Source organism: Protopterus annectens, chromosome 1.part1 (assembly GCF_019279795.1).
Source record: "Protopterus annectens isolate FY-2018-M chromosome 1.part1, PAN1.0, whole genome shotgun sequence".
NCBI lineage: Eukaryota > Metazoa > Chordata > Ceratodontiformes > Protopteridae > Protopterus > Protopterus annectens.
In genome coordinates this window covers 1,931,280,108-1,931,424,286 of record NC_056726.1, presented here as the reverse complement: position 1 = coordinate 1,931,424,286, position 144,179 = coordinate 1,931,280,108, and positions in this window count along the sequence as shown.

Sequence of the window (144,179 nt, the reverse complement as noted above, 5' to 3'; positions counted from 1 at the left end):
TCCTTTGCAAATGGATTCTATGAGCACCTGCAGGAATGCATGGATCGTGCTATCCCAAATAAAACCAAGAGTCACTCCTCCAAAAACAGAAGACCGGTCTGGTGGACCCCGGCCATAAATAAGCTATACAACAGAAGGAGGAAGATACTACATGACAGAGCAAAATCCCAAAAAGAGAAGGCATCTCTGAACAGTATTAGCAAGAAACTTTGATCCCTCATAAAATCATCAAAGGCCAGCTTTGAAAGAAAAATTGCCCTAGACACTAAAGATAATCACAAGGCTTTCTTTAGTTTTGTCAGAAACATGGGCGGAAACTCCCAGATATGCTCTGAATTGTTGCATAACGGTACAAAATATACCAAACCTACAGACATAGCCAACATCCTGGCAGAGAGATTCAGTGCAAACCCCCCCCCCCTTCCCCCCAAAGGAGCAAATGCCAATCCTACTGAATGTAACCTCCCTGACATCACAGATGTACACGTGAAAGCTGCCCTCTCCAAAGCAAAAAACACAGCATCTATGGGACCGGACGGTGTCCCAGGCTGTGTCTTACATGAGCTCCAAGAACTGAATCCTCACATTAAGTCACTGTTCAAACTTAGCCTTACTACAGGATATGTACCCAAAGAATGGCGTATAGCTACAGTGGTCCCACTCCACAAAGGTGGTGCCACAACAGACCCCGGAAACTATCGCCCCATAAGCCTGACTAGTCTGGTCTGTAAAGCTATGGAGCATATTATCATGGAACTCATAAACAAAGACATTGTGAGCCTCCAGACACTGGACCCTACCCAATTCGGCTTTGTTAAGGGCAGATCTTGCATCTTAAACCTAGTTGATTTTTTTGAAACAGTTACCAAAGCTATAGATGAGGGCAAGGTAGTCCACACAGCCTACCTGGACCTCGCAAAAGCCTTTGACACAATATCCCACTCGGGCATCATAAATAAGCTTACCAGCTTAAATATCAACCCCTATATCACAAGATGGGTTGCAAACTGGCTCAGAGATAGAACCCACATGGTCAGAATCGCAGATGCCATGTCCGAATCCCAACCAGTTACAAGTGGAGTACCACAGGGCTCAATTCTGGGACCTCTCTTGTTCAGTATATATTTCTCTGAGGTTCAGGCTAACAAGGGGGGATTATGGCTGACAAAGTTCGTAGATGACTGCAAACTGGGGGCCATAATCGAATCTCCAGCTGACATAAGGATACTCCAAAAGGGTCTCACAGAGACGGATGCTTGGTGCCAGAGTCACGGCCTCAAGCTAAATGCTAAAAAGTGCATAGTCATCCCCTTTGGGAAAGACAAGGTGCCCACAAATTACCACATAGGTGGTAATCCATTAAGTACGGAAGAAGTAATTAGAGATATGGGGACCAACGTAAATAGTAATCTCTCCTTTGATAATCACGTTGCCAAAGTGGTTAGAAAGACCTTCTATATAGCCCACCTTAACATGAAAGGGTTCCAATCTAGATCAAGAGAGGTCATTGTGCCCCTCTACTCATCACTCATTATGTCCATAATTAAATACAATGCCCCTTTTGGAATGTACCTTACCCGACACCTGCAGCAACTGGAGAGACCCCAAAAGTACCTCACCAAGAGGATCATGGGCTACAAACAGATGTCCTATGCAGCTCAACTAAAGAAACTCCAGCTCTACTCAGTTGCTTACTGCCTACTCAGAGGCGATCTATGCCTGACGTACAAAGCCATTTCAAACCCAGAATTAATGGACATGCTCCACCACAAAAAATCCAAGTCCCTTAGAGCTGCACACTCCAGGGACCTAAACCTCAGCACAAAAATAAATAGGACATGCTGGAGGGACAGATTCATTTCCCAGAGACTCCCCTCACTCTGGAACAGAATCCCAGTTCATGTTAGACATAGACCCTCGCTGACCCTCTTCAAGCAAAATCTGGACGCGTGGATGGGAAATCGCAAATTCACCCCTGGGATCTTTTCTGTGTCCCTCCTAGACAGAGGCACAGTAAACTAATCTTAAAAGGGTACCTTCTGTTGTAACCTACTTTACAGAGGCACAGTAGGCTAATCTAATAGGGAGGCGGAAGCCAAATACACTCTGGCTAGACTTATAAATGCCCTAGGGCAGATAGCCTAATATCTACCTATGAACCTAAGTCTGAAGTCAATGTATTATCTAAGCATGTATTACAAACTAATGCTATGCATACCTTTAGGTTTTCATTACTACATGTTAATTTACCTAATATTAGGGGGGGGGTGTAGAGAATTATACTGAGCAAGCAGAAACCAAATGGATCATCAGGTTACAAGCTCATGTTTTTCCTGGACTTAATGACAGGATTCCCTTGGAACCTGCTCTTAAAAATAGAAAACAAAGACTGAGGTGAACCAATTGTATAAATAACTATTAAGTCCTTAGGTGTGTATCTATTCCATTTCACTCATTTTATTTATTATATATACTTTTCTATACTTATATTTAGTATTCATCAGAATTTTAGCTTTTATGAATGTCACATTTTTTATTTTTTGTATTGAAATTTTTAAAAATAATGACTAAAATAGTTGCAAGTAGTTTCTTGCACTAAGTATTTGCTTTTTAAAGTTGGTGCCTCTTTAAGGAACGTTTTATATTATTGATTAATTGTCCTAATGATCTTATTAGAGAAGCACTATATAAGCACTTTTTTAGTATTGGTCAGTATAGGTTTGATAAAGCTGTATTGCGAAAGCGCTTGCCAACTGAATTTGCTGTCAATAAAGAAAGTTTTTATGTTTATGCTTAGAATTGAGTTTGGATTTCTCAGCTACCCTTGTTTGGATTCATATTGATATGAAGGTCTGAAGAGACATTGAGCTGTATACTTTAATCATCGTTGACTTATTTACAGCCTGGTTCGACTGCGAACAGTTATCTTTTACTTTTTATATACTGGCTTTGTACTATTTTCTGTTTGCGGTTGTTCATCCACTGGTGGTATTTTTGTTTATTTTGGTTATTTATTATATCTGTGAATAAGGTGAATATCTTATGTTTATCAGATATATGAAGACTTTTCCTTAAATATATGTTATACATGCAAATATGAATGCATTAAACCAAAATCTGTGCCTGAAAATTACACTGCAGTTAGAACAATAATTTATAGACTGTTTACTAAGAACTAGTCCTTAAACTATGACTTCAAATAATTCTTCAGAGGGCCATCAGAAATATTAAACATTCTATCAGGAATGTACAAAAACACTGCAAGCAGAAGATCACAAGTAGACATTTGTCAAAGTCACTATTTCATGCAGAGGACATGCCTAGCTCCAAAACACCCCTATCAGACATGTTGCTCAAGTATTGTAAGAAAGCCCTGATATTGGGGATAAAAATAGCTGAATTATAGCTCTGAAATATTCAATTTAATCAGAATGCAAACGCACTACCACTGCAAGATTCTCACACAGATGTACGGATCCATATAGACATACAGTGCATACCTTAATTAAATAAAAGAGAATTGGCTGCTTGTCTGCAGTTATCATGTAGTTCTATCGAACAAGCTTCATTCTGTAGGCTATATACTACTCATCTTACTGGTTACCTATCTAGCATACATTTAAAGTATTGGTTTTCTAAGAAAGGGTCAGTTTTCAGATTATGAACCTAAACAATGCATATTTATATAAATATTTTTTTAGATTTAAAAATGTTGCAATAGTCTCTGTTTTAGTATTTGCAGTGCTTTCCTTGAAAAATGTTAATAGAATTTATAATTTTCAATGTTTATGTAAAAAAAAAAAAAACTGTACCCGTGTACTAAAGTAATATTACCCTCCAAAAAATAATAATAAAAAACTGTTTTACAGCATGCCCAATAAAGAGGCTGTTCATTTTTCCCCATAAATATATAATTGGTGTGAAGAAAAGCATTGATAAGCTTTTTAATGACAAAGAGAAGAGAAGGAAAATCATATTACTTCACTTTTCATATCTGACAGTTTGGCATTTTATTACAGTCATATTTTTATCCATGAAATAAATGGTTAAAAGCATTTATTTATATTGTTGTTAAAGAATGGAATGCTCTGCTTTGTTTATTAGCTTTACCTCATGTAGCTTTCAGCAAGGCTTAACCAGCTGGAAGTAAATTAGCATTCATATCCAAGGTGTCAAAGCAATTTCTGCTCACAGTGCAACAAGGCATACATTTTATTTTGCTGCAAATGTACATTCAACAAAGTTCGACAAGAGCTTTTTTTTTTTTTCTCTTTTTTTCTTTTTGCTCTGCTATCAGGAAGAGCAAAACACGGGTCCACAAGTAATGACAGCAATACAGAATACAGCCATGAATGGGATTTATAAAGGGCTACCTCCAGAGGGAAGCCCTATGACGGCTGAAAATCACTTGGAGTATCCCTTTCTGAAACAGAAGTAAAATCAGGACCATTGCTGTAATCCTACATGATCAGAAAAATCACTTTGGTGGGCTGTTTCCATGGCCATGCTAAATTATGAGGCATTCCTGGGGAGCAATTTAAGCTACTTGTCCATGTGCTCTCCCCAGAAATGCCTCCGCTTAGTGTAGTTTTCCAGTCAAGTGATTCAGAGAATCACTAGGCTGTATAAATTAGCATGGCTAGCTGTGCTAGTGATCATGGATGAAGTGCTGCATTCCCTCATTGCAGTCAATGGGGGAGACTACATAAAAGGTAAGATCAGATAAGTGGCTGCTAAGAGATAGTGGTAGGGGTGTGTGAGTATGTGTATGTCTGTGTATATGAGTGTGTATGTGTGAGTGTGGGTATGTGTGTGTAAAAGTCTGAATGTGGAGGGTGACTGCCATGCATTTCAACTACCCTAGAACTAATGAACAAAGCCTGTAAAACTAGAGAAAGGGGACACTAGATATCAGGAACACTTTTTACATATTACTCTAAGTCTCATAAAAGCCTCACAGCAAGAGGTTCTCTGGTTCGATTCTCAGCTGGGGTGCCTTCTGTGCAGAGTCTGCATGTCCTCCCTGTGTTCGTGTGGGTTTCCTCTGGGTGCTCTGGTTTCCTTCCACATCCCAAAAGACATGCAGTAGGTGGATTGGACACTCTAAATTGGCCCTAGGTGTGAGGGTGTGCATGTGTGTGCCTTCTGTGGAAGGTTGGGCGCTGGGCTGGCAACTCGACACAGTAAAACTCCACTGCCAATCATGAGCAGACAGATGATCCACTGTGGAGACCCCTAACCGGGAAAAGCTAAAAGTAGAAGACTCTAAGTCTCATAAAAAGTTAATAGAACAACACAGTGTGCATTGTGAGATTGTTTCTGAATAGAAAGAAGTATAAATGCCTACCATTACTGACTGATGGTAATCATCCATGATTTGCAAGAGGCAGGGCAAATATAAGAGAGAAAATCAAGGGCATTCTGAAAACTCAGAGATAATTGAGGGGTGTGTTTGTGTGTGTGTGTGTGTGTGTGTGTGTGTGTGTGTGTGTGTGTGTGTGTGTGTGTGTGTGTGTGTGTGTGTGTGTGAGTGTGAATGAGGGGATTTGCCTCTGCCAATGTAATGCACTTGTCACCATAGGTGATTACTACAGAAAGTGCAGATAAGCATCAGCGCTAACACCACACAATTCAGAGATATGGAAATTAGCTGATAATAAGTTTTTTTCTTATTACTAATAATTGTGTCTCTGAATCACATTTCCAACTTTGTGTAAACTGCCCCTTTTGGTCACAATAGTCTACACAAGTGCAGAAAATATTCCCTGAATCCCAAACTTTGTCTTGACATTAAAATCTTCTACAGCAGCAAGAACACTGCACAAATATCCCAACACCCCACTTTGTAAATAAGTGCAGCATCAATTATGAACTTATATGTTAATGCACCATAAAATGCGGAGCTCTGCTAGTGAGTCCATAGTACTTATGAAGTCTATAAAATAACCACACCATGACTAACAGACACTCCAAATTCGGAAAATTTGTGTCACTGCACAAAATGAGAAGAGCCAAATGAAAATCGAGTTTAAAGTTTATTACACAAAACAAACCACCGTAGTGTTAAGCGCTTTCAGTCAGTAAATACCGAGCTTCCTCAGAACTGGAGGAAGCTCGGTATTTACTGAGTGAAAGCACTTAACACTACGGTGGTTTGTTTTGTGCAATAAACGTCAAACTCGATTTTCAGTTGGCTCTTCTCATTTTGTGCAGTGACACAGGTTGTCCGAATTTGGAGTGTCTGTTAGTCGTGGTGTGGTTATTTTATTGGCTTCAATTTCTTGGACATTTCTGTACTTATGAAGTCTCCTTTAGTGTACCATATGTCCTTATTAGCATATTTCTCCTAATACAACATTCAGTGAGACTGGGAGATAAAGCTGCTGTATAGCAACTGATTTTACATTTTGAAGTGAAATACATATGGTCAGTTGTAACTTCTGCTTGTATATCAGCAAACAAGAATTCAACTTCTACCTGTTTCTCTATGAATATAGAAAGGCAATGTATTTTCTCATAGTCAAATAGAAGAACATCTCCAGTGCTTACCTGGTTATCAGGAGATAATGCTGTATTCAACCTGATAGCCTAATCCTGAATGTGGCATCTGTTTCAGATACAAATTAAATAGAAACTAAATTCCATTTTAAAAATGTAAGAGCTTAGGCACCTCTGTGATTTTTTTTCTGCACTGACTTGTGACATACTCTACCTATAAACTGTCTCCAAAAGGTGGAAACCCTCCCTTTTGGTGACATTAGCACAATTGCCACTATCCTTTCAGCAAGATGCTCTAATGTTATAGTCTCACCTATCACATACAATCTTTTAGATGCAGTAGTCTAATAAACACCACTGCACAGGCTATAGATTGACACGGATTACTGCATAGATAGAATGCACTTCAGTGAGTGCTTCATTATGTTGTAAACACCCTACTGCAATGATAAAATAAATTGCTCAGCCCAGACAGCCTAGGCTCACTTTGGATAAGATTGCACAGAGAGAGAGAAACAGAGAGAGAGAGAGAGAGAGAGAGACTGTGGGTGAGATATAAAGAGACAAAGAAGAATGATAAGGAACAGATCACTTATCTTTCCCAGGTTATAGAGTTGAGGGTGTTTGTTCTGGAGTGCATACTGCACATATATTCTTGTGTGGAGACCAGACCCTAATGGAAGTGTCTGCCTATAATATGTATGAGGCTAGTGGTGCAGTATAACTTGCTCTAGAGTGACAGTCTCTCACATTAATTCTTTACAAACCTAAGACTTTGAACCTTGCAGGCTTGCATGCTCTAGAGTAGCATTGCTACTGGAAAACAACTCTGTAGTTCGCTATATAATGGTCATGCTAGAACTATTCTCACATACTCATAAAGGCAAATAAAAGGGAATCAGTTCATTGCTAATGATGTGATAGTTGACAGGCATGTGAGATACAAAATGTATTTATTTATTTATTTATTTACCAGGAAATTCCAACTGGACACAGTTTCTTTTTCAGTGGAGGCCCAGGGAAATAAACTCCGCAGAACAATAAATGAGAAGAAAAGTACATGAAGAACAACTGAATATACATACAATAGACAAATAATACATACTGCAGCAAACATTAGCTATACATGCAATATGAAACATAGTAATGAACAAATATGCCAATATTTAGCTAGAAGCTAGGAATAAAGGTAGGATGTATATACAGATAGTACTAAGCTCAAACAGATACTGCTTTAAACTCATAAACCTATATCTTATATACAAATATTGCACTAAACTCAAGCAGATATAAAACAGAAGCTCCACATGAAGGTGAAACAAGCTAGAAGGGCTAATGGGATGGAAGGGGAAGATAGAGAAGTAAGAGAGGAGACTGATTGAGTAATATACGTGGCAGTGAGAGGAAGCTAGGTGTAAGTCAGTTGGATATGTATTTGGAGTTGAGATTAAGTGAGGTAGTTAAGCATGTTATAACTAACAGGTCTGAGAGATTGAGTGAGGAGGGAAGTGGAGAGTAAAGGGAGGGCCAGAGCCTGCAGAGGAAGGACTGCAATGATCAGACAGTGTGAGACAGGGTGGCTAGGGGAAGGGAGAGGTAGAGGAGGTAAATTGAAGGTTACTAGTCAAGATTGGTGCATGGGCATAACCAGAGACTTTTTAAGTGAGTTTTTAGTGCAGTCTTTAAGTGAGTGCAAGAAGGTAGTATGGTTATAGTGGTGGGAGATTGTTCCGTTTTCCGGATATGATGCAGGAGAATAGTGCTTCCCCCACTTATTTCTTAGGTTTGGTCACTAGAATTTTGCTGCTGAAGCATAGTGGTCTAGAGTAGAGGTGGAAAAGGTTTTGAAGGGATGGGACTTTAAGAGTATGGTTTAGTAACTTGTGGGCAAGAGAGAGTTGATTCAAGTGAAGAAGTTGAGAGAACTCAAGCCAGTCAAGTTCTCTAAGTGAGATACAGAGGTGGTTGCGATAAGATGCACCAGTGGCAAACTTAGCAATTTTATTGTAGCAAGCCTTGAGCTTGTTTAGGTCTGTTTGTCTAAGGTAGGTAAGTATCGGAGAGGTGTAAAGTAAAGTGGAGATTAAGTGAGAATTGGCAGCAGAATTTCTGGCTGTCTTCGTGAGGAATTGTTTGTTTCTGTACAATGCACCTAGTTTTTTTTGTGAACCTTTTTTATGGTAAGAGAAATGTGAGTGTCAAATCTGAGTCTGTTATCAATCTCAGCACCGAGTAGTTTGGTGTGTTATGTTGGGGAGATGACATTATTGTCTTTGGCTAGAATTTTAAAGTGTGGGATAATTGGATTAGATTTAGTGGGTTGAAAGATAAGGAGTTTCATCTTGATCGGGTTGAGTAATAACTGGGCATTAGATAGCCAGTTTTCTACAGATGAAAAGGCTTCTTGTGTGATTTTGAGAAGTTCGGGTACAGTTGGGGCTGAGCAAATGAGGGTGGAGTCATCTGCATACATATAAGAGAGATGGCTGTGAATAGATCATTGGTGAAGAGTGAGAATAGTAGGGGACCAAGGATGGAGCCTTGGGGAACACCAAGTGTTACAGCAAGTCGAGGAGATAGGTCATGCCAGACAACTGATTGTTGGTGGCCAGTTAGATAGCTGTGAAACCAATCAGTAGCTGACTGGGCAAAGGATAGGTTAGGGAGAAGCAATTACTAGTTTGTGTGAGACCATGTCAAAAGCCTTAGATAGATCCGGAAATATAGCAGAGGAGAACAGGCCATTATTTTTATGATGAAGGATAGCATTAGTGAATGAGAGCAAGGTGGTAGTAGTGCTGTGGTATAGCCTGAAGCCATGCTGGGTGCTGGACAGGAGTTTATTAGCTAAGAGGTAGTCTAAGACTTGAAAATGGATGCATTTCTCAAATATCTTGGAAAGTGGAGAAAGGATGTCTATGGGGCGGTAATTGAAAAGTTCAGTGGAAGAGCCACCTTTATGGAGGGGAATGATGTAGGATATTTTCCACAGTGTAGGGACATAGCTTTCTTTTACTCAAATAATTTTTTATTTTCCAAATATTATAATGTTTAACAATACATTCATCAATGAAATAAATATTATAAGCCTTTATATACACTATGTACAATTGAATTGAACAAAAGAGGGAAAAAATTCTGATAAGGGCCGATTAATTAAGATAGAGACTGGAAAAGCTAGGGCTTCTGTTGCTATTTTTAGGTATTCAGAGGGAAAATTGTCAAATGCAAGTTTTGTAGGCTTAAGTTTCAATAGAAGTTTTTTTTATATAGGAGGTAGGTACTGATGAAAAAGAAAACACTGTGAGCAGAGTATTTGGTTTTGATGTAGGGAGGGTGGGTAGAGGATTGTGTTGTTTAGTCAAACACAGAATGGTTTCAGTAAAGTGTTTATTGAATGATTCAGCAATACTGCTGGAGGAAGGGGGGTGGTAGGTAGGGGGATGCCTACTTTACCTGGGTGGAGAATGGAGTTTATTGTGGACCAGAACTGCTTAGGGTTGTGATGGGAGGTGTTTAGAGCACACAGATAATATTGGGTTTTATCTTCTTTTATTTGCTTTTTGACCTTGTTGCGCAACTCTAGGAATGACTGTCTAGAGGAGGGGGTTTTGTTAAGCTCCAGTGTCCCCCAGGCCTTATCTCTGATTTTCATTAATGCCCTGGTGCTTTTTTTTTGCCAAGGGGAGTACTGTGTTTTGACTCTGGTATTTCTTATGGGTGCATGTGGGTTTAGGATGTTTAGGAAGGTGCTATTGAAGAAGTGGACGGCTTCATCCAGATTGAGATACTTTAGTGGTGTCCAATCACATTTTTGAAGGGATGAGATAAAGGAGAGAGGGTTAAAGTTTACCCTATTTTGGATTTGCCTATAGATGATGGGTTTAGCACAATTTAAGTGGTGTCTCAGAAAGCATGTTGGAGTGTGGTCACTGAGGCTGTCTGGTAGACAGCCAGCTATGTATGAGTGAGGATCTTTATTGACTAATATCCAGTCGACAGTAGTATGTTTGTTAGAGTTTTTATTTATCTGGGTAGGAAACTGTATTAGTTGGGAGAAACCATCAAGGTTTAGATGCTGGGCTGGATTATTACTACAAGATGGCCAGTTGATATTAAAATCACCTAGGATTATGGTTTCCTGGGATAGGGAATGGTTAGACCAGTTCATGAGGTTTTCCAGGGGTGGGATGTTTTGGTAGGTGGGAAGTAGCATCCTATAATGTTGATCGTTTAATTAGTGTAAATATTAGCGAAAATCAAATAAAATTAAAAAATACAGTTTAACAAACCATCCAACCTATAGAAAATGTCTGAAAGACATTCATAGTTTTGAATTTGCAGCCCGATTTGTCTTTTTGCTTTCTTTGGAAGATGTATAAAAAGTTTTATGCAAACCCAGTGCAGATTACATAGGAGCACAACAAATCAGGTAGCTAGTAAATCTTATGGATTTGGGAATGAAGAAAACAATCTGATAAGAATGTCAATGTCAACATCTTACTTTAGAATTGAGTGCTGTGTACATATTGCTTCCAGCCTTCCACCCAAACAACATCATAAGCTTATTTGCTGAACATTTCAATCAAATTAATAACTCTTCTACCTAGATTATCTTTTCAAGCCTGTTTAACTTGAACCTTATCTAAAATCTTTACCAATTGTTTCTACTGCAAACTAGTATCAGTCCAAGAGTTCTAGAACTCTATAAAATCTGTCATCTCAGTCCCATATTCTATAAGATTTCTGATACACTTTAACTATTCCTCTACAACATGTCTTTAATATATGTTAGCCATCTAGCTCTTTGCTTGCCATGTAGAAGTCTTTCATAATAATCCTCTACTCTTCCTCACTCATATCACCCCATCTCTTTTCTATGTCCCATCAAAGATTGTAGAGGGCAGTCCCCTCACAACTCACTACCTGTGTATATAGACTTCTCAGCAAGCAGTAACCTGGCTTCTTGATATTCTTATTCACTTTCTCCTTTTTTTCTTTCTTTTTTTCTAGCAATCTCCTTTTCTCTTTCCATTACTTCCTTACATAAACATCTTTTTACTATTGTTTACCTTTCTAATAACACATTTCAGAGGTTCAGCCATTACTCCTAACATTGTATGATTGCTTGTTACAGTGTTTGTGAAAGTAAAATATTTTATCAATATTACTCAGATTTGAATACCTCTCTCTATATTATTGTATTAACTATGCATTCCTTAAATTAATACCTAACATTGCACTTTTTTGAAAAATTATTATACTTTGCCCATGTCTATGGTTATGGCTGAAAAGGATTCATAAACCAGCCCATTTATTTGGTTATGAAATTCATATAAATAACCTATTGATGATCTGGATAGTGGACAATGATTAGTTATCTGGAATAATCTTCATAGATGTAATAAAGGTTTGGGTTCAGTCCGAGTTTAACTGAAAATTGAACAGCTGTTATCATTTTCTAGTAGCTTTAACTGGAAAACAAATGCCTCACAGATAAAACTTATACCTTGACTGCATTTAAGTCATTTTCACATTCATAATTCATGAACGCACAGACATGTCACATACGCTTTAGCTTCTAGTTCAGCTATGTGCTCAATTTCTGTTACCAGAACACTTTGAAATATGTTAAGGGCTACCACAGCTGTTAAAAAGCCTGTATCTGCAAGATGTTCTGATAGAAGGTGCCGCTGCTACAATGTTGCCGAATGTCATCCCTGAAGGCACAGGGTATTTAGGCAGCATATTCAAGTGCAAGAGAGACATGCCTGCATCCCTAAAAATTCATAACAACAGTCTAAACAGCAATACAAGTTGTCTAGCATATCAATTAACATACGCTGTTGTCTAAAGGAATATAAACAGCACTGTAATGGCTTGATGATTTATCCATTCCCAAACCAAGAAAAAATACATGACTGAAAAAAATTACAGGTGCAAGAATGTACACTTAAGTATTATACAACATCATATACATATTAACAATATGGTCAATGTCACTAAACCTATAACTTGCAGTGACGGCAGTGTTAAAGAATTGTTCAGTTCCCCACCATTGCAGTATCATTGTCAGCAGGTGTACCTTTCCAGAAAATAAACATCCTAAATTTTTGCTTGTTATACAGCCATGAAATCAGTACACATGATCATGTGTTGCCATGAACCCTTCTATTACATTTTAGATGACATGAAAAGATTATAGAGAAATAATGCAGTTAGACATCAGAAAGCAAATATTTACCAACAGACTACTAGTAAGTATTTTAATGTAAGAAGACATACCTTGCAATGCCTTCTGACAGTTTATTTTCCCTAGTTGTGGAGGAAAAAAAATGTGGAAAAGGTTATGTTATAGCAACTCTTGAGAAAGAAAGCAATCTTTTATAGCACAATGGAAGACCCATACAGCATGTCGCATTTTATAGATAAACCCTTCTGGGCATGCTGAATATGCTAACGAACTCTTAGCTCATTACACATTCTGAAGGGCCTATACTGAATGTTCGAACATTCAAAATTCCAAGTGTCATACGGTCGATACTATATGATCGGATTTTTGAATGTTTGAATGTTGTAATGGAAATCTCCGTATGGCACGGAATGGGAAGATTTCCCTTTTCTACACTGTAGTGTGATCTTGGAGTTGGTATATTTAAAGAATGGGCAGTGTGGGTTGTGGGAGCAGCACCCCATGTGGGGGGTGCAGGGGGGGGGGCTTGCCCCCCTTCTTAAAACGTTCAGGTAGGTGTTTTGTGCAGTTTATTTTTTTATTAGATATTTAAACTTTTGAAAGTTCGATCATATGGTGTCGACCATATGATAGTCGAACCTTCAAAAGTTCATTCATCTAATATAGACCCCATTCTGAATGACTAAATTTGTGTGATAGCAAACGCTATATGCATTACTAGGAAGTTTACGTTCTCCTTGAATATCTGTAGGATGCTGACATTATCAGACTTTCCAAAGAGGGATGTACCCCTTTTAATGTGTTTTCCCAGTCTCCAAAAAGGCTACTTCTCTTAACAGAAACCACACACATACACAACCCCCACACACAAGGCGTTTGTAGGACTCAAACCCCTCCCTGACTATGTTATGTTACTTGAGAGCTACGCATTAACACGGCTCACTATATGCATTTCTGGGTGATTTTTGTTCTCCTTGATTATTTGTAGGATGCTGACATTATCAGACTTTCCAAAGAGGGATGTACCCCTTTTAATGTGTTTCCCCAGTCTCCAAAAAGGCTACTTCTCTCAAAGGTGACCACACACAACATCCACACATACAAACGTGGCGCTTGCAGAACTCAAACCTCTTCCTGACTATGTTATGATACTAGAAAGCTACGCATTAACACGGCGCGTTATATGCATTACTGCAGGGTTTATGTTCTCCTTGAATATTTGTAGGATGCTGACATTATCAAACTTTCCAAAGAGGGATGTACCCCTTTTAATGTGTTTTCCCAGTCTCCACAAAGGCTAGTTTTCTCAAAGGAAACAACACACATACACACACAACCCCCACACATAGCGTTTGGAGAATTCAAGGTCCTACCTGACTATGTTATGATACTAGAGAGTTATGCATTAACATGGCATGCTAAATTGCATTTCTGGGTGGTTTTTGTTCTCCTTGCATATTTGTAGGATGCTGACATTATCAGACTTTCCAAAGAGGGATGTACCCCTTTTAATGTGTTTTCCCAGTCTCCAAAAATGCTACTTCTTTTAAAGGCGACCACACACATACGTGGTGTTTGTAAGACTCAAACCCCTACCTGACTATGTTATGATACTAGAGAGTTATGCATTAACACATCGCGCTACATGCATCATTGGGTGGTTCATGTACTCCTTGAATATTTGTAGGATGCTGACATTATCAGACTTTCCAAAGAGGGATGTACCCCATTTAATGTGTTTTCCCAGTCACCAAAAAGGCTACTTCTCTCAAAGGAAACCACAGACATAAGCCCCACTCATATGGCATTTGCAGAACTCAAACCCCTACCTGACTAAGGTATGATACGTAAGAGTTACGCATTAACACAGCGCACTATATGCATTACTGGGAAGTTTATGTTCTCCTTAAATGTTTGTAGGGTGCTGACATTATCAGACTTTCCAAAGAGGGATGTACCCCCTTTTAATGTGTTTTCCCAGTCTCCAGAAAGGCTACTTTTCTTAAGGGAAACTACACACATACACCACCCCTACACATATGGCGTTAGCAAGACTCAAACCCATACCTGACTATGTTATGTTACTTAAGAGAGACGCATCAACATGGCACGCTATATGCATTTCTGGGTAATTTATGTTCTCCTTGATTATTTGTAGGATGCTGACATTATCAGACTTTTCAAAGAGGGATGTACCCCTTTTAATGTGTTTTCCCAGTCTCCAAAAAGGCTACTTCTCTCAAAGGAGACCAAACACAACACCCACACATACAAACGTGGCGCTTGCAGAACTCAAACCTCTTCCTGACTAAGTTATGATACTAGAAAGCTACGCATTAACACTGCATGTTATATGCATTACTGAAAGGTTTATGTTCTCCTTGAATATTTGTAGGCTGCTGACATTATCAGACTTTCCAAAGAAGGATGTACCCCTTTTAATGTGTTTTCCCAGTCTCCAAAAAGGCTACTTCTCTCAAAGGAAACCACACACATACACAACCCCCACACAAGTGGTGTTTGCAGGACTCAAACTCCTACTTGACTATATTACAGTACTAGAGAGTTATGCATTAATATGGCACACTATATGCAATATTGCAGGATTTATGTTCTCCGTGAATATTTGTAGGATGCTGACATTATCATACTTTCCAAAGAGGGATGTACCCCTTTTAATGTGTTTTCCCAGTCACCAAAAATGCTACTTCTCTCAGAGGAAACCACACACATTCCACCCCAAAAAAGTGACATTTGCAGAACTCAAACCCCTACCTTATTATGGTTATGATACTAGAGAGTTACGCTTTAGCATGGAGTGCTATATGCATTATTGGGAGGTTTACGTTCTCCTTGAATATTTGTAGGATGCTGACATTATCAGACTTTCCAAAGAGGGGTGTACCCCTTTTAATGTGTTTTCCCAGTTCCAAAAAGGCTACTTTTCTCAAAGGAAACAACACACATACACACACAACCCCCACACATAGCATTTGCAGAATTGAAGGTCCTACCTGACTATGTTATGATACTAGAGAGTTATGCATTAACATGGCGCACTATATACATTTCTGGGTGGTTTATGTTCTCCTTGAATATTTGTAGGATACTGACATTATCAGACTTTCCAAAGAGGGATGTACGCCTTTTAATGTGTTTTCCCAGTCTACAAAAATGCTACTTCTTTTAAAGGAGACCACACACATACGTGGTGTTTGTAAGACTCAACCCCCTACCTGACTATGTTATGATACTAGAGAGTTATGCATGAACACGGCATGCTACATGCATTATTGGGTGGATTATGATCTCCTTGAATATTTGTAGGATGATGACATTATCAGACTTTCCAAAGAGGGATGTACACCTTTTAATGTGTTTTCCCAGTCTCCAAAAAGGCTACTTCTCTCAAAGGAAACCACACACATAACCCCCACACATGTAGCGTTTGCAGTACTCAAACCCTTACATGACTATGTTATAATAATAGAGAGTTACACATTAACACAGTGGGCTATATGCATTACTGGGTGGTTTATGTTCTTCTTGAATATTTGTAGCATGCTGACATTATCAGACTTTCCAAAGAGGGATGTACCCCTTTTAATGTGTTTTCCCAGTCTTCAAAAATGCTACTTCCCTCAAAGGAAACCACACACATAACCCCCACACATGTAGCGTTTGCAGTACTCAAACCCCTACATGACTATGTTATGATAATAGAGAGTTACACATTAATACATTGGGCTATATGCATTACTGGGTGGCTTATGTTCTCCTTGAATATTTGTAGGATGCTGACATTATCAGACTTTCCAAAGAGGGATGTACCTTTTTTAATGTGTTTTCCCAGTCTCCAAAAAGGCTACTTCTCTCAAAAGAAACCACACACATGGTGCTTTCAGAACTCAAACCCCTAGTTGACTATGGTATGATACTAGAGAGTCACACATTAACATGGCACACTATATGCATTAATGGATGGTTTTTGTTCTCCTTGAATATTTGTAGGATGATGACATTATCAGACTTTCCAAAGAGGGATGTACCACTTTTAATGTGTTTTCCCAGTTTCCAAAAAGGCTACTTCTTTCAAAGGAAACCACACACAACCCCCCCCCCCCACATGTGGCATTTGTAGGACTGAAACCCCTACCTCAGTATGTTATGATACTAGAGAATTAAGCATTAACATGGCGTGCTATATGCATTGCAGGGTGGTTTATGTTCCCCTTGAATATTTGTAGGATGCTGACATTATTAGACTTTCCAAAGAGGGATGTACCCCTTTTAATGTGTTTTCCCAGTCTCCAAAAAGGCTACTTTTCTCAAAGGAAACCACACACATCCCCCACACATTTGGTATTTGCAGGAGTCAAACCCCTACCAGATTATGCTATAAAATTAGAGAGTTATGCATTAACAGAGCGCGTTATATGCATTATTGAGTGATTGATGTTCTCCTTGAATATTTGTAGGATGCTGACATTATCAGGCTTTCCAAAGATGGATGTACGCCATTTAATGTGTTTTCCTAGTCTCCAAAAAGGCTACTTCTCTCAAAGGAAACCACACACATTACCCCCACACACATGCCATTTGTAGGGGTCAAACCATTATCTGACTATGGTATGATACTAAAGCGCTATGCATTAACATGGTGCACTATATGCATTACTGGGTGGTTTATGTTCTCCTTGAATATTTGTAGGATGCTGACATTATCAGACTTTCCAAAGAGGGATGTACCCCTTTTAATGTGTTTTCCCAGTCTTCAAAAATGCTACTTCTCTCAAAGGAAACCACACACATTACCCGCACACACGTGGCATTTGTAGAACTCAACCCCCTACCTGACTATGTTATGATAATAGAGAGTTGAGCATTAACATGGCTTGCTATATGCATCGTGGGGTGGTTTATGTTCTCCTTGAATATTTGTAGGATGCTGACATTATTAGACTTTCCAAAGAGGGATGTACCCCTTTTAATGTGTTTTCCCAGTCTTCAAAAAGGCTACTTCTCTCAATGGAAACCACACACATAAGCCCCACACATGTAGCGTTTGCAGTACTCAAATCCCTACATGACTATGTTATGATAATAGAGAGTTACACATTAACACAGTGGGCTATATGCATTATGGGGTGGCTTATGTTCTCCTTGAATATTTGTAGGATGCTGACATTAACAGACTTTCCAAAGAGGGATGTACCCCTTTTACTGTGTTTTCCCAGTCTCCAAAAAGGCTACTTCTCTTAAAAGAAGCCACGCACATGGTGCTTCCAGAACTCAAACCCCTAGTTGACTATGGTATGATACTAGAGAGTCACACATTAACATGGCGTGCTATATGCATTAATGGATGGTTTATGTTCTCCTTGAATATTTGTAGGATGCTGACATTATCAGACTTTCCAAAGAGGGATGTACCCCTTTTAATGTGTTTTCCCAGCCTCCAAAAAGGCTCCTTCTCTCAAAGGAAACCACACACATTCAACCCCCACAAACGTGACATTTGCAGAACTCAAACCCCTACCTTATTATGGTTATGATACTAGAGAGTTAATCATTAACATGGAGTGCTATATGCATTATTGGGAGGTTTACGTTCTCCTTGAATATTTGTAGGATGCTGACATTATCAGACTTTCCAAAGAGGGATGTACCCCTTTTTATGTGTTTTGCCAGTTCCAATAAGGGTAGTTTTCTCAAAGGAAACAACACACATACGCACACAACCCCCACACATAGCATTTGCAGAATTCAAGGTCCTACCTGACTATGTCATGATACTAGAGATTTATGCATTAACATGGCGTGCTATATGCATTTCTGGGTGGTTTATGTCCTCCTTGAATATTTGTAGGATGCTGACATTATCAGACTTTCCAAAGAGGGATGTACCCCTTTTAATGTGTTTTCCCAGTCTCCAAAAATGCTACTTCTTTTAAAGGAGACCACACATATACGTGATGTTTGTAAGACTCAAACCCCTACCTGACTATGTTATGATACTAGAGAGTTATGCAATAACATGGCACGCTACATGCATTATTGGGTGGTTTATGTTCTCCTTGAATATTTGTAGGATGCTGACATTATCAGACTTTCCAAAGGGGGATGTACCCCTTTTATTGTGTTTTCCCAGTCTCCAAAAAGGCTACTTCTCTCATAGGAAGCCACACACATACACATACACACACACACACACACACACACACACACACACACACACACACACACAAACCCCCCCATAAACACACACATAGTGTTGGCAGGACTGAAACCCGTATTTGTCTATGCTATGATACTAGATTGTTACACATTAACATGGCGCGCTATATGCATTACTGGGTGGTTTATGTTCTCCTTAAATATTTGTAGGATGCTGACATTATCAGACTTTCCAAAGAGGGATGTACCCCTTTTAATGTGTTTTCCCAGTCTCCAAAAAGGATACTTTTCTCAAAGGAAACCACACACATACAAACCCCGCACACACATGTGGCATTTGCAGGACTTTAACCCCTACCTAACTATGTTATGATATTATAGAGTTACGCATTAACACAGCGCACTATATTCATTACTGGGTGGTTTATGTTCTCCTTGAATATTTGTAGGATGCTGCATTATCAGCCATTCCAAAGAGTGATGTACCCCTTTTAATGTGTTTTCCCAGTCTCCAAAAAGGCTACTTCTCTCCAAGGAAACCACACACATACACACACACACACACATGTGTCGTTTGCAGTACTCATATCCCTACCTGACTATGTCATGATATTAGTGAGTTAAGCATTAACACGACACACTATATGCATCACTGGGTGGTTTATGTTCTCCTTGAATATTTGTAGGATGCTGACATTATCAGACATTCCAAAGAGGGATGTACCCCTTTTAATGTGTTTTCCCAGTCTCCAAAAAGGATACTTTTCTCAAAGAAAACCACACACATACACATACACACACCACACCTACATGGCTTTTACAGGTTTCAAGCCCCTACCTGACTATGTTATGATAATAGAGAGTTATGCATTAACACGACGCACTAAACACATTACTGGGTGGTTTATGTTCTCCTTGAATACTTGTAGGATGCTGCATTATCAGCTTTTCCAAAGAGGGATGTACCTCTTTTAATGTGTTTTCCCAGTCTCCAAAAAGGCTACTTCTCTCAAAGGAAACGACACACAACCCCCACACATGGCATTTGTAGAATTCAAACCATACCCTGACGATGTTATGATACTAGAGAATTACGCATTAACACGGCGTACTACATGCATTATTGGGTGGTTTATGTTCTCCTTGAATATTTGTAGGATGCTGACATTATCAGACTTTCCAAAGAGGGTTGTAGCCCTTTTAATGTGTTTTCCCAATCTCCAAAAAGGCTACTTTTCTCAAAGGAAACCACACGCATCCCCCACACATTTGGTATTTGCAGGAGTCAAACCCCTACCAGATTATGTTATGAAATTAAAGAGTTATGCATTAACACAGCGCGTTATATGCAGTATTGAGTGATTGATGTTCTCCTTGAATATTTGTAGGATGCTGACATTATCAGGCTTTCCAAAGATGGATGTACACCATTTAATGTGTTTTCCCAGTCTCCAAAAAGGCTACTTCTCTCAAAGGAAACCACACACATTACCCCCACACACATGCCGTTTGTAGGGCTCAAACCATTATCTGACTATGGTATGATACTAAAGCGCTAAGCATTAACATGGTGCACTATATACATTATTCGGTGGTTTATGTTCTCCTTGAATATTTGTAGGATGCTGACATTATCAGACTTTCCAAAGAGTGATGTACCCCTTTTAATGTGTTTTCCCAGTCTTCAAAAATGGTACTTCTCTCAAAGGAAACCACACACATTACCCCCATTCACGTGGCGTTTGTAGAACTCAAACCCCTACGTGACTACGTTATGATAATAGAGAGTTGAGCATTAACATGGCTTGCTATATGCATCGTGGGGTGGTTTATGTTCTCCTTGAATATTTGTAGGATGCTGACATTATCAGACTTTCCAAAGAGGGATGTACCCCTTTTATTGTGTTTTCCCAGTCTTCAAAAAGGATACTTCTCTCAAAGGAAACCACACACATAACCCCCACACATGTGGCGTTTGCAGTACTCAATCCCCTACATGACTATGTTATGATAATAGAGAGTTACACATTAACACAGTGGGCTATATCCATTACTGGGTGGCTTATGTTCTCCCTGAATATTTGTAGGATGCTGACATTATCAGACTTTCCAAAGAGGGATGTACCCCTTTTAATGTGCTTTCCCAGTCTCCAAAAAGGCTACTTCTCTCAAAAGAAACCACGCACATGGTGCTTGCAGAACTCAAACCCCTAGTTGACTATGGTATGATACTAGAGAGTCACACATTAATACGGCGCGCTATATACATTAATGGATGGTTTATATTCTCCTTGAATATTTGTAGGATGCTGACATTATCAGACTTTCCAAAGAGGGATGTACCCCTTTTAATGTGTTTTCCCATTTTCCAAAAAGGCTACTTCTTTCAAAGGAAACCACACACAACCCCCCCACATGTAGCATTTGTAGGACTGAAACCCCTAACTCAGTATGTTATGATACTAGAGAATTAAGCATTAACATGGCGTGCCATATGCATTGCGGGGAGGTTTATGTTCTTCTTGAATATTTGTAGGATGCTGACATTATCAGACTTTCCAAAGAGGGATGTACCCCTTTTAATGTGTTTTCCCATTTTCCAAAAAGGCTACTTCTTTCAAAGGAAACCACACACAACCCCCCCCACATGTAGCATTTGTAGGACTGAAACCCCTAACTCAGTATGTTATGATACTAGAGAATTAAGCATTAACATGGCGTGCCATATGCATTGCGGGGAGGTTTATGTTCTTCTTGAATATTTGTAGGATGCTGACATTATCAGACTTTCCAAAGAGGGATGTACCCCTTTTAATGTGTTTTCCCAGTCTCCAAAAAGGCTACTTTTCTCAATGGAGACCACACACAACACCCACACATACAAATGTGGCGCTTGCAGAACTCAGACCTCTTCCCGAATATGTTGCGATACTATAAAGCTACGCATTAACACTGCGCTTTATATGCATTACTGCAGGGTTTATTTTCTCCTTGAAAATTTGTAGGATGCTGACATTATCAGATTTTCCAAAGAGGGATGTACCCCTTTTAATGTGTTTTCCCATTCTCCAAAAAGGCTACTTCTCTCAAAGGAAACCACACACATACACAGCCCCCACACACATGGTGTTTGCATGACTCAAACCCCTACTTGACTATATTAAGGTACTAGAGAGTTATGCATTAATACGGCACACTATATGCAATATTGCAGGTTTTATGTTCTCCTTGAATATTTGTAGGATGCTGACATTATCAGACTTTCCAAAGAGGGATGTACCCCTTTTAATGTGTTTTCCTAGTCACCAAAAAGGCTACTTCTCTCAAAGAAAACCACACACAATCAACCCCCACAAACATGACATTTGCAGAACTCAAACCCCTACCTTATTATGGTTATGATACTAGAGAGTTACATCTTAACATGGAGTGCCATATGCATTATTTGGAGGTTTACATTCTCCTTGAATATTTGTAGGATGCTGACATTATTAGACTTTCCAAAGAGGGATGTACCCCTTTTAATGTGTTTTCCCAGTCTCCAAAAAGGCTACTTTTCTCAAAGGAAACAACACACATACACACACAACCCCCACACATAGCATTTGCAGAATTCAAGGTCCTACCTGACTATGTTATGATACTAGAGAGTTATGCATTAACATGGTGCGCTATATGCATTTCTGGGTGGCTTATGTTCTCCTTGAATATTTGTAGGATGCTGACATTATCAGACTTTCCAAAGAGGGATGTACCCCTTTTAATGTGTTTTCCCAGTCTCCAAAAATGCTACTTCTTTTAAAGGAGACCACACACATACGTGTTGTTTGTAAGACTCAACCCCCTACCTGACTATGTTATTATACTGGAGAGTTATGCATTAACACAGCACGCTACATGCATTATTGGGTGGTTTATGTTCTCCATGAATATTTGTAGGATGCTGACATTATCAGACTTTCCAAAGAGGGATGTACCCCTTTTAATGTGTTTTCCCAGTTTCCAAAAAGGCTACTTCTCTCAAAGGAAACCACACACACACACACACACACACACACACACACACACACACACACACACACACACACACACACACACACACACACACACACACACACACACACACACACACACACACACACACACACAACCCCCACACACACAAACAAATGGTGTTGGCAGGACTGAAACACCTATTTGTCTATGCTATGATACTAGAGTGTTACACAATAACATGTCATGCTATATGCATTACTGGGTGGTTTATGTTCTCCTTAAATATTTGTAGGATGCTGATATTATCAGACTTTCCAAAGAGGGATGTACCCCTTTTAATGTCTTTTCCCGGTCTCCAAAAAGGCTACTTCTCTCAAAGGAAACCACACACATACAAACCCTGCACACACACACACATACACGTGGCATTTGCAGGACTTAAACCCCTACCTGATTATGTTATGATATTAGAGAGTTACGCATTAACACGGCACACTATATACATTACTGGGTGGTTTATGTTCTCCTTGAATATTTGTAGGAAGCTGCATTATCAGCCTTTCCAAAGATGGATGTACCCCTTTTAATGTGTTTTCCCAGTCTCTAAAAAGGCTACTTCTCTCCATGGAAACCACACACATACACACACACACACACACACACACACACACACACGTGGTGTTTGCAGGACTCAAATCCCTAACTGACTATGTTATGATATTAGAGAGTTACACATTTTCACGGCGCGAAGTATGCATCACTGGGTGGTTTATGTTCTCCTTGAATATTTGTAGGATGCTGACATTATCAGACATTCCAAAGAGGGATGTACCCCTTTTAATGTGTTTTCCCAGTCTCCAAAAAGGCTACTTTTCTCAAAGAAAACCACACACATACACACACCACGTGGCTTTTACAGGTTTCAAGCCCCTACCTGACTATGTTATGATATTAGAGAGTTACACATTAACATGGCGCATTATATGCATTACTGGGTGTTGTTTGTTCTCCTTGAATATTTGTGGGATGCTGACCTTATCAGACTTTCCAAAGAGGGATGTACCCCTTTTAATGTGTTTTCCCAGTCTCCAAAAAGGCTACTTCTCAAAGGAAACCATACACACATGGCGTTTGGAGGATTCAAACCACACCCACACGATGTTATAATACTAGAGAATTACGCATTAACGCAGCATGCTATATGCATTATTGAGTGGTTTTTGTTCTCCTTGAATATTTGTAGGATGCTGACATTATCAGACTTTCCAAAGAGGGATGTACCCCTTTTAATGTGTTTTCCCAGTCTCCAAAAAGGCTAATTTTCTCAAAGGAAACCACACACATCCCCCACACATTTGGTATTTGCAGGACTCAAACCCCTACCTAATTATGTTATGAGATTGGAGAGTTATGCACTAACACTGCATGTTATATGCATCATTGAGTGATTGATGTTCTCCTTGAATATTTGTAGGATGATGACATTATCAGACTTTCCAAAGAGGGATGTACCCCTTTTAATGTCTTTTCCCGGTCTCCAAAAAGGCTACTTCTCTCAAAGGAAACCACAGCCACATACACACACACACACACACACACACACACACACACACACACACACACACACACACACACACACACACACACACACACACACACACACACACACACACACACACACACAACCCCCACACACACAAACAAATGGTGTTGGCAGGACTGAAACACCTATTTGTCTATGCTATGATACTAGAGTGTTACACAATAACATGTCATGCTATATGCATTACTGGGTGGTTTATGTTCTCCTTAAATATTTGTAGGATGCTGATATTATCAGACTTTCCAAAGAGGGATGTACCCCTTTTAATGTCTTTTCCCGGTCTCCAAAAAGGCTACTTCTCTCAAAGGAAACCACACACATACACACACATACACGTGGCATTTGCAGGACTTAAACCCCTACCTGATTATGTTATGATATTAGAGAGTTACGCATTAACACGGCACACTATATACATTACTGGGTGGTTTATGTTCTCCTTGAATATTTGTAGGAAGCTGCATTATCAGCCTTTCCAAAGATGGATGTACCCCTTTTAATGTGTTTTCCCAGTCTCTAAAAAAGCTACTTCTCTCCATGGAAACCACACACACACACACACACACACACACACACACACACACACACACACACACACACGTGGTGTTTGCAGGACTCAAATCCCTAACTGACTATGTTATGATATTAGAGAGTTACACATTTTCACGGTGCGAAGTATGCATCACTGGGTGGTTTATGTTCTCCTTGAATATTTGTAGGATGCTGACATTATCAGACATTCCAAAGAGGGATGTACCCCTTTTAATGTGTTTTCCCAGTCTCCAAAAAGGCTACTTTTCTCAAAGAAAACCACACACATACACACACCACCCCCACGTGGCTTTTATAGGTTTCAAGCCCCTACCTGACTATGTTATGATATTAGAGAGTTACACATTAACATGGCGCATTATATGCATTACTGGGTGTTGTTTGTTCTCCTTGAATATTTGTAGGATGCTGACCTTATCAGACTTTCCAAAGAGGGATGTACCCCTTTTAATGTGTTTTCCCAGTCTCCAAAAAGGCTACTTCTCTCAAAGGAAACCATACACAACCCCCACACATGGCATTTGGAGGATTCAAACCACACCCACACGATGTTATGATACTAGAGAATTACGCATTAACGCAGCATGCTATATGCATTATTGAGTGGTTTTTGTTCTCCTTGAATATTTGTAGGATGCTGACATTATCAGACTTTCCAAAGAGGGATGTACCCCTTTTAATGTGTTTTCCCAGTCTCCAAAAAGGCTAATTTTCTCAAAGGAAACCACACACATCCCCCACACATTTGGTATTTGCAGGACTCAAACCCCTACCTAATTATGTTATGAGATTGGAGAGTTATGCACTAACACTGCATGTTATATGCATCATTGAGTGATTGATGTTCTCCTTGAATATTTGTAGGATGCTGACATTATCAGGCTTTCCGAAGAGGGATGTACCCCTTTTAATGTGTTTTCCCAGCCTCCAAAAAGGCTACTTCTCTCAAAGGAAACCACACACATAAGCCCCACTCATGGTGCGTTTGCAGAACTCAAACCCCTACCTGACTAAGTTATGATACGTAAGAGTTACGCATTAACACAGCACGCTGTATGCATTACTGGGAAGTTTACGTTCTCCTTAAATATCTGTAGGATGCTGACATTATCAGACTTTCCAAAGAGGGATGTACCCCTTTTAATGTGTTTTCCCAGTCTCCAAAAAGGCTACTTCTCTCAATGGAGACCACACACAACAACCACACATACAAACGTGGCGCTTGCAGAACTCAAACCTCTTCCCGACTATGTTATGATACTAGAAAGCTACGCATTAACACTGCGCGTTATATGCATTACTGCAGGGTTTATGTTCTTCTTGAATATTTGTAGGATGCTGACATTATCAGATTTTCCAAAGAGGGATGTACCCCTTTTAATTTGTTTTCCCAGTCTCCAAAAAGGCTACTTCTCTCAAAGGAAACCACACACATACACAACCCACACGTGGTGTTTGCATGACTCAAACCCCTACTTGACTATATTACGGTACTAGAGAGTTATGCATTAATACGGCACACTAAATGCAATATTGCAGGTTTTATGTTCTCCTTGAATATTTGTAGGATGATGACATTATCAGACTTTCCAAAGAGGGATGTACCCCTTTTAATGTGTTTTCCTAGTCACCAAAAAGGCTACTTCTCTCAAAGGAAACCACACACATTCAACCCCCACAAACATGACATTTGCAGAACTAAAACCCCTACCTTATTATGGTTATGATACTAGAGAGTTACGTCTTGACATGGAGTGCCATATGCATTATTTGGAGGTTTACGTTCTCCTTTAATATTTGTAGGATGCTGACATTATTAGACTTTCCAAAGAGGGATGTACCCCTTTTAATGTGTTTTCCCAGTCTCCAAAAAGGCTACTTTTCTCAAAGGAAACAACACACATACACACACAACCCCCACACATAGCATTTGCAGAATTCAAGGTCCTACCTGACTATGTTATGATACTAGAGAGTTATGCATTAACATGGTGTGCTATATGCATTTCTGGGTGGTTTATGTTCTCCTTGAATATTTGTAGGATGCTGACATTATCAGACTTTCCAAAGAGGGATGTACCCGTTTTAATGTGTTTTCCCAGTCTCCAAAAATGTTACTTCTTTTAAAGGAGACCACACACATACGTGGTGTTTGTAAGACTCAAACCCCTACCTGACTATGTTATTATACTGTAGAGTTATGCATTAACACGGCGCGAACATGCATTATTGGGTGGTTTATGTTCTCCTTGAATATTTGTTGGATGCTGACATTATCAGACTTTCCAAAGAGGGATGTACCCCTTTTAATGAGTTTTCCCAGTCTCCAAAAAGGCTACTTCTCTCAATGGAGACCACACACAACAACCACACATACAAACGTGGCGCTTGCAGAACTCAAACCTCTTCCCGACTATGTTATGATACTAGAAAGCTACGCATTAACACTGCGCGTTATATGCATTACTGCAGGGTTTATGTTCTTCTTGAATATTTGTAGGATGCTGACATTATCAGATTTTCCAAAGAGGGATGTACCCCTTTTAATTTGTTTTCCCAGTCTCCAAAAAGGCTACTTCTCTCAAAGGAAACCACACACATACACAACCCCCACACACGTGGTGTTTGCATGACTCAAACCCCTACTTGACTATATTACGGTACTAGAGAGTTATGCATTAATACGGCACACTATATGCAATATTGCAGGTTTTATGTTCTCCTTGAATATTTGTAGGATGATGACATTATCAGACTTTCCAAAGAGGGATGTACCCCTTTTAATGTGTTTTCCTAGTCACCAAAAAGGCTACTTCTCTCAAAGGAAACCACACACATTCAACCCCCACAAACATGACATTTGCAGAACTAAAACCCCTACCTTATTATGGTTATGATACTAGAGAGTTACGTCTTGACATGGAGTGCCATATGCATTATTTGGAGGTTTACGTTCTCCTTTAATATTTGTAGGATGCTGACATTATTAGACTTTCCAAAGAGGGATGTACCCCTTTTAATGTGTTTTCCCAGTCTCCAAAAAGGCTACTTTTCTCAAAGGAAACAACACACATACACACACAACCCCCACACATAGCATTTGCAGAATTCAAGGTCCTACCTGACTATGTTATGATACTAGAGAGTTATGCATTAACATGGTGCGCTATATGCATTTCTGGGTGGTTTATGTTCTCCTTGAATATTTGTAGGATGCTGACATTATCAGACTTTCCAAAGAGGGATGTACCCCTTTTAATGTGTTTTCCCAGTCTCCAAAAATGTTACTTCTTTTAAAGGAGACCACACACATACGTGGTGTTTGTAAGACTCAAACCCCTACCTGACTATGTTATTATACTGTAGAGTTATGCATTAACACGGCGCGAACATGCATTATTGGGTGGTTTATGTTCTCCTTGAATATTTGTTGGATGCTGACATTATCAGACTTTCCAAAGAGGGATGTACCCCTTTTAATGAGTTTTCCCAGTCTCCAAAAAGGCTACTTCTCTCAAAGGAAACCACACACATACAACCCCCCCACACACACACACACACACACACACACACACATACACGTGGCATTTGCAGGACATAAACCCCTACCTGACTATGTTATGATATTAGAGAGTTACGCATTAACACGGTGCACTATATACATTACTAGGTGGTTTATGTTCTCCTTGAATATTTGTATGAAGCTGCATTATCAGCCTTTCCAAAGAGGGATGTACCCCTTTTAATGTGTTTTCCCAGTCTCCAAAAAGGCTACTTCTCTCCAAGGAAACCACACACATACACACACACACACACACACACACACACACACACACACATGGTGTTTGCAGGACTCAAATCCCTATCTGACTATATTATGATATTAGAGAGTTACACATTTTCACGGTGCACTGTATGCATCACTGGGTGGTTTATGTTCTCCTTGAATATTTGTAGGATGCTGACATTATCAGACATTCCAAAGAGGGATGTACCCCTTTTAATGTGTTTTGCCAGTCTCCAAAAAGGCTACTTTTCTCAAAGAAAACCACACACATACACACACCACCCCCACGTGGCTTTTACAGGTTTCAAGCCCCTACCTGACTATGTTATGATATTATAGAGTTACGCATTAACATGGCGCATTATATGCATTACTGGGTGTTGTTTGTTCTCCTTGAATATTTGTAGGATGCTGACATTATCAGACTTTCCAAAGAGGGATGTACCCCTTTTAATGTGTTTTCCCAGTCTCCAACAAGGCTACTTCTCTCAAAGGAAACCACACACAACCCCCACACATGGCGTTTGGAGGATTCAAACCACACCCAGACGATGTTATGATACTAGAGAATTACACATTAACACAGCGTGCTATATGCATTATTGGGTGTTTTTTGTTCTCCTTGAATATTTGTAGGATGCTGACATTATCAGACTTTCCAAAGAGGGATGTACCCCTTTTAATTTGTTTTCCCAGTCTCCAAAAAGGCTAATTTTCTCAAAGGAAACCACACACATCCCCCACACATTTGGTATTTGCAGGACTCAAACCCCTACCTGATTATGTTTTGAGATTAGAGAGTTATGCACTAACCCTGCATGTTATATGCATCATTGAGTGATTGATGTTCTCCTTGAATATTTGTAAGATGCTGACATTATCATTCTTTCCGAAGAGGGATGTACTCCATTTAATGTGTTTTCCCAGTTTCCTTCTCTCAAAGGAAACACCACACATTACCCCCACACACATGCCGTTTGCAGGTCTCAAAACATCATCTTACTATGGTATGATACTAGAGCGCTACGCATTAACATGGTGCGCTATATGCATTACTGGGTGGTTAATGTTCTCCTTGATTATTTGTAGGATGCTGACATTATCAGACTTTCCAAAGAGGGATGTACCCTCCAAAAAGGCTACTTCTCTCAAAGGAGACCACACACAACACCCACGTGGCGTTTGCAGAATTCAAACCCCTAGTTAACTATGCTATGATACTAGAGAGTCACACATTAACACGGCGCGCTATATGCATTAATGGATGGTTTATGGTCTCCTTGAATATTTGTAGGATGCTGACATTATCAGACTTTCCAAAGAGGGATGCACCCCTTTTAATGTGTTTTCCCAGCCTCCAAAAAGGCTCCTTCTCTCAAAGGAAACCACACACATTCAACCCCCACAAACATGACATTTGCAGAACTCAAACCCCTACCTTATTATGGTTATGATACTAGAGAGTTACGCATTAAGATGGAGTGCTATATGCATTATTGGGAGGTTTACGTTCTCCTTGAATATTTGTAGGATGCTGACATTATCAGACTTTCCAAAGAGGGATGTACCCCTTTTAATGTGTTTTCCCAGTTCCAAAAAGGCTACTTTTCTCAAAGGAAACAACACACATACACACACAACCCCCACACATAGCATTTGCAGAATTCAAGGTCCTACCTGACTATGTTATGATACTAGAGAGTTATGCATTTACATGGCGCGCTATTTGCATTTCTGGGTGGTTTATGTTCTCCTTGAATATTTGTAGGATGCTGACATTATCAGAATTTCCAAAGAGGGATGTACCCCTTTTAATGTGTTTTCCCAGTCTCCAAAAATGCTACTTCTTTTAAAGGAGACCACACACATAAGTGGTGTTTGTAAGACTCAAACCCCTACCTGACTATGTTATGATATTAGAGAGTTATGCATTAACATAGACGCTACATGCATTATTGGGTGGTTTATGTTCTCCTTGAATATTTGTAGGATGCTGACATTATCAGACTTTCCAAAGAGGGATGTATCCCTTTTAATGTGTTTTCCCAGTTTCCAAAAAGGATACTTCTCTCAAAGGAGACCACACACATACACATGGCATTTGCAAGATTCAAACCCCTGCTTGACTATGTTATGATACTAGAAAATTACGCATTAGCGCAGAATGTTATATGCATTATTGGATGGTTTATGTTCTCCTTGAATATTTGTAGGATGCTGACATTATCAGACTTTCCAAAGAGGGATGTACCCCTTTTAATGTGTTTTCCCAGTTTCCAAAAAGGCTATTTCTCTCAAAAGAGATGGCACACATAGCATTAGCTAGACTCAAACCCCACCTGACTATGTTACGATATTAGAAAACTACGCATTAACACGGCGCACTATATGCATTACTCGGTGGTTTATGTTCTCCTTGAATATTTGTAGGATGCTGACATTATCAGACATTCCAAAGAAGGATGTACCCCTTTTAATGAGTTTTCCCAGTCTCCAAAAAGGCTACTTCTCTCAAAAGAAACCACGCACATGGTGCTTGCAGAATTCAAACCCCTAGTTGACTATGGTATGATACTAGAGAGTCACACATTAACATGGAGCGCTATATGCATTAATGGATGGTTTATGTTCTCCTTGAATATTTGTAGGATGCTGACATTATCAGACTTTCCAAAGAGGGATGTACCCCTTTTAATGAGTTTTTCCAGTCTCCAAAAAGGCTACTTCTCTCAAAGGAAACCACACACATACAAACCCCACACACACATGTGGCATTTGCCGGACTTTAACCCCTACCTAAATATGTTATGATATTACAGAGTTACGCATTAACACGGTGCACTATATACATTACTGGGTGGTTTATGTTCTCCTTGAATATTTGAAAAAACAAATCGCCACAGCAACCTTGGTACCAATAGTCCAATTTTAACCTAAACGCCAGTTTATTTAATTAACAGCAAGCGTTTTCACCACAAACCGCTTGTAGCTTCATCAGAGAAAAAATATAACAAATAAAAGGCAAGAGTTACCCCACCTAAATAAAAATTATAACAGGAAATGACATAACCAAGAATGTCATAATTATTTAAAACAGCAAACTGAAAAACAAAATCAATGCTCGAATCACCTCAATAACACAGTGCATATCCACATCATTAAACTAATTTTATATATACAAAAATATATTTATCAAAAACATATAAATCAATTTTCCTTCTAAAAAAACATTGTAAAATAAACTAACCCATGAATGGGAGAGTGATGGACAGCAAGAACTCAAATAAAAGCTCATGAAGGCATCACAAAGACAGAAAACTAAAAACATATACTAATGATGTTATAAGTATATGAAAATCTAGGTAAAATCTACAAAAAATCTAAACAGGCAAAACGCCAAAAAATTATATATGTAAATATCTATACTAAATTTAAAAAAAGAATCCTAAAATATGTACAATTGAATATATGCTAGCTAACAAACAAGAATCTCTAGAGAAAATATATATTTCCAGAAAGATTAATTATCTCATATAACTCCTTAGTTTTAATACTGCTGAAATGTTACAATTTTCGTTAAGGCCTGGGAACCTGAAGGCATCTAACTTGAGTTGCCATTTAAGTTCCCGGTTCTCAAGAATGAGCGAGTAAGGACCACCTCTAATGCTAGTAGGAACATGGTCAATTACCATAAATTCAAAACTGTGACCTGGGTGAGAAAAAACATGTTTTGCCAAAGCATTTTGACATTCGTTGTTCCTAATTGCATAAATATGTTCATAAATTCGTTCACGGACCTTTTGGTCCGTCTTACTGATGTAAAAGGCAGGACAACAGTTACATAAGGCTAAATAAATAACAGATTTAGTTTCACAATTGAATTTGTGAAAGATCTGATATTTTCTGTTCCTAATAACAAAACTATTTCCTGTTCGAATAACCTTGCACCAGTTACAAAAGCCATATGAGAACATACCTGTTCGACTACTGAAAGTAATTTGTCTCATATTTCTCTGTAATAATTCTTTTAAGTTACTGCCCCTCTTATAAGTAACTCTAGGGCGAGTACCTAATTTTTCAACTAAAAAAGGGTTGTTTAATATGAAATGCCAGTTCTTACATATAATAGACCAAATGGCCTGAGAGTTAGTACAAAAAGTAATAACAAAACTCAATGTGTAAGAACATTCCCTTTCAGAAGTGGTTCCATCTAAATCCAATTCTAAATTAGAATCAACTAAAAGAGAAACTAAAGAGCCAGTTTGATTATCATGACTTTGTTTCAACAGTGGTTTGTAAAAGCCTTCAGTTCTCTTAACTGACACTTCGTCTATAAGTTCCTCCAATAAAGATAATGAATAACCACAGTTAAAGAATAATTCCTTAAGGAAATTACATTCAGAATTAAAGTCGACAATGGTACTGCACATCCTTCCTGCTCGCACAAGTTGTCCCTTAACAATAGACCGCTTCTGCTTAAAGGGGTGCGAGCTTGAAAAATGAAGGAACGAATTGCAGTACGTCGGCTTCCTGAATATAGTGGACAAGTACTCCCCCTTAGTAAAATCCTTAACTAGCTTAACCTCAAGGTAATCAATTTCTGAACAGGAAAATTTAAAAGTAAATTTCAAAAACTCAGTGGTGTTATTTAAAGAGTTAACAAAAAATTCTGCCTCATTAATGTCCCCCTTAAATAAGATAAAAATATCATCAAGGAACCTGGTATAAAAACGGACATGTTGCATCAAGTCCGGTTTGTTCCTCAAGAAATTCTTCTCCCAATAACCTACAAAGAAATTAGCCACGCTCGCCCCACAGGGCGAGCCCATGGCTATCCCTTGCTTCCGCAGGAAATAATCCTTGTCAAAAATAAAATAATTAGTCATAAGGACTATATCAAGGAGCCCTGTAACCAGCTCAATTTCCCTATTAGGAACCTCAAAATCTTTCAAAAGCATACCAATCCATTCCACAGCTTCTTGATGTGGGATGGAAGTGTACAAATCCACTACATCAATAGTAAGGAAATTGTACTTGATGTCAAAAGTAATATCATTAATATTGCTAAGGAAAGACCAGGAGTCCTTACACAACCCCGGAATAAACTGAAGATATTTTGCCAAGATACTATCTATAAGGCGTGAACATGGGTGTGTCATAGAGGACCTACCATCCACAAGTGCCCTCATAGGAGGGTTAAATAAATCCTTGTGGATCTTAGAGATACCAAACATCACCGGTATTTTAGGAAAGGTGATGTCAATAAAGTGATAGGTATCAATATCTATCTTGGCAGCTAAAAATAGATCCCTAAGATACCCTCTAATTCTCTGGTAGATCCCATTTACCTCATTGATAGACACTGCATAATAAGCCGGAGAATTCAAAACATGAGATATCTTTTCTATGTATTGATGGTCATTAAAAATCACCAAACCCCCACCTTTATCAGGTTTAATGATCCTAACGGGTAACCGACAAATGTTATCCAATGCTTCCAGTTGTTTTTTTGTAGTGCTAAACTTGTTTAAGTCACTCCTACCTTGATAAAAAAAGGTAGGGAGCTGGTGTCGAAAATCAATCTCACATACATTCTCAAAAAGTTGCAACACAGAGTGCAAAGGTGGATTAAACACACTAGGGAGTTTTAGTGTATGACCTGACTGAAATGATTCATTGCTAAACAGTACCTGTAAATTTAACTTACGGACGAAGCATTTGAGATCAATAATGACCTTAGCTAAATCACATTGTTTGTTAGGCACAAATGAATTACCAAAAGCCAATAGTTCTACTAGGTCTGTATCAAGGGTGACATCTGAAAAGTTATATATCTTAAAGTCACCCTTGCTATTAGTAATGATAATAGGCAAGTTAACCCCAGTAAGAACACCAGAGAGGTGGCTGACATCTAGTTGTACCTGTTCTTGTTCCTGTTCCCCCAATTCCGCATGTTGCGGGACCCTAAAAAATTGTTATTCCTATTGTAGTTATTAAGAGGATGGCCAGATTGATGTTGATCATTAATAACCCTATTCTCTTTGTTGGCCTTAATTCTATTACTACGTCTAAGTTCTTGTGTAGGGTTCTCATCTACATCAACTCTACCATCATCTACGTCACAAACAAGTCGGTCATCTGAATTGGAGTTAGAAACAACAGCAGGTTTACCAATAGGACCACCCATATTGGCTTGAAATTCAAGTTTAGGGTACGCAGTGTTATTATGATATGCAACCCTATCTCTAACAAGTTTCTTAGACTTGTTCGTTTTTAATAGTATCAAAAAAGCATCTATACTAGTTAAGATGCGATGATAATCATATTTGTACCTAAAAAATCAATGTCTAACTTGATCTCGTTGTCCAAGACATTAATCTCATTCGTAAGAACACTAATGTGTTGAGTATAATGTTTAATAATTAAATGCAACAGTTGCGCACCTTGTTGCTGAAAAAGACTTTCAAATCACCAAAAAAAACTGCATCGACGAGCAAGCCAGAAGGAGAGAAGTTATTCCGTAATCCCTTAGGGATTAAATTCTCAGACAAGCATTGCTCGAAATACGAAGACTCTAGTTGCATTTTCTTTAGCTTCAACAACTTAGTGTCCAAAAGTTTAAGTTTATCCGTGATGCTTTCAACGCATCTTGTTTCCTGCCTTTGAGTGTTAGAAGAAATGTCCTGTAAATTTGTTTGAACAAAGGAAAAAGAATCAACATTTTTTATCCAGTCAGATAAGGATGGTAACACACTAGAATCAGAGTTTGCATTTAAAACATAAACACCTGCATCAGTAGAGGAATGACCACCAGAGAATTAGAGGGTATCTTAGGGATCTATTTTTAGCTGCCAAGATAGATATTGATACCTATCACTTTATTGACATCACCTTTCCTAAAATACCGGTGATGTTTGGTATCTCTAAGATCCACAAGGATTTATTTAACCCTCCTATGAGGGCACTTGTGGATGGTAGGTCCTCTATGACACACCCATGTTCACGCCTTATAGATAGTATCTTGGCAAATATCTTCAGTTTATTCCGGGGTTGTGTAAGGACTCCTGGTCTTTCCTTAGCAATATTAATGATATTGCTTTTGACATCAAGTACAATTTCCTTACTATTGATGTAGTGGATTTGTACACTTCCATCCCACATCAAGAAGCTGCGGAATGGATTGGTATGCTTTTGAAAGATTTTGAGGTTCCTAATAGGGAAATTGAGCTGGTTACAGAGCTCCTAGATATAGTCCTTACGACTAATTATTTTATTTTTGACAAGGATTATTTCCTGCAGAAGCAAGGGATAGCAATGGGCTCGCCCTGTGGGGCGAGCGTGGCTAATTTCTTTGTAGGTTATTGGGAGAAGAATTTCTTGAGGAACAAACCGGACTTGATGCAACATGTCCGTTTTTATACCAGGTTCCTTGATGATATTTTTATCTTATTTAAGGGGGACATTAATGAGGCAGAATTATTTGTTAACTCTTTAAATAACACCACTGAGTTTTTGAAATTTACTTTTAAATTTTCCTGTTCAGAAATCGATTACCTTTTCAAGCTCGCACCCCTTTAAGCAGAAGCGGTCTATTGTTAAGGGACAACTTGTGAGAGCAGGAAGGATGTGCAGTACCATTGTCGACTTTAATTCTGAATGTAATTTCCTTAAGGAATTATTCTTTAACCGTGGTTATCCATTATCTTTATTGGAGGAACTTATAGACGAAGTGTCAGTTAAGAGAACTGAAGGCTTTTACAAACCACTGTTGAAACAAAGTCATGATAATCAAACTGGCTCTTTAGTTTCTCTTTTAGTTGATTCTAATTTAGAATTGGATTTAGATGGAACCACTTCTGAAAGGGAATGTTCTTACACATTGAGTTTTGTTACTACTTTTTGTACTAACTCTCAGGCCATTTGGTCTATTATATGTAAGAACTGGCATTTCATATTAAATAACCCTTTTTTAGTTGAAAAATTAGGTACTCGCCCTAGAGTTATTTATAAGAGGGGCAGTAACTTAAAAGAATTATTACAGAGAAATATGAGACAAATTACTTTCAGTAGACGAACAGGTATGTTCTCATGTGGCTTTTGTAACTGGTGCAAGGTTATTTGAACAGGAAATAGTTTTGTTATTAGGAACAGAAAATATCAGATCTTTCACAAATTCAATTGTGAAACTAAATCTGTTATTTATTTAGCCTTATGTAACTGTTGTCCTGCCTTTTACATCAGTAAGATGGACCGAAAGGTCCGTGAACGAATTTATGAACATATTTATGCAATTAGGTACAACAAATGTCAAAATGCTTTGGCAAAACATGTTTTTTCTCACCCAGGTCACAGTTTTGAATTTATGGTAATTGACCATGTTCCTACTAGCATTAGAGGTGGTCCTTACTCTCTCATTCTTGAGAACCGGAAACTTGAATGGCAACTCAAGTTAGATGCCTTCAGGTTCCCAGGCCTTAATGAAAATTGTAACATTTCAGCAGTATTAAAACTAAGGAGTTATAAGAGATAATTAATCTTTCTGGAAATATATATTTTCTCTAGAGATTCTTGTTTGTTAGCTAGCATATATTCAATTGTACATATTTTAGGATTCTTTTTTTAAATTTAGTATAGATATTTACATATATAATTTTTTGGCGTTTTGCCTGTTTAGATTTTTTGTAGATTTTACCTAGATTTTCATATACTTATAACATCATTAGTATATGTTTTTAGTTTTCTGTCTTTGTGATGCCTTCATGAGCTTTTATTTGAGTTCTTGCTGTCCATCACTCTCCCATTCATGGGTTAGTTTATTTTACAATGTTTTTTTAGAAGGAAAATTGATTTATATGTTTTTGATAAATATATTTTTGTATATATAAAATTAGTTTAATGATGTGGATATGCGCTGTGTTATTGAGGTGATTCGAGCATTGATTTTGTTTTTAAGTTTGCTGTTTTAAATAAGTATGACGTTCTTGGTTATGTCATTTCCTGTTATAATTTTTATTTAGGTGGGGTAACTCTTGCCTTTTATTTGTTATATTTTTTCTCTGATGAAGCTACAAGCGGTTTGTGGTGAAAACGCTTGCTGTTAATTAAATAAACTGGCGTTTAGGTTAAAATTGGACAATTGGTACCAAGGTTGCTGTGGCGTTTTGTTTTTTCAACAGTTTTTTTCGATTGGTAGCTCCTTGAATATTTGTAGGATGCTGCATTATCAGCCATTCCAAAGAGTGATGTACCCCTTTTAATGTGTTTTTCCAGTCTCCAAAAAGGCTACTTCTCTCCAAGGAAACCACACACATACACACACACACATGTGGCGTTTGCAGGACTCAAATCCCTACCTGACTATGTTATGATATTAGAGAGTTAAGCATTAACACGGCACACTATATGCATCACTGGGTGGTTTATGTTCTTCTTGAATATTTGTAGGATGCTGACATTATCAGACTTTCCAAAGAGGGATGTACCCCTTTTAATTTGTTTTCCCAGTCACCAAAAAGGCTACTTCTCTCAAAGGAAACCACACACATTCAACCCCCACAAACATGACATTTGCAGAACTCAAACCCCTACCTTATTATGGTTATGATACTAGAGAGTTACGCCTTAACATGGAGTGCCATATGCATTATTGGGAGATTTACGTTCTCCTTGAATATTTGTAGGATGCTGACATTATTAGACTTTCCAAAGAGGGATGTACCCCTTTTAATGTGTTATCCCAGTCTCCAAAAAGGCTACTTTTCTCAAAGGAAATAACACACATACACACACAACCGCCACACATAGCATCTGCAGAATTCAAGGTCCTACCTGACTATGTTATCATACTAGAGAGTTATGCATTAACATGGTGCGCTATGTGCATTTCTGGGTGGTTTATGTTCTCCTTGAATATTTGTAGGATGCTGACATTATCAGACTTTCCAAAGAGGGATGTACCCCTTTTAATGTTTTTTCCCAGTCTCCAAAAATGCTACTTCTTTTAAAGGAGACCACACACATATGTGGTGTTTGTAAGACTCAAACCCCTACCTGACTATGTTATGATACTATAGAGTTATGCATTAACACTGCACGCTACATGCATTATTGGGTGGTTTATGTTCTCCTTGAATATTTGTAGGATGCTGACATTATCAGACTTTCCAAAGAGTGACGTACCCCTTTTAATGCGTTTTCCCAGTCTCCAAAAAGGCTACTTCTCTGAAAGGAAGACACACACAAATACACACACACACACACACACACACACACACACACACACACACACACACACACACACACAAACACATGGTGTTGGCAGGACTGAAACCCCTATTTGTCTATGCTATGATACTGGAGTGTTACACAATAACATGGTGCGCTATATGGATTACTGGGTGGTTTATGTTCTCTTTAAATATTTGTAGGATGCTGACATTATCAGACTTTCCAAAGAGGGATGTACCCCTTTTAATGTGTTTTCCTGGTATCCAAAAAGGCTACTTCTCTCAAAGGAAACCACACACATACAAACCCCGCGCACACACACACACACACACACACACACACACACACACACACACATACACGTGGCATTTGCAGGACTTAAACCCCTACCTGACTATGTTATGATATTAGAGAGTTACGCATTAACACGGTGCACTATATACATTACTGGGTGATTTATGTTCTCCTTGAATATTTGTAGGAAGCTGCATTATCAGACTTTCCAAAGAGGGATGTACCCCTTTTAATGTGTTTTCCCAGTCTCCAAAAAGGCTACTTCTCTCCAAGGAAACCACACACATACAAACACACACACGTGGCGTTTGCAGGACTCAAATCCCTACCGGACTATGTTATGATATTAGAGAATTACGCATTTTCCCGGCGCGCTATATGCATCACTGGGTGGTTTATGTTCTCCTTGAATATTTGTAGGATGCTGACATTATCAGACTTTCCAAAGAGGGATGTACCCCTTTTTATGTGTTTTTCCAGTCTCCAAAAAGGCTATTTCTCTCAAAGGAAAATACACACAACCCCCACACATGGCGTTTGGAGGATTCAAACCACACCCAGATGATGTTATGATACTAAAGAATTACACATTAACACAGCGTGCTATATGCATTATTGGGTGGTTTTTGTTCTCCTTGAATATTTGTAGGATGCTGACATTATCAGACTTTCCAAAGAGGGATGTACCCCTTTTAATGTGTTTTCCCAGTCTCCAAAAAGGCTAATTTTCTCAAAGGAAACCACACACATCCCCCACACATTTGGTATTTGCAGGACTGAAACCCCTACCTGATTATGTTATGAGATTAGAGAGTTATGCATTAACACTGCATGTTATATGCATCGAGTGATTGATGTTCTCCTTGAATATTTGTAGGATGTTGATATTATCAGTCTTTCCAAAGAGGGATGTACTCCATTTAATGTGCTTTCCCAGTCTTCTTCTCCTCTCAAAGGAAACACCACACATTACCTCCACACACATGCACTTTGCAGGTCTCAAACCATCATCTTACTATGGTATGACATTAGAGTGCTACGCATTAACATGGTGCGCTATATGCGTTACTGGGTGGTTTATGTTCTCCTTGATTATTTCTAGGATGCTGACATTATCAGACTTTTCAAAGAGGGATGTACCCTCCAAAAAGGCTACTTCTCTCAAAGGAGACCACACACAACACCCACGTGGCATTTGCAGATCTCAAACCCCTTCCTGACAATGTTATGATAATAGAGAGTTACGCATTAACACTGCGCGTTATATGCATTACTGGGTGGTTTATGTTCTCCTTAATTATTTGTAGGATGCTGACATTATCAGACTTTCCAAAGAGGGATGTACCCCTTTTAATGTTTTTTCCCAGTTTCCAAAAAGGCTACTTCTCTCATAGGAGACCACACACATACACATGGCATTTGCAAGACTCAAACCCCTGCTTGACTATGTTATGATACTAGAGAATTACGCATTAGCGCGGCATGTTATATGCATTATTGGGTGGTTTATGTTCTCCTTGAATATTTGTAGGATGCTGACATTATCAGTCTTTCCAAAGAGGGATGTACCCCTTTTAATGTGTTTTCCCAGTTTCCAAAAAGGCTATTTCTCTCAAAAGAGATGACACACATAGCATTTGCAAGACTCAAAACCCACCTGTCTATGTTACGATATTAGAAAACTACACATTAACATGGCGCACTATATGCATTACTGGGTGGTTTATGTTCTCCTTGAATATTAGTAGGATGCTGACATTATCAGACTTTCCAAAGAAGGATGTACCCCTTTTAATGTGTTTTCCCAGTCTCCAAAATGGCCACTTTTCTCAAAGGAAGCCACACACATACACACACACACACACACACACACACACACACACACACACACACACACACACACACACACACACACACACACACACACACACACACACACACATGGTGTTTGTTGGACTCAAATCCCTACTTGACTATGTTATAATACTAGAGAGTTACGCATTAAAATGGAAGCGCTATATGCATTACTGGGTGGTTTATGTTCTCCTTGAATATTTGTAGGATGCTGACATTATCAGACTTTCCAAAGAGGGATGTACCACTTTTAATGTGTTTTCCCAGTCTCCTAAAAGGCCACTTCTCTCAAAGGAAACCACACACATACACAACCCCCACATGGCATTTAGCAGGACTCAAACTCCTACCTGACTATGTTATGATAGTAGAAAGTTACCCACTAACACGGTGCGTTATATGCATTATTGGGTGGTTTATGTTCTCCTTGAATATTTGTAGGAAGCTGCATTATCAGCCTTTCCAAAGAGGGATGTACCCCTTTTAATGTGTTTTCCCAGTCTCCAAAAAGGCTACTTCTCTCCAAGGAAACCACACACATATACACACACACACACACATGTGGTGTTTGCAGGACTCAAATCCCTACCTGACTATGTTATGATATTAGAGAGTTACGCATTAACACGGCACGCTATATGCATCACTGGGTGGTTTATGTTCTCCTTGAATATTTGTAGGATGCTGACATCATCAGACATTCCAAAGAGGGATGTACCCCTTTTAATGTGTTTTCCCAGTCTCCAAAAAGGCTACTTTTCTCAAAGAAAACCACACACATACCCACACCACCCCCACGTGGCTTTTACAGGTTTCAAGCCCCTACCTGACTATGTTATGATATTAGAGAGTTACGCATTAACAAGGTACACTATACACATTACTGGGTGGTTTATGTTCTCCTTGAATATTTGTAGGATGCTGCATTATCAGCTTTTCCAAAGAGGGATGTACCCCTTTTAATGTGTTTTCCCAGTCTCCAAAAAGGCTACTTCTCTCAAAGGCAACCACACACATCCCCCACACATGGCATTTGTAGGATTCAAACCACACCCTGATGATGTTATGATACCAGAAAATTACACATTAACACGGTGTGCTATATGCATTATTGAGTGGTTTATGTTCTCCTTGAATATTTGTAGGATGCTGACATTATCAGACTTTCCAAAGAGGGATGTACCCCTTTTAATGTGTTTTCCCAGTCTCCAAAAAGGCTACTTTTCTCAAAGGAAACCACACACATCCCCCACACATTTGGTATTTGCAGGAGTCAAACCCCTACCAGATTATGTTATCAAATTAGAGAGTAATGCATTAACACAGCACGTTATATGCATTATTGAGTGATTTATGTTCTCCTTGAATATTTGTAGGATGCTGACATTATCAGGCTTTCCAAAGATGGATGTACCCCATTTAATGTGTTTCCCAGTCTCCAAAAAGGCTACTTCTCTCAAAGGAAACCACACACGTGCCGTTTGGAGGGCTTAAACCATTATCTGACTATGGTATGATACTAGAGCGCTACGCATTAACAATGTGCGCTATATGCATTATTGAATGGTTTATGTTCTCCTTGAATAATTGTAGGATGCTGACATTATCAGACTTTCCAAAGAGGGATGTACCCCTTTTAATGTGTTTTCCCAGTCTTCAAAAATGCTACTTCTCTCAAAGGAAACCACACACATTACCCCCACACACGTGGCGTTTGTAGGACTCAAACCCCTACCTGACTATGTTATGATGATAGAGAGTTGGTCATTAACACGGCTTGCTATATGCATCGTGGGGTAGTTTATGTTCTCCTTGAATATTTGTAGGATGCTGACATTATCTGACTTTCCAAAGAGGGATGTACCCCTTTAATGTGTTTTCCCAGTCTCCAAAAAGGCTACTTCTCTCAAAAGAAACCATGCACATGGTGTTTGCAGAACTCAAACCCCTAGTTGACTATTGTATGATACTAGAGAGTCACACATTAACACGGCGCGCTATATGCATTAATGAGTGGTTTATGTTCTCCTTGAATATTTGTAGGATGCTGACATTATCAGACTTTCCAAAGAGGGATGCACCCCTTTTAATGTGTTTTCCCAGTCTTCAAAAATGCTACTTCTCTCAAAGGAAACCACACACTTTCAACCCCCACAAACATGACAATTGCAAAACTCAAACCCCTACCTTATTATGGTTATGATACTAGAGAGTTACGTCTTAACATGGAGTGCCATATGCATTATTGGGAGGTTTACGTTCTCCTTGAAAATTTGTAGGATGCTGACATTATCAGACTTTCCAAAGAGGGATGTACCCCTTTTAATGTGTTTTCCCAGTCTCCAAAAAGGCTGCTTTTCTCAAAGGAAACAACACACATACACACACAACCCCCACACATAGCATTTGCAGAATTCAAGTTCCTACCTGACTATGTAATGATACTAGAGAGTTATGCATTAACATGGTGCGCTATATGCATTAATGGGTGGTTTATGTTCTCCTTGAATATTTGTAGGATGCTGACATTATCAGACTTTCCAAAGAGGGATGTACCCCTTTTAATGTGTTTTCCCATTCTCCAAAAATGCTACTTCTTTTAAAGGAGACCACACACATACGTGGTGTTTGTAAGACTCAAACCCCTACCTGACTATGTTATGATACTAGAGAGTTATGCATTAACATGGTGCGCTATATGAATTAATGGGTGGTTTATGTTCTCCTTGAATATTTGTAGGATGCAGACATTATCAGACTTTCCAAAGAGGGATGTATCCCCTTTAATGTGTTTTCCCAGTCTCCAAAAAGGCTACTTCTCTCAAAGGAAACCACACACATAGAAACCCCCCCCCCCACACACACACACACACACACACACAAATACACACATACACGTGGCATTTGCAGGACTTAAACCCCTACCTGACTATGTTATGATATTAGAGAGTTACGCATTAACATGGCGCACTATATACATTACTGGGTGGTTTATGTTCTCCTTGAATATTTGTCGGAAGCTGCATTATCAGCCTTTCCAAAGAGGGATGTATCCCTTTTAATGTGTTTTCCCAGTCTCCAAAAAGGCTACTTCTCTCGAAGGAAACCACACATATACACACACACGTGGCGTTTGCAGTACTCAAATCCCTACCTGTCTATGTTATGATATTAGAGAGTTACGCATTTTCACGGTGCGCTATATGCATCACTGGGTGGTTTATGTTCTCCTTGAATATTTGTAGGATGCTGACATTATCAGACATTCCAAAGAGGGATGTACACCTTTTAATGTGTTTTCTCAGTCTCCAAAAAGGGTACATTTCTCAAAGAAAACCACACACATACACATACCACCCCCACGTGGCTTTTACAGGTTTCAAGCCCCTACCTGACAATGTTATGATATTAGAGAGTTACACATTAACATGGCGTGTTATATGCATTACTGGGTGTTGTTTGTTCTCCTTGAATATTTGTAGGATGCTGACATTATCAGACTTTCCAAAGAGGGATGTACCCCTTTTAAAGTGTTTTGCCAGTCTCCAGGAAGGCTACTTCTTTCAAAGGAAACCACACACATCCCCCACACATGGCGTTTGGAGGATTCAAACCACACCCAGACGATGTTATGATACTAGAGAATTACGCATTAACACAGCGTGCTATATGCATTATTGGGTGCTTTTTGTTCTCCTTGATTATTTGTAGGATGCTGACATTATCAGACTTTCCAAAGAGGGATGTACCCCTTTTAATGTGTTTTCCCAGTCTCCAAAAAGGCTAATTTTCTCAAAAGAAACCACACACATCTGGTATTTGCAGGACTCAAACCCCTACCTGATTATGTTATGAGTTTAGAGAGTTATGCATTAACACTGGATGTTATATGCATCATTGAGTGATTGATGTTCTCCTTGAATATTTGTAGGATGCTGACATTATCAGGCTTTCCAAAGAGGGATGTACTCCATTTAATGTGTTTTCCTAGTCTCCATCTCTCAAAGGAAACACCACACATTACCCCTACACACATGCTGCTTGCAGGTCTTAAACCATCATCTTATTATGGTATGATACTAGAGCGCTGCGCATTAACACTGCCCGTTATATGCATTACTGCAGGCTTTATGTTCTCCTTGAATATTTGTAGGATGCTGACCTTATCAGATTTTACAAACAGGGATGTACCCCTTTTAATGTGTTTTCCCAGTCTCCAAAAAGGCTACTTTTCTCAAAGGAATCCACTGTCATACACAACCCCCACACACGTGGTGTTTGCATGACTCAAACCCCTACTTGACTATATTACGGTAATAGAGAGTTATGCATTAATACGGCACACTATATGCAATATTGCAGGGTTTATGTTCTCCTTGAATATTTGTAGGATGATGACATTATCAGACTTTCCAAAGAGGGATGTACCCCTTTTAATGTGTTTTCCTAGTCACCAAAAAGGCTACTTCTCTCAAAGGAAACCACACACATTCAACCCCCACAAACATGACATTTGCAGAACTCAAACCCCTACCTTATTATGGTTATGATACTAGAGAGTTACGCCTTAACATGGAGTGCCATATGCATTATTGGGAGGTTTATGTTCTCCTTGAATATTTGTAGGATGCTGACATTATTAGACTTTCCAAAGAGGGATGTACCCCTTTTAATGTGTTTTCCCAGTCTCCAAAAAGGCTACTTTTCTCAAAGGAAACAACACACATACACACACAACTCCCACACGTAGCATTTGCAGAATTCAAGGTCCTACCTGACTTTGATATGATACTAGAGAGTTATGCATTAACATGGCATGCTACATGCATTATTGGGTGGTTTATGTTCTCCTTGAATATTTGTAGGATGCTGACATTATCAGACTTTCCAAAGAGGGATGTACCCCTTTTAATGTGTTTTCCCAGTCTCCAAAAAGGCAACTTCTCTCAAAGGAAACCACACACACACACACACACACACACACACACACACACACACACACACACACACACACACACACACACACATGCATACACATGCACACACACGCACACGCACACACATGCACACACACACACACACACACACACACACACACACACACACACACACACACACACACACACACACACACACACAAACACATGGTGTTGGCAGGACTGAAACCCCTATTTGTCTATGCTATGATACTAGAGTGTTACACAATAACATGGCACGCTATATGCATTACTGGGTGGTTTATGTTCTCCTTAAATATTTGTAAGATGCTGACATTATCAGACTTTCCAACGAGGGTTGTACCCCTTTTAATATGTTTTTCCAGTCTCCAAAAAGGCTACTTCTCTCAAAGGAAACCACACACATACAAACCCTGCACACACCCCCACACACACACACACACACACACACACACACACACACACACACACACACACACACACACACATACACGTGGCATTTGCAGGACTTAAACCCCTACCTGACTATGTTATGATATTAGAGAGTTACGCATTAACACGGCGCACTATATACATTACTGGGTGGTTTATGTTCTCCTTGAATATTTGTAGGAAGCTGCATTACCAGCCTTTCCAAAGAGGGATGTACCCCTTTTAATGTGTTTTCCCAGTCTCCAAAAAGGCTACTTCTCTCCAAGGAAACCACACACATACATGTGGTGTTTGCAGGACTCAAATCCCTACCTGACTATGTTATAATATTAGAGAGTTACGCATTAACATGGCGCATTATATGCATTACTGGGTGTTGTTTGTTCTCCTAGAATATTTGTAGGATGCTGACATTATCAGACTTTCCAAAGAGGGGTGTACCCCTTTTAATGTGTTTTCCCAGTCTCCAAGAAGGCTACTTCTCTCAAAGGAAACCACACACATCCCGCACACATGACGTTAGGAGGATTCAAACCACACCCAGACGATGTTATGATACTAGAGAATTGCGCATTAACACAGCATGCTATATGCATTATTGGGTGTTTTTTGATCTCCTTGATTATTTGTAGGATGCTGACATTATCAGACTTTCCAAAGAGGGATATACCCCTTTTAATGTGTTTTCCCAGTCTCCAAAAAGGCTAATTTTCTCAAAGGAAACCACACACACCCCCCATACATTTGGTATTTGCAGGACTCAAACCCCTACCTGATTATGTTATGAGATTAGAGTTATGCATTAACATTGCATGTTATATGCATCATTGAGTGATTGATGTTCTCCTTGAATATTTGTAGGATGCTGACAATATCAGGCTTTCCAAAGAGGGATGTACTCCATTTAATGTGTTTTCCCAGTCTCCTTCTCTCAAAGGAAACATCACACATTACCCCCACACACATGCCGTTTGCAGGTCTTAAACCATCATCTTACTATGGTATGATATTAACATGGTGCGCTATATGCATTACTGGGTGGTTTTACGTTCTCCTTGATTATTTGTAGGATGCTGACATTATCAGACTTTCCAAAGAGGGATGTACCCCTTTTAATGTGTTTTCCCAGACTCCAAAAAGGTTACTTCTCTCAAAGGAGACCACACACAACACCCACGTGGCATTTGCAGAACTCAAACCTCTTCCTGACTATGTTATGATAATAGAGAGTTAAGCATTAACACTGTGCTTTATATGCATTACTGGGTGGTTTATGTTCTCCTTGATTATTTGTAGGATGCTGACATTATCAGACTTTCCAAAGAGGGATGTACCCTTTTTAATGTGTTTTCCCAGTTTCCAAAAAGGCTACTTCTCTCAAAGGAGACCACACACATACACATGGCATTTGCAAGACTCAACCCCTGCTTAACTATGTTATGATACTAGAGAATTACGCATTAGCGCGGCATGTTATATGCATTATTGAGTGGTTTATGTTCTCCTTGAATATTTGTAGGGCTGACATTATCAGACTTTCCAAAGAGGGATGTACCCCTTTTAATGTTTTTTCCCAGTTTCCAAAAAGGCTATTTCTCTCAAAAGAGACGACACACATAGCGTTTGCAAGACTCAAACCCCACTTGACTATGTTACGATATTAGAAAACTACGCATTAACACGGCGCACTATATGCATTACTGGGTGGTTTATGTTCTCCTTGAATATTTGTAGGATGCTGACATTATCAGACTTTCCAAAGAAGGATGTACCCCTTTTAATGTGTTTACCTAGTCTCCAAAATGGCCACTTTTCTCAAAGGAAGCCACACACACACACACACACACACACACACACACACACACACACACACACACACACACACACATGGCGTTTGTTGGACTCAAATCCCTACTTGACTATGTTATGATACTAGAGAGTTACGCATTAAAATGGTGCGCTATATGCATTACTGGTTGGTTTATGTTCTCCTTGAATATTTGTAGGATGCTGACATTATCAGACTTTCCAAAGAGAGATGTACCACTTTTAATGTGTTTTCCCAGTCTCCAAAAAGGCCACTTCTCTCAAAGGAAACCACACACATACACAACCCCCCATGGCATTTAGTAGGACTCAAACTCCTACCTGACTATGTTATGAAAGTAGAAAGATATTCACTAACAAGGTGCGCTATATGCATTATTGGGTGGTTTATGTTCTCCTTGAATATTTGTAGGATGCTGCATTATCAGCCTTTCCAAAGAGGGATGTACCCCTTTTAATGTGTTTTCACAGTCTCCAAAAAGGCTACTTCTCTCCAAGGAAACCACACACATACACACACACACACACATACACGTGGAGTTTGCAGGACTCAAATCCCTACCTGGCTATGTTATGGTATTAGAGAATTACGCATTAACGTGGCGCGCTATATGCATCACTGGGTGGTTTATGTTCTCCTTGAATATTTGTAGGATGCTGACATTATCAGACATTCCAAAGAGGGATGTACCCCTTTTAATGTGTTTTCCCAGTCTCCAAAAAGGCTACTTCTCTCAAAGGAAACCACACACATAAGTCCCACTCATGTGGCGTTTGGAGAACTCAAACCCCTACCTGACTAAGTTATGATAAGTAAGAGTTACGCATTAACACAGTGCGCTATATGCTTTACTGGGAAGTTTACGTTCTCCTTGAATATCTGTAGGATGCTGAAATTATCAGACTTTCCAAAGAGGGATGTACACCTTTTAATGTGTTTTCCCAGTCTCCAAAAAGGCTACTTCTCTCAAAGGAGACCACACACAACACCCACACATACAAACGTGGCGCTTGCAGAACTCAAACCTCTTCCTGACTATGTTATGATACTAGAAAGCTACGCATTAACACTGCGCGTTATATGCATTACTGCAGGGTTTATGTTCTCCTTAAATATTTGTAGGATGCTGACATTATCAGACTTTCCAAAGAGGGATGTACCCCTTTTAATGTGTTTTCCCAGTCTCCAAAAAGGCTACTTCTCTCAAAGGAAACCACACACATACACAACCCCCACACAGGTGGTGTTTGCAAGACTCAAACCCCTACTTGACTATATTATGATACTAGAGAGTTATGCATTAATACGGCACACTATATGCAATATTGCATGGTTTATGTTCTCCTTGACTATTTGTAGGATGCTGACATTATCAGACTTTCCAAAGAGGGATGTACCCCTTTTAATGTGTTTTCCCAGTCACCAAAAAGGCTACTTCTCTCAAAGGAAACCACACACATTCAACCCTCACAAACGTGACATTTGCAAAACTCAAACCCCTACCTTATTATGGTTATGATACTAGAGAGTTACGCATTAACATGGAGTGCTATATGCATTATTGGGAGGTTTACTTTCTCCGTGAATATTTGTAGGATGCGGACATTATCAGACTTTCCAAAGAGGGATGTACCCCTTTTAATGTGTTTTCCCAGTCTCCAAAAATGCTACTTTTTTTAAAGGAGACCACACACATACGTGATGTTTGTAAGACTCAAACTCCTACCTCACTATGTTATGATACTAGAGAGTTATGCATTAACACGGCGTGCTACATGCATAATTGGGTGGTTTACGTTCTCCTTGAATATTTGTAGGATGCTGACATTATCAGACTTTTCAAAGAGGGATGTACCCCTTTTAATGTGTTTTCCCAGTCTCCAAAAAGGCTACTTCTCTCAAAGGAAAGCACATACACACACACACACACACACACACACACACACACACACACACACACACACACACACACACACACACACACACACATGGTGTTGGCAGGATTGAAACCCCTATTTGTCTATGCTATGATACTAGAGTGTTACACATTAACATGGCGCGCTACATGCATTACTGGGTGGTTTATGTTCTCCTTAAATATTTGTAGGATGCTGACATTATCAGACTTTCCAAAGAGGGATGTACCCCTTTTAATGTGTTTTCCCAGTCTGCAAAAAGGCTAATTCTCTCAAAGGAAACTACACACATCCCCCACACTTTTAGTATTTGCAGGACTCAAACCCCTACCTGATTATGTTATCAGATTAGAGTGTTATGCATTAACAGGGCACATTATATGCATTATTGAGTGATTGATGTTCTCCTTGAATATTTGTAGGATGCTGGCATTATCAGGCTTTCCAAAGAGGGATGTTGCCCATTTAATGTGTTTTCCCAGTCTCCAAAGAGGCTACTTCTCTCCAAGGAAACCACACACATAACCCCCACACACGTGGCGTTTTAAGGACTCAAACCCCTACCTGACTATGTTCTGATAATAGAGAGTTACGCATTAACATGGCTTGATATATGCATTGTGGGGTGGTTTATGTGCTCCTTGAATATTTGTAGGATGCCGACATTATCAGACTTTTCAAAGAGGAATGTACCCTTTTAATGTGTTTTCCCAGTCTCCAAAAAGGCTACTTCTCTCAAAGAAAACCACACACATAAGCCCCACACACGTGGTGTTTGCAGAGCTCAAACCCCTTCCTCATTATGATACTTGAGAGTTACTCATTAACACAGCGCACTATATGCATTACTGGGTGGTTTACGTTCTCCTTGATTATTTGTAGGATGCTGACATTATCAGACTTTCCAAAGAGGGATGTACCCCTTTTAATGTGTTTTTCCAGACTCCAAAAAGGCTACTTCTCTCAAAGGAGACCACACAACACCCACGTGGCCTTTGCAGAACTCAAACCCCTTCCTGACTATGTTATTATATTAGAGAGCAACGCATTAACACTGCGCGTTATATGCATTACTTAGTGGTTTATGTTCTCCTTGATTATTTGTAGGATGCTAACATTATCAGACTTTCCAAAGAGGGATGTACCCCTTTTAATGTGTTTTCCCAGTTTCCAAAAAGGCTACTTCTCTCAAAGGAGACCACACACATGCACATGGCATTTGCAAGACTCAAACCCCTGCTTGACTATGCTATGATACTAGAGAATTACGCATTAGCGCAGCATGTTATATACATTATTGGGTGGTTTATGTTCTCGTTGAATAGTTGTAGGATGCTGACATTATCAGACTTTCCAAAGAGGGATGTACCCCTTTTAATGTGTTTTCCCAGTTTCCAAAAAGGCTACTTCTCTCAAAAGAGACGACACACATAGTATTTGCAAGACTCAAACCCCACCCGACTATGTTACGATATTAGAAAACTACACATTAACACAGCGCACTATATGCATTACTGGGTGGTTTATGTTCTCCTTGAATATTTGTAGGATGCTGACATTATCAGACTTTCCAAAGAAGGATGTACCCCTTTTAATGTGTTTTCCCAGTCTCCAAAATGGCCACTTTTCTCAAAGGAAACCACACACACACACACACACACACACACACACACACACACGCACACACATGGCGTTTGTTGGACTCAGATCCCTATTTGACTATGTTATGATACTAGAGAGTTACACATTAAAATGGCGCGCTATATGCATTACTGGGTGGTTTATGTTCTCCTTGAATATTTGTAGGATGCTGACATTATCAGACTTTCCAAAGAGTGATGTACCACTTTTAATGTGTTTTCCCAGTCTCCAAAAAGGCCACTTCTCTCAAAGGAAAATACACACATACACAACCCCCACATGGCATTTAGTAGGACTCAAACTCCTACCTGACTATATTATGTTAGTAGAAAGTTATGCACTAACATGGTGCGCTATATGCATCATTGGGTGGTTTATGTTCTCTTTGAATATTTGTAGGATGCTGACATTATCAGACTTTCCAAAGAGGGATGTATCCCCTTTTAACATGTTTTCCCAGTCTCCAAAGAGGCTATCTCTCTCAAAGGAAACCACACACATAACCCCCACCCACGTGGCATTTGCAGGACTCAAACCCCTACCTGACTATGTTACAATACTAGAGCGTTACGCATTAACACGATAGACTACATACATTATTGGGTGGTTTATGTTCTCCTTGTATATTTGTAGGATGCTGACATTATCAGACTTTCCAAAGAGGGATGTACCCCTTTTAATGTGTTTTCCCAGTCTCCAAAAAGGCTACTTTTCTCAAAAGCAACCACACACATACACACACAACCCCCATGGGGCATTTGTAGGATTCAAATCCCTATCTGACTATGCTATGATACTAGAGAGCTGCACATTAACACAGCACACTATATGCATTACTGGGTGGTTTATGTTCTCCATGAATATTTGTAGGATGCTGACATTATCAGACTTTCCAAAGAGGGATGTACCCCCTATTAATGTGTTTTCCCAGTTTTCAAAAAGGCTACTTCTTTCAAAGGAAACCACACACATACAACCCCCACATGGCGTTTGCAGGACTCAATCCCCTTACCCGACTAGATTATGATATTAAAGAGTTACACATTAACATGGCACGCTATATGCATTATTGGTTGGTTTATGTTCTTCTTGAATATTTGTAGGATGCTGACATTATCAGACTTTCCAAAGAGGGATGCACCCCTTTTAATGTGTTTTCCCAGTCTCCAAAAAGGCTACTTCTCCCAAAGAAAACCACACACATAACCTCCACCCACACACATGTGGCATTTGCAGGGCTCAAACCCCTATTTGACTATATTATGATACTAGAAATCTACTCATTAACACGTCACACTATATGCATTACTGGGTGGATTACGTTCTCCTTGAATATTTGTAGGATGCTAACATTATCAGACTTTCCAAAGAGGGATGTACCCCTTTTAATGTGTTTTCCCAGTCTCTAAAAAGGCTACTTCTCTCAAAGGAGAACACACACACACACACACACACCCACTACACACACTTGGCATTTCTAGAACTGAAACTCCTATCTAACTATGTTATGATACTAGAGAGGTACGCATTAACATGGTGCGCTATACGCTTTACTGGGTGATTTCTGTTTTCCTGGTATATTTGAAGGATGATGACATCATCAGACTGGACACGGTAATGTGTGTACACATTGTTTTGCAATCTCAGGAATGATCCATGTAGGTTGGCAGGTATCAACAGCTTGTACAGGACCACGTGAGTCTCACCTTGTGTGATCTATCTTTGGACACATTGACATCCCTTCATATGTCAACACATATCTCTGCACTGAATGTTGATTTTGTGGATACATGTGTCTGTGATGTTAATGAAGAGCTGTTCAATGTCTATGTGGGACATGTGTAGCTCTGTTCCATGATGTATGTCCTGGGTGGCTGGCTTGCAGATGGTGTATCTTGCTTGGGAACCATGATCTGCACATGAACATACCACAGTTGGTAGGGTTGCATGTTTGTCAGTTTCCAATAGCTCTGTTTATCACCTCTGCCATGATGCACTCCATGGCCTTGCAGATCAGACTTTATAGGCTTACTGGACTATACTTCCCATGGTGTGTTGTGCACCCACACATGTGGGGAATGCCTTATGTTGCTGTAACACATTCGACGGTTACAGGTCCTGTGGAGTGGGTGAGGCTCAACAGACTGTTCTGGTGCAGGGTCTGTTTGTTCTGTAGTGCATGCATGACACATATTGGGAAACAATGTAATCCAATTGCTGCCATGCTTTTGGCTTTGGGAGCAGCTGTTCAGCCATTCTACACGTGATATCTCCTGGTATGATGTCAGGGACTATCATATGTGGGAGTTGGGTATGTGTACATGGGCCTGTCTGATAGGATGTTGGCAATGTCAGTAAAGTACAGTTGTCCCTGACTCAGCACATATATGCGTGTACATTACTATTTATTACATAGCTGAAGGACATGTCATGATTCTCAGTCTGGACTCCTTCTCAGCTACTCTTTACAAAACACCAACAAACCTGAGCATTAATCACGGTTATACACATTTACACACTTAACACCCTACTGATCCTTTGTGCTCAGGCTACAGAGTATGTCATTATAATACACTGGCATGTCCAGGGGGTCGGTTTAATGTGTACTCTCCAGTCCAGCTAGTGAATATTGTGGTTATGACACAATGTCACATCTGCCTCATGTACACAGACAACTCTCTCCTCCTCACATCACACTCACATATATGTGGGAGATGTAACAATATTGACATACAGGATGCTGAGCTCTCTCGACCCATGACTGGCATAGTCTATCAGGTGGTGAGGGTGACCACACACACCACATATCAGTCTCACATACACTGATAGTGACAGCACACAAACCACATTATTACACATACACATATTCGGAGGCTCTACATACACTCTGCCTGAGCAACAGAGGCCTCCACAGCAGACACACATAGGTTCAAAGGTTCATACTAGGCTATCTGCCCTAGGGCATTTATAAGCCTAGCCAGAATGTGTTTGGCTTTCACCACCCATTTTAAATTTATTTTGCTATGCCCTTTTTCGAGGTTAGTATACTGTGCCTCTGTCTAACAGTGACACAGAAGTGATACCCGGGGTAAACATACGATCTCCCATCCACTCATATAACTGCTACCCCATTACAATGCCCACATGTCACACACTTCACAATGTCAGTGTGCCACACAGTCACTACCCTTTGGGCTAAACAACTCACCTGATACGCTTGTTATGGGTGACACAATGTCAAACACACTGTTGTCCCACTCACCAGGCCAAACATGGGAATTGTCACTTTGAGCTGTCTCTCAGGTGCCAGGATCCGCCACATAACACATACACTCAGGTAACTCCAAAGCAAGTCCAGGACTGGCTCCATCATTGTCCATGCTGGTGGGTACAACCTCAGACGTTCTTCCCTGGACCACATGACATGAAACATAGAGGAACTCTGTGATCATGTAGCCCAGCCCAGTATCACCCTGACCTTTTCTAGCATCTTACACTCATCAAGTTTGATGTTACAGTATACCAATACACTGATCACATTTAACAGTTGGCTAGCATATTGATGTTATTCAAAGGGGATACAGTGTCTGTCACCCTGGGTTGACATGCTCGACATGCCACATAGCTTCCCTATGGACAGCTTGCACCTGTCACCCTTGGATGTTTGAATACTGGCTAGGGCACTTGCTGCCACCATAGTGCCTTATTTAAGCGGGGCTCAAAGGACAGAATCACCTCCATAGTCATTACAGAGTACACAACACTGAGGGTAATGCAGCTCAACACCAGATGTATTACCCTCAAATTGTGCCCACTCAGGGATCTCCTCAGTATGGAGGATAGCAATATCTATGCACTAACAGACACATGGTTCAGGCTCCCACATGCACACCAGCACTACCAGGTTGTATTTCGTACCATGCTTTCTGACCACATAACTCGGAAGGGCCAACACAAATAGGAGGTATATCCATATACATCACAGATACACATACCTCCGGGTTGGTAGCACTGCACAAAGCATCACAGACCATACATATGCACCTAACATTGTGCAAATCGGCCTTTTGGTTTGTTGCCTACTACAGACCACACTCCCCAGCTTAGCAACCCCACTTAGCTTTCCTGGGAACATTGGACAATAGGAAGGTCTCCCCAAACACCATTATATTGGGTGACATCAAATACCCACACATTGACTGTGGATAGTACTCAAGCCACAACACCCTCGACCAACAGTTGCTACTATTTCTACACTCATATACTATGGCACAACTGGTCACCACACCCACACGAGGGGACAACATATCGGACATGATCAACACTGACATGGGGACTCTGTGTTCCACACCTGTGATATACCTCTCATTGCTAAGGGCAGAACATACTTTATCTCACTGGACATCTGTATCCCGTCCCCACACCCTTCCTGGGTAATGTTGGTGAACTACCCATAGGAAAACGTCACACTACTCCAAACCACGCTGTATCCTTTACATACACATTCTATGGACACCTAGTGGACCGCATGGATCGTTACATCCAAAATAACAACTGGACTCATTCCTGCAATGGTAGTGGACCTGTGTGGTTGACCCCAACCATTCATATGCTGTACAACAAATGGGGAAGCTACTATATGATAGAGCACAATCCCAGACAGGGAAGGCATCTGTGATCTGTACTAGCAGATAGCTACGATCACTTGGTTAATTCTGTCAGGCACGCTTCTAACGGACAATTGCACCAGACATGTCAGACACTCATAAGGCCTTCTTCAGTCAATTCGGGTACCTGGCTGACACTCACTGATATGCTGTGTGTTACTGCATACTGACTAAACATACCCTGAACCCACTGACATTGCCATCATCCTGGCAAATAGGTTCAGTGCAAATGTGTCCCCCACATACCCCCTAAGGTGATACTGTCCATACCAACAGAGTGCAACCTCCCAGACATCACGTGTAAACAAGTGAGTGCTGCCCTCCTCACAGCGGACAACACAGCATCAATGGGACCAGATGGTGTCCTAGCTTGTGTCGTACATGGCCTTCATGACAGACATAACACTCACTTTACATCACTGTTCGACATAAGAGTTACTGCAGGATATGTACCTATGGAGTGGCATACAGCGATAGTGGTCCCACTCCACTGAATACTGCTACAACAAACCACAGGCAATATCGGCCTAAAAGGCTAATCAGCCTGTTCTGCAAAGCTATGGGGTGTATTGTAATGGGACTTATGCACATAGACATGGGAAATCTACAGACACTGCGTCCTACACATTACAGCATTGTTGAGGGCAGATCTTGCCCGTTGGACCTGTTCATATTCTTTCCACAGTTACCAGGTCCATCAGTGTTGGGATGGTTGTCCACACAGCCTGCCTGTACCTTGCACAACCCTTCAACACAATTCCCCGATCGGACATTATGCATAGGCTCCCCAGCATCAATATCGACACATATCTGACATGATGGATTGCTACCTGGATCAGGGATAGCACCCACATGCTCAGTGTTGCAGGTGCCATGTCTGACTATACACCAATTACACATGGCATCCCAAAAGGCTCAGTCCTGGAACCCCTCTTGTTCAGTATATATTTGTGTGATGTACAGGCTATCACAGGAGGGTTATGGCTGCCCATGTTCGCAGATGACTGCAAACTGAGTGCCATAATCAGCACTCCTGCTGCCACATGTATACTCATACAGGGTCTCACAGAGATAGGCTGAATGGTGCCTGAGCCATGGCCCACGGCTGCATGCCATTAGTTGCATAGTCATCCCCTTTGAGGATGACCAAATGCCCACACATTACAACATAGGTTGTAATCCATTACATACAGTAGTGGTTGTTATGATTTTGGAGACACAACCTGTTCGTACTCTCACCTTTGACAATCCTATTGTCATAGTGGTTAGACAGTACATCTACATAGCCCACCATATCCCACATGGTTTCACATGTTGATCACGTGTGGTCATTGTGCCCCTATACTCTTCACAACCATGCTTGGTTACTATGCCACATTTGGGATGTACCTTACCTGACACCTGCAGCAACTGTAATGGCCACAAATGTTACTCATCGAGCAGATGTAGGGACTCACACAGATGCCCTGCACAGTTCCGATACAGTAACTCCAGCTATACTCAGTCACTTACCACCTACACGGATGTGTTGTGTGCCTGTAGTTGCAGGCAATATCTGACCCAGAATTACTGGGCATGCTCCACCTCTAGATATCCGACTCCCTTGGAGCTACACACTCCAGGAACATATACCTCAGTACTGATGTTAAAAGGACATGCTGGGGGGACAGATTATTATCAGAGAGCCTCCACTCACTCTGGAGTGTAGTTCCGGTTTTGCATAGGCAGAGCCACCCACTGACCACCTACAGGTGACATCTTGACATGTGGATTGGTGATCACATGTTTACCTATGGGATATCTTCTGGGTCCCTGCTAGACAGAGGCACAGTACACTCAACATGAATGGGCTATCTTGTGTGACCTACTATTCAGAGGCACAGTGTTCTGATTAGACTGGGTTGCAGAAGCCAAACACACTCTGGCTATGCTTGTACATGCCCTAGGGCAGATAGCCTTGTATCAACCTCTGAACCTATGATAATTTTCATGATGCACAATTTTTATTGCTGATACTGTTTGCAGGTTTTTATCATCTTTGCTTTCACACATTCTATGAACTGCTTAGGTGTCTGCAGAACATATTTGCTTATGGCAGGGTTCCACTATATTATTTATGTGTCTGTTGTCATATCAGTGTGTGCACAGGACAGATTGCTGGGTAGTGAGAGGTTTCTGGGTTAACACATGCAACTGCCTGCTATGTGTGGCCCAGTGCTGTACTCCAACATGGCCCAAGTGTGTGAGCATGCCCAGTTCAGACTGTCAGTGTTCTGTTGCCTGACATTTGTCTCATGTATTCAAGTGTGTGAGCATGCCCAGTGTGACCTTTCAGTATGTTGCTGTCTGAGGTCCACTACATTTGTTGATGTATGTCTACATGTCCAATATTAACATTTGTACTGTGTGTGTTGAAAGTCAGGTTCTATTCTTACTGCAAGACTCACCTTTGTGTCATAACTCAACAGGGATTATGCTGTGCCTGCAGGGTTTCCATGAAATACTTTGCATAGACTTATCAACATTTCTTCATACAGGCTAACCACCACAATGCTGCCATGGTTTAGTGGTTCAGTCCTATGACAATAGAGCACAGTATCCTGGGTTCAAGGCCCATCACTACTTATATTTTCATACTGAGCAGACCAGACTGCTTAGGGGCCAGTAGAGCAAATATGAGCATGTTGGCTTTTGTTCAGCTATGCTCTAACTAGACCCAGCTTGTCCAACATTGCTCAATATTAACCATCATTGCTGGACATTGGCCAATATTACTCTACATTGACCACATTTGTGGTAGTTAGTGTGTGCAATTTTGTTTACATATACTTCATGATGGTAAATGCTGTTTAGCACTGCTTTATATTGCTTAACACATGGCAATCATGCCTCAGGTGTTGATGCAGGGCTGCCTATGTCGGATGCACATACTACACTCCCTATACATATTTGAAAGCAGGTCGTGTCAACGTAGGCATCCCTTTTACTATATCTGCGGGTCAGAGAGAGGTATCATTTCCAGAGTTCCTACTGAGCCAGTGTATGTGCTATGTGTTGCCTCTTTGCCAAGGCCAAAGCATACTGGGCATGCCTCCTTCTGCCTACTGAGGCAGGCTCAGGTTGTTCCTCCTCCGAGTCACACTCTGCCTGTAATGGCCTTGGCAATGGTGGGGGGCTGTTTGGCCCGGGCCTATGCTGCTCCTGCTGCAGCTGTTTTCGCAGGATCATATTATGTAGCATAGCACATACCATGACAATTTGGGTACATGTAGTTGGTGAGTACTGCAAGGCTCCACCAGATGTGTCCAGGCACCGGATCCGTGACTTGAGCAGCCCAAGCACACACTCGATTACATTTCGTGTTTGTGCGTGTGCCTCATTATGGTGTTCCTGTTGAGGTGTGTGTGTGTGTGTGTGTGTGTTTCTGATGGGTGTCATCAGCACCGGCTCCAGTGTATAGCCATTATCACCAACTAGGTGACCTTGTGGGATGTCCCCATTGGCAAATGTCTGGTACAGCTGCGTCAGATGCCAGATATGGGAATCATGGTAGCTTCCAGGCAGCCAGCACAAACATTCTGTATTATGCCCTGGGCATCATACACGACCTGGCAGTTGATGGAGGGGAAGCCCTTGCGGTTGAAGTAGACCCTACCCCACTCACCGGCTGGTGCTTTGATGCATATGTGCGTGCAGTCTATTGCATCCACTACCTCAGGGTATTTCGCTATTTGCTGGAAGAGACGCATATTGCTAGCCAATACCTCACGGGAATTGGGGAAATATACATGATCACCGACATGTGCTGACATGGCATCCAGGAATTGGTGCAGTACCCTAGATGCTGATGCCTGTGATATCCCCATCATATCACCAGTTGGTCTCTGGAAGGTACCTGTTGCTAATATTCTTAGGCCAACACATACCTTAGTTTCCACTGGGATGGGTTCCCCTCTGTTGGTTCTGTGTGTGAGATGTGGCCTGCACAGCTCAATAATTTGCTGCAAGAGGTCTCTGTCCACTCTATAGCGCTCCACTATCTCCAGCTCATGTACCCCTGGTAGGTAACCCTGGGCCTGTACACTCGTCTCCGTCTCCTCACTGTGGGTTGTCCAGCAGCATTTGCATTATCACCACCCTCAGCATGCTGCATATGTCACCATATAACAGCAATGGCAGCCCCTAACATTTTTTGCCTCAGTGAAGCTTTTTCAGTTTTCACTTCTATTAGCTTACTGCAGTGTTGCAGTGTCTCTTGAGAGAAACATAATGGACTGTTGTTTGGAGAGTTTTAAGTGCTGGGCTGGGCTGGGCTAGTGTTCTGCCTGGGTAATTGCCTGATTCTGATTGTTTTCACCTGCTAGCTTTGCTAGTACTCCCTGGTAACTTCCACTATTTGGTGTGCTTCCTTTTTCCTTTCTGTTTCCTCGGGGGGGGGGGGCACCGTGAACACAAGTGCAAACACGCACACACCTGCTAACACACGTGCACACATGCTTACACAAACTACAACATGCTTATTCTTGTTAAAACGTGCACACACTGGCGCAAACACACTTACAACTGTTTACACAGCCTTAAATATACTTACTCAAGCCTACACGTGTGCACACATGCTAACACGCGCGCGTGCACACTGTCTTACTCGAGTTTACTGGTGCGCACACTCGTGCATGCACGCTCAGCAAGAAACTTTGGTGTTATCCATGGCATACACCTTTGATTTCTTGACTTTACCTGGCCTATCTATTGACACACCTCTTTTACTATTAAGTGAATGTAAGCTGACTCATGACACTCTGCTCCAATGAGCTTCACTCCTTTCATACATAACCCCCTCGTGATGTCACCTATCTTCTACTCTGTTACTCCCCTTATCCTACTCCTACACTCCACTGACTGTGCTCATTTGCTATGTCAACTTGTGATTCACTGTCCTAACTCTCATTTGCATAGGATTGCCTACTAATGCTTAGTTATATCTGTTAGACTGAGCTTCCCCCCTTAGCAACCTGTACTCGGTGGCCATGTTGTCTTCAGCCTGCCATTCCCTTGCATTGTAAATTCTTTTTAGGTATAAAATCCACATTTGTGGATCATAATTATTAATTTTATGCTTTTTAAGGCGCAGCGCGTTTGCACGGCGCTGCACTACGGTTAAACCCTGGAGATCGGGATAAAAAAAAAACAAAGTTATTTTATCTTTAATTTGCATCCCTTCCCGTTGCCAATGGCCATATTTTTGGCCATTGGCATGCTTCATCCTGTACATGCATGCTTTATTTCCAGCTGACACGGCTCCGTTTTGCTATTTGCAGAACCATACTCAGTTATCAACTGAGTACGTTTCTGCAAGTAACACTACTCCTACTTGGACAGGTTCGGGTTTCCTGGATCGCAAATTTACCTCATTTGCATAGCTTTTGCCTGCAATTGAGGTGATTTGCATATCCAAGCCCTGTCCGTGTAGGACTAGTTTAAGGAGCTCTGTTACACGCCCCTACTGGCTCTTCTTGGATCGCTCGGCTGACATGTTGGCTGCATGGAGTCTTACTCTACTCTAAGACTCCGTGCAAGCCTACGTGAATCCAGCCCATTGTGTTAGTTTCTACATGATGACATGCACATCTCTGAGCAGCATAGGAACAAAGATTTAAACTTTGGCTGCTAATGCCTTCCATGTGTGCCTCATTAGCAATACTGGTCAGTCAATGATATGTTAAGGATCCAACATCATCAAAGTCACACTTTGAAAGAGTGTGTCAGACAAGTAACTCTTACAAATACATTTAAGCTTGATTCACAGTGAAATATGAATGTACCATAATCAACATACTGACCATGTCATCTCAAATTTATGTGAGGTGACCTTGCACACCTCTCAGACATGCATAACAATATAAATGACAATCCAAACAATGTGAATGTGGATTAATGTTAAGCTTATATGCACATTCAAAACAATGGATTCATATTCATGCAAGGCTTCAAGACATTCCATGTACAATGGTAGTACAGTTAATTCTTCACAAAAATGTTAGGAGTAAGTCTGCTCTGCAAAAAAAACATGTTGTTATCCTAAAATTAATTTTCATACTCTTACCTGTGTTGAGTCTGCATGTCCTCCCCACGGTTGGGTGGGCATTTGAAAGACATGCGTAAATGGGCGTGCCTTTGTTGAAGGTTGAACGTTGAGCTGGCACCTCGGCATTCGTCAAAATCTACTGCCAATCATTAGCAGACCGGAGTTCCGCTGTGGTGACCCCTAACCGGGAAAAGCCGAAAGACAACAACAACAACAACCTGTCCTATACTCTCCATATCACAGTTGCACTGTATAATCATCTTTATATGCTGCATGATGGTTGTCATCAGTCACCTGTGCTAATCATCATTGCCTCTTAGGGAATCATAGTTCCCATCTTATAATAAAACTGAAAAAGTAATTATAAATTCACACAGGTTTAGCCATTGGTCATGCAAAAACAAATCTGTCAGTGTGATCTACTTAGCATATTGGACATTAATGAAGTCAGAAAAGTATTTCCATATAATTGTCTTAATGACTGAACATGTTATTGATGTCTGTACTCAATTCAATTACAGTGCGATGGGTGCAGTGTTCCAACTGACATAAGGTATAGCCTTGCTGTAATCTGTTTTGTGACATCAGACATGTGAGCAGTTTTCATTTGTACATTTCAATGTAGCCTACAGCTACACAAATGACTTCCATTAACATTACTACCTTGCATGGTTCATTTTTTTATATTTTTTGGGTTGTATATCATAATACTGTAGTATTAGTTTTATAGATGGACTACACCAGTCTTACTCAACCTGCTTAACACCAATTCACATAACTTATTCCAGAAAGCCAAGCTATACATGTGTACATCAGAACAGCCCTGGAAATTGTAGATCTCTTAGCTTCAAATGTATGCCTGTATAATGGATATGTTAAATATGCCTGCAATATGCTTGGACTCACAATCCCTCTTTTGCCATCTTCATGGCCCTGTCCTATATACTTTGTCTCTCCTTAAATAATAATGATGCTGGGGATTGCACGAGTTTCCCTCTTGGAGCCAGTCACTTAGCATGTTCTTTTGGCTTCTGTTGGATGTTTAATTCAAAATTAATCATTACTTACCCGTGGTTTGAAGTTAAAAACTAGTGGTGGCATGGAATAACTTCCTGCAAGTGATTTATTAGAGGTTTTTTATCCCCAAGGGCTGAAGTATCAGGTCAAAAAAGCATTGAATGTAAAGTCAAGCCAATCCAGTGGAGTAGTATCACACCAATATGGCAGAACTATAGGCAAGGATTCCAAGTTGTGCTAGGAAGAACATTGAGCAATTTGCACCTTCATTGATGCATTGTCTGACTTAATGGAAGGAAATGCTGTGGATATCCAGCAAATGAAGGCAGTTACAGCTAAGCATGACACCCAGTCAACTTCTTTACTATCAACCCTGCAACAGAAGAAACTTGAAGTTGCACTCCAAGGCAAGATCTGCAGTCCCACATAATGCAGCTGAATTCCAGACAGGACAAATTAGAAAAATCACACTAGGAGGAACAATTTGTGGTTTTATTGTTTCACCAGAAACAGTAGAGGGATCAGTGCCTACCAACTTTATCAGACAACACTTTGCACAGGTTCTGGGGCTGCCAAACTCTCCAATCACTGATTGAGCTCACTAAAAAAAAACTAACAACAATCCAAGGTATTTCATCTTTAATGTCTGGATTTTAGTGATAGAGAACAGACCTTACAGAAGACCAGGAGTTGGGCACTGAGTGCTCAATTGCAGGTCACTGGGTTAAAGTGTCACTGAACAACAGCTCTACTTTGTATTATAAAAGGAAAGCCTTTGCACTGTATCTTTGACAGTGCAGAGAATTGAGCTTTCAGGTTCATGTATGACATCCCTCCAGCTTGTTTTTGATAAAGAGAAATGTTCAACTTACTTTTCATTACCTACAAGAAGTGGGTTCTTATCTCAATATACTACCAAAGGAGTCTTATGCACAGGTGGCTGCTAAGCTCCTTACCCTCTGAAACTTTAAAGAAATGGGATTGCTAAATGAATAGCTTATCCACTAAGTTTCCAATCAATAACAAAGGAAAGAAGGGTCCATTGGCTTCACTTACTTGAATGGAGGGGGTAGATCTTTGCTTTTTACTGCTACAGGAACCCTCTACAATAAATATGATCCATTGGCAGTCTCTATGGCAAGCAGAGCTCTTGGGTAAGCAGATGACATGTTATTCACTCAACTAGAAATACAAATTGAAATAGTCACAATACAATGTTTTGGGGGCAGATTTATCTGCAATAGATCAATTCAGTAATGAGACAACCACCCAGTTTTGTGACTGTAAGTAGGGTGAATTTTGTGTTTATCTAGATTTTAAGGATCAGTCATAGAAGTTCATGTGGTGGTATCCATGACTATATAATTTAAAGCACTTCAGGTCATGTGCAGTTCACGGGAGGTGTGATGTAACCTGTGTGACAGTTTGGGACTAAGAGTCAATAATGTTCTATAGATAACTAACTTGGGTGCCATCTGCACAAAGGTAAGTATTTGGGGTACATTATCTCCTGGTTAAATTAGGTGTTTTAATTGTGGTTTTGTTTATTGCAGGGACTTGATTAGTTTTTCATTTGTGATTCTCATTTTGCATTTTGCGTGTACAAATCAGTTTGAATGTGTTTATATTGTTAATTATGCAGACTATAAAAGCTGGTTTAAGGACATCACAATGCAAACACACCACTCCACTATTAGACTCAGGACTATATACTGTAAACCCACCAACCAAAAAAGGAGCGGTTGCAACCAAACAACCACGGTAGAAAACCACAATAAGACTGGATACCAGATGGTCAATAAAAGTCAGGAGAACCACGAATTTTAGCGTACAAAACCTTTAATACACATTTTCATCAAATGGACTTCATCAGAAAAGATTTTAACAACCAAGAACTGCCATTATGTATTCAAAGGCAATTAATATCAATTACTCAATTAAAAACAAATTCATTAACCTGTAAAGTGCTAACAAAAAATTCCGTATAGAACACTATTCATATAGAGTTAAAATCATATATTATAAAAACTGCATCTTTACCTAACTTTATTTGCATGAATGACATAAAATATAATAATATAAACTCATTTGCTAATTTTGGGTTTCCTATTTTTAAGGAAATATTTGATATTAATGCTTTTGTTAAGCCCCAGCTTCTTATCAGCTTACAATCTCACTTGCCAAATGGCCTCCCTTTGCTGTAGTATGTTCTTATAATCACCCCCCCTTAAATCTTGTACCACTTATAATATGGAAAATATATATTTTTTTAAATTAATACATTCAGTAGAATGTTTATATAATGCGCTCCTTTCATTTTTAACTCTAATGTAATATATGTGCTTTCTCATGCGTTTTTACAATGATCTTGTAGTCATTCCCACGTAATAAGCATTACAACCACTGCATATACTAATGTACACTCTCCCCTTGGATTTACATGTACAGTAACCCAGAACTACAAAAGTTTCATCCAAATAGGGAATCATAATGTAAGGTCCTTCAAGAATGAATCTACATAAACTACAGTTACCGCACTTGAACATACCCTTCTTTTGGGTTTTCTGCAACAAATTTGTATTTCTTCTTCTAACATCCCTCTCAAGAATAGTTTTTATATTATAGGTATTCTGATAAACAAAACTCGGTTTAGTACCTGTGACTTCTAGAAGGTCCATATTCCCTTCCAGAATTCTCCAGTTGTTGTATACTATGTCCCTTATTAATTTACAATCAGTGGTCATGTCCATACTGAACATGGCCACATTGTTCTTTGTTGCTTTACTTACAGAAGCCATTTTGTATATCAAAGGTTTCCTAAGAATGGGTGGATAAACATAATTTCTTTTATTCAAAATATCATTCTTAACAGTTTCCAAAAAAACATTCATCATATCCCCTCACTGTGAATAAATCAATGATAAATTTGAGTTCATTGTTGAATTCTGTTTCCTGGGTAGTCATCCGGCTTGCCTGAATGTACTGGCCCTTGGGAATGCTCTTTTTAAAAAGATATACACCTCCCATAGCCCTGCTGTAGCATGCCTGCTGATGTCAGTCACCTTGAAATAACCCTTTGGCTACTTATCAGCCAGATAAGCTCTGTGGCATGTCCCATTGTCCACATCACAAGGCCGACATTTTCCAAACACTGTTGAGATTGTTGTAGACAATCCTCAGCAATAAATGTGTACAGCCATCTGTAATTACCATGTGACAGTATGGATTAGTACACAATATAGGCAACTGTCATAATGCCCAGATACCACTCTCCACTAATGGATCATGCACAAACATGCTTGTCTCTTACTATCCTACTCCCTTCCTTCCTTACTTTGTCTCAGTCTCTCTCTCTCTGGTAGATTTGGAAAAGTACATCTGCTTTGCTTATGCAACAGCTTGAGTTTTGTAAGTGAAGCTCATGATCAGCTGATGGCCTCTGAATGAGTTGCAGTCCCCCACTTGCTAATTGCATGTAGAACAGCTGGGGTATCATTCCTATAACCAATTGCATGGAAACACACTCCTATAACTAAACACTTCATGTGGGCGTTGGCCCTTTTCCTTCACTGTGAGCAGGACTTCATGTGAGTGTCTGACAAACAGCATCACAGAGGGTAGTTGGAAATACCTCTTACAAGATACACTGTGGAGACAGGTCAGCAAACAGGAGGGGAATGTTCCAGACATGGGGACAGAATGTAAGTATTGCTCTTCTACATTTGACATAATGCTGGTTTAACAGGTGTTGTGTGGATATGGTTGTTATACATGATTTAAAATCTGGCATGACAGTCTTATGTGGCTGAGAAAACTCTCACTTGTAGGGATATCTGCAGACTGGCCAGAATTTGGAGTCTTAAATGTGTTGTGTTACTCACACATTTCCTATATGTAGAAATGCAGTAGAATACTCTGATGATTGCAGTCAGTACATGGTGACATCCATGTGAGTTAGTGACGTCATATCCCTCTGAAGATATGTCACAAAAAACCCTGTTACACCAGTCAATCTATGAGTTTATCACAGCAACATGTCAATATTAGCCCTGTGTTTGTGCCTCCAACCCAAAGTCTGTCAACCTTTGTCCATATATCATGCAGTAAGAGGTGCATATGTTCAGTACATCATTAATTACTGACATCATACCTGATAAGCCAGTGAGATATCAGACTGCTAGGCATGTTATGTATAGTAGACCTTATATTTGAGGACAAAACCTAGACATTATGTTGTAGTGTGTACAGTGGTGAGGTCTGTGTACTTATGGTGATTGTTGACAGAGTGTGTATTGTGAATATGTAACTTGGCTTGTGAACAGACTGTGGTAGATGTCATTGTTCTTGGTACTGTTCTATTTGATGTTGCATGCTGCTCCATATCGGCGTACAGGGCAAGATCAACACATGTCCCATACCACAGTCAGGCATCAGACTACACTGTGTATTGGCCCAGTATATGTAGGGTTAATGTGTGAGTGGCACATATGAGGATGGTGTTGTTCACATAGTCCATATACTGTAATATTAATTAGGCTTACCATATGTGACTGTGGCTGTGTTCAGATTGGTTGTAGGTATGCACTTTCACACTGGTGTCTGTCACACCGTGCTGTTACATGCTTGTAGAGCCTACTATATTTGCAAGTACATGTGTATTACCCCATAAGAAACATAGCCCAGTGTTGTGGCGGTCTGCCTGTAGTTTGCACAGTGCTTTGTAACATACCTAGCAGCACAGTGTATTTACCTAATGTGATGTTATGTCCAGATATTTGTCAGATGTACTGTTGCCGGGCCACCATAACTGTTGTGTATTTCTGTCAAAGCAGTAGGATGCTGTACAGATGTACTTCACTAACTAGTGGGTAGTATGTGGGCTTGTGACCTCTGCACCTATGGTTAATATGTGTCAGGGCAGACAGGAGTGAGTGAATGCATAAACTGTGTGAGGTTATCTATTCCAGTATTTTCATGATATCCCCATTTACATGGCTGTAGACATCCATGACAAGTTTGTCAAGCTTGGTCTACATGCTTTGCACTAAGGAGTTCTGTGTATACCTCTGGACTGACCAGAGTGTGTTAGACTGTCCACATTTATTAGTCATATCTCTGCTGTATTCCAGGGGATCCTTACTGTGATTTGTGTGGTACTGCACTATAATGAATTTAAGTTGTCTGTCAGTAACTGATGGCGTACATGTCAGCATCAGATGTAACTTCCCACACAACATTTCTGTTAAGACAACCCCTCTTACTGCAGCAACATTCTAAATTTATACCTGCAATACTTACATGACATCCTCTTGCACTAAGAGGATGTGACTATTGGTGCTGAGGTATGATTGCACTACATGTTATGGACATATGTTGTACATATATGTATATATATATATATATATATATATATATATATATATATATATATATATCCATAGATAGTTACACACACACACACACACACACGCATACACACACACACACACACACACACACACACACACACACACATATATATATATATATATATATATATATATATATACATATATATACATATATACATATATATACATATATATACATTTACATGCACATATATATGGGATCAGGACGCATGCTCGACATGCATATGTCTGAATCACAAAATATCGAACACACAAACACGAAAGCATTTAACATCGACAAGCGCTTCTGTGTATGTGTGCCTGTTTCGTAGATTGGACTACAGTGCGGGTAAGGGAAAATTCCCTTTTCCCCACAGTAGTGAGATTGTGGAGTGAGAATAGTAAAGTAGGGGAGGCACAGCACCCCACATGGGGGGGTGCAGGGGGGCAAAGCTCCCCTGCAGAAACGTAGATTATTTTTTTTCAAGTACACATACATGGAAGTGCTTTTCGATGTTAAGCGCTTTCTGTTTGTTCGATGTTTTGGGATTCGGACATATGCTAGTCGAGCATATGTCCTAGACCCATATATATATATATATATATGTGTGTGTGTATATATATATATACATATATATATATATATATATATATATATATATATATATATATATATAGATATAGATATATATATATATATATATATATATATATATATATAAATATATATATATATAATATAGACATATATATATATATATATATATATATATATATATATATATATATATTTATAAACATACATATCTTATATACATACATACATATGCATATATATATATATATATATATATATATATATATATATATATACAGAGAGATCTATATATGAATATATATATATATATCTATATATATATATATATATATATATATATATATATATATATATATATATACATATATATGTAAAGCAATATACAGATGTATATAAATACATATATAAATGTATATGTGTATGTACATGTATACATATATCTATATATGTATGTATAGATATATATATATATATATATATATATATAGATATATATACATATATACACACACACACACATATATATATATATATATATATATATATATATATATATATATATACATATCCTTGTTATGTGTAAACATAAGTGTTGTATATACCTTCCCAGCCATATTCCCACCATATTTATCTGATATGTGTTTATATAGATATAACAACATATTGATTCAACGCTATTTTCACTAACAAGTACTACACAATTGTAGAAGTCAAAGCAGTTGTTCACTACTATTTAGTATGTGTACTGACAGATATATTGGAAAAACAGTAAACTTTACATCTGTGATGGCTTACTGGTTAACTGCTGTGACTGTAGTATACAAGGTCCTGTGTTCAATATCTGCAAGTGCTGTTTGTTTTGTTGCTAGGCAGTACAAGGACTGTTGGATACAGAGTGGTTAAGGCAGCTTTAAGCAGGTTTGTGTGGGTTTGCCTGATGGTAAGCACTGCTAACCGATGGTTAAGCGAAAAGGGAATTACACTGTGCAAGCTTCGCTTACCGCTGCTCAAATCTGTTTAGCATTTACATTTAAACAATGCAGAATCCTGCTAAGCATGGCTCAGCCCTGGAAACCAGTGATCACATTCCAGTATGATGAAATAGTAGGGTAATGGCATCTTTAATAAGTTCATTTAATTCCATGTGCATAACATGATTCTATGTGCTGTCATTAAAGTGCAAGGGGTGTGAATCTACTGTATGGGACACATGAGTATATATGGCTTGTACAACAATCTTTTCCATTTGAATGTGTTTCATACATGAGTAGTATCCCAGGTTCTATGCAGTCACACTGGAATGTAGTGTATCATTATGTTACTACTATTAACAGTGCTTTTCCAAGTAAGAGTAGATTACAGATTGTAGTGCTGGAACCAAACACCCATGCAAGCAAAGATGGACTCTGAGTACTGACTATCATGTTCTTGGTGTGTGAGCTGTGTGTTATTAAGTATTTACTACTGGATATTGATCTGATATGTGGATATTAGCTGTAGACTACTATGTGTATAGGACATGTCATTGAGGGTTGCTGTCATGTAGTAATGGTATACCTATCAGTTTCAGACGTCTATCTGTCCAAACATTCATCCTAATGCATAACCTGTTGGCTAGCTGATGTCTGTCTGCCCTCTGTATGAATGTGCAGATGTCGGATATCCATCTTGACTGCTTACAGGCAATCTATGCTTGACTGATACTGACATGTCTGCCCATCTGTTAGGAATGCCACAGCTAGGAAACCCCATCCTGCATACACATGTCATGGATACCTCAACTACACTACCACAGTCAATAGAACATGCTTGGGTACAGGTCTTCAACACAGGCACTGGCCATGTTATGTAATATATGTTGCATACATGTCAATTCTAGCACCTCACTGGCCTTCTGCAAGAGGCAACCAGATGATTGGATGTTGCATTTAACTCTCACCCTGAGGATCACTCACATGGCATCAGTTGATAGATGGCCTGCTGACAAATGTCAGGTGGCATGATACCACTGTACCCACATCCCCTGCTCTTCTCCTATCTCCATGGACAATATCCTGGTACATACCTATGGACATCTGCACCTATGGACCTTAGTACTGACAAATGTGTCAGTGTGCATTACTGAAAATAACAGTGTCTGTGTGTTTGTAAACTTATAGTTGATAATTCCATGAGGGCCTTCTCACCCACTACACCCCCCATTGCCATAGTTAGAAATGGCTGCTGCTGTAATGGACATTAAGTTTACCGTGTTACACTCTTCACCCTATGGGCTACCTGGAGCTTGTAGTACCAGCACAACACTGTTGTACAAATGGGTAGATAGGCATGAGTTACCCTTTGAGTCCTGGCAAGTGTGTGTATGTGTGCAAGTGTGTATATTTGTAGGATACAGCATTCTGAGGCCACATTCTCTAAATACAATACACTTTGCCATACAGTATAAGGGATAGTGATGTTGCTGACACTAGGAGAGCCATGACAAACCATCACTCTACTATCCCTGTGGCATGTGCATTTGATGCATATCCCTGTAGTAGCACTGATGAGATAAACCAAAGGTAGTATTGCAGTCCTGAGATAGACCAGGGGTTGTATTGCAGTCCTAGTCAATGTGTGATTATGGGAGTGTATATTAAAACAACAAACAATCAGATAATCGGATGTTGTTATATCGACCCCTAAATCTCTAATACTCAAAATAGTGAACAACCAGAACAGCGATTTTTTTTTCCCCCAGGGAAAAAAAATCACTGTTTCCCCCAAAAAAACACTAAATGATGTGGGGGGCTTCTCCCCACATCCCCCCACATGGGGGGCTGTGCCCACCACACACCCCTACTTAAATATATTAACTCCAAGATTGCACTACAGCAGAGAAAATGGCACAACCTGGACAGACGGCCCAGTGATTTCTTTCCCTGGGAAAAAATTAGCTGTTCCAGCCGTTCCGTATTTTACCGGTTTGACACTTTGTGTTTGAACTAACAGTGTTCAATCATCTGATCATTCGCTGAACTAAAGTAGATGCGATTATGGGTATGTCAGAGTATTATCATGGGTTTCAGTGTGTAAAATATCCAATGTGGGGTGTGGGTGCTGGGTATACTGTCTTTACACCATGGTACCCCCAGTACATGTCCCAAGGCCCACTGTTTGAGGACCACTGTCACCATCAACCATACAGGTAACTGATTACACTATCCAGCCCAATGATGCATGTGCTGTGTGCAAATTATCTGTAACAGAATGGACTCACTAACAAGGTAGTGAGCACTGATAAACCCAGGTCTCTCAGATGTGTTTATGACTGCTATATGTTTGACAATGTGTATATGACAGTTTGTCACACTATGTATTGTTCATTAACAACCAGTACATCCCCCATTACCATACTGTACAAGGCCTGGAGATGTTCTTCACTTAACAAAAAACTTGGTACACACCTCATCCTAAAAGCTGTGTAGTGTGTGCAATTAAGGCCAAACACATTAGTAGCATTAAGTACCTAGGTAGGGGTTCTACTCTCAGTATTGCGAAGTAAGTGTGTGTGTATGTGAAGAGATCTACTTCAGTTTGCAGAAAATACATGTCCCAGGAGGTCATCTGTCTGAGAACTAACTAGCAATTGCTAACATTTCAAAGGTATCATCTAGTGGAAATTCATTCCATCAAAACTAGCAGTAGATGCGTAAATGCCATCTTCACCACTGTATAGCTGTACAGTGATACTGGAGTTGGTATATATAGTTGGGTGTGAATGTTGTGGATACAGCCACCCTCACTGGGGTTATTGTTGTGTGTATCCCCTGCTTAGTTGGCTGTAATACTGTACAGTTTATGTTAACAGGTTAAGTAGTTGTCAATCACACTATGTGCAGTTCTACACCAACCCACACCCTCCAAAGTGACGGGCTGTACCACCCACACCAGCACACCTATGTTTACCAACTCCAGGATTGCACTACATTGGGGAAGGGGACATATACCCTGCAAGTACCATTGTAAATGACATTAAACTAGCGACTGATTAATTGGTGATGTGATGTTCTGCCTATTTTGCCTTGGTGGAATTACATAATTCTAAAATGGGTTCACTGCAAAAGTAAGTACATCAATGTGTATAGTATTCTCTGTGTATTGCAGCAACACTAAATTTTATTTTATTTATCTAATTATTTTGCATTTGTTTACCAGGAAAGTCCAACTGGACACAGGTCCATTTTCAGCGGAGGCCTGGGGACAAAAGCTCCAGTACAGTACAATATAAAGGATACAATATGGCAAGATAAAAGCATCTGCATGTGTGTGTTATACACAAACATGTGGTGTGTGCCACCCACTACACTTATCATTGTCCACTGTAGAAGGGATGCTGACATCAGCCACCATGCACTCACCTGTATACACCTCTAAAACCTATCAGCCATGTGGCACATGCAGAAACTGTTATACAGACCTGTTACTTGTGTTCAGCTGTACCCAGGATATGACACAGTCAAGGTGTCACCACAGTGCCATACCCTTTGTAGGAAACAATAGCAGATGAATATCCTGCTGACACATAGACACCTACAACACAAACTGAATTCATTATGCAGACCACAATCAGTCATTGCTAATAACAGCTATAATACATCCTGATATGTAAGCATTAAACTTTCCTGCTGAAAACATGTTACACAGCATTATATTGGTACACCTTACTACATTCACCCTGTGCATCAGAACCGTATTAGTCTATACATGCATTGATGATACTGATGACAGGGATGTCTCACAGGCATCATCATATGCACAGGGTGTGTTGTGGGTTTGCCAGAGACCTAGGCTGAGCCATTTGGTTGACATCATGTGTGTGTGTTAGAGGATTTTATTATTCATTGGGTTGTGCAGATGTGGTGTGTGTAAGTATGGGGTTGCCGTAACTGTGTTGGTGATGTGTGTGTGTGTGTGTGTGTGTGTGTGATTATGCATGCACACAGTTCTGCCATGTGGTTGCCCTATACAGGGATTTTTGGACAGCTGCAGACCGTACATGGCAGATTGTGCAGTTCATCATCTCTGGCCATGAACACGAGAACTGTGCCTGCCAAGGGTTCCATGGGCACTACCAGGTACAAGGCCAGATATTCTCCCCTGAGGATGACAAATGTCCGATGAGTCCAGGTCCCTGTTGGGACTGGCCAGGGCTATGTGCATGTGGCCTGCTATGTTGTGGTGTGGACAGCCCCCCCCCCTCTCCTACAATGCTTGTGCTGGTACTGCCACTACGGGAGTGGCTGTGCCTTGCTCCACATCCATGTAGACCTCCACCTGTTGGTGTTGCTGACCTATATCCATGTGGCTGTCACCCTAATCCCACCATATGCTCAAACAGAGACATTGCACTGTCGAGGATTCCCACCATCTCACCCAACTGTCTAGCTAGGACCTCTGCAAAATAATGGTGGGAACCTGCAAGATCACGGATGTTGTCAATAACAGCAGAATGAATAGCCCTCTGGAGCCTAAGACTCTGCCTGGTATAACGTTCCATATGTGCCTGTGCCTCCATGATGGCCAAAGACATGCGTCTGGTGACACCAGCTGTGGCACTTCTTCCAGGGGCATGATGGCCAACAGCCAACCTACGAGCACCACTGTGTATCTGCCTGTGTGGTACCTCACCAGTCATCTGGCTATGGCTGCTGTGTCCAGACACACTAGTTACCACAATCACCTGTCCCATGCCACCACCCACCAGCTGTCCCTCATCTATGGCCACTGGTGATGGGGTACGTATAGGCAATGTGACTGTGTGCAGGCATGGGGTGGATAACAGTGGGATGTCAACCGATGGCACAGCTTCATCCCCTGACAACCCTACCTGTACCTCATCATACCTATCATTATTGTCATAGTGTATATGGACACTAACTTCAGTTTGCCTGCAGGAGGGACCCTGACCCACCTTGCCACCTGTGAAGGGAAAACAAAATATGTACTTTAAGACCTGTACATCATTGCTTACCTCTACACACTCTCTCTCTCTCACACACACACACACACACACACACACACACACACACACACACACACACACACACACACACACACACACACACACACACACACACTTACATATGAGGTGGCACAAAGATATTACACAGGCCTCTCATTACCCAACTGTCTACATGCATGACATATGGCACTCAACAGCACACACTGCAACTATACTCAATCCCTGTTATCAACATTATACATCTCTGTGATGCATGAGTTGTGTTAGGAGGTGATGCCCCTTCTCTGAAACACACTGCACCCATGTAAACAGTATTGCTGTGCACCTGTTCAGCACCCTGGCACATACTGTGCACCATGCCTCAGGAGTGTACACGCCATTGCTGAATGTGTATATGTGTGGCAGTTATGTTTGCTCTGTTACTCACAGCCCCTGTGTGTTTGTCTGACACATACCTGGGATGATATAAGGACAGATGTCAATACTGAATGCCTGATGTCTCATTTGCAGATCTCATCATCAGCAGTGCATGTATGAGCAATAAAATACAATTATACTGACAACCTTCAAAGCTTACTGTGACTATGAGGAGTATACACACCCTTATTGACATGACACCCTCTTCCCTGATATGCCATGGGGCCACAATACTGACTATGCCAACATTACACACACCTGATATGTGACATATGAACTGTGTAATCAAATGCAGTATCAAACAAATGTGTTAGCTGTGCAGATGTTGATTGAGATGCATACAATATGTGGGTTGCATAAGTGTGCACACCCTTAACATGATGGTTTGTTGCAGCACATGTTAAGTGAACTACAGCAGTCACTATTCCTGGAAGGGGTATACTAGCATGGCCCATTTGCACTTGCCATTATTTGGTCACTCCACCATAGAAATGTCCCCCAACTGTGCCAGATTGCAAGGTCAACTCATGTGGACAGCCCTTGGAGGTCACACAGTGCCTTTACTATAGCTGTGGAGTCAGGGTTATGTCTGTCACAATTCATGACCTTGACTGTGTTCAGATACAGCCATTTTTAGCAAGCTTTGAATGTATGCTTCAGTTCACTGTTGTGTTTCAGGATGACAACCCTCCCCATCCTCAGCTTTTTTGCAGATGCTTGACAGCTATGTGCCACACATGAGTGAATTTTGCAGTGTCCCATATTCACAACACCATGTCTACCAGCCTATTTCCTGCTTAATGAACAGCAAACCTAAAGGTGTGCACTGGCACTGGCAAAGTAAAGATGGGGATGGTGGGCCTGAGGTGGAGTGAGGTGTTGCTAGTGCAGCACATGTATCTTTATTAATACTGTCTGTAGGTTTCAGCCTTGTTCTCAGTACACAATTACACATTGCAACACATGCCTTTGGGAGACTTTTGATGTTATGCATATGCTACCTGTAGAGAGTCCTGGATAATGTTTCCTGTGGAACAACTCTTCCTTCTGATTACCCTAACCCATAGGCCACAGTTATGCAGACTCCATGCAATTGTCGACACAGGTACTGCACAGGTAGTACTTGCTAGACATTCCTGCAAGTCCCTCAGTGTTGCAGCATGTTTCTATGCAGTTTCCATGACCAGTTTGCAACATGTGTCATCAGCTGTCTCGGATGGCCATCTGTTTATTTTCTACATTAGTGTTGTCCCATACTTTATCATCACATACATGACTGTCTGCACTGTTTGCCATGGTATATGCAGTGGTGAGGTAAGGCTACATCTCCCACTCCTGAGTGCTACCTTTTGGATATGGGATAAATTCCATGGTTTGTGAGATGTTTACAAGCCACAGCTGCCTCGACTGCAGATGAGTGGGCAAATGTCATGGACATACTTCTTGGACAGCAAACCATTACTTGGTATGACATTGAGGACCTGTACTTGATGGAAGGTGCATACTCATAAAGAGTGAATACTGTCAGTATCTCAAAATCTGCTTCCACAATATGTTATTTGGAGTGTGTGTGCACATATGCTTCCAGTGTTTAAGGTATGTATTCCCCATATTTGTTGTCCTAACATACGATGCCATATTACACATTCATTGCTCATGTTAGGATCACATTACAGGTTGTAAAAGTTGTAGAATTTGGTATTGTGATATGCTGTTGTGTAGATCTGTAACAGTTGCCATTGTAATAGTGGTATATACAGTGTTGTAGCTACTGTATAAAGGTAATGTTTCAGACATGTCCCTACTGTAGGCCATTTGTCCAACCATTATATTCATCTCTGTCTAATATCTTGCACTGACAGGTTGTTAGTTATATTGCAGGACTCTTACATACCCTTCAGATATGCCACCATGGTGACCATTGTGATGCAGTGCAGTTAACAGCAACAATAAGAGAACATGTACAGCATGCATTATGGGTAGGTGTATTAAATGTGTGCATGGCAAATACCATGGCCATAGCATGGCCGGTGTATTGACAAACCTGATCAAAATAAAAACATACTCACCATCTACAAGCTGCTACCCCAGAGGTATATCAGAGGGACCTACATAGTTGTGTGAGAGATCTGATGTCAGTAGCTACACCTGCGGCATTGGCACAGGGTGGGAGCAGCATTTCAGTACAGCAACAGTACACACCCACAATACTAGATATTATGCACATCTGTTCATTACTACACTGCAGCAACAGACTATGTTATTTGACATATGCATGCATATACTTTACAGATGAAAATGGAGAAGCAACAGTGGTCTACTAATGTGCCCTGGGGTTGTACCTGCACGCTCCTCATCCATTGTGTGGGTAGCACCCACATTCACAATGCTATCAGCAGGTTCTTGGCTTGCCTGGTGGGTGGGTGCCCCAAGGCTGGTGAGGAGCTCCTCAGCATGTGTCAATGGGGGCTGGATGGCATGACCCCCACCTGTGGCTAGCTGGTCCCTCCTAACTGCAGCAGTATGCTAACGAGCATGGCGGATTAGGTCAGTGCACCAATGTCGCACCTGCTCATAACTGTGGTTATGCTGGCTGACATAGTTTATCCTGTGGACGAGCTCATTCCACAGGGCAGTCCTCTCCTGTAGATCATGGTCTGTACACCCAAAGAGGGTTTGGTGGAGCTGCACCAGATAGTTTATGAGGATATCATTTTCCCAGGGTATATACACTGGAAGGTGCTCTCTCGATATGGTACCTGGAAGACATAAAGAGGAAAAAAGGTCTGAGGAACTCATACTGCAAGGATATAATAGTTGTTAATTGACATCTTTCTCTCCCCCCAACCATATCTGCAACAATAATCTGAACACACAAATCAATGGGTATGTCTACACCAGACCTACTGTTGGAACATATATCCTACTGTGCAACAAATACTGAAATGTGTCTCTATTCATGTTCCATGTTGAAACACTATCATTGGTGAACTGTTGCTAACAATGCAGCCTGCATGCCATTGTATGGCCACTGTGGTTCCATATATGCATGTGTTCTATTTGCTATGTAGCTGGTCCAAATCTGGTGTTTTGGTTTAATAACTAATCCTGGATTGTGTTGACTATTACTACCCACATATGTTCTAAAACTGCGACATGATAGTGTGTTTGGGAAGGCTGTTCCCAGCAGAACCACCTCTCCCACCTCATCTGGCCATGTTACCAGGCCACAGCACATCTGGGACCCAACCCAGGACCTCCTCATCTGCTGGTTCTGTACTACCTTCAGTTGGAACCACCTCAGGGGATGGTGGTTGCCCCCCCCCCAGGAGCACGCACAGACAGGATCCTATCACCTGATATCGGGTCCAGGGTCTGGTGCATAGCGAGCTCTGCAGAGAATTGGAGTTGCTACACCACCTTGAGGCCCTCGTGACACAATTGCAGGGTCAGCCTGCTCCTCCTGCTCAGCCCCCAGCACAGCCACCTTCAGGGCTGTGATGGTGTAGTGGTGACTGCCCATTGGTGAGGACCTCAGTCCCACTGTTTCCATTTGGGGGCTCATGCGCTTCCAATTTCCATACACCACTCCCCATTCAAGGTGTTTACCCACCACATGTCACATTCTGCTCATGTATGCTGTCTTGTCAATCTTGTCTGTATTCCAACCCAAACTACCTCATCACATATACCTGCTATCCTTCCCCAACATCCCACTGACACCTTAACAAACAAAGGGCAATGTGTTCCCAACATATACTTCACACCAGACATAACTGTCTACTTCACACCCACTTACAACTGCTTACAGGTGCTTTAATCACTCTGTATCCAAAGTCCTTGTTCTGGCCAGTAGATAAATTATCAGCCATTGCAAGCGTGTGACCCAGGACCCTGCACATCATAGCAACATCAATGTACCAGTAAGCCATCTGAACTGTAGATATGTATGATGTTTTCTCAAACATATCATGCAGCGCAGTCATTCAACAGTAGGGAAAATGTATATATATATATATATATATATATATATATATATATATATGTATATATATATATATATATATATATATATATATATATATATATATATATACATATTATATTATATTTTATATATATATATATATATATATATATATATATATGTGTGTATATGTTTGTATATATGTAGACATGCGCGAGAGAGAGAGACATGTATGTCTACATATACATATATGTATATATATATATATATATATATATATATATATATATATATATATACAAACACACACACACGTATATATATATATATATATATATATATATATATATATATATACATATATTTATATATCTATATCTATATATATATTTATATATATATATATATATATATATATATATATATATATATATATATATATATTAATACAGTTTCCCTACTGTTGAAAGATTGTGCTGCATGATATGGTTGAGAAAACATCATACATATCTGTAGCTCAGATGGCTTACTGGTACATTGATGCTGCCATGGTGTGCATATATATGTAGACATACATTTACGTGTGTATATGTATATATATATATATATATATATATATATATATATCTATATATATATATATATATATATATATGTAGATATAGATATATATATATATATATATATATATATATATAGATATGTATATATCTATGGAATGAATTCAGACATCGGGTCCACACTCTGAACCTCCTTCCTCCACAGCTGCACTGTTCTGCCTTGCTACGAAACAGTGTCACATGGATGGAATGGATAAAATGGAATTTTACATCAAAGATTCTTATGATTTTTTAAATAAGCTTAGGGCTTTCAGTTTTGAATATGAATTTGATTCTAAGAGAAATATTATGTTTACAGTTGACATTTGTTCCCTGCTCACCTGTATACCTCATGATATAGGTATTGAGTTTGTCAGGCAATTGTTGTGTAATTTTACTTCCTTTCCTGATAGTGATGTTCATGTTTGTAATGTACTGTTGGGACTTCTTTTGTTCAATAACTGTTTTATGTTCAATAAAGTGATTTATAAACAACAGAAGGGAGTGGCCATGGGGTCTGCTGCAGCCTCATCCTAAATAAATTTGGTGCTTGGATGGTGGGAGTCTTATTTTTGTTATTGAAGGAACACAGAAGGAAGCCCATGAATTTATAAATAATCTGAATGAACAGTCTGAATTTTTGAAGTTTATTATAGAAGACATGGGGTTACAAGTTAACTTTTTAGATATGCGGTTGAATGGGATTCTTGTATGGGTGAATTTAGTAGCAAGATTTTTTTGAAAAAAGTACTTTTGTCAACAGCTATTTGATTTATGAAAGTAATTACCCCTTGTATATGAAAATAACATTCTTTAGGGCCAATTGATTGGTGCCTCTAGAATGACATCTGACGATTCAGAATTTGAAAGTGAAGTTAAGTTTATTGTTGGTATGGTCATTGAAAAAGGGTATAAGACTGATATGTTACTTAAGTTAGCTGATGAATTAGGGGGTGTAGATACCCCAATTTTCCACCTATATTGAAGTTTGGTTTGGCAATGAAAGAAAGTGGAAGGGATATATGTTTGGAAAGTAATGTTAATAATGGCACTTTTTGCTGTTTGGACATGGCAATTGATAGATCTAGTATAGTGTCCATTATTGGGAAAATTGGAACATTATTAAAGGTAATTCAGATTTGTTTAAAGTTATTGGGGACAGACTGAAATTTGTCTTCAAAAACAATTTTAATTTAAAAAGGTGTCTATATAGGGACAACTTTAAAAATGTTAGTTTGAACACTAGTATGAGGCCGAAAGGAATGTATAAGTGTGGTTTCTGTGTTGCATGTAGGTTCATTCTTGAAAGCCCTTATATAGAGTTGCCACATTTAGACAGGACAATACCTGTTAGGAGGTTCTATAACTGTAAAACACAAGGAATAGTTTATATTGCCATTTATTCATGCTGTGGGGAATTTTATATAGGAATGTCCACCAGGTGTTTAAATCAAAGAATTAAAGAACATCTGTATGCCATTAGGGTTAAAAATAATAACAATGCATTATATGGACATACACTTGGTTGTACTGACTATAAAAAGTTTTTATTTTCTATTTTCGAACATGTACCAAAAAGTTTGAGAGGGGGTTGTAATAAAGATTCATTTGAACAAAGGGAAACTACCTGGCAGATAAGATTGGGGGCTGACAAACAGCCAGGTATAAATGATACCAACAATATAAAGTGTTTTCTGAAGGATAGAAGGTTGAAAATTTACAAAAATTTATAATTTCTGGTTTATGGTGAATGGGAAGAATATTGCTATTTATTCATTATACATATATTATTATATTTTATATATATATATATATATATATATATATATATATATACACACATATATATATATATATATATATATATATATATATATATATATATATATATATATATATATATATATATATATATATATATATATATATATATATATATATATATATATATATATATATATATATATATATATATATATATATATATATAGTTTTATTTAATGATTTTTATGGCAACATTATGACTAGTAATTGCTTTAGGTGTGTTGTTTAATTAATGAGGGTGTGAGCTAGTAGTATTTAAGTCCACTGATGTATACTGGGTTTTATTATTGTACTGAAGGAGTTCCTGTTGGAACGAAAGTGACAAAATAAAGTTTTTTTGCTAAGGTTTTGGCATTAAGTTTGTGGCTTTATTCTTGGATCCAGCTCCATCTGATAGCGGGTTTGTTTTTGGTTTGTTGCTGTTGTGCAGCTCCATTCTGTGGGAATGTTTTTGTTTTTTTTGTTTTTTTTAGATACTCTATAATTATAAGTATGTTTGCTACACTAGTATAGTAGTCTATACTGGGGCCTTACCTTTACACTCCTCATCCATTGTCTGGGTGACAACCACCTTCAGTATATAAGAGATCTATACTCTGATGTTGTACTGAGATGGGTTCCCCATTGTACCCATACAGCTCCCTGGTGGGTGCCAGGCATCTGCAAGAGCAGGCCCACACCTGTGGCTGTGTGGTTCCTGGCCACTGCAGCAGCCCTTTGCCAGGCTTGGCATATGAGGTCACTTTCATGATGCCAGCCTTGCTCATATGTACATGCATGCAGGTCAGCATTATTTATCCTGTGGATAAGGTTGTCCCACAGGCCGGTACTCTCCTGCAGATGTTGCTGCCTCCAGCCAAACATTATGGCATGGTTGTGCAGTATGTCTTCTATGATTATATTTGTCTGAGCCACTGACAATGTTGACATTTGCTGATGCGACATTGCACCCGGGAGACATTACAAGGGAGACACATCACAGGACTTCATATATTTGGCAACCATATGCACAGAATCTGCACATCTACATTGAATACCAGTAGTCACCACTCACAACCACACCATGCCCCTGTAATGTATAAGCACAGTATCTGCTTGCATTGCACTGCTGGCCCTGAGGTGTCATATTCCCCCCAATGAGGCCTACTTAATTTCCTACTCCTGTACTCCTCATTCATGACTGTATCAAGGGATGACATTGACCATCTTCCATGTGATTGTGGTGTGGATGGTGCCAAGCCTTGCTGTGACTATGGTGTGTAATTTTGCTGGGTACACATGCCTGAGTTCATGTAGGATGCAGACAGGGAAGTTATCAGGTGCCATGGATACCTACATTTGTTGCATTTTAGTAGGCAATATGTACTTACTCACTGGTGATAAGGGGAGGGGTGTGGGTGCTGTGCATATCTAGCTATAGTGCTGCTGAGCCAGGGGGTGATGTTTGTCCTAAACCTATCTGCAGTGGGTTTCGTATAGCTATGTTGTGTGTATATGTGGCCTGTTTGGCCACCATTACAGGGTGGGCTGGTATGTGGCCTCAGAGATTGAAGGCATATGTGAAGATGGCCTTGTGATTGGCCTTGGTCGATGTGTCCAATTTGTACTCATATTTAGCCTTACAGTACTTCACCTGTGACCTTATATGCTTGATCAGACAAAGGCTGACTTGATGCCAGGTTGGTGTGTGCTCCTGCTTTGGCCTGTACATCCAATCTAGGGACCAAGTCTGTGGTTTGTGTATTGCTGCTGTCCACCACAAGCATTCAGCCTACCTTGAAGGGTTTGATGTTATCCTGTTGGGTATTGATGAGGCCATGCAGCTATGTAGGTGCCCACATAGTGTTGTGTTGTGGGCCTGGACACAGCTGCTAGTTCCACCATATGGGATGCCCTTCATGTGGGCCTTGCACATTTACCTGGACTTTGTGGGGGACATTACAGAGGTATCGGGGCTGCACCTTCACAGTCAGTAGGTGGAAATACATCACAGGACATGTGGAGACAGCCCAGCAACATGGTGGACAAAGCTCCAGAGATTGGTACAGCTTGTATGTCACTAACGTTGTTATGCACATAGGGGATTGCTGCATTGACAGGCATTGTCTGGACATGCATTTACTGGGTTACTTGACATCTGACAGTGATATGCCTTTGACATAGCTCTCAACTGGCATGTTTTCCACAGACTGGCCAGATGTTTGCCTATTATGCTTTGTCTGTTCCTCGACCAACATCTGTTTTTATGGGGTTGTTAGGATAATGTGATGATTGTAGTCAGTACATGTTGTCATCCATTGGTGTTACACAAATCATTTCCTTCAGGGATGACATGTTACAAAAACACATGTAATAGCAGCTACTGTCTCAATTTGTAACACCATTTTGTGTATGTCCCTCTTTCCAGCCCCCTGTCTCATATATATGCCATGCATTGTCCAGATGTCCTGCACTATGAGGTGCAGCGGTATGGTATATCATTAATTACCAAAGGCACACGAGTTAGCATGAAAATGCCCTGGTAGACTCCTGGCCATGTTATGCAGCAGTGGCCAGGGTTATGTGTCCACATCCTGATAATTCTGTGGAAATCTGCACATATGACAGTATGTCAGTCTGGCCATTGTGAACAGACTGCCAAGGTTGTGTAGCAGTGTTGTGTGTTCATGTTTTTTAGGCTGGGTAGGGAGAGTAGCAGCTGAGAGTGCCATACATCCTTTACCTATCTGACTCTGCATGCTGCTACAGCTGCTGGTGGTCTATCAGGTCTATATGCTTGTAGGGGCTTACTGTGAAATGTCATGTAACATCTCCAGATTCCCAGTACACTGTGAATTGGGGCAGTATATGTAGGGGTAATGTGTGAGTGGCAAACTGTATGCGGTTGCTCTCATAGTATTATACTGTCATGTTCAGTTTGGTTACTAGTATGTTGCTGTCACTGTGGTGCACTTGTTTGGGGGTATGCACTTTCATCCCAGTGTCTGTGTTCCACTATTATTACATCTCTGTACTGCCTGTTATATTTGCTACTACATGTGTACAGCCGCAGAGCTGGACCTAGGTAGTATTATGTCAGTCTGATTGTATTCTGGACATTAATCGGTAGCTCAGTGTAGTTTCCCTACTGTTGTATTAAGTCCACATATTCATAGGATGTCCAGTTGTGTGGCCAATATCTTTGGTCTGGTCCCCATAAATGTCATGTATGCATGACATATCAATGGTATGATGTAGGTACTGAGGTCCATAACTAATAAGAATCAATTGAGTCCTGGAATTGTGATATTTCAGTTGATATATGCTAGGACATACACAGTTATTACATGAACGTTCTCAGCTTATCTACTGATGTATTTTGTACCTGTCCCTATTTTCATGCCTTTGTTCCCCCACTTTGTCAGGCTTGGTCCACATTCATTGCATTAAGGGGTTTTGAGCATACCTCTCCACAGCCAGATTTTCCACAGAACGTCCAGATGTTTGGACTATACTTTTGTTCAGTTCCACAATTTATTTCTATTTGTCTGGTAAATCACGGTGATGATCCAAAGATTTATTTCAGTAAATACATGACAATTCAGTTCCCATCATCATAGCCTTCAGTGATTGTCTGCTGAAACACACACTGTTGCTGCCACACATGTCTTCATTTGTAACAATGATTTTCTAACTATGTCCATATATGTGCCACCCCCCCTTTACAGTCTTTGTACAGGTTCCTTGCACTAACAGGTTGGGAGGGATGGTTCAGAGATATAACTACACTGCATGTTATATACATACATGTATAATATATATTTATATATATATATATATATATATATATATATATATATATATATATAATATATATATTTTCCTTCCATTACATTTAATATATATATATATATATATATATATATATATATATATATATATATATATATATATATATATATATATATATATATTATGACTGTTTGTTCACATATATGTTTCATCTGACAGATATATATATATATATATATATATGTGTGTGTGTGTGTGTGTGTGTGTGTGTGTGTGTGTGTGTGTGTGTGTGTGTGTACACGTCTATATACAATGCACAATGGGTTCCACAACACTTTCACCCTAATGTTGTATGCCTCTATTGCATGATATTTGTGAAAAAGCAACATTACTTCCTACATCTTGGCTGGTGTACTGGTGCATTCCTCTAACTGAAATATTCAGGGTCGTAGGTTCATCACTTGGACTACTGTTTTTTTTTTTATTAATATTAAATGAACTGAATGCAGGATATGTTCATTAAAGCACTATAACATCTCACAGGTTAGATGGTAAAGTGGTATGTTGGTGTGATTGTTGAAGACAGCATCCTGGATTTGAGACTTGGCAGGGTTGACTATTTTGTTGCTCGGCAGAACGATGTCTGATGGATACAAACGGATTAAAGCACATTTCTGCATATCATACATATAATGTTATATTTAAGCAATAACTCACAGCTGAGTGTGGGTAAGACTGGATTTGACCACTGTTGGTGTGACTTGGTCATGAGGGCAATGTCCTCATGACCATACAATGCCAACCGTGGGTAGGTCCAGCATTGCCTACACACAGCCATGGGTTATTTCTATTATACAATGACATTATTTAAGAAAAACAATACATACCTTTCTTAAAAATGTTATTGTATCATGCCTCCATGCTGCCCTGCCACAGTTTTCAGGTATCCTAGGCCATTTCTGATGTACTGCACATGTGTAAAGGACATGCTCTCACACTTACGCAGTACATCAGTGCTGTGCTGAGGTAGCAACAGAGATAGGGGGATTTAATTTGCTTTTTTTACATATCTCGGTATGTTATACAAGTTGATGAACTCATATAACATAGTGAGATATATTAAAAAGGCATTGGAGATCTTCCTTTCTCGGTTGACAGGAGGATCTCCATTGCATTTTTTTATGATATCTTGCTATGTTATATGTGTTCTTCAAATTGTAACACATAGCGAGATATGTTTGTATATACAATGGAGATCTTTATTTCCCCCATTGCTATCTCTGCAGACTGGAAATACAAACAGGTGGTATACAAATGGAATAGTCCAGGCATCTAGACCTTTTTCCATTTGCATACTCTCGGATTTACAACAGGCACTCTGTTTGGGCTGGCCAATTAGCGTACTCATTTTTGTATGTTAATGGCCATTGTGTAATATAACATGAATACTTACATACACATTTATACTTTTACATTTACTTTTCTGACATTACATTTTGTGTGACTGCATCTATGGGACACTTGGAGGTTTCACAACTTCAGTACACCGACACCTCACATCTGGGCCTAATACGCTACTCTGGTTGAGAAATATAAGTTACTTCCTACATAAATATACAAAAAAATTAAAATTGTACTGATTTCACTTTGGTGGAGCTTGAACCGTAAATGATTATATGTAAAGCATATGCTCTAACCACTACACTATTTATTATGCTGGATGTCTACTGCTATTTTACGTCTTGTGCCATTTAAGCTGGGCTAATCATAGCTAAGCAATGGGCATACTCGTGCAGCTACGTTTAAACTTTATTGCTGATGTGAAAAAAAACTATTTATTTGTTGGGGGCTGTGCTTTGCAAACATTGAAGACATAACTTTTCACAGTATGTCCAGATTTTTGCCTTATATCCTTGGTCCACTTTTCACAAACTTGCGGCTCTCTGGCACATCATTAAAGATTGAAGTTTAAAAATAATGACAGACATTTGCATTTTAGACTTCATACCCTTCAGAAAATTCATGCTAATGCAAAACCTGATATTCTATCAACTTTCTAAGTTTGTAATAGTAATATTTAACAGTTGTCCCTTATGGCTTTGTCCAGATTTCTTACTCTAACGGGTTGAGAGGTGTACGTTTTAGACTTCATACCCTTCACAAAATTCACCCTTCAGAAAATTCATGCTAATGCAAAACCTGTTATTCTATCAACTTTCTAAGTTTGTAATAGCAATATTTAACAGTTGTCTGTTATGGCTTTGTCCAGATTTCTTACTCTAGCGGGCTGTGAGGAGTAACAAGTGATCTTGCTCTTTTTAAATTGCAGTACGGCAATTCTGGTGTGCAGGGGGGGTGTATTGTGAGAGCACTGCTCTCAGACATGCCCCCTGTGTTTATACAGATGCCCCTGTACATGTTAGAGAACAGCAGTGTGCCTTCATACATATGCATGGCACACTGTCGTGCTACACGGGAACGGTCCCCTCTGTGCAGGAATAAGCTATTCCTGCACAGAAGTTTGCTGAATCCAGGTGTCAGTTTTGAGTTCTAAGATGGAGTTTTCCATTGAGCCATGGATTACACAATTAACAGACATTAAACCCTTCCATTATTAAGTTTTTCCATGCTTAAACTGCTGCATTGTTGGCAACTTTCCACATGACAGCTGGCCAAAAGAAGACCTAAAACTTCTTCACAAAGTTGAAGGTGCAGCTCTTGAGAAGCAGATGATCTTTGCATGCAATGGAGTTTTGAGCAATTTTCTACATTGTGGGCTGCTACTATTCAAGCTATTATACAAGTATTTGCAGTTAACCTACCAGGGCCACTAGAAACAGCTGTTTGGGTATTGGGCATTAAGGACCCTAACTTGCCATTACCAATGTTATAGTTCTGCTTTGCCAGGGCAGTCTCTGAAGCAAGAAATTAATCAATAAGTCAATCAATCACTTAACTAAATCCAATCAAAAAGCCCAAGATCAAGCTGATAACTTGAATTCTGATGCATCCATCAATAAATTCAAGCACTGGTAATTAAACTTGAGTCCTGATAACAAGTAAGGAAAGGAGGAAGGCCAGCTAAGTAAGCAAGCCTTGTGTTTTTATAGGCAAGTTAAATACACAGAGAAGTGAACATGAATTATTTAATGTAAATGTACAGCTGTTGGACTGATACTTTTTGTAAATCTTATGACATTGTTCAAAAATAGCACATAGTTTTCTTTGGTGTATGTCACTCATGCCTCTCTAACATAGATGACAAGTAGGTGGGTTATTTCATTTAGATGCATTAATATATAGAAACACATTAACACCATCTGGAAAATATCCTATGTATTTCCACTTCACAAAGGAGGCAGCTCTACTGAATTCTCCAATTATAGGCCAATAGCTATTCTCTCTGCACTTGCAAAGATTATGGAAAAATGTATTCATAGACAACTCATGCACCACCTAATCCAGAATCACCTTATTGCAGACACTCAGCATGGCTTCCATCCTCATCACAGCACTACTTCAGCCCTCCTAGCCTTTACCAACACCATAAACCATAAACACAACAATAATTATATATCTTCAGCCCTCTTCTTGGATCTTTCCAAGGCATTCAATATAGTTGATCACCAACTTTTAATTCACACCCTGCAAACATTCTGTCTAGATACTGGAGCCCTCCAATGGTTTCAATCCTACCTGAATGGTCGACAGCAGGCTGTCCTCTGGCAGAACAAACTCTCTAACCTTCTGCCTAACCCCTTGGAGTACCACAAGGCTGTATACTAGGGCCCTTGCTGTTCTCCATCTTCATTAACGACCTTGATACTGTCATCCCAAAAGTCAGCTGTATCCAATATGCTGATGACTCTACACTGATTTGCTCGGCCACATCTCCAATAGAGTTATGGTCAGCTACCCAGACCAACTTTAATACAATAGAAAACTGGCTTTCTGAACGTCATCTGATCCTAAATCCCAAAAAAACTAAAATGCTGTTATTTTCACCAACACATAGGTCTACCGCTTTCACCGTTACCATAAATTCAAATGATGGCACAATAATCTCCCCTGACCCCTCTACAAAACTATTAGGTGTCATCATAGATAATAATCTAAAATTCGACCTACATGTTAACCAAACTATCAAAACCATCAATAAAAAATAGGGTCACTTTACAGAATAAAAGCCTTCCTAACCCCTCCAGCTAAAATTGCCATAGCTCGCTTTCACCTTCTTTCAACCCTTCTGTATGCATCCCCTCAACTCTCGAATTTAAACAAGACTGTCCTTAACAAACTCTCAATTTGCTACAACCACATTGCCAGGTTTGCCACTAGGCTGCCATTTAGGACACATCATTGCATCAATCTAAACCAGCTTGGGTGGCTTGAACTACCCAGCCTAATCCAGTATAACCAACTGATTATGGCCTATAAAATCCTCTGTAACCCGGGCAATACTGCTGCACTTAAAAATATTATCACCCCCTATAACAATCCTAGACCGCTTCGATCCTCTAACAAACTACTAATTCAGACTAGCAAAATTAATAACACAGCCGGTGACTCTCTCTTTGCAAACTCTGTAAGCAGATCCTGGAACTTTCTTCCAGCTGATATTACCTTACTTTCCACCTTAGGTCAATTTAAAACTAGACTCAAACAACATTTGTCACTTAACTGGCTATGTCACTGTATCAAGCCTGGCTAACTCTCTCTCTAGAATGTGTAAAAATCTGTTAACCATTTTACTGTGTAATTTAATTTAATCCTGATTTATGCTCAGGATTAACTCTAAACTGTGGAACTTGTTTAACTTGCTTACTTATGTAATGTCTGTAAATAGTCTGTTTGTAATATGTAATGCTGGTATTATGTAATGCTGTACCTGCTTACCCATGGAGCTTTTCTTCCCGGGCCACCGCTGAAAATGGACATGCATCCAGTCGGACTATCCCGGTCAACAAATGTAAAATAAAATAAAATAAATAAACATTAGGATGGAAAACAGCAACATAAAATATAAACAAACTGATTAACAGACAGACCTTACATACATACATGCTTACATGTCAACAGCTTATTACAAAATGGCAGTCAGACTTGCATGTGCTCAGTATTTATACACTTGTGCAAGTCCTTGGATAGCTTCATAAAGGTACATACACACACATTAATCTATATCCTCCCTCTTAAAATGATTGCCCTTGGTAAAAACAACATTGGAGTTAGACATACATTGTTATAGACAAAAGAAACAAACACAATGTTCATGTCCAAGTTGCTGTGCATCTATTGCATGGTCTGGAGATATGACCAGATCTCGTAACATAACAACCTGAACTGGCTTTAGCCACAGGGGCAGTCTTTGGTGAACAGTTCATATCAGAAACTTCTGGATTCATCACAGGAACAGGAATAATCTCTAAAACTTCCTCTGGAATTGGAACATCAGACAACTCACTCTGATATAAAGAATCTGTCTCTCTCACAGGCTATGTGCTGTGGTATAGACCCAGACACAGGTCTTAAATGTATCCAGTTCCACCTAAACTATTCTCCTTGTGATTTCACAATGTACTATCTTAGCTCTGGGCAAATATTTTTCATGACACCAATCCGATCATAACCTCTGGACATTTGCATCCTTACCACTTTTTCTTCTCATAATGGATTGAGCAGTTTGCTGGTCTTATTGTAGTAGGAATTCTGGGTTATGCGCTTCTTCAACAGATTGGTTTTCACTGACCTGTTGTTCTTAAAACATGGAACAAACAATTGACTACTGATTGGTAATGTGGTTCTGCTTTGCCTTAACAGAAGCCTCTGAGCAGGTGAGCCAATATGTTTATCATGAGCAATATTTCTAAGATTCAAGAGATTCAAGAAAACATCATTGTTGTCTCATTTTGACTTCTCTAGTAACTATTTTGCACTTTGAACTGCACATTTTGCCAAACCATTTGATTGCAGATACTCTGAGCTACCCATGACATGAGTAAAGTCTCGTTCTTCAGCAAATCTTTTTAACTGTTGGCTTGTAAATGTTGTGCCATTTTCAGAAATAACTTTGTGTGGCTACCATGGACTGCATAATGATGCTTCATCTTAATAATGACAGTACTGGATTCTAGGTTAGGAAGTAGGTCAGTCTCAAACCAATTTGAATAAGAGTCTACAAATACCAAATAATGTTGATGATTCCACTTGAAAATGTCGGTGCCTACTGTCAACCAAGATAGTTCAGGAATCTGGTTCAGCTGAAGTGGTTCCTTCTGTTGATGTGTCTTTGTACTATTACACACAGAACAAGATAAAAGTGTTCTCAAAATGTCTTGTGACATAGAATACAAAATACTAGTCCTCTTGCCCTTCTTTTGGTAGAGTCACTTCCTGGGTGACCATGGTGCAAGATAATAATGTACTGTTGTTGCAAGGACTTTGGAACAATTACTTTTGGACCTTTCATAATGATACCATTGTCAGACAAAATCTCATCTCTGCATGGAAAATAAGGTTGCACTTCTTGAGGTAAACTAGATTTCTTTGACTGCTATCTTTGATTGATAAAGTGGCTTAGCCTCTGTAAGACTGGATCTGTGGCTGTGTGATCTTTCAGCTCATCAAGTTGTGTGGAAGAAAATATTCTCACTTCCATGAATTCAAAGTCAAGGTTGTCATTATAATGCTGTTTTGTGGTGTTTCTGGGTGATCTGGTCCATATATCAGCAAGATAAAGAAGTTTGCCTTTCTTGTAGACTAGAGTGAAATTATACTTTTTCAATCTCAGCATCATACATTGCAGTCTGGCTGGAGCTAAACGCATATGCTTTCTTAAAATAGTGACTAGAAGATGGTGGTCTTTTAAGCTAACATGGTGAACTTCTTTATTAAATGAAAGCAGTCCCATTTTCAAACTGTCTCTGAGCCCTAATAATGACTGGATGTGCCTCTTGACCACATAAAATAAGAAGTCATAGCTTCTCCCAGCACAGTAACATGAAAGCACTCCTGAGCTTCAGTTTGAATTTCTTCACCATTATAAGCAACAAGTTTCACACACTTTGCCAAATCAAGCCTTTCACCATGCTGACATAATACTGCACTTGGAACCTATGATGACTTTGAGCTCTATGGGTTTAGCATTTATCCAAACAGTTCAAAATAATTCATTCTTTGCCCTTAAATCTACTGCACTGACTGTTTCATGAAGCACTGACACACCATCAACATAAAATGTAGGGTTGCAGCTTTCTAATTGATCAACTTGCTTCTTAACATGCTCCCTTTTAATGAAATAATGTGGACCTTTTGATGTACAAAACCTTTTGAAATGATTCTGTTTATTGCATTTGTGGCATTGCTGAAAAAAAGCTAAACACTTCTTCCTTTTTAGATTCAATGATTTCCACCACAGTTATGACAGTTGGCAATAAAACTAGGTTGGGGACTATGCTTTGAGTTTGCTGACTCACTCTTATGGTTCACTGAAATGCTGCAAACTTTAGAATTTGCTGGAAATCTCTGGGGTTTACCAATAGGTGCTGCAGGGGTTACAGTTGCTGCCATGTGCTTGGGCCTGTTTCTTTTAACCAAGTTCTGCATACTATCAACATGAATGCCTTCTAGAGCTATTCTCATTTGTAAGCATATTTGTGTGCTCATATATCTGACACATCTCAATGGCCTTATTCAAAGTTAAATCACTGTCACAAATCAAACTCTCTCACAGCATCATCTTTAATACCACACACATCTGTCTTTTATCAACTCATCACTTAAATCACCAAAGCTGCATGTTTTAGCTTTGTTTCTCAAGTCAGTTATATATGCTGCAAAAGTTTCTCCAGGCTTTTGATTCCTTGTGTAAAATAAGTGCCTTTCTATTGTAACATTTGCCTGGGGTTGACACATTTCTCTAAATTTATGTTTTTAGCACACAGGGTCCTCCCTTGACTCAGCTGGTACAACAACATGATGGTTTTCCCCTCTCCTGCGTAGACAGCAGGTACATATACAAATGAACGTTCCCTTTCAATAGCTTCAGAGCCAGCTAAATTAAGCAGAATAAATGCCTTTATATAATCATCTTTATCATAAAAATGCAGCCTGTATGAAAATGTCATAATCTTGCTCAAATACTCTCCTGCTCTCTGCAATATTGTTGTCAAACGCAAGTGCAAATGGATTGTCAAAATCTGCCTGCCATACCCACAAAGTGTACACAAACACACTGAAAAATATGGCCCTTGTAATTATGTATGAACAAACTGTTCTGTGAGATAGTAATAACATTCAAATGCACAATAAACTCTTCAAAATGCTGTTCTTTGTGAAATATGCTCTGTAATGACAGTATCTTGTGAAATAACTTTGCTGTAATACTGCACAAACATGCAGATTATACACTTCTGATAATTCAGATATATTTAATTAATATGAAAAATACATGCTTAGTGAAATGTGGTTGTTTCTTCTTATGTTATTTGTTTTATGCAATTCGGACTCTATTTCAAATATTTTCAGTAGTGATTTGAATATTTTTATCAATATTGGACATATCGGTTTATGCAAATAATTTTTAGAGCATTCTGTATGCTTTGTTTCATATTTTGCAAATAAGAAATAGTTTTGAGCGAGTTTTAATATCTGAAATTCGTTTCTGACCTGTTTTGGAAATTATGCATGCAGTAGGGATGATTCACTCCTTTATATTATTCCAATGCCAACCTGGTGCTTCTCGGACTCAAGTTGAAGAAACTGGAACTCTTTCTGGCCACTAATCATTTTGGCCATTCTTTTTCTAACCTCATGTCACTTTAGACATGTTGCTTCTGACACCATGTCAATTGTCCCCTCTCTAACAGAGATGACAAGCAGGCTGGGTATTTTGTTTAGATGCTTTAATACATAGAAACACATCAGGATGTATAGCAGCATCACAAAAATGTAAATAAATTGATCAACAGAGACACCTTACATAAATACACGCTTACATCTCAACAGCTTACTAAAAATGGCAGTCAGACTTGCATGTGCTCAGTACTTAACACTTTTGCAAGCCTTTGGATAGCTATTTAAAGGTACACACACACATTGATCTACAGTGGCTGAAACATTTACAAAGATCATTATGTTATTTTTTTCAGTTTATTTTTACACATTAGCTTCCCCAGTCTGTAAGACACTGTGTAAAACATATCCCTGTGAATCATGGCTACTTCCCCCTTTTTTAAGCACAGCAAGCATTGGGTTGAAAAGGTCACTTCATGAACCACAACTTTGTAAGAAATGTTTGTCTCATATATATTTTATGGCTTAGATACACAACTGTTGTTAATTAATGCAGGATTATTAAAAACATGCTCACTAATAATCATATCACAATAGACTAATATTCATAATATCTATCTAATTCATGCAGATCCATGTTCTTATGTCTTTGCTACTCACTTTGCTGTTTAGTAACTAGTCATGAGGGAACTAAACTGATGAAAAAAGACAAAATGCATGGGCCCTATCCATCTGACCCCCTGATTCGATTAATTCAAGTTGGGCATGATGCCAAAGGACTGTGGTTCAAAACAATTGGTACACTTTAAGCATGCAAAATAATTGTATTAAGAATAAAATGAATAAGCCAAAATACTTAAGAAAAACAGTTACAAGTAAATGCAATAACACAATAAAATCATTTTCCCACGAGAGGTGGTTGTTTTATAAATCTCATTTGCAGTCCTGATAACAGTACCTTTATCTTTAATTATTGTGATCACAGTTCGATGCACATATTTCAAAGTTTTCTTCAATAGTTGCAACACAGTTTGTCTTAGCTGAGTTGTTGTGTCTTTCGGCTTATCCTGGTTAGGGGTTGCCACAGCGGAACTCCGGTCCGCTAATGTTCGGTAGTGGATTTTTACATGCCGAGTTACCAGCCCTGACGCACAACCTTCAATGAAGGCACACCCATTCACACATGCCTCCACACAGAAGACGCTCTAGCTGAGAATCGAACGTGAACGTCTTGCTGTGAGGCGACAACGCTACCACAGCACCACTACCGTGGGTTCGTTTGTCTTAGTTGAGTAACTTAATGAATGTCTTGATGAATTAAAACTGCCCATTTTAATGTAAACAATTTATCAATACTGATTCAGTGTGTTAGCATTTACAGTAAGTTCCATTCATTTAACCAGTCCAATATGTTTGGTACTATAAAAATCAGTTATGGATATTGTTTTTGTAGTCTGATGAAGAAAACATTGGTATTTCAGTTATGACACTATAAGCTATTCCTTGTCTGATTTTTGGACCATGAGCTGAATTTAAGTTTTATATATATATATATATATATATATATATATATATATATATGTATATATATATATATATATATATATATATATATATATATATATATATCAAACAAATTTAACTTATTTTGTAAGATATTCCAGTCTTCACTGTTTAGTAACTCATTATACTTTTGGGATAGTGGTTAGTAACGCTTAAATAATTAGTTTAACACCACGAATTAGCATTTGTGATGTCAACATTTGTCATTCTAAGCATGATGTTATGTGCTGAATAACTCTAGTACTTTTCACTGTTTTACAACTTTTGCTTTATCTTACCATACATATCAGTCCATAGCTGATTTGTTGCCCATGGCATAATAGATTTTCCAGTATGTCAAATGCAATTGATTCATTGTCCATGGGATAAAACAACTGAAGGCAAACTAGTCTCACTGGTGTCATTCTTTCAATCAAAATAAGGTCTAAATGAGGCATTTTGTGGAGGTGTGGCAGTTTCTAGGTCTGACACACATATCAAATGCAGCAGTCATCTTCAGGATTTAGAGCATGTCTTTCTAGGATCCTCTCACAAAGCTTGTAGAGAGTGGGGTTGATATTCATGTTTTCTTTTATGTTTCACAATAGGATGGTCCTGAAAGTAATCATAAAGAATTAATCATTTTGTGTTCTCCAATGGATATTACAGTCTGCAAATCAATGTCCACATCAGATTGTTTACTTTTAATCACAATATCATCAATGTGATGAAATGCAGTCACATTTTGAGTTACAGTTTAAGCCTCTTGCCAGTGTCACTTTATGAGACTGCAAATAAGTTTAAAGTAAAACTCAGAGAGTTTATTGTATGCCATCTCAAGTGAATGCAAATTCAGCTTTACTCTCCTTGGCTATCAGAATGGTGAAAAATTAAACTGTCAAGTTCAGGATCAAATGGTACAGTTTACTAACGGAAGATAATTTTTTCCATGAAACAGATGATATCTGGAACAGTAGCTGTAAGCAGTGGGGCAGGGTTGTTCAGTCCTCCATAATCCACATATTCTTCTTTCAGCTGGTCCCATTAGGGATCACCACAGTGGATCATCTGTTTCCATTTCTTCCTGTCCTCTGCATCTTGCTCTGTCACATCAACCATCTGCATGCCCTCACCACATCCATAAACCTTATCTTATGCCTTCCTCTTTTCCTGTTACCTGGCAGCTTCATCCTTAGCATCTTTTTCCCAATATACTCTGCATCCCTCCACAGCACATGTCCAAACCAATGTAATCTTGCCTCTCTGGCTTTGTCTCCAAATCTTCCAATTTGGGCTGACCCACTAATATACTTATTCCTAATCCTGTCCACCCTTGTCACACCCAGTGCAAATCTTAACATCTTTAACTCTGTCACATCCAGCTCTGACTCCTGCCTTTTTGTCAGTGCCACTGTCTCCAACCCATATAACATAGCTGGTCTCACTACCCTCTTATAGACCTTCTTTTTCACTCTTACTGGTACTCATCTGTCACAAATCACTCCTGACACTCTTCTCCACCCACTCCATCCTGCCTGTGCTCTCTTCTTCACCTCTCTTCCACACTCACCATTACTCTGAACTGTTGATCCCAGTTGGACTCCTGTCTGATCTCATCTGTCAACCTGTCCATCATCATGCTCAAAGCTGATCCTTGATTTAATCCCACCTCCACCTTAAACGCATCTGTCACTCCCACTGCAGACCTCACCACTGTCACACTACCCTCGTACATATCCTGTACCTCTCTTACATACTTCTCTGACACTCCCAACTTCCTCATACAATACCACAACTCCTCTCTAGGCACCCTGTCATATGCTTTCTCTAAGTCCACAAAGACACAATGCAACTCCTTTTGACCTTCTCTGCACTTCTCCATCAACACTCTCAGAGCAAACATCGCACCTGTAGTGCTCTTTCCTGGCATGAAACCATAATGCTGATCACTAATCACCATCTCCCTTCCTAACCTAGCTTCCGCTACTCTTCCCCATAACTTCATGCTGTGACTGATCAATTTAACCCCTCTGTAGTTACTACAGCTTATTCTTAAACATTGGTACCAAAACACTTTTTCTCCATTCCTCAGGCATAATCTCACTTTTCAAGATTTCATTAAACAATCTAGTTAAAAACTCCAGTGCCATTTCACCTAAACACCTCCATGCTTCCACAGGTATGTCATCTGGACAAACAGCCTTTCCATTCTTCATTCTCTTCATCGCTATCCTTACTTGCTCCTTGCTAATCCACTGCACTTCATGATTCACTATCCGCATATCATCCAACCTTCTCTCCCTCTCGTTCTCTTCATTCATCAGCTCCTCAAAGTACTCTTTCCATCTGCTCAACACACTCTCCTCACTTGTGAGTATGTTTCCCTCATTATCCTTTATCACCCTTACCTGCTGCACATCTTTACTAGCTCGGTCCCTCTGTCTAACCAATTGGTACAGGTCCTTTTCTCCCTCCTTAGTGGCCAACCTTTCATACAACTCTTCATACACCTTATCCTTAGTCTTTGCCACTTCTCTCTTTGCCATGCACAGCATCTCCTTATATTCCTGTTTACTTTCTTCATCTCTCTGACAATCCCACTGCTTTGCCAACCTCTTTTTCTGTATACTCTCTTGTACTTCCTCATTCCACCACCAGGTTTCCTTGTCCTCCTTCCTCTTTCCAGATGTCAAACCGAGCACCTTTCTAGCCATCTCCCTTACTAGCCCTGCTGTAGTTATCCAGCTATTCGGTAACTCTTCACTGCCACCCAGTGCCTGTCTTAACTCTTCCCTGAACTCCGCCTCACAATTAGCCTTTTCCAATTTCCACCATTTGATCCTTGGTGCTGACCTCACACTCCTCTTCCTCTTCTTGATCACCAATATCATTCTACAGACCACCGTTCTATGCTGCCTAACTACACTTTCCCCTGTCACCAATTTACAGTCTCCAGTCTCCTTCAGACTGATCCTTCTACATAAGATATATTCCACCTGTGTGCATCTTCCTCCACTCTTGTATGTCACCCTATGCTCCTCCCTCTTGTTAAAATATGTATTCACCACAGCCATGTCCATCCTTTTTGCAAAATCCATTACCATCTGACCTTCTGCATTCCTTTGCTTAACACCATACCTACCCATCACTTCCTGATCCCCTCTATTCCCTTCACCAACATGCCCACTGAAATCTGCTCCAATAACCACTCTCTCACCCTTGGGTACAGTCATCACCACTTCATCCAACTCACTCCAAAATTTTTCTTTCTCATTCATCACACACCCAACTTGTGGAGCATATGCACTAACAACATTCATCATTAAACCATCAATTTCCAGCTTCATAAACATCACTCTATCTAACACTCTTTTCACCTCCAAAACACTCTTAGCAAACTGTTCCTTCAGGATAACCCCTATGCCATTTTTCCTCCCATCCACACCATGATAAAACAATTTGAACTCATTTCCAATACACCTAGCCTTGCTCCCCTTCCATCTTGTCTCTTGCACACACACTACACCAACCTTCCTTCTGTCCATCATATCAACTAGCTCTCTCCCTATACCAGTCATACTGCCAACATTCAAAGTTCTAACCCTCACTACCACAGTCAGACAGCAGTCCTCTATAATCCACATAATTCACATTTATTTCCCATGATTCATCAGTCTTTTTCATTGGCACAGAACACTCGAACAAACTCACAGCAGGTTCACTTTTGCCTACCTGCAACAGTTTTGCATTGTCTCTGATGATTCAGCATGCCATCCAAGGAGTTGAAACAGTTCATTATTTATGATTCCCTTCACAAAGGTGATATAAATTAGTTCCTTCATGGTTTTACAGTAAACTGCAGCTTTGACTTTGTCAACAGAGCAGAGCTGCCCTGAAAGCCCTAGTGTGGTTTCTATAGTCCTTCCTTTCAAAATATCTATGCCCTGCAGAACTATAATAGCCATGGCCCACAATGATATACCATTTCCAAAAGCTGTTTTGTCTGTAGTTGTTACACTGTTGTTTTGAACTGTCAGGCTATGCTGGTCTACTACATTCGTAATCCCTTTTAAGGGTGGGTTAAACACCAAGCAAGTAGATCTGTACGTCTCCTCCCCATTCAGTTGCACTACATCAACTCCAGAGTCCCAAACATAGTGAAACCAGGTTAAAACTGTTTCCCCTGATTTCTGCTTATAATTTTGGATCAGATTTGAATGCCCAGTTTGGTTATGTCTTCATTTTTTATCACTTTTGTGACTGACTGTAATTTTTAGCAACAGAGCCCTTTTGTATCACAGGGTGTACTTCTGCTGTGTGTATACCTAGCAAATCACACTCTCTATACTCATCACCAAATAATGAATGGTGATTGCCATCCCATGTGGCTGAATAAAAATCTGTTCTACAAATGTGTATATTCATTCCAGCCTATGAGAGAGGTTTTGCTAGGCCTCTACATTTTCCTTGCTTATGCTGTTGAATTATTTTGACTGATAAACTAATACGTTTTTGTTTCCTCAATACATTGTCTTGCCGTTTCTAAGGTATCTGTGTTTAAACAATGGTGATGCATATGCTCTTTATATTTTTTATAGTCTACTAACTTGCTGTGTGATCTCACTAACTGTATAATATAAATGCTGTCAAAAGCAATCATCCAGATGCAGTTCTTTGATGGGTTCTTATTTTGGAACTGGGGTTAAGCAGTAAACCATGATACAGATGGAAGAAAAGAGACACACCAAGTTGCAAATAAAATACATATAATAAAAAAATCAGTTGCTTACAAAAATCATCAGCTCAAGCATCCTGCATACCATAATGAGGAACCTACTTCTTTAGGATAAAAAAAATGAAGAGATATTCCCTTTGCTGTGGTGAACTGTCCAATAAATAATCCACAAACCAAAAGACAGCTGGTTCACCCAGGCTAACACTGTGCTGAAAAGCAAATAAACTGTCGGTGCAGTCCAGTACTAAAAGTTCTGTTAAAATCCAGAATTTAATAAAAAGAATGAAATAAAACAAAATAAGAACAAAAATAATAAAAATTAAGTCCCTTGTCCAACGATAAGCGCTTTCGAATAGTTCTTCTTCAGATCATACTTTTATATGAAAGTGGACCAGTTTTGCTTGGCCAAGGCAGTCTCTAAATCAAGCAATTAATCAGTCAATCAGTTAATCAAATTAAATCAAGTCAATCAAGAATCAAGCTGGAAACTTGAATCCTGATTCCTCAATCAATAAATTCAGGTACTGGTTATTAAATTCAAGTCTTGAGAGCAAGTAAAGAAGGGAGAAAGGTCAGTTAAGCAAGCATGTGTCATAATTTTTATAGTCAAGTCTTATATACGCAGAAGTGAACAAGGAGTACTTTCTGGAAAGTTACATCTGTTGAACTGATACTTTTGGAAAGCTTATGAAATTGATCAAAAATAACATGTATTTTCCTGAGTTGTCTGAAACATTTAGAAAGAACATTATGTTATTTCTTTCAGTTCATTTTTACACATTAGCTTCCCCAATCTGTTAGACAGTGTCTAAAACATATCCCTGAGGAGAATAGCTACTTCCCCTTTATAAGCACAGCAGGCATTAGATTGAAAAGGTCACAGCATAAAGCAAAGCTTTATAAGAAATATGTCTGTCCTATACATTTTACAGTTTAAATGAAAAATTCTAAATGAATAATGCAGGATTATTAAAACCATGCTCACTAATCATATCATAAATCACTAACAAGCATATCTATCTAATTAATGCAGATTCGTGTTCTTATTTCTTTGCTGTTTAATGGCCAACCATGAAGAAATCAAAACAATGAAATGGGGCAGAATGTGTGGGCCCTCTACAGTCACAGCAATGCATTCTGTAATAGTGATATAAAATGTATGTAATTACAACACAGAGGGACAACAGTATAGTGCAGTTGATTACGTGTTTGTCTGCAAGATTGTTAACCTTATGTATGTTGTAAATCATCCTTGAGTACATGCCCATGGGTGGTCAATGTCAATTGAAATGCAGCTGAGATATTACCAGTAACCAGCATGAGGTGTTGTCACTGTGGAGCATATATATATATATATATATATATATATATATATATATATATATATATATATATATATATTACCTGTCTATCAATATCTATTTATATCTATCTATATCTATCTATTTATAGGTGTGTCTGTGTGTGTGTGTGTGTGTGTGTGTGTGTGTGTGTGTATCTATATCTATATATTTATTTATATATATATATATATATATATATATATATATATATATATATATATATATATACATATAAACATATATACATATTGATCAGCACACATGGCCACTTGTTAATGCAATGTTTCAAACCTAAAATGGACATTATAGAAATATTATCACATGCAATATTAAATATTAAAAATAGTAGACACATGCAATAACTGGAATGCTCACAGATATACCTTATTAAAAGTATATAAGGCCTAAACAACATGTCCTACATGACTGACTCAAGTGCTGATACTATATTCGGTATCCTGCAGACTACCAAGAGGTGACCTGTGTCTGGCATACAAGACATTTTCTGACCCACTACTGACAGACTTACTGTACATCAGCAAGGAAATGGCATCAGAAATACTCAATCTAGGGATATAGACACATATATATATATATATATATATATATATATATATATATATATATATGTATATGTATGTATGTATATATATATATATATATATATATATATATATATATATGCATGTGTGTATATATATATATATATATATATATATATATATATATATATATAAATATATTTATATACACATACACACACACACACACACACACACACACACACACATACACACACACACACACACACACACACACACACACACACACAGATATACATACTGATCAGCACACATGGCCACTTGTTAATGCCATATTTCAAACCTAAAATGGACATTACAGAAATATTTTCACATGCAATAATATTAAATATTAAATATTAAAACCAGTAGACATATGCAATAACTAGAATGCCCACATATATACTTTATTAAAAGTATATAAGGCCTAAACAGCATGTCCTACATGACTGACTCAGGCACTCTCACTATATTCAGTATCCTGCAGACTACCAAGAGGTGACCTGTGTCTGGCATACAAGACGTTTTCTGACCCACTACTGATAAACTTACTGCACATCAGCAAGTGAAATGGCATCAGAAATATTCAGTCTTGGGATGTCAACCTTCTCTGCAACATCAACAAAATGGTTTGATGGGCAGGTATATCTCACAGAGGATACTGGTTTTATGGAACAGACTTTTCATCCACATAAAACAAAGTTCATCCCTGTCAATATTCAAGCACATCTTGGATCTATAGATGGGAAAAGGAACATTTACCCCAGGACTGACCCCTATTCTACCAATGGACAAAGGCAGCTCCTAAATGATTTATCCCATGCATAGATCTCCTCCAATCACCTATGGTATGACCCCAGTAATTTCCATTAGGGGTAATATATAATTATTAACCATAGGATGGGTAAGGCCAGTCTCTAATCAAATGAAATAGGTTAATTTGAGCAGAAAAAGGCAATGTGGCTATGCATAAAATAGCCCTCAAGGGCAGCCAGTCTTTTACTTATGCATGTGTCCAGGCTATTTAGTATTGTAATTCTATGTCATGTCTTTGCCATCTGTTTAGTAAATGTGATTCCCATGGTGGTTGTTATTGTGCACAAGCCAGTGCATGGGGAGGTCTGATTTGTGCACCGATTTTCTGCCATTTTTCCAGAGGTCTTTGAAGGAAGACATGGCAGGTGATGTTGAGGGAAGTGTTCCAGTTAGAGCACTGCAGTTGTGTGAGAATGAGTCACACATATTTGTAACCCTCCTCATAAGAAATTACAACTGGAGACTACTGCTGGGAGGCTATACGGGGTCTCAGTACAAGAATGAGGCTTTTCATAGTTTAGCCAAGGCTGTCACCTATGCTACTGGCATCTCACGCAAACAGTAGGTGAACATTGCCATTACCATTATAGTGACCTAAAAATGTGAAAAAATGCCCTCCTTAGCTGATGAGAGGAATATTAGAGAACCTACTCACTATCTCTGTAGTGTAAGTATACCCCCTGCATAACCATGAAGTATACTGTCAAGACATGGCAGTACACACAAATCTTCATTACACTTTTTTCTTATGTGTGGGCCCTGTAGAGATTGAAAGAAATCAGTAGACATATCAGGAGACACTGAGTAAGTATGGATAATGGTATTACTAGTTACCATGTCAGACTAGCACTGACTTACCAATAGGTTATCAATTATGAAGGCATCAGGCCACAAGTGGTTATTTGACAACTGCATGAGTATGCATAGTCTACATTTACAAAACAGTGTAAGAAACTTCTCTGTGTGGAAGATTGTCAGTCCATATATCTCTAGTTAATCACTGTATATTAATCAAATCAGACAATAGTAGAAGTAGCGAACTTAAACTCATCTTAAGTCCAAACAACACAAAACAAAAAATAATAATAGAAAATATATAATTGTACAGCATTACTAAGTATTCAAAAGTAATCCAAGCAAGACAGGCATTCTGTTTCCAGTCGAAAATCCTTTATTAAGTACACAGACAAGCAATCCAAGTAAAAAAATATATAGAGTAATAATTTCCTCACAAGCTTTCTAAATATATATATATATACTTTTTATCAGGCAAGGGAATGGTTTATTGTGCTGTAAAACAAAGTGATATTGGTACACATGTTAAATTCAGATCCCTTCCCCCACCAGTGTGACATTCGAGCTGGTCCTGCCCTACTTAGTAGCTGTCATAATAATATAACCCTTATGTACTTTAAATAAAATCTATAATGATGTGGTACCTCTTATTTAATCAGATTATTAAGTCTGTAATTTTATCCAAGACAATATAATACATGGCTGGAAATATATCAACCTTAGTCCATATGGCAATCAAAAAATAGATATAAATATATACATATATATTTTGCATGTAAATAGTCTACATTTACAAACTACTGGCCTATACAATTACCTTATGTGGCTTTGAACAAGTTAATTGTAACTAAAAACAGATGGATGTGGGTTCAATCCAAGACAACAGAAATATGTATGACATGCATTTTACAATTCAATAAATACTATCTGTATTCATGCCCTAACATTAACATGTAGTCAGACCCTGTACATGGTTAATGAGCTGTTATCCATAATCCACATGTAAAATAATTACACGTCTTGTAGATTTTTTTAATTGTGACAGTCAGATATCATAGCATTATTGCAATACTAATAGATGGCCTCACACATGTATACGTATATGTATATGCAAATAATCTTAACAATGTATGTGGAATATGTAAAGACTGTAACTTTAACATTACAGAAATATTTATAATATTTATTTATTTTTGTCACTCTCCTATTCCTTTTCTCCCTCTCATTTTATTTTTTTTATCTTTCATTGCATTGCAGCATTCATTTCTGCTTCACTTTGACCACCAAAACAGAGAACTACATCAACCACAGTATCTCAGACCACCAATTCCCCACAGGTGGTTGTTTCTGTGCCATCATTGATAACAGAGGAACCCACAATTGGTAGTGTTGCCTCCAAAACACCTTCACTACCAGCACCACCATTGACAGGTAAGTCTTCCCCAGGGGCTAATGCAGTAGTACCCTCCAGGAGCAGCGCCAGTTTAGATGTGGAGTATTTCATTCAACAAGAGCTGATAGAACTGATGTTAGGGATTATGGAGAAGTGTTTCTTTCCTGCATTGACCATATGGAGAGACACCTGCAGCAGATTGCAAAATCACTGTCTCATCTGGAACTGTAGCAGGTGACTACAGCAAGAGACAGTGGTGACAGTTCTGAAAGTGAAAGCCATATTACCAAACAAAAACCAGAACTGGAAGCAAGGCAAAGAAACTCTTCCAAGATTTGTTGAAAACGTTTAATCCACAGTAAAACACACAGGAAATACACATATTACCACTGTTCATACCTGAAAGGGATGCATTTCCAAAGTCTGATAGTTAACCACAATCGTGTTCCACTCACGCTCATGTTCATCACATTTCTTGTATGTTATGCATGCCCTGCATATCTGCAGCTGTTACCCAACCTGCCCTGTATACCTACAGTTGTTTTTCCTAAATACCTTGCCTCTTTAAAAAAACTGGGAGTGAACCGGTCCCTCAAAAAAAAAAATACACCTTATACATAACTCTCCACTTTGCGCGCGCGTGTGTCTGTGTGTGTGTGTGTGTGTGTGTGTGTGTGTGTGTGTGTGTGTGTGTGTGTGTGTGATTGTATGTGTGTGTGTGTGTGTGTGTGTGTGTGTGTGTGTGTGTGTGTGTGTGTGTGTGTGTGTGTGTTTACTACATACCTGATTTGGTCAAACTGGCCACACATCATCAATTTGTTGTCACACATAACATATATGTTTCCAAATTTAATAAAAACAAAAAGCGGCACAAAAGCAGAACCAAGTACCACTAATACACAAAACACTGCCTTCGGAATGCCAGTAGCAGAAATAAGTAGTCCGTAGGTGTAATCCCAAATTCTTTACTAAATCACAGCAAGTAAAACACAGCAGTTTAGCGCTTTCGTTCAAACACCTTGAACTTCATCAGAACTAAAGACATAAAACTTGTAATGCAATGTATACACTCAAGTTAAGTGGTCATTTAAAAACCACCAATAAAAAAGCCTTTTCAATAAAACAATCAAAACATATTTAAAGATACAGCACTATTAAAACCAACATGTTAAATATAAGCATAAAATATGAAAATGTAAGTGTATAAATAACTTGAAAAGTAAACAATTTTTATAAAACCAATGTCCTAAAACAAATATGTTTAGATAATGTATAAGAATGCACATACTATAATAGAACAGCAAAATTATAGTATGCACATTCTTATACATTATTTAAACATATTATTTAAGTGATTTAGGACACTGGTTTTATAAAAATGTTTTATAAAAATGTTTATTTTTCAAGTTATTTACACACTTGCATTTTCATATTTTATGCTTATATTTAACATGTTGGTTTTAATAGTGCTGTATCTTTAAATAAGTTTTGATTGTTTTATTGAAGGGTCTTTTTTATTTGGTAGAATTTAAATGACCACTTAACTTGAGTGTATATATTGCACTAGAAGTTTTATTTTTTAGTTCTGATGAAGTTCAAGGTGTTTGAATGAAAGCACTAAACTGTTGTGTTTTACTTGATATGATTTATTAAAGAATTTGGGATTACACTTACGGACTACTTATTTATGCTACTGGTTTTCTGAAGGCAGTGTTTTGCTTTTTAATGTTTCCAAATTTCCCAAATTCTTTGTATATTTACAATCTTAGCTTCTGAAAAATTGAATAGATATGGTACTACCAGAGCCAGATCCAGCACTAAGTAACCAAGGCAGTAGCCAAGGGCCTACTGTTTGGTATTAGCCTGCTTGCCAAAGAGCTGTCACATTTACTTTTACCAAGGGCATTTACTTCTTAAGTATAAAAAAAATTAAGCACTTTTATTTCTAAAGGTATTTTTCTTTAAGAATGTCTTCTGTGGCTAGTTGCATGCATCTAGACATGCATTATCGCACAAACCTCCTGTACTTCTCTTCTGTGTGCATGGAATTAAACATAGACAGTCCATTTGCTGCTGTTTCCTTGATGATCTTGGACAGAACAGATTCTACTCGCTGGCTTCCTAGATGAATGTGAACGCACTCCTGGAAGGAAAGATTCTTCTTCTACAGCAACGATTAAATCATTACATCTGAGTGATGCCTCCAGGTGCATCTGCATTTAATTCCCACTGACGCCTCTAGGTGTCAAATATTGCTTGTTCATATTTGCATAAATAATTCCAAAACCATGCCATGTACAAGGTTTTAAAAGATTTCATCTTAAAGCTCACATAGCGACAAACTGAACTGCATTAATATTTGATATCTGTCTAGTGCAGGCAAATAGATATTAACTGTGTTTATGATATTAATTTATATAGATATAATTTTCACATTTTTCTAAATATTTCAGCATCCACGTAATACAGACAGAACTCCTTAGCCTCATATGAAAGCTCACAGGTAGATGAATAAAATGCTGTTGACAGTATGTATGTAACTTGAATGGTTGTTAAGATATTGTAAGTTGTTTACAAACTATTACAAATTAATAGTTACTGTGTTTACTGTGACTTATACAATTCGGTTAAGATCTAGAACCTAAAGAATACTATCAGTAGAAAATAGATTCTGCTGAAGAGTTTGCCATTTATACTTCTTTCATAACCCCTATGTTTCCAGAAATATGAGCATTTGTTTGAAATGTGTCGACATAATTTGGTTTGGTCAAAAGGCTTAGGCTCTGGCCATTGGAAGTTACAGTACAAACTTCCTGAGCTCCATTGGAGTGAATGAATTAAGGTGTGTGTGTGTGTGTGCGTGTGTGTGTGTGTGTGTGTGTGTGTGTGTGTGTGTGTGTATGTGTGTATGGGGAGTTTGTGCCTGTATGTGGTCTGCTTGGTCTGACCTCTGCTTAGTAGTACAGGATGGTAGACACAAAAATGAGTAGTCGTTTCAGTTGTTCATTTCAGTTATTTGTAGCCATGCTAAGTTTATTCAGTGACATGGAATTTGTGTTTATCTATGAATTGCATTATTTCAAAGAAATGCAAATTGTTGTATGTTTGCAAAGTGATTTATGCTTCTGTAAAAATGGCTGTCAATCCCAGACTTATTGTACACCCCTCGATTGTATTGTTGCTTAACATATTTTTGTCATGCTCTCTAATAATTGATTTGTCTTGTTGTGGAAGCAAGCTTTAATAAAAGGTAACATTCATAGATATTTTTCAGTAAGGAAAAATCAATTCATGTTTACTCATTTATTTTTTGACATTACAGGCTGCTTATTGCTATACCTAAACTGAGCACTAAATGTACCCGTTCTTATGTACCTTAACAGATGTGTTACTGTGCAGACCTGAATAACCCAGAAGGCAGCATTGCACTTATAAAATGAAATGCATAGATTAGCCTTTTAGCAGTTTAACCTTGGATACAGGATATGATAGAGGTGTGTGAACTATTTGTATTCATAATTCTGTTCACTATCAGCCAGTCTTTGCTGTAGCTTTTACTTCTTAGCCATTGTTTTACCATTGATGTGTCATTTATGCAGAAGGCTGTGGGTTTTATTTCCACCCCTCCTAGTGTCAGATGCATACCTCTCAACTGTCCTCAACTTTGACTCAAATTTTAGCTCTGTCCATCTTAATCCCTCCTAAAACTTGTGACTTTTTGAGAAAAGGGGGGAAAACTGTAATTAATAAATAATGACAATAGTTAGAGTTATAGACTTCTTTTACATCAGAAATTATACATTAATTCACATTATCTTAATAGCACTAATATTTTAAAAGGATCCACAATTGTCCCTGATTATTTGTGGATTTGTCCCTCATTCTGTTGAGATTTGTCCCTCAATGGTTTTGAGCTATGATGCATTTTACAAGGAACTGAGTGTCAAGTGCATTTTTCAAGGAATTATGAGATTCAAGGGAAAAGAAGTTTACTACTGCTCAGGTTAAGTCTGCTTACAATGTGCAACTGTTGGTTAGCAAATGGTATCACTATTGTGCTAAAGAACTTGGAAGTATTATTAGTAGCACAACAGGTAGCATACTTGCTTTTGATACAGAAGGCTGTGGGTTCTTCTCCCCCAGCATGCAAATGGATTGCTAAGACTGGGTTGTCACTTAAGAGGGGTGGGGTGCTATAGTTCTGAGCGTGTCCTGTTTTGGCTGAGATGCCTAGTAAATGTGAACTTGTTGTCAGTTTGAAATACATTTCTTATTGCATTATTACCAACTTATCAGTTTTTCAATGTAACTTAGGCAATTTATTCTTCAAGGGCAGCAGACACCGAATTTGTAGATGAAACATTGAAATATAAAGTTGTTTGCTAGCATCAACCTCTTCATTAGACACAGATCTCTTTAATGTAGAATTATTCACATAACATTTACTTCTGCAGAAATTGTGCCTATTGAGTGATACTGGTGGATTGTAATGACAGAAGTTTGAGTAAACTTCTATTGTTGAAATGTTCTGAATTGGGCAGTTTTGTCATTACTGGTTCATAATCAAAAACAAGACAAGTTACGGCAAACAATCACGTGATGCCCAGGAAATTTAAAGTAAAAAACTGTTTAATGTATCAAATACAACATAAGCGCTTTCGTTCTGCTTATGAAAAACTTCATCAGACTATTTAATTAAGTATAAAACCTGATTAAATACTTAATTGTCATGTGACTAAAAAATGCTTCACCTTTTTAAAGCTATATCTACAGTCTTCCCATAAAATAGAAAAACAATATCTAATACAAGTATAAAAGTGCATTAACAGGCTTACCCCAAGTCCATCCTACACAGGTATTAAATACAAATAAAGGAATCATAAATATTCCACTTCAAGTACAGATAAGTCATATTACCAGTTCCAAACAGATATTATTAAAATTTTAAGCATAAAGTTTTCTGTCAAACATGTTCTTATCTTGATATGGCCCTTAATTTCAATAAAGGACCTATACTAGTATATTCATTCAACCCTAGCCAAAAACAAGAATTCAGATCCAATTGCCAAAATAGCACCTTTAATTCTAACCAAATAGGCCAAAGACCACCCCTCTCCTTTTGTGGGAACCTTTCTACGACCACAAATTTAAAGTAATGTCCTGGAAATTTAATAACGTTTAGCCGGGGCATAACTGGTCTTCCTATTATGAATATCATACTGATGTTCGTAAATCCTGTCTTGGAGCCTATGCTCTATTTTTCTAACATAAAAACATTTACACACTTAACCTCTGCTATTGCAGTTGTACTTCCTTTTAATTAAAACTATCTTCCCTCCTACACTAACATGATCAACCTCCAAAATAGATTTACAAAAAGGACAGCTGCCACATTTTGTCATACCATAGATGCCTTTAAATTCCGTAATCTCTCTCTCTCTCCATAATACTCTTCAAATTATTAGCTCTTTTGTATACAATACAGGGTCCTTCCCCTAACTTTTTACAAATTGCATTTTTTTCCTTAACAATTACGCTATTTTTGTTGATTGCGTTAGTGTAGGAGGGAAGATAGTTTTAATTAAAGGGAAGTAAGACTGCAATAGCAGAGGTTTAGTATATTTAGCTATATGCCAGTTGTGTAAATGTTTTTATGTTGGAAAAATGGAACCTAGACTCTGAGCCAGTATTTACGAGCATCAGTATGATGTTCATAATAGGAAGACCAGTAATGCCCTGGCTTAACATGTTATTAAATTTTCAGGACATTACTTTAAATTTGTGGTCATAGACAGGGTCCCACATAAGGAGAGGGTGATTCTTGGCCTATTTAGCTAGAATTAAGGGAGCTGTTTTGGCAATTGGATCTGAATTCTTGTGTTTGGCCATGGTTGAATGAATATACTAGTATAAGTTCTTTATTGAAATTAAGGACCATATCTAGACAATGACGTGTTTGACAAAAAAACTTTATGTTTAAAATTTTAATAATGTCTGTTTGGAAGAGGTAATATGACTTATCTGTATTTGAAGTGGAATATTTATGATTTTTTTTATTTATATTTAATACCTGTATAGAATGGACTTGGGGAAAGCCTGTTAATGCACTTTTATACTTGTATTAGATATTGGTTTTCTATTTTATGGGAAGACTATGTAGACACAGCTTTAAGAAGCTGAACCATTTTTAGTCACATGACAATTAGGTATTGAATCAGGTTTTGTTCTTAATTAAATTGTCTGATGAAAAGATTTTTACTTTAAATTTCCTGGGCGTCACATGATTGTTTGCCATGTCTTGTTTTGTATTTGATTTTGAGTTTGCCTTTTTAGGATGTTCATGTATTATTGGTTCATAGATTTTGCTTCATTGCTTACTGGAAAAATGTTCAAACCTACAAATTTAAAACATGCTCTAACCTGGTTCATAGGTTCATAGGTGTGTACTAGGCTAATGGCCCTGGAGCCTTTACAAGCCTAGCCCATAGAACTGCCCTGGCATCATGCCACCTGACGTTAGTTCCCAGTGCCTCTATCAAGTAGAGCCACTGGATTGATCCCCAGGGTGAACTTTCTATTTTCCATCCACTCATCAAGATTTCTCATGAAGATGGCCAGTGAGGTGCTCTGCTTGACATGTATGGGAAGTCTATTCCAGAGCAAGGGCAGTCTCTGTGTTATGTACCTGTCCCTCCAGCATGTTCTATTGGTTGTGGTAATGAGGTTGAGGTCTCTGGAGCATGTGGTGCAGAGGGATTGGGATTTCTTTAGATGTAGCATTTCTAACAGACCTGGGTCAGACATGGCTTTGTAGGTCAAGCAGAGATCACCACTTAGTAGGCGATATGAGACAAAAAATAGCTGGAGTTTGTTTAGTCTGTCCATGTAAGATGTGTGTTTAAGGCCTAGGATCCTCTTCATGAGGTACTTTTGTGGCATTTCTAGCTGTTGCATGTGTCTAGTGAGGTGCATGCCAAATGGGTCATTGTACTCGATGATTGGCCTAATGAGGGAAGAGTAGATAGAGATGATGGCCTCTTTCTTCCTCAATGCAAAACCCTTGGTAATGAGATGTGCCACATAGAAGGACTTTCTGACCACAGTGGCAATGCGGTAGTCGATGGAGAGGTTGCTGTCAACCTGTGTCCCCATATTTCTTATAACGCCTTCAGTATTCAGTGGGCTCCCATTGATGTGGTAATTAGTGGGAACTGAGTTTTTTCCAAAGGGGAAGGCGGCGCATTTTTTGGCATTAAGCTTAATGCCATGGTTTCGATACCAGTCATTGGTCTCAGTGAGGCCTTTCTGTAGGATGACTACTCACTTGGGGAGTTAATAATGGCAGCCAAAACTACCCATTGGCTGAAAATAAAAGTAAATATAATCAAATGTATCTTTTTTCCATTAACTAGGTTGAGTGCAATATGTTGTTTCTGGTAGAATAGGAGCATATATTAATTGATAGGATGTCGGGATGGCTGATGCAGGTTTTAAGCCAAGACTCTGAGCAGCTCTTGATAAATTATATAAAAACTACCAGACAAGTTTATTCAGTGTGTGTGTGTGTGTGTGTGTGTGTGTGTGTGTGTGTGTGTGTGTGTGTGTGTGTGTGTGTGTGTGTGAAGGGGATGCCTAGTGTAGAAGATAGCAAAAGATATAAAGGGGGTTTGGGAGGTTTGAGGGATCTCCTCGTATCTAGGTCACAACTAGGAGCCCATAATTAGTAATAGTTTAAAACAAAGAGAAAAGAGCAGAACTGCAGACTGATTTCACTACTGCTATGTGATAGTCAAGGTTTGAAGGAAAAAGTCAGGTATCAGTGGAGAAGGACAAGAGGAATACCTGGCCCTGAGGTCTTTCTAACTAGCAAAGGCTTTGCCTAAAACCTCTCACATTAAAACTTGTAAATGCTTCTCAAATGTTTTTTTTTAAATTACACACACACACACACACACACACACACACACACACACACATATATATATATATATATATATATATATATATATATATATATATATATATATAAATAATGTGAGATACAACACAAGACTTCTTCTCTCCCAACGATGATTACTAGTAAGCATGAACAGAACAGTTTTACAAAAATGAGGAACACAGAAAGAAAAATACATTACATGTTTTCCCTCGGAAAACCTTTCATTAGCACATAGACAGCAGACTACATCACAGGTTAGTACTTGTTTGCAATCAGTGCTAACTTGCATTTCAACATTACAGCAAACAACATTTCTCAGCAGTTCAAAGGAAACAGATCATTTATAGGCAATAGGAAATTCATCCTGTTACATGGATATAGATTTCAGTGCAGCTGCATACTTGGACCTTTGCCTGTAAAATATAAATCTATGAGACAGTGTCTAGCAGTTATCATGAGGATTAAGGATGTGAGCTATCTATGAGCTGCTTCCTGTAGTCCAATGTCTGATTTCCTCATTCTCCATTGTCTACTGTTTGACTGTGAACTAGTCACTTAACCAAAGAAGGGGCACTTGTGTGCAGTGAGTTTACCTCCTTAACAGCTGTATATAAAGAGACAAAAGGAAATGAGAAAATAAATAGTGGTTTGATGAACAAGAAAAATAGAAATACTTCATAATGCATCTGGAAAAGCAGCTTGGAGAAGGCACATATTTGAAAGAAGTAATAACAATATTAGGCCTGTTGGTCAGCTCACAAATGTACTTAAATGTGGATAATAAATTTGGCAAAGCAGTAAGGATTGTGACAATAAAGTCAATCACAGAAAGACATATAAAAACAGAAAATGGCTTTCTTGTTTATAGACAGTTCAAAATGTTCTTGTTTGATAGCTGCATGGAGTTTTTTATAATCTCTCCTGTAAACACTGACAGAATGGAAACAGCTTAAAGAGAAATAAAAAAATGAGGGCAGTGACAAATTGTTAGAGGAATGCAAAATGCCCAACACATCTTGTTCTTCTGTGCCAAGGAGAAATAATACATAAATGAAATGAAACAAGAATATTTAATAATGTCAAGTATAAGTCTTAAGAAATAGTACAGAGTACACAGTTGAATTATTTTGACTAAATCAGACTGTTGTTTTATCTGTTTTTCTAGCTTTTTTGAATGATTTGTGAGAAGGCCATTTGTAGAACTATATAGTTCAATAAGTGGGCCAAGTAACTGAAAAGATCTACTTACATCTAGGTCATAAACAGGAGTCATTAATCATAATGGCTTAAACCAAAAAGAAAAGAAAAAGCAAGAGTGCAGAATGATTTCACTAGAAGTTGGGGGTTGGTATAATGGTTAAGATGTTTACCTCACAATCACAAGGTACAGAGTTTAATTCGCGATACTGAAATGAAAACTGGCTATTAAGGCATAACATTGCGCAAACAGACAGCTAGTCTAGTACTTAACATATGAACATTTGAAAAACAATGTTGCAATGTTAGAGTGTCACATTGTTATTAAGAATAAAATAAAAGGCAGTAAGCAGTAGGAGAAAGAAAAGTAGTCATCTATCATTACATACTGGAAAAAGTATTATTTGAATTTAATATTCAGTCATAATGGAAAACCAGATGGATACTGTAAGAACAGAGTAGTGAAACACTGGTAAACAAACAAAAAAGATTAATAATAATACTCAGGCTGGAGAAAGAAACAGCAATGGGAGCTAGAGCTTAAGAGCCCATCCAAACTGACAAAGAGAAAGGGTGTCAGCTGCAGGACATTTAATTATTAAACAAATGGGAAACAAAAGCAGGACGATAATTAATTAGTGTGATATGTTGCTAAGTGTTACTTTTCTGGGGATTATATATATTTATAAGCTGTCAAACTAAAGAGAAAAACAGAATTCTTGTCTTGGTGTTAGTGTTGGTGGCTCTGGAATTGCCGGCCCCTCCTGTATGTCTGTATTAGAACACTCCTCCTGGGTCCATCTCATTTGCTCACTTAACTGAGTACAGTGAGATCATATTCTGAGTCTAGTGTTCACTCTACTTAATACAGAGAGAAGATTTGAGAAGGCCAACCCACTTAGGTTCTTCCTTCCTCTCTCCTTGCACTTTACTAACAAAAAAAATGCACTTTATTCATCTGCTTTTACTGTATTTGTGTTTTCTCCTACTTTATTTTGCTTTTGCCTCTTCTTAAAAGTACTCAATTTTATTTATTCTGCTGCATTTATTACTGCTTGTTAGTAGCCTGATTAAATTGTAACTGTTATTCTAAGTCTTTTGGCTTAAGCACTTGGGCTTCATACCAGTTGTTTTACATTAATAAGGTTTGTGTTCTGCACTGTTGTGGCAGGACAGATAGCTTACATCCTTCTAAGCTGGGAATTGCTGATTGAAGCCTCAGTGTCTGCTATTCTAAAAGTGTATTAGTTCTGGTTTAAGCACTTGGGCTTCAGGCCAGTTATTCTACATTAAGAAGGTTTGAGGTCTGCAATCTTGTGGGAGGAGAGGCTGGATTCTGCCCTTCTGAGCTGGGAATTTCTGGTCACAGGCTTATTGTGCCTACTTATTTGAACTGTTTCTTTCTGAAACTGGTGCATCTTGTTGCTGTAGCATAGACCAGATTTAGGCCTGATAAATCTAGCTTTGTTTGTATAACTTGAGCACTGATCCAGGCCATCATTTTTGGAGAAGGTCCCCCTGCACCCTAGTGGCAGGAGTGTGCAGTTAGAACTTGTCTGATTGAAGACAGCTGGAACAGGGCTCAGTTTTGAGCTTTTTTCTGGTTGAGTAACTTGTTTAAATCAATTTGTTTGTTTTCCATTGTTTATATATATATATATATATATATATATATATATATATATATATATATATATATATATATATATATATATATATATATATAAATACACTTTATTCATCTGCTTTTATTGTATTTGTGTTTCTTCCTACTTTATTACTAAGGGCATTGACTACAACTCTGATCTGAGATATATAACAATAAGCATCCTTTTCTGTGCATTTAAAGTGTTTTTTTTATTGTATCTGCTTTATTTTCTGAAAAAAAAATAAAAAAAACAAAAATATATACTTGTTTCTCACCTTTCTAAGCTAGTATAGTCCAGTTTTCAGGTTAGGGCTGAAATCAGGGCTGTGTTACAAGTCTCTCTATTTGCCCATACCTTACTTGGATAGAAGGAAGTTTCTCCGTTCACCTGTGAGAGAAAGGAGCTTTAAGTAGCCTATCTGTCCCTGGAGGAATGATATCCGCCCAATTAGTAGTTTATTTGCCATTTTGGGGTAATTTCTATCTCTTTCATTTCCCTGCTATAAAAACCGCATTTGCCCAGTTTTGCACGCCGGGCAGTGCCAGTTAGCTAGGCTATAACTATTCCGGGCTCCACAAAGTCTCCTCTTCAATTTTTCCCTTGGAACTAGACAAACTTTTAACTTAAGCACTCAAACCATTCATTTCTCAGCCCGGCACTTGCTCAAAACTCATAGCAAGCACTTATAAACCCTAGCACTAGACCCCCCTATACTGTACAGAAGGACAAGGCTCACTAGTTGGCCTTTCCAGCCAGTCAGTAAACAGTTCACTGTACCTATCTGGGCATGTCCAAAGGGCAGTTTCAGGTGTATTCTCCAGTCCAACTGCTGAATCTGGGCATTTTGAGGCAATGTTACAACTGCCTCATGTACACAGACAACCCTCACCTCCAACCCCCAAACACTAATACATGTGAGAGATGCAATTATACAGCCAAACTGGAGGTTAAGCTCTCTCAAACCAGGACTGGATCAGATAGTCAAGAGGAGAGGGGAAATACTCGCATCACACCACCAGTCTGACATAGACCCATTAAACCAGCACAGGCAAAAAACACACATAAATACATGAAAACATACTCGGAGGCTCTAAATAAAAACCTGCAAAAAGCAACAGAGACTTCCAAAGCAGACATCCAAGCAACCTCCACCCCCCCCCCAAAATAAACCATGAAACACATACTTCACAAAACCAGTGTGCCACACAATCACAGCCCTTAAGGCAAAATAACATACCCAACACACTAGTAATAGGTGACTCTATAGTCAGGCACACTGACATCCCACTCACTAGGCTGAACAAGGAGAAGGTTACTGTTAGCTGCCTGTCAGGTGCCAGGATCCACCACATAACACAAGCACTCAGGTCTCTCCAGAACAAGTACAAATATGACTCTGTCATTGTCCATGTTGGTGTGAATGACCTGAGCTGTACCTCACTGGACTATATGAAAAGAGAAATGGAAAAGCTCTCTCATCCTGTAGCCCAGGCCAGTATGACCCTGACCCTGAATAGCATCCTGCCCTCAACAAGAATGATACCACTGTATAAAGAAAAAATGATCAATTTCAACAACTGGCTAAGTTTTTGGTGTCATTCAAAGGGTATCCAGTGTTTGTCCACCTGGGATGACATGCTCGACAAGCCATGCTACTTCGCTAGTAATGGATTGCACCTGTCACCCTTAGACTTTCGAATACTGGTCAAGGCTCTTGCCACCCCCTTAGTGCTTTTTTTAGGCAAGGCTCAAAAGACAAACTCACCACCATAAATAGCACAAGTAACAAAAAACTTAGGGTAATGCTACTCAATGCCAGAAGTCTAAACCTCAAAATGCATGCACTCAAGGCAGTCCTCAATATGGAGAAAATCGATATATGTGCAGTAACAGAAACCTGGTTTAAGGTTCCAGACAGCACCCCAGCTCTACCAGGCTACAACTCATACCATACATTTTGGCCACAGAACCTGGACCGAATACAAAAGGTGGGTGTGTATCCATATTCATCAAGGATACCCACACCTCCAGGTTAGTGGCAAAGCACAATGTTTCAGAGTTCATCTGTGTGCAACTAACAATGGGCAAAACTGCAATTCAAATTGCAGCTTGCTACAGATCATCCACCATATCCCAGGACCCCCATTCTGCATTTCTGGAAACACTGGGAAACATAAAGTTCATACCAAATACCCTAATATTGGGTGATTTCAATTACCCAAACATTAACTGGGAGAACTACTCAAGTACTAACTCCCTTGCCCAACATTTCCTAGAATTTATAAACTCAAATGCCCTGGATCAACTGGTCAAGACTCCTACCAGAGGTGACAACATATTGGACCTGGTCATCACCAACATGGGCGACCGGTGATCCACACTAGAGGTCAACCCCTCACTGGTTAGATCTGACCATAAACAAATCACTCTGGATATCCACATTCTGCCCCCACCCCTGGTCAAGGAAACCACCATGAAAAACTTTTCAAAAGCAAACTTCACGTTACTTAAGACTGAGGTGGAAAATTTCAAAGCCCCCATGCTAAAGGATAACACTGTCCAAGCTGCAAAATCCTTTACTAATGCATTCTATGGGCACCTACAAGAATGCATGGATTGTGCTATCCCAAACAAAATCAAGACTCACTCCTCCAAGAAAAGGAAACCAGTCTGGTGGACCCCTGCCATAAACAAGCTATACAACAGAAGGAGGAAACTAGTACAGAAAAGAGCCAAATCCCAAGAAGGGAAGACATCCCTGATCAGTATCAGCAAGAAACAACGATTCCTCAGAAAATCATCCAAGGAAGCTTCGAAAGAAAAATTGCCAAAGACTCCAATGATAACCACAAGACATTCTTTAGCTATGTCAAGAATCTAAGTGACAATGCTCAGATCTGCTCAGAGTTAGTGCAGAATGGCAGAAAATACACTGAACTGACAGATATCACCAATATCCTGGCAGACAGAATCAGTGCAAACCTCATCCCCTCTCACCCCCAAAAGGGCCCATAACTATACCAGAAGAATGTAGAGCCCATGAAATCACAGACACTCAGGTTAAAACAGCCTTCTCCAAAGCCAAAAACACAGCATCAATGGGACCAGACGGTGTCCAAGGCTGCATCCTACATGAGCTCAAAGATGAACTAACCCCTCACCTAAACACACTGTTCAAACTCAGCCTCTCCACAGGCTATGTACCCATAGAGTGGTGTACAGCAACAGTTATTCCGCTCCACAAAGGTGGAGCCACAACAGACCCCGGGAACTATCACCCTATAAGCCTGACTAGCTTGGTCTGCAAGGCTATGGAGCACATCATCATGGAACTCATTAACTGAGACATTGGGAACCTCCAAACACTGGACCCTACCCAGATCGGCTTTGTTAAGGGCAGATCATGCCTCCTAAACCTGGTGGACTTCTTTGAGACAGTTACCAAGGATATAGATGAGGGAAAGGTGGTACACAGAGCATACCTAGACCTTGCAAAGGCCTTTGACACCATTCCCCATACTGGTATTATTGACAAGCTCACCAGCCTGAACATAAACCCCTTTGTCACAAGATGGGTTGCCAACTGGCTCATGGGCAGAACCACATGGTGAGAGTTGTGGGAGCTAGGTCTGACTCTAAACTGGTTACAAGTGGCATTCCCCAGGGCTCAGTCCTAGGACCCTTCCTGTTTGGCATATACTTCTCAGAGGTACAGACAAGCACAGGAGGACTATAGCTGACCAAGTTCACAGACGACTGCAAACTAGGGGCTATAATTGAACCTCTGGCTGACACAGACATCCTCCAAAAGGTTCTCCCTGAGATGGATACCTGGTGTCAAAATCATGGCCTCAAGCTAAATGCCAAAAAGTGCATAGTCATCCCCTTTGGAAAAACAAAGTACCCACAAACTACCACATAGGTGTTAGTCCCCTAAATATGGAAGAAGTAATAAGGGCTCTGGGGACCCAAGTAGATAGTAATCTCTCCTTTGATAATCACATTGCCAAAGTGGTTAGAAAATCCTTCTATGTGGCCCACCTAATCACAAAAGGGTTTGCATCCAGATCAAAAGAGGTCATTGTGCCCCTCTGCTCATCACTCATCAGACCCATCATAGAGTTCAACGCCCCATTTGGGATGTACCTTACAAGACACCTGCAACAGCTGGAAAGATCAGAGAAGTACCTCACCAAGAGGATCACTGGCCTCAAACAAATGTCCTATACAGCTCAAATGAAGAAACTCTAGTTGTACTTGGTTGCATACCGCCTACTCAGAGGTGATCTCTGCCTGACATACACGGCCATGTCCAACCCAGAATAGATGGACATGCTCCACCTAAAGAAAACCATATCCCCTCAAGCCACATGCTATAGGGATCTAAACCTCACCACAACAATAAATAGGATGTGCTAGAAGGATAGATTCCTGTCCCAGAGACTTCCCATGCTTTGGAACAAGATTCCAATCTACATTAAGCAGAGCCCCTCACTAGCACTCTTCAAGAGAAACCTTGACGAGTGGATGGGAAACAGAAAGTTTACCCCGGGGATCACTTAAGTGGCTCTGCTGGACAGAGGCACAGGGAACTAATCTAATGGGGCGGCAAAAGCCAACACATTCTGGCTATGCTTATAAATGCCTTTGGGCAGATAGCCTAGTACCTACCTATGAATCTATGAACCTATAAACAAAGCAGTTTTCTTTGTATACGTGCATATATTTCTTTTTGTATGTGTTAGTGCATAATGGAATCTTAAGTGATATTAGTTTGACTCTCAGGCTACAGCACTAGTGGTATGCGATATGCATGTGAGAACTGTGTGTGTGTGTGTGTGTGTGTGTGTGTGTGTGTGTGTGTGTGTGTGTGTGTGTGTGTGTGTGTGTGTGTGTGTGTGTGTGTGTGTGTCTGAATATTTGTTAATGTGCATAGAGTATACATTCATTTGCAAACTACATTTTTTTTTACAAAACAAGCTTTTTACCACTATATCTATCAATGTCTAATCATCATCATCATCAACCCCATTTTCCCATTCTCTACATGGGTTGGAGTATTGTGTCAACTGCTGCCATCTCTCTGTCTGTCTCCATTCAATGCCACTGTCTTGCCTTCTTTTGCATGCATGCCTGACTGTTGTATGTCTTCTTTCACACAATCCATCCACTTTGCTGGATGCCTTTGTTTCCTCTTGGCTTCTTCCTGTCTGTCCCAAATCTTCTTCACCAGAAAGTCTTCTGATTTTCTGCACATGTGCCTAAACCACTGTAATCTGATCTCTGACATTTTTTGCAATTGGAACTACTTTGGTTTCTGCTCTTATGTCCTCATTTCTTTGTCTGTCCCACAGAGTTCATCCTACTGCCCTTCTCAGGAACTTAATTTCCATCACCTCTAGCTTCCTCAAATGCTTTGCCTTTAATGCCCAGGTTTCCATACAATGCAGTTGTACTGGTTGCACCACTATTTTGTACACCTTACTTTTCAGCTTTTTGCGTATTTTTTCTGTCATATGCTACAGTTGACATTCTGTGCTAGTTGGGTGCAGCCCCTCTAATTCTAGCATTGACCTCCTCATTCAGACTTCCCTTCTCCTTAGCCACCCCTTCTAGATGCTATCTTATTCCACTAGTTTCCCTTCTATCTTGATTCTCAGCTTCTTCTGAACTCCACCATTTGCTACCATTACAACTGTCTGATCTGTATTCAGTTTCATCCTATCCCATTCAGTTTTCATTCCATTTCCCTACCCTTTGCTGAAGTTCTTGCTCAGAGTTAGCCTACATTGCCACATCATCTGCATACAGCAATTTTCTTTATCTGTCCCCTCCAACCTGTTTGCTTATGTAGTCCATCACAAGAATAAATAGCAGTGGGCTCAGAGCCAAACCTTGGTGCACACCCACTACCACTGCAAACCCCTCTGTAAGAATGAACACTGTTCATACTTGAGTCATTAGGTTCTTGTACATAGCTTGCTCTAATTCTATCAATGTTTCTAGGACTTCAAACAACTGCAGAGCTGCCTAAATCAGCTTTCTTGGGATCCTGTCATATGCTTTCTTCAAGTCTAAGAATGCCCAGTTGGACTCGTTCCTCATCTCTAGCTTCTTCTCAACCACCTGTCTCACTGCAGACATTGGATTGGTTGTGCTTTATCCTGATCTGAATCTGAACTGCCCATCGCCCATTTTACTTTCTACTACTCTTTGTATTCATTTATCAGTCACCCTCTCCAGTACTTTCATACAATGTGATAGGAGTTTGATACCTCTGTACTGCCCACAGTTGTGAACATTGTTCTTGAACACTGGCACTAGTATGCTTATTCTCCGGTCATATGTCATACACCTTTCTCTCCACACTGCTGTGATTACCCTCAGGAGCTGTTTCTTTTCTATCTCACCATCATCTTTATCATATCTGCAGTAACCTCATCTGAGTTTTCTGCTTTCCCTGGCTTCATTTTCCTTAGTGCTGTTCTTACTTTTCCTACGGTGGGCTCCTCCTCTTCTCTCATTGTAGTTTGTGTCTGGAGCAGTACAGCTTCTGTGGGGTTTTCTTCATTCAGAAGCTGCTGTAAGTACTCCTTTGGTGTATTGTGGACTGGTGAGCAGGTTGTTGCTGGCATCCCTTATGAAGGATATCTGACTATCTTCTTTATCTTTCTGTCTTTGCCTTGCAACCTGATATAGTTTCTTTCTGCCATTTGGTCTTACTTTCCAAAAGCTGGTAGAGTACCTCTAATGCCTAGTTCTTTGCATTGCAACTCCTTTCTTAGCTTCTTTGTTAACCAACCAGTATTCTTTCCTAACCTGGTCTGTTTTTTCTATCTCCTATTTTTTCTGCACTCCTTCTTTCTTTTAACAACTTCCTGGATTTTTGCATTCCACCACCAGCTTTCCTTATGCATTTTGTTTCAAGATCTAGCTTGGACGCATATCTGTTCTGTAGTCCTCACACATACTATTTTGAGGTGTTGCCATTCTTCTTCAACTCCACCTATTTCCTCTTCTTTTTGAGGTGCTAGAGTTCTGAGTAATTCCCTGAACTCTTGTGCTTTCTCTCAAGTCAGTTTCCAGGTCTTCAGCCTGGTCTCTGTTGGCTTTAGAGCCTTCTCTGACCACTGTTTGAAACTGATTGTTGCATCCAGTGGTTTGTGTTGTGGACCAGCTGTTTCTCTAGGGATGACTTTAAAATCATTGATTCTACCACCAGTACCCTTTCTTTGCTAGGAAGAAGTCTATCTGAGTTGCATATTGGCCAATCTTCTATGTGATCTTCTTGTGAGTGTCTTTCTGTCTGAACCATGTGTTGGTTACTATCAAGCCATTTGCCAGACAGAAGTGTAGAATGGACTCTCCTTCTTTATTCCTGTCGCCCAACTCATGTGGACCCACACAGTCCAGATATTCTGTTCTGTCTGTCCTGTTATGTACATTCAAGTCACCCATTATTAACACTAATTCATGTTTCCCTGCTTTATCTAGGAGGTCCTGCAATTGCTGCCTAAATGCACTCTTTCCCTCACTATTACAACCCTGCTGTGGGGCATAAGCTGAGATTATGAACTGCCCTATCATTAGGCTGCAGTCATATTGCTATGAGTCTGTCACTAATTCTGATGACATCCCACACTGTCTTCTGAAGCCTCTTCCTCACCACAATTCCCACACCATTTCTAGCCTGTTCTCCTGTGTAGTCAAAATTTATCGAACAGAGGCAGATAATCCCACAGTAAAGTACCATGGCCATACTGTATAAAATATGGATAATCAGAAAGTGTGGCAATGCCAAACCATATAATAAAGGGTAACGCAGATTGGAACAGACTGACACAATTCAACCTATGAAGAATGCTCTAGAATACACTGTTCTTGCCAATCAGTAGTGAAAGGGAAAAACATCCTTCTTCAAGTACAGTGTTTTTTTTTGTTAACCAAATTAGTCCTCTGGATGCAAGTATTACTCTTCAGAATTGATCTACAATGACAATGGAGGTAAGGAATTAAGCCCTATACTCATGAAAGGAGTTCATTAACTTCTCAGACGTAATCATTGGAGTTAGTTGTCAGAATATAATGATGAAGATCTGAGAAGTTGCTTTGGTTAAAGAGCAGAAATTAGTGACACTTCTAGTTTAATTTTGCCTAGCCATTCTATATTTTCAAAGTCTGGAAACCTGCCATTATTTGCATTCAGCCCTTCCTGCTAACTTCACTGCCATTCTGCAAACCTCCAGGTCTTTCTCACTGCAAACTTGTTGGAAGCACTTCCCAGTGCTGATAACAACAAAGGATCTATTTCAGCATCATACATTCTATTTAAGCTCAGGCTATTAAAAACAGGCAATTGTTATGCAGCCAGAGTATTTTCTCAGAGTCAGTCTTGTGGTGATTATTACACATAAATCTTGTAAGTGATTTTAAGAGGTTTGGTTGCAGGGCAGGAAGACAATAGCCTTAGCATTATAGACTTCTAAGATGTAAAAAACTGCTGCATGTTCCCTTTGATAACAGCATCCTCAAAGGATGTCCTGTAATAGAATCATGTCTAGTTTGTACTGCTTCACAAAGGTGCCCATGCAGATCATAGTTATATCTTTGAAAGCAATGGAGAAAGTATTACAGAAGCACCTAGAGTTCTTATTAAATGGTCTCTTTCGAACTTTACAAAGAGATTTATCATGCATAATACAGTTTAAAAGCCAGTTAATAAGAATACCTATTTGTTAAATAGGTAAGTCCAATGCACACACTGGCCCTTTTCAGAGCCAACCTTGGGCAATATCAGGTTGAATTACTTGCTCCAGGCCATGCAATAGGCAAACAAGGGCAAAAAGTATCAAACATAGTACCACAGGAGAGACTGTTCAATGCCTCAGCTCTCCATGCCACTTCTCAGTCACATTTTTGTTCTCTCTTCCTTCAGCTGATGACCATTTTGTATAGAATTTGGTCTTGAAGTATAAAATGTATCTCTGACTATCTGAAAAATGAGGGGAGTCTGCAGCAAAACTGATGCACCGTAATGTTAGATTTGGCAGCTGCTTTCCAGAAGGAAAGAAGAATCAATGTTCACGAAATCCCTATCCTTATGAAATAGCAAATACGCTGAAGTAATAAAATAACTTTAGCTCTGCTAAGTCTGCTACTGAATGAGTGGCTAGACTGATTTTTCTTTGACATTACCTAAATGCCACAAGACAAAGCTAGATCTTGGAGAACACGTGCCTTCAATGCAGGCCTTACATATTTTCAAAGAGTCAGAAAAATCACCACTGTAAACAGTAATTGCACATGAACATTAATGGAGGAACAATTGGGTCCAGACACAAAGGTATCCAACATCTAGGACAGAGAAACACAGGATGGGGAAAGTATCAACATTTTTTGATGAAGTTCAAAGGCAAAATGATTTTAATTCACTAGGATGGTGTTAAACAAATCATTATTTTATGTGACTATGTGAATCTACTTTTGAGTTCACATAGATAAAAAGACACCTTTAGATACTGACCTGGGCTAGCTGACTGATCTCACATCTTTCTCCAAGTCCTGGTTCAATCTGCTCTGTTCTCTCTTGCTTCACTCAGGCTCAATCCGTTCCCCTACCCTACCCCCATTCCCTCAACCCCCCACTTTCCTCAAGCTTATGCACTCCCTTTAATTAACCACACCCCCATAGCCACTCAGTTTCCTCCTTCCAGTCAATCCTAGCTATCCAGTCACTCAAAACTGCCTCCTCCATCCTATTACTCTAATTAACTCTTAACTACTCTGACTTCCTTCACTCAACATACATGATGTCACTCATCCTGCTTAACTCCCTCCTTCTACACAGTCTTTCCTACTCCACCTCCTATCATTCCTGCTACCACCATTCCCACTCTTCGTCTACTATCTCCCTTAATCCATTAACCTCTATAAACTTCTCAATAGCTCCCTCACTGTTTACTCACTTTCAAACTCTCTTACATAAATTTAAAATACTTCTTCATCCCTATCCACCCACAAAACCTAAACCCAAATTTCTCTTCTACTGCCCTCTTACCACAGCATGCAAACCCTCCTTTCCAAGCCTTCTGCCAGGGGTGGCTTGTGCTATAGGACTGTGGGACTGCAGCCTCTTCACCTGTAAAATTGGTCCCCACCTGTAAAATGGATTAAATAAATTCACTATTCTCCCTACCGTAGAACATATTAAAATGAAAATTCTTGGACTCCGTGCTTAGTTCCTGACTGCTGTGTTAGGCAGACCAGAACTCCAAGCACGCATGCTCAGGCATTCTGAGCTCCAGACTGGTCTGTTAGGCAGTCCGGAAACTTCACCCTTTTAAACCCAGAGGTCTGTGCAGTGACGACTGCACAAACCAGAAGGTCACCGGACTGCATCACCCACAGGAGGCTCCAGCCTCCTCACATCTCACAGGAGACCCAACAGCATGCACAGGCCATCATGGAGGACTGATTGGGCTGCAGGATCACTACAGAGGAGCTGGTTGCTGCAGAGGACATAGCTGTGTTTGTGTGTGTTTGTAAAATGCCCCAGTTGCTTCGTGGTGGTGGGTAGAGAATAAGGCTTGAACCCTGAACTGTGGGCCCAAGTGACAAGAGCCTGAATTCCCTACACACCACCATTTGTAAAACATTTGCAGATTTTTGCCTCATATTTGTTCTGTTCCTCATTAAAATCTGTGGTTTCTGTATTTTTGTTACTTTACTTAACACAGCCAGTAGTGCAGTGGTGCAGTGGTAGCAGTGTTGCCTGACAGCTACGAGTTGTCTGGTTTGATTCTTGGCTGGGTTGCCTTCTGTGTGGAGTCTGCATGTCCTCCCTGTGTTTGTGTGGGTTTGCTTTAGTGTCCTCATTGGGTATTTGTCCCTATTTTCTGGACTGTATTCCCCCATTATTGGCTTCGTCCAGGTTTTTTTGTGCCAAGGTTGAGAGCTATGGTTATAACTGAACTCACTGAATATGTTTGGGGGCTGTATTCCCCCATTATTGGCTTTGTTCAGATGTTGTGTGCTAAGATGTTGACAGCTATGGTGAGAACTGAATTCAGTAAATGGTAGCCATTTAAGTTTCAGTCTTCCTTTCTTTCATAAAAATAGATGATTTGGCATAGTGGTATGTTCCTCTGGCTATCTTGCACAGGGTCCTGGCTTCAATACTTTGTAGTGAAATATATAATAGTAACACAACATTTTATTCTAGCAACTTTCCAACATTATACAAGCAATGTTTAAAATGTGTCCCTCGTTTTTAAGCTTTTGTCCCCAACCCCCAATACATTTTGGCTTTTTCCGGATTTCTTGTGCTGCAAAGTTCAGAGATACAGCTGAGTGTTGAGTAGATTTTACAAGGAACTGAGAGCTGCAGGGGAACAAAAGTTTAGTGCTGCTTATGCCAAGTCTGCTTACATTATAAATAGGACAACATGTAGTGTACTTGCTTTTGATGCAGAAGGCTGTGGGTTCTACTCCCACAGTAGGTAGATCCATTACTGATACTGTACTCTGTTGTAAAGGGGATGGATGCTGCAGTCCTCTTTGGCAAAGATACCTAGTAACTATGAAGCTGTTATCAGTTTGCCATCCATTCCCTATTGTGATATTACTAGCATTGTCATTTTTTTAATGCAACATAGGCAATTTATTTCTCAAAGGCAACAGGCACTTTATTTGTAGATGAAACAATGAGATATAAAGTTTTTGCTAGCAGTAACCTCTTCATTAGTTAACAGATTTCTTTAATGTGGAATTATTTAGATGAATTTTACTTCTTCAGAGATTGTGCATATTTACTAATACTGGTGGACTGTAGAAGTTTGAGTAGACTTTTATGATGGAAATGTTCTGAATTGGGCAGCTTTGTCATTACTGGTGCATGCATTTTGTTCATTGTTTACTGGAAAAATGTTCAAAACAATAAATTTAAAATGCCCTCTAACAACTGCACTGTATTGTACAAGGAATATAATTTAATGCAGTCAGGAAGGTGTATCAAAGAGCATGTGTATGTTTCGTGTTCAAGGGGCCTATGATTTGAAAATAGCCCAAAATTAATCTTTATCTGCCACTGGCAAAATGTATTTTCTTTGAATGTGGGTTTCAATGCTGTTTCAATGAATGTGAGTTTCAAGGGCAAAGAAGTTTTAATGCTAAGTCTATTTTCATTGTGAGACTGCATTGCTTTGTTTAGCAGATATCTATTAGGGTTTCTGCTGTAAAATATAAAATAAAACTTTCAAATGAAATCCATATCATCACAGAAGTAAAGCAGTATGCACATTACAGTGTTTATGGCAAATGGGGCAAAATAACCAAGGAATGGGACATTAGAATGGCTGCAGGGGGGAAGCTCCATTCGACCATGATTTTGTGTGGGGGGGGGGCAGCAAACTCAGACAGCCCCAGCTGAACTATACCTCTCAACTGTCCAGAATTTTGCAGAATGAATAGATTTTTGCTTTTTATTTTTGTTTTTTTCCTCATAAAATTTGTGGTTTTCTGCCAAATCATTTAGGAATGAAGTCACTAAATAATGACAGACATTGAGTTTCAGATGTCATAACCTTCATAAAAATGCATGCTAAAGCAAGACCTGTTATTCTATCAACTGTCTTTTTAGTACTGTTTCTATGTTACCCCAATATATTTGGCCTTATCCAGATTTCCTGTATTAAGAGGTTGAGAGGTACGTGCAAATAAATAATAATAATTTACAGAATTAGGAATATCCAAACCTCTCAACTGTCTCTAATTTTGGCTCAAAATGTTGCCCTCCCCCTAATAATCCCTCTGCAAAATAGCAATTTTGGAAGAAAACGTGGAGAGTTTACAATTATAAATAACTGTAATGATCAGATTTATAGATTACTTTTATTTCAGAAATACATGTAGATGCTCTTATTTTATCAGCTGCTCAAGTTAACAGTACTAATTTTAAATGGGTGTCCCTTCATTGACAGGTTCCCAGCTGTATTGTGTGGCAATTTTATATTTTTGCTTAACATATTTGGTCTGTTTTTCATAAAATTGTGGTTTTCTGGCAAATTAGTAGCAAATCATTAAAGATTGAAGTTAGAAAATAATGGCAGACATTTGAGTTTCAGATTTCATACCTTTTAAAAATTCATACTAATGCAAGACCTACTATTATTCTATTATCTTTCTAAGTTTATAAGAGCAATATTTAAAAATTGTCTTTATTTTTGGGCCTGTGTCCCACTTCTGTGTATGGCTTTGTCCAGATTTTTTGCTCTGAGGTTGAAAGGTATGAGTGTCAGAGACATTTTTATTTATTTATTTATTTAACATTTGTTGACCGGGAAAGTCTGACTAGGTTCCACAGATCCTGTTTTCAGCGGAGGCCCGGGGAGAAATGCTCCAGAAGCATGTTTTTAGAATGTGGGAGGAAACCGGAGTACCCGGAGGAAACCCACGCGAACGCAGGGAGAACATGCAAACTCCACACAGAAGGCACCCCAGCCGGGAATCGAACCGGAGAACCTCTTGCTGTGAGGCGACGGCATTAACCGCTGCACCACTGCGCCGTCAGTCAGGGACATTTCAAACTGTGACCTACTTGTTGGTGCTGCGATAGCATTGTCACCTCACAGTAAGACGCTGTCCAGTTCAATTCTCAGCTAGAGTGTGCTAGAGCATCTCCTGCATGGAGGCATGCATGAATGGGCATACCTTCATTGAAGGTTGTGCATCAGGGCTGTAACTCGGCATGTAAAAATCAACTACCAATCATTAGCGGACCGGAGTTCCACTACGGTGACCCCCTAACCGGGAAAAGCCGAAAGACACAACAACCTACTTGTTGCACTCCACTCCCCATTGTAGTGGCTCTGGATGTGTCCAAGCAAGGCAAGGAGCAGTTATGCAGTGTAAGTGTGCAGAGTATTCCCCCATCCAACGTAGACCACAAGTATGACTGTGGCTTTTCATCTGTCCTTGATTTTGCAGAATGTTCTGGTTTTCTGTCATATTTTTATACTGTTGATTTATGCTTCTTATTATTCAGAAAATGCATGATGTTGCAGTGCCCTGTTGCTCTGTATTAAAGTAGCAATGCTTTAATGACCATCAGGTAAGCTTGTCTGAGATTGTAAGATGCAAGTAAGCTCTAATAAGCATACTGTTAAAGAATTACCAACATTGAAAGCGTTTTCGTTGTTGCCATGCAGAGAATATTTACATAACTAGATAACGTATAAGCCTTAGGTATTGAAATGCATATAACAGTATTTGTAATAAAGGACAGGATTACAGTATTTTCAGAAGCTCATTACATTTGCTGGAGACTTGCAGTTATCTTTGCAGGTTTTACCTGTAAACTAAATAGAATGCCAATCTATCATGTGTGGTCCATAACTTGTGCAGCAATCCTTTAAGCAATTTATCTTTAGCTTGTTTCTTGTTCGCTGGAGCTTGTTTCTTGTTCGCTGCTCATTTTTTACTTTGATCATGTGTTCTCCATGAAACAAGTAGATAGTTGTTGACAGGCAGCAGGTCTTTTTTGGATAAGAAACATTTTTACAAGTGGGGGTATCACAGAGATTGCTACTTTCAGCATGTTACTTGGTAATTTTATAAAGCTGAATATAAATTATAATTAGAACTGCAGTGCAAGGAGAAGTGGTTTGAGCTGAGTGCTGCTTGTTTTTTTTTATACTTGATTTTGACTGGCATTCCAGTAATGTATTTAAAAAGCAATGTATTTGTTCATACCTCACAACCTTTGTGTTTCCATCTAGATATTAAGTAAGTTGTCATGTAGCCAATGCATTAAAATATTTTTTTCTTCTATACTTCATTTTGTCTTGATTGGACTCTCGTAATGACAGTTTAGCACCCAGGGCAGTGTATTTAATTAAAGTTCCAGTTGTTGTGGTTTTGAGCATAGCTCCACCCCTTTCTAGTTGGTCACACCCCTCCCCATTGGCCCCACCCATTCAGCTGTATCCTGCAGACCCCTTTAATTTGAAGTCACCAGCCACCACTGCCTTCTGCTGGCCGTTGATATTCACCCCATCCCTGGCCCACCCTCCAACCCAACCACAGGTATCCATACTAACTCCTCTAACAACTCCTCTACATTATCTGATCATTCTCCCTCCTCACCCTCCTATACTCCCTATCCAAACTCCTCAACCTCACACCCCAAAACCTTGAAAATACTCTTCCTCAGTGTTGAAAGCATTGCTAACAAAGTTACTTCTTTCCATGCCTTTATCTCTCTCTACAGCTCTGATATTCTCATCCTCTCAGAAACATGGTTACAACCCCATATTACAGACTTTGAAATCCTCCCCCCTGGTTACAACATCCTCTGCCTCAATCACCATAAGAAATGAGGTGCTGGTGTAGCTACTGTATACTCTGACAAACTTTCTCTCTATCCTCTAACTACATCTCCTCCCTCTTTCCATCCAGCTGAAATTCTTATTGCTAACTGTAAATTAAATAATCACAAAAACCTAGCTGTTGTAGCAATTTATATCCCACCTGGCAACATCATCCATACTCTCGAACACTTTCTCTCCTGGGCATCTTAAAACATCTCTTATGAGACTATCATCCTAGGTGATGTCAATATTGACCAGAACTCCTTCAATTCCTGCTCTCCTGATACTAGCATCAATCTTTTTGGATTCTCTCAACTCATCACCTCTCCCACCCATATCAATAAAAACAAAATAACAGCACTACCCTTGACTGCATCATCACCTTTAACCCAAATCTGTATCACAATGTCACCACTCTACCTGACTCCCTCAGTGACCATCTCCCTACCCACGTTAGGACACTCACCTCATCTGCTAAAACCTCACCAATACAAAGACAGCTGTAATCTCTTTAATTTCTGCCCAGATACCTTCAATAATTGTCTCTATTAATTGGTCATTTCTCTACTCTATGAGGCTGTCTCCAAATTTGACAACACCTTCCTGAATATCCTAAACTCCTTAGCCCCCACTAGAAAAATAAGAAGAAAAACAAATTTTGCTCTATGGTTAACCCCAATCCACCCATAAACTAATGCTTAAATGAGACAGCACTTAGAAAATCTGAAAATAAAACAATCTCCTGTCGCCATCTCCAAACGTTAGAGAACTTAAAAATCTAACCAAGAAACAAGTTGATCTGGACAAACAACAATACGATCAAAAATGACTAGATAACTCCAACTCCAACCCAAAAAAGTTTTGGAATAGTATTAACAAACTCTTACATCCAGGCAACCCTTCTACCCCAAGCCCCAGTCCTAACAGCTCACCAACAGACATTGCCATTTTTCTTAACTCTACAAAAATGTTAATTAAACCTGAAAACACTTCCGTCTCCCCTTCCCTCTACCAATTCCACCCAGTTTTGTCTTAAACCTGTCTGTACTACATACATTAAATCTCTTCTTACCAAAATGAAAACCCACACCCCCTCTGCTGAAAACTTATCTTCTCTATTTCTTAAACTTGCAGCTAACTCTGTTAAACATCCAGTCTCCATATTAGTAAACAGGTCAGTTCAAGAGAACACAGTCCCTGGCATCTGGAAAAAAAATCCTATGTCATACCCCTCCACAAAGGTGAGAATTCAACTGAATCAGACAACTAATGACCTATCACCATACTATCCCCTTACCCAAAATTCCAGAAATGTATTCATAACCTGCTTCTCAAACACATCATACAAGACAACCTGTTAACCCCCACTAACACAGTTTCCGTCCTCACCATAGCATGTCTACAACTCTCATTTCATTTACACTGAATATTGCCAAAGCACGGGACAATAACAAACTAGTCTCATGTCTCTTCCTTGACCTATCTAAAGCCTTCAGAACCATTTCCCATACCCTACTGATCTCAAAACGTTCTTCTCTTAAGCTCTCCTCTTCTACTCTGCTATGGTTCCCCAGCTACCTCTCCAACAGATTCCAATCTGTCAAATGGCGTTCTGCCTCCTCCTCCTTCTTCCCATTCCAAACAGGTGTCCCCCAAAGGTCTATTCTTGTACTTTTCCTTTCTAATATCTTTACAAATAACCTACAGACTTCCTGTCCAAACTCCTCACTAATACAATATGCAGATGACTCCACTATTACTTGATGCTCTGATAACCTTCCCCACTTCCTTGCTCTTACTCAGGATTCCCTCCTTTCAGTCAAAAAATGGTTGACCAATAATCAAATACGTCTCAGGCCTAAAAAAACAATGTTTCTACTCTTCCTCCACAAATCACTGCAGCAACACAAAAATACCTTCACAGTATCTTCTCTTAATAATACAATTATCTCTGTTGAACCACATACTAAATGTCTGGGTATAATCAAAGATGACCGACTAAAGTTTGACATACATATTCAGCAAGCCATGAAAAAGACCCATCAAAAACATGGTCTCTTATACAGACAAAAAAAATACCTCGCTCTAGCACAGACTTTTCTTCTCCCAACCTTACTTTATGCAGCTCCTATTCTCACCAACATTCAATCCAGTCTATTAACTGAACTTGAAACCACCTACAACAAAATAGTCAGATTTGCTGCCAACCTTCCCTATTGCTATCACCACTGCATAGCTTTAAAAACCTACAATGGCTTGAGCTACATAGCCAACTCTTTCTTCCCCAACTCCACCTCACATTCACTATCTTAAATCAGTCCTTCCACTGTCCTGCCCTCATGGACCTCATCACTCCCTACTCTCCTAAGTGTAACCTATGTAGCACAGACCTACACCTGTTAGACATCTACAAACACAATAAACATATTGGCAAACTTTTATACAGCCGCTCCATTGCCAATGCCTGGAACAGACTTCCCCTTTCTCTAAGAACAAACAGCAACTTCCTTAACTTCAAAAAACTTCTAAAGGATTTATTTACCAATTCCTGGACATGTCCTTGTCCCACTCCCACCTAAACGACTCCCTCTCCTCCTCCCGTTCCCTCTCAGCTCGCATACATTACCACAACTACTCATTTAAGGTCGTTATGATATTCTACCAACCTTGAAATTCTCTATGATGGTAATTGTTAGATAGAATCTAACTTTTTATAGTATATTTTATATACTTAATATGTACCATGGCTGTTTAAACCCTCAACATTAGTCTTGTAATCTAACATGTTCATTTATAAGTTGTATTCTCTTTCTCCTATGTATATGCACTTGTATGTTAATATTGTATGATGTTTTGTTTTTGTATTTGTTTATTTGTGGAGCTTTTCTCCTCTGGTCTCCACTGAAAAAGAGCTCTACTGCCCAGCCGGACTAAGCCAGTTAACAAATGTCAAATAAATAAATAAGTAAATAAATGTAATATGTATCTGTCTCTTTAAAAGTGATTTTAGTATATATTTTCACAACTGTTTTTAAAAGTCAGGTTTGCACAGGACAGTTTTACAATGCTAGGCATCCTTATATAATGTAACAAAATTTACTGTACAAGAACATGGAAGAATGCAGTCTAAGCTGATTGACATGATCAAGGATTGTTTTGTTTTTCTCATAAACAAGCAAGGTACAACAGACATGAAAAGAAACATTTTATCTTCTTGCAAACAGCGGGAGAAGAAAAAGTAAAGGATGCAAAAGATGTATGCATCATAATTCTGCCTGTCTGGCAGCAGGCAGAGTATACAACAATAATTTCACACTTCATTGTGTAAATCAGTTGACATGGCCTAGCATGGCTAGCCACCACATTTAATTTATTTTGTAAATGTTTTGTTTCAAGTCATATAGCAGGCCAAGTTTGTGCTTGTGTAATAATTCCAACATTTTAGTGGTTTTACTGATGAGATTGTTATCTTTTGTCCTTTAACATCTATGTAGGTAAAAGTTTTGAATGAAAAAATGTCTTCTGCGAAAATAAGTAAGCATATCAGCTGAAGGCATTGCATCTTACTCCATTGATTCTTTCAAACTGGTCTTCTACATTCAGTTTGACAAATAAGTTTGTCTTGTTGTACCTGGAACAGAAGAAGCCAAACAGATGATCTTAGCATGTGTAAAACTGGATATCTTTCCCCTCAAGGGGGCGGGGGGGGGGGGGATGTGTGGTATTTGGACTGAGTCAGAAGTTGGAATGAACTGACAACAAACCTCTACACCCATGATCATGGTGTACAGTAAAACACTAATAAAATGAGAGTAGCCGGCAGACATTTCACTTTTAACAGTAGTAGTTTTGGGAAAAGAAGAAATGTAGGCAAATTATGCAATGGCACTTAAATCTAGGGCACAGCATGCTAAAAGGGATGAAGAAATGTTTGTAGTCTGCATCATGGAGACAGCTAACGGGGTACAGATAACATTGCCCATTCAGAGAATGAGGAAAGACATACTTGTCAGCTTCTGAGACTATGAAAAAATCAGAGAACCACAAATCCAGAACTCTGCCAAACTTTCCAACTCTTGTTCTGTTGCTTAAAAGTCACATTTTCCTTCCCTGAGTGGATTTGTTATTTCAGCTACAGTTCAAAGAACTTTGTGGTTCTTCTCAAAAAGACAATGCTCTTGAGGATCCAGAAAGGAAGAAAGAACATGTATTCTGCTATCTACTGTGTAGTTCAGCTTAGCCATGTTCCATCCCACATTCATCTGGATTCCCTGCAAAGGGGATAATAATGAGGCACAACTTGTTTGCTCATGTATTCAACCACTGCCATTTGACTGAAAGTATGGTAATGAACACCTTAGGACTTTCAGACCTAGCAACGCTGTTCTTGTCATTTGTCTGGTGTAATGTCTGGACTCTGAAAAAGACCAAGTGACTTGATTTGAATTGGTTGATAAATGTGTTTTCCCAACTCAGCCCAGAAGCATCTTTCATAAGTACTTTTATCTGACTAAGAGTCCAGGAATTGTTCCTCCAATGGATATCTAGGGGATATAACTGCTATTTTAACCACTGCCTGTATTGTTAAGAAATCCAAAAAATTATAAAGGTTAAATGATCTGAGAATTGATGCCACAAAAATGCAAGAGTCTATGACAAAAACCTTTATTTGATATTAGTAAATGGAGCTATGATCACAGATGCAAACGTGTGTCAGTACCACAGTCACTAGGGCAATAGGATGGTAGAAAAAGAAGGATAAATATGAAATAATGAGTTATCTCTTTAACTAAAGCTGTCCAACATATGTTTTTCAAAGAGCAGCGCAGAAAAGTTACAATTTGGGAGTGATGAAAATGTAACTTGTTGAGCCTGACCTTTATTTTTAAAGTCTAGAAGATTTGCAAAGGCATGTCCCTTAATCAGACCACATCCTTTCTTTATGAAGCAACCAGTCAAACAAATATGTGAATGCTTTGATTCCCTTAGATGATGGGCAGTAGCTGAATACAGTGGGGCTTGAGAAAGTCTGGATGGTAGGTACCCATAATGGAAGATAGTGGCTGCTGTGAAGAACAGCTAGAACTTTCTTCAATTTTTGTATATTTTTATGCACAAGTAAACATCTTTAAGGTGCAAAGATCACATTCAGTCTTTTACAACTTGTTTCCAGGCATGCAGCTGAGGATATTCGTTTTAAGTAACTTGATTACATTAATCACGTGGAATCAGTCCCTGGACTACAGGAAGCAGGCTTATATCAGCTCATGGCCTACTCTTCTGTGCTAGCTACTAGATGAGAAATCAACTGATGCTTTCAGTTATTAGAGATTGAACTCAGAAAATTACACATAAAAGACAATACTCCTAACCACTTTTCCACAAGAGTGGCAGGTAAAATGGCCACAATGGCCTGAAATTATATTATTTTAAAAACATCTTTGGTCATATGAAGGAAGAGACCACTAATATCCAGAATTAGGTATATGATACCTGTTCTTTCTGGTTTTGAATAGAAGTAAGAATAAAATCAGTTGCCTCACTATTTACTGGAGATTACATGGCATCTTTGTTAAAGACTTTTTATGCAATTATTTTTCCATTGCTTTTACCTCATTACAATATCAGATCAGGGATGCTTGGGGAGGAGGGAAGCTTTCAACATTTCCCAAATCCATATGTCTATTGTGGTTACATTCAGGATGGCTGTGTGAAGGAACATCCCTCCCTAGAGCATCTCCTTTGGTGAGTGTTATACAGCCAACCAAAACTATCTGCAGTCACCCTGAAAAGTTGTACTTCTGCTTTACAGTCTTACCAAGGATCTGTACATTTTTTCATCATAGCTGCTGTTTGCATATATGAAAAGAATGCAACCCTTACTGCTCCTGCTTTTTGCTTTGTATGGTTTGTCAGGACCGAGGTCGTAGGTGACTGTTTCATGATCTTAAAAGGTATGCTGCAGGGGATGAAAGTCAGGTCTTGCAGCAAAGACTTGCCTTTTGCCTTCATGGCCTTAAGCTGCTTTATTCTTTTTGTGCTGTAGAGCAGGAACTAATTAGTATTAAGGAAAAGCACTTTAACATCCTTAAAAAAGGTTAAGATGCAGGTAGGAGTGCCATCATATAAAAATCTAGATCCTGTTCTGTGGTAACCAGTCTCTTGGCCATGGCTGTTTGATTGCAAAGCTTTTTTCTTTGGTTTCACTCTTTGGTGGCCATCTCACTATATTCATAATTTCATCCACACAATCTTATAAAACATATATCATTTCATTTAAATATTTCAGTGTCATTAGGGTAAAAAGTGGATGACTTAAAGACATAACTTTTGAACATAAGAGTCACTGGCAGACAATAAGGAGGATGGAATTTATGTGAATAGGATGTAAGAATACCTTTTTAAGGCAGTCCGACAGCACAATTTAGTTAGACATGGAAACATTTTTTCCCGTCTCTGGATGGATAAAAAATGTGGTTTGCCTTATTTGGGAGTCTGTATACTGTATCCATGTCCTCTAAAGTATATGAGATCTGGTCACTGAAAAGGTCAACTGCTAGTGGCAATAACTAAGAGACACATTATGTAGTCTTACAAGGAACGGAGGCTACCCATTCAGCATTGTCACTATTCTGACTTAAAATAGAAAGTCTGGGTTTACATGGAGAGTCTTTTTATATATTTCTTTGATATGGGTTGAGTAGAGTCCTTTGACAACAAACATCTTTCGAGGGTTTGAACTCAGGGGAAATGGCAGTCACAATTACTACCACATGAAAAAGATACTGAAGGCCTCTAGGCTGGCTGACTTTAGGAATGGTGTCATCTACAGGCAGAATAAACTCTAATACAAGTGGCACTACTAAAATTTAATGATGAGTGGGTGATGTAGTTAGTTAATAGTAGCTGAAGTATGGCTGTTCAAGTGAACTGAAGTGCCAATTCATTTTTGAAATGTACAGATGGAAACAAATGTATTACAACATGAACCAATGCCAGAGATACAGCTTTGGAGATAGTGCACAAGAAACTGATAACAGATGCACTAATGTTGGTTAAGAACAAGAGCTGAAGGAAGCGAATCTTACATCTGTGTAATTGACAGTGGGGGACCAGCATTGTTATTTACAATATTGAATGCACTGAAAGAAACCCAGAAAAAATTAGAGTTCATCAACCAGTAAAAATGATACATAAACATAAGAAAAGTTTTATGCAATAAATCCAGATAAATGTAAACTGAGCATATTACTCATAGGCATGCCCATCAAAAATAAATTGAGTTATGCATTCCAAAGCCAAGATTTAATAGACAAGCCCCCATCAACATCAAAAACATGTATAACATGAAATATTTTAGATTGATTACTGACTTAGAAGTTAATAAGAGCCAGTTATTACCCTGATGAGGGGGAACAACAAAAGCAGATGAACCTGTTTCCTTAGATTGCAGCCAAGTCTCTTTGATCATTCCACATCTTGTACTTCAGGGCCAGAAAACACATCTGTCATTTCCTCTGAAGTAGGATTTGGTAATGAGATCCCAGCCTGAGCACCATGATTTACTCAAAACAGCTTATGCTTTACCCCTCCTTGATTTGCAAACATGGATGCCTGTACAGACAATGCTCTTCCTTTCTTTTCGAATGGAGAATTATAGGGATCCATGCATTCAAAATTATTATATAGACCTAGAACAGGGAGCATATTCCTTTTTGTACAATTCTCAATATCATCCAGTTTAGACTTAAGTTGCAATAAATGTGTGAGAAGAGCTTTGATTCACTTTGTCCCAAAATTGTGCTGTTCCTTTAAATCAGCATGTTGTTACTTTGGAATTGCAGCTGGCTTCATGCGTTCATCATGTTTAACTGGCACCAGTTTAATCTAATTAATATTTACAATCTTAGCATTCATAAGTGAAGTAAGGATGCCCAAGGATATATATATGTACTTGACATCATCTGACACTGTTTCAGATACGACATTCATACTGCAGGATCAATAACGTGTCTGCCAAAAAACTCCAGAGAACTGAATGAAAAACATCAACTTAAAACTTCTTTATTTCCCAGTACAATTACTTCTTGTATGTTACATACCCAGACAAAAAACATTCAGGGTATAAACATCACTCCAGAAGCAACAGCAATGATAACAATAACGTTTAGCAGACTTTCAGGAAAGAAAGCAAACAAAAGTAGCCACTAGATGTGTGTCCCCAGTTATATCCTGAATGCATTGCCTTTATATTTTTGAAACTGTACAGGAAACTTTGAATTCCAGCTTATACTCAAAGAATATCTGGTACATGAAACAAGATTTTGATAATAGGGCTGTGTACTTGTATGCTGAGTACTTGATTGATAATATTAATTGGTTTGATATATATATATATATATATATAAGTTTCCCTTTAGAATCTTGAATTTCTGAAAGCCCGAAATTCATAAGCTCGAGCTCAGAATCTTAAGTTTTCAGCAACACGAAATTCTAAAGCATACGTAAAAAACGTTCAAAAATGTCTTTAACATGTTTTTGCAGGGGGGGGGGCAAGCTCTCCTGCACCCCCCACACCTCCCTACTTAAATATAACAACTCTGAGATCGCACTGCAATGGGGATGAGGGAAATCTCCCGTTCCTCACTGTATACAGAAGTGCACAACAGGAGAATTTCCATTCCTCCGCTATAGTGCGGTCATGGAGCTGGTACATTTAAGCAGGGAGAGTGCAGGGGGACTCGGCCCCCTGCATACATGTAAGTAAGCTTCCTTTTTTTTTGATTGTTTCCCCTTCACAATTTCGAGTTACTGAAACTCGAGATTCTGGGCTCCAGCTTATGAATTTCGAGCTTTCATTAACTCAAGCTTGTGAAGGGGAAATAAATACATATACATATATATATATATATATATATATATATATATATCTGTGTGTGTGTGTGTGTGTGTGTGTGTGTGTGTGTGTCTGTGTGTGTATGTGTTTATGTGTATGTGTGGGGGGTTCATATAGTTCTATTCATTTGATGCACAGTTCCCTTTACTGACAAGAAAAAAACAGTAGCTCATTTTATCTAAATCACATTTCACTGACACTGCATTTCATCAAAGCACATTTCATTAAAAATTGTGTAGTGGTACAGAAAATGACTAATGCAGATTACAAGAACACATTAAAGATATAAAGAAGCAGAAAACAGAGTCAAGTTGCTTTGCACTTTAAACAATGCCATCAAAGTGATGCATTCTTATTACAAGGTACTATTTTAGAACAAATAAGGGTCAGATTTGGTAATGACAATTTACTTAAGGAAAAATTATTGCATAAGGAAATGGTATATATTTTAAAATATGATACTTTAATACCGAGAGGTTTGAATATTGAATATAAATGGAAATGTTTAATTTAATTATTGTTTTATTGGGGGTTTTAAGTGATTAAATGCCAGTAATAATAATATAATTGATTAATTGTTTTTAACTTTTTGTATAAAAGGAATGTTAATATAGTTGTGGCTTTTATATAACTCCTTGAAGGCATGTACTGAGGCACCAGAGTTTAATAAACTCAGTACTGGGGTCAGTTTGCCTAGTCATTTGCATATACAAAATGACTGTTGTTGTGGTTTTGGAGGATTGGAATTACAATGCAAATCAGTTTTGATCAATACTTTTACTATTGTAATACCATCTGTTATGCTGAGCTAGTATCTCTAGATGTTTCTGTATGTATGCTAGCAGTGATTCATTGTGTGAGAACTATTCTTTTTTCCTCTGTGATTATGTGACTAAGGGATTGGTATATTTGTGTTAGCTGGGTATTGGGGACAAAAGCTTTTGGGGGTATATTCAGTATATAGAAAATTTTAAATTACACCAGAAGTGGTGCAGCCTGGACATAAAGGGCAGATCAGTAAAAGAAAATAACACAAGTATGCATGTAGGTACAGTGATGTGAGCAGACCATTAGCCTTACAGTTCACCTGGGGAGAGGATTGTGTATTGACAAATGTGTTTCAGGCAAGGCCTAATTATTTTCTAAGAAATTAAGCCCTTAAGCCCTTTTTTACAATGAAGAGAGAGCTTCTTCTTTGCATCTGCCTAATTAAAGAAAGTGTATGTTGCATACCTCTCAACCTCTTCCCACAAGAAATATGGACAAAGCCCAACATAATGGGGAGACAAGGCCCAAAAATAGGGACACATTTTAAACATTGCTCTTACAAAGATAGAAATTTGCTAGACTATCAGAATCTGTGTTAGCATGCATTTACTGAAGGATATGAAGTCTGAAACTTAAATGTGTCATTATTTAGTGACTTTAATCCTTATGATTGTCAAAAAAAACACAGTTTTTATGAGGAACAGACCAGAAATATGAGGAAAAAAATCTGGGCATTCTGTGAAAATCTGTACTGCTGAGAGTTAAGGTAGGTGAAATTAAAGGGAAAGGCACTGCAGAAAAAACAAACAGGATGATGAACATCAAAGAATAAGCTGGAAATGTAATATATCTAGTTTTGTTGAGAAAAGTACAAGGCATTCATTTTACATCTCAGTATGCTGATTCAACTTAAGGAAATATGTAAAAGAATAGATGACATTTAGACAAAACTGTATGTGTTAACTATAACCAGCAAGTATAATATTATTTATACTCCACCAAAGGCTTGCCTGCCCACAAAGATTCCAAATAAAAAAAGAAAAAAGCAGTTACTGGCCACCACGCTGAACAGCTTCAAAACTTGTATTTTAAAACACAATTAAAAACACAGGAATGAGCACTTTTGGGACCAATCCCTTCTTCGGATACAAAACTCAAATGAAGCTGCAGTTTTTATATAGCTCTTCAGTTAACATTCAGTACCGCACCCTCCTTTTCCTTAGTGCAGGTCTTAAAGGTATAACCCCATTTAAACCTGGAGTTTTGTATGCTGTTAGCTCAATGACCCATTTAGCTTCATTCAACTCTGTTTCATTAATCAAATGCCCTCCCTTTTTGTTTTTATTTACACATTCTCCCAGATTTACTATTCCTCCATGCAGGACTAGCTTAGTCCTGCATGGAGGTGGCCATTTAGGAGCAAGATAGCAGCACACCATGCATAGTAATGAGGCGCGCTGCCTGAGCTCCTAATCTTACACAGAGAGTGTAAGAGTGCAGGGGGCACGTCGGAGAGCAGAGCTCTCAGAATATACATGCCGCCGCAGGAAAGAACAGCAGAAAGGGGTAAGAAATGAGCAAGATGGCTCATAGGTTTCCACATATCCCCAACAACAGTCCCCCTTGTGTACAACAGCAAAAGTATACAGAAATAAAATGAACAAACCTGTGTATTTTATTTTAAAAATCCAATGAAAGCTAAATATAGGTGCATGGGTAAATCCAGCTTAAATGGCTGAAGAGGATAACAAGGAAGATATATCCAAATGAAGCAGCATAACAATAGTGAAGTGGGCAGAGCATTCACCTTATGAGCAAGCATTCCCGGTTCGAGTCCCACTGTAGCACATTCCATTTTCCATGACAAAGCATGTTATGCCTAATATTTATGTTGCATAAACCATTAAATAACATATATTTATGAACTGGAGTACTGCAGTAAATGCACATGTGAAGTGTCAATATCATAATAAATAAAGCACTAGTAAGCAAGTTTAAGCACTAATAAGCATATTTAAGCACTAGTAAGTGGGTTTAAGCCCTTTTGCGTGGGGTTAAACAATGTGCACACA